Genomic DNA, 102401 nt, shown 5'->3' with positions numbered 1-102401 from the left:
AATACGATTTTGCACTTGTATCATGTACTATTTAGATGCCTTTTTACATGATTTAACGTCACAAATGTCTTTTTACTGCGAGCCACAGTGAATGAAATGTAAGAAATTATTACAAGGGTGTCGGCATGACATTTATATGTCAGTTATGAAAAATTGTTGCAATTGACCAATTGATGAAAACTATCCTAATGCGAACTAACCTTTTTAAATGTGTTTGTTTATTTATTTTTTATATTGCATTATTTGTGCTGTTTTCCTTTGACACAACTGTTAGAATGAATTCCTACATAAGACTGAGTTCTTTGCTCAGTGGTTCATCATAGTCATAGTATTTTATATCATGTTTACAGCCTTATAGCAGAATAGACTTCTGTTCCACCCCCACCAAATGTGAATGAACCTATGCTGTGTGTATTGTGCATGGTAGCATAGTTAGAACGACTGTAATAAGCACTAATATTGCTCATGTTACGCAGCATTCTTTGTAATCGCATCCATTTTCCACAGAGAGCAAAAAGTCTCACCCAAACTGCCTTTTTCTCACCTGAGAACACTGACACCCCACAAACACATCGTCCCGTACCGCAGCTACACACATCTTGAACTCTGACATGTTGATCACTGTCATTTCTTTTAGAGTGGGCACTTTTTACGACTTTTATTCGCTCTGCTCTGAAACGGCAGGGTATTAAAGGTTCCTCTCTGACTGACACTTCCGCTGTAACATACCACTGTGAAGCACAGAGAAGCTGAGGTGATCCTCTTTAGCGTTCACGTTGAAGTTTAGCAGCAGAGATGTACTGTGAGTCAATTAATGCCACTTCTTCAGGGGATTGAATGCCTTCATCTGCCACTGAAAGCTCAGCATCATAACTGGAAGGCATGTGTGTTAAGCAACTACAGAAAAGCACTGATATTTCTCAAGTTCTCTACTACTGTATATTTATTGTTTGTGTTTTAGTTACTGAATCCTCCTTGTGAATAATTGTCTTAGTGATTGATTTTGTTGATTTTTTGTTAAAACTGCACAGTAAGCAGGGATGCACACAAGAAGATTATGATCATGTTTAGACCAAGTTACGTCCAGGCTACAATTAAAGTCCTTCATTATCTCTTGTTTTTGTTTTGGACAGACCTCACTTTTGATCCTTAGCTCCAGTGAATCTTGTTGTGTCTTCCCCTTCTCAAAAATACACTGGTGCTGAACAATGTGTCGTCACATTGGATTCCTTTATCTGTGTTTTTGGTTTTTTTTCTTCTTGCAGCTCTTTATCACATGATTTGAGTGCAAATAAACCACAATGAAATTGCCACCTGAATCCTGTGTCTGACTGCTGCTTCACTACATTTCAGAAGCAAATCTTGTACTGCAATATTTCACTAAAAAATGCGCGGTTACTCATCTTGTGAGTAAATGAGGAGTTAAAAGTAAAGCAAAATACTATGTATGCATTGATCAACAGACAGAGTCCTGCAGAACAGGTCATTTTAATTTGAATACTCAAAGTATATTTTCCTGATCATACTTGTGTGTAGGATTTTGAATTGCATACATTTGGAGTATTGTTTACATTGTTTTTAGTGGCACTTTTCCTTTAGTTAAGTACTTTTTCCACTACTGTTGCTGACATATCTTTTGCAGTAGCAGATAAATTTGTGTAGTCTGATTTAAAACGTTAGTCACTAGCCGGCCTAAGATCCAACCACACATCATGTGTCTCTTAGCTGGTACAGCCCAAAGTCCTATTTCTAATGAAGTTTTAACAGCTTGGAGTTGGGCACATGCGCAGTCAGAGCTGGATTGTAGAGGCTAGTAATGAGAAATGAAGCTTTCCGAAGCACTGACTCAAGCAATTGAAAATGGTTCACTGTTTCTAAATATCTGATACAGTCAAAATAGCAGCATCTGCTGGTAAACTATTGGTATTACACTTGTATGGCTGAATTAAATCTGAGACTAATATAAAACAGTTTAGTCATATTATAAGTGGTTTAACTGCTTTGTTTTATTGTTAGTTATTGTTAATAGAGTGTATATAATTAAAACACTGAGATCACTATAAAACAGAATCCACAGCTCTGTTTTTAGATATCGTGGCAGATGGAGAGCACACCCCTTTATCCAAAACCAACGCGTACAGTGACAAATGCTGCTCTTTAGCTGTGAGGATTAGCTGATTGCATGAGATTGTTACACGGTTATTTATAGCATGGAAGTGGGATAGGAATGATGAAACCACCAGTGTGGAGTGTCTCTGCTGTCTTACCCATTTTGACGAAGATTTTGTTTTCTTTGGAGGTTTACAAAAAATACTTACATCCTTAAATACACCAGTTGAGGTTTTAGTTGCATTGTGTTTCATCACTTTGTAAAATTAATGGCTTTTACTATGTTAATGTCTTATCTTGAACAATAAGAGAAAAAAAAGGAGAGCACGCCTGTCAAGAATCTGCAGGTGAAGAACAGGGGCACCAACTCTCCTAGTTTTGAAGACACATGGAGAATTATCTGTACAGAAAGAGATGACTGAGAGCATCAGCTTGACATATTGACAGATTATTGATACCATGCATCTCAAATTCTGTGTCATTACGGTACACTGATAATATTTGGATTTGATTTGCATTTGTAGATGTTGCCTTGAGATTTAATAAATTGTTAGAGATATTTTTTTCTATTTTCTAACATTTTATAAACAAAATGATTAATTGATGCATCGTGAAAATAATTGGCAGGTTAATTGATAATGCAAATAATCATTAGATGCAGCATTACAATATTCAACATTTTGGGAATATGCTTATTCACTTTACTGCACAGAGTCAGATGAAAAGCACTCTTATATTTGTCCATCAAGTATGCAGCCAGCAGCCAATTAACTTAGCATAAAGACTGGAAAGAAGGGAAACAGCAAGCTTGGTTCTGTACAAAGTTAGAAAAAGCCACCTAACAACACCTCTAAAGTTCACTAACTAACATATTGTATCATGTGGAGACTAGCGGAGACTCGTCTGCACAGATTAAACAAAAAAAGAATAATGTATTTATTAATGAGCTTTTGAGGTGCTAGTAGGTGGATTTCGTTACCTTTGAATAGAGAAAGGCTGGCCCCCCCCCCCTGTTACCAGGCTTTATGCAGAACTAAGCTAATTGGCTGCTGTCTCCAGCAACATTTTTACTGCAGCAGCATCGATCTTCTAAGCAAGCTCATGGCAAGAAAGCCAAGTGTCTTTCCCAAATTAAATTACTTTTCCTTTAACTTAGTTCAGGATGCTTCCTGCAAACTAACAAGTGACCTGACGACCCTGACTGGGTAAAATAAGGATTTGTAGAATTAAATATTGTTTTGTTGACGAAAGAAAAGGGACTAAAGGATTAAAGGATCAAGCAGGAAATCACAAATTCAATCCCACCTTTCCTCAAAAGAGGCTCATATCACCCATTGAGAGGTAAAGTCATTGGAGGGTATTTGTTCCTTCCAGGACTCCTCAACTCCCTGCTTCACTTCTGAAGCAGCACTGCTGAGGCCGAGGCAGGGGGTTTAGCCTTGGGGCGGGGACGAATTCAGAGAGAGACTTGTAGAATTATTCTAACCTGATCAATAATGCTATTGAACACTAATGCGTTCAATGGAGGCAGACTCAATTTGATTGTAAAGCTTTATTTAAACATAGCAGGAAGCAGCAGAATCACATCAAAGAGAGGCTTTGTGAGGAGAAGACCAGATTAGGGCCTCTGACGCAAGGATGGACCCAGCCAAGAGGAGGCCATGAATACACACACACACACACACACACACACACACACACTCACCAAGGAAAAGTGCTTCAACACACAAGGCAAAGGCATTCGATCTAATTCCACATTTTCCATTTGCTTTCCTTGGATCTCTACTCCCACAGCTAGAGTATGCAGAGGCATGTGCACACATATTTAACTGTGCACAAACACACACATACTCAACAAGATTCAAGTTTGGTTTTATACTAACAATCTAAAACATGAGTAATGGAGTTATACATTATTCTGTTAAAGTCTTTCACAGATGGCGATACTGATTAGTCAGTTGATCCACCACAAAACTGAAATACTGGATGGATTACCATGAAATGGCTTCAGATATTCACGTGCCCTTAAGGATAAATTATAATATCTTTGATGATCCTCTGACTTTTATCTAGCACCATCATTAGGTAAAAACTTTAATTTGTGCATTATTTTGGTTTATGACCAAATACCTGCTAAACTAATGGCATTGCCAGAGGCCTCAGCAGCTCAACATAGTGAGGCAGTTTGGGTGAGAGTAAAAAGTCTCACCCAAACTGCCTTTTTCTTATCTGACACCCACAAACACATCGTCCCACACTGCCGCTACACAGATATTGAACTCTGACATGTTGATCGCTGTCATTTCTCTTAGAGAGGGCACTTTATTTGTTCTGAAACAGCGGGGTATAAAATGTCCCTCTCAGACTGACACTTCTAATGCAACATACCACTGTGAGGAATAGAGAAGCTGAGGTGATCCTATTTAGCATTCACATTGAAGTTTAGCAGTAAAGATGTATTGAAAGTCAATTAATGTCACTTCTTCAGGGGATCAAATGCCATCATATGCCACTGAAAGCTCTGGAGAACAAGAATTGTTTAGATCAGGTTATGTCCAGAGGATCATCATGCTACAATAAAAGTCCTTCAGCATCACTTTTTTTGGAACAGATTTTCCTTTTGATCCTGTTAAATCTTGTTGTGTCTTCCCCTTTCCAATTTTTTTCCTGGTGCTGAACGCTGTGTTGTCACATTGCTTTCCTTTATCTGTTTTTTTCCTTCTTCTTGCAGCTCTTTATCACATGATTGGAGTGCAAATAAACCACAATGAAATCGTCACCTGAGTCCTGTGTCTGCCTGCTGTTTCACTACATTTCAGAGGCAAATTTTTGTACTTTTTAATCCACTGCAGTAATTATTAGTGACTTTCAAGGGCTAAGGAGATAAAAACTCTCCCATAATTCACTAAAAAAAAAGTAAATAAAAAATAAACACAAATTAGAGAAGCTGAGCCTTCCTTTCAAGTTTTTCCAAAACAACTAATCGTCTCACAACCACTCAGATTAATCTTGTGACTAGTTGGAAGAGTTCAAAGAAAAGTAAAACTATTTATGCATTGGTGCAACAGCATTTCAATCTGATAATGTAACACACAACAATTTATCACTCAGAAGGAACATTTTTTCTGCAAAACGGGGGTCATTTTTACTTTTTTGGGTTTTTTCTTTTATTTCATTTTTCAAGTGGAGGCTGCAACCAGATAGTACACTTACAACAAGCATAAATAATAATTAAGTAAAAAATGTACATATGATTGAATACATGCATTGATATTGTCTGCAGCCATGAATCACCAACAACAAAAACCAATCCCCACAACCATCCCATAGATCCTCACCAATATACATCATCACGCCCCTCCAACCCCCCCCCCCCAAAAAAAAAACATCTTATGAACTTTATAATGATAACATTGAATCAGAAATGTGCTAAATATATTAATAAGTGCAAGAGTAATTACTTAAAGTTGTTTGAAATGAGTATTACCATAAGATTAGACTCCAGTATATAACTTTTAATCCTAATAATACTTCTGTACTTGCACTAAACACTTGGAGCATTTTTACAGTGTCATATTTCCTTTAGATAAGATTATGTGTACTTCTTCCACCACCACCACCACCACATATCTTATCCGTCAGCAGATGAAACATTAACATGAGGTATTTTTTTGTGTTGTTGCCTGACCTCTCGAAAACCTCAGTCACTAGCAGGCCTAAAAAAATCCAACCGCACACACATCATGTGTCTCTTTGCTGGTACAGGCCAAAGTCCTATTTATAATGAACCTTTAACAGCATGGAGTCGGGCGCATGCGCAGTCAGAGCTGGATTGTTGCAGCCCCAGACAGGGCGGCCCGTTACCAAGCAAGCACTGCACAGCGCAGGGTCTGACAACGACGACAGCACCGGGCATTGACATAGGGAATACAGCGAGGGTGATAACAACACAGACACTCCTGAATACAGTGAGTATGAACGCATGAGTCGGCCTGTCCTGGACTATTTCACCTTTTTTTGTTTTGTGCGTGTTTGTGAGAGGGGGGTGGGTTGCTTCAGGGGTGGGGAGGAGGGGAGGGGAGCTGTGCTTTATTTTCATGCAGTGAGAATATTTTCCCGTGCACTGTCAGTCCTGAGGTATTCAGGGAGGCCTGTAGAGGGGGCCGCTTTGGAGAACAGCAACCCAGCGTTGCGGCTTTTCTAACCAAACGGCACCCCGGCAAATAACGGGCACATTTATTGTTCTCAGCTCAGGCTACAAATGTCAGACCCCCGCCCATTTGTTAGTGGTGGACTTCGTTGTTTTTGCACCCAGATATTTTTGCTGCAGTCATTACCAGAAGCTTCTCATAGGCCCTAGTAGATTATTTTAAGGAGAATAGATTTGACTCCTTTATTCGTGCGTCCGGTCTTGATACAATAATCCATATTTATCAGAAATTGCACCCACTGCAAAGCGCGTTAATGTAGATGAATCTGTGTGGTTGCGTCTTATAAGAATAAAAAAAGAGTTTATTGTTGGTTATAGGTTACAATCAAGTAAATGTAAGCAATAGCCAATCCCCCCCTCCCATGGGAAAAAGCTGGTCTAGTGCGCGCCGCTGAAGGTGCATTCACAATACAGTGTCATCATCAGAAACCAGTGTTGTGCAAATTTGCAGGGAGGCGTGATTCTGTTGAGTGGCATACTGTAATTTCTCTCTGACTGTCACCTGACCTCAAAACCCCTTATCTCACAGTTTATGTCTGCATCTGTGTTAATGTGTATTTTTTATTGCAGAGTCAAATGATGTCAAAGGTGTTACACAGGCCTACTTTTTTATTTTTATTTTTGTATATGATGACACCACCAGAAGGTATTAGTAGGCAAGCAAAGTGAGCACAGAGGAGACTGGAGCTGCCAGATGTGTAAAGCTGCTCACAAACATCAGGATATTTCTGTTTAATCTACGAGAGGATTATAGCTCACAACCCCTCACCACACGTCTGTAGATTAAAACTGAAACTAAAGATGCTTCTCAGGCTCTGTGTTTACAGTAAAAAAACAAAAACAAATGTGTGGCCAACATCACAGGCCTCCATGGACTTTTAAAACAGCATAGGTTTCTGATCCAGCCCAATCAGAGGAAAAACTATCAGAAACCCTCAAAAAAGAAATTCAAAGAGAGATTCTCGGATGATTTCGGGATGCAAAGCTGTGAGATTATTGCAATAATTCAAAATTCAAGTATAGAAGTACCAGTGGCTTTATTATTTACTAGTAATTATAATGACCACAATTAGTCACTAATGTGCATGTGCATCAACATAGCTTTGTATGGGTATGTGTACATTTACTGTATGTATTGTGGCATTTTTGGGGGGGGAATCAGTGCAAGAAGGAGTGACTAGGCCTGTTAAACCTCTTATCTATGTATGTGTGAGTGCATTTGTGTTGTTTACTTGCTTTATGTACTGTATCTTCTGGACATTTATGTTAAGGATCCCCTTGAAAAAGAGATGGAACATTTCTAGAGAGGGTATGCTTCTAATAAAAACGTACTATATAATTTAGTTGCCCCAAAATACCCTAAGCAGTCCAGTTAAATAAGATGAAGAAGTGGTTCTTGATGGAGTAGATATAGAGGTAAGTGCAAAGATGTTGGAGGCCAAAATATCAACTTCTTAACTTGGTATGATAACAGTAATCATTGCATTTACATACAATGGCCAATCAAGAATTGATGAGGCTATCAGTTTTAAATATTTGATTATGATTTGGTTGAAGCATTTAGTCCTTAGTTCATTGCCTAACTTTCATCTACATTTCACTGGAATCTGTTATCAGTTTTTGCCATAAACAACAACAAACCGATGTGTTTCAGGTAGGGGATGGCAGTGAATGTGTACGCCACATCTGTGTCCATTGACAACCTCAGCCGACATGACATGCTGGCATGGGTCAACGATTCTTTGCATCTCACCTACACCAAGATTGAACAGCTATGTTCAGGTAAGGCTGAGAGAGTGTGTCTGTAGTCATTAGGGGAGTTTTTACACAACACCTCTGGGATCATTCCTGGCTGTTCAGAGCAAGACAACTGTGACCTCAACAACAAAAACAAGCAGTTGTATCTGTGTTTTCCAGGAGCGGCATATTGCCAGTTCATGGACATGTTGTTTCCGGGTTGCATCCTTCTGAAGAAGGTCAAATTTCAAGCCAAGCTGGAGCATGAATCTATACACAACTTCAAAGTTCTTCAAGCAGCTTTCAAAAGGATGAGTGTTGACAAGGTTAAACGTCTTATCATATTATCAGGCATTCCACTCTGTGTTTATGATAAGGATTTATTGTTTAATTTACCTCATCATACAACAGCAGCACAAGATACATGTTGTGTCACATGCAAGCATTTCCTTTTTCCACTCTTCAGATAATTCCTGTAGAAAAGCTTGTAAAAGGGAAGTTCCAGGACAACTTTGAATTCGTGCAGTGGTTCAAGAAGTTCTTCGACGCCAACTATGATGGGAAGGAGTATGACCCTTTACTAGCCAGACAGGGGCAAGACGTGGCCCCTGCCCCCAACCCAGGTGATCACTTTATCCACAAACCAAAGAGAAATCAAGGTAACAAAACAGTTTTGCCTTTGCCGCACGGTCTTGCTGAGCTTTGGATGGCTCAAAAGCGCTCCCTGCAAGCAAGTGGTGTGAGCAGCACGATTCACAGAACGACTGCTGTCTTCTTAGATCCATCTCATTGCCCAGCATTCATAAGCAACATGACACTATGTAGGTATGATTGACTCACTGGTGGGATTGTAGTATCACCTCAGTGAGGTTGATGAATATTGAAAATCAGCATCATGCAACTCCAATTGTTTTTACAGTTCCAATTAGACACACCAAACGATTAAGTAGAACTCTTTCTCCAGTGTACTGCATCAAGCAGGTGATGCAACACTGTTGTAGCTTCATCTCTTTGACAGCTGAACTGATAAACAAGAAATCTCATTCTACTAACAACAGTAACGTCAGCCTGACCAGCCTTGCTCTGTCTCTGTGAAAGCTTTTTGCTTGAAAATCATGGCGAACAATCTAATCTGACTTGTAGTGTGTGATAAGCCTGCTTTGTGACTTTGTCACTGTAAGCAGTGTGGCTGTAAATGGGCAGAATGACTTGCACTTTTTCTTTCAAAATGATATAATGCGTGTTGGCATGTTTCGTTTTGAGTTTATTTGAAACACCTCTGCTTAAGCACTTATAGAGGTATGGCAGGACAGTTTTTAAGATGTTCATTCAAGTACATGTAAGATTTAGCTTTTGTAAAATATTTCTATAATTAATATATAATCTATAATTTGGCTTTTTACAATCTGGTAATCTACTTCCAAAGTGTTTCTTTTATATCATTTTTGTGGTAAAGCTATTATAAATCCATTCACTGAAGCGGCATATTAAACACACATTAGCCTAACGTGTATGCTGATGACATCAGGTCTCTATAATGTGCTATATCCATCGCCACAACTGTCACAAAGCAAGTAGAAATGCTATAATTCCCTTTCAATTAAAATGATAAACATCTCTGACCACTCCAGGACCACAGAGGACATCTCCAACAGTTCCCAAAAACATGCCAGCACCACAGCGGGTCCAACACAACACTCCAGCCCTGAGGAAGAATCCAACTTTGTCTAGAAACGGTGGCAGTGACGCTGAGATCATGGAGCTAAATCAACAGGTACAGTCTGTTGCCACTTTTCTGTCTCATGTCTATGAATTCCCTGTTGACTCACACCAGAGACATTTTGACATGTCACAATAGGAAAAGCACAGGTGTAAATAATAAAATGAATGATGTTTTCAGGTTCCTGGTATTGTGCATGCTGGCTCACTGTCACACCACCACAAACTGACATTAGCCTGTCTACTTTAAATTAGTATGTCTGGAGGTTAGGTGACATACTGACTACTCTCAAGGCTAGTTGGTGAACTGCTGTATGTATCTGGAACAAATGTGCTTGCTGGCCCGACTGGGCTCTGGCTCCCCGTCCCCTTAAAAGGACAGGTTCACAATTTTTCAAATCTGTCTTAAAACAAGTCAGGTGCCCAAAAACACATCAAAACGGGTTGTTCTTGCTGTAATCATTCCTTCTGTTCATATTGGCCATTAAGAGATCTCTTCATAATACACTTACAATGTAAGTGAAAATCCACAAACCGCCTTCTGTGCAAAAATGTTTATCTGAAGTTTATATGAAGCTTCAGACTTCCAAATTAGTCAAATCAAGTCAATATTTTTCAGAGTAACTGTCTTTTTAGTGCCAAATGGCCTCTTTTTGTTACTGTCCTCCCACTGCAGCTGAACAGGGAAACACTGTCCATGGAGACACAAAGGACACAAGGAACACAGGATCCAAGGGATTTTGCACTAATAGGCTGTTATACTGGAGGATAGCCATTTGTTTGGACTAACTCAGACTGCTGAAGCTTCATGTTAGCTTCAGATAAACTTTCAAAATGTATCTTTGTACAAAACGAGGATTGAGGATTATGTCCTCCATTACTTGTAAGTGCATTTGGAAGGGATCTTATAAGGGGGGCTATGAATAGGAGGAATGATTACAGCAAGAAAAACCTTCTTTCAGCATTCATATGGACACCTGAACGTTGATTTAAGACAGACTTTAAAAAATTGTGAACCTCTCCTTTAAAAGTCAGCACTGACAAAATGACTCCAAGAGTGATTCTGATGATATTAAATGAATCCGCTCCAATATGTTGCCCTGGTATGTGTATCAAGCTTATTTTGTGTTACAATAAATGGTTAAAAGGTCTTTTTTGTAAAGATAGTACTGTTGTAACACCATTATTTTCATTGTTTTATTGTCTTCCTTACTTCCTACTACTTACTGTAATATTACTATAGGCAGTTAAGAGACATTTAAACCACTCTGATTTAGATTAAAAGTAAAATTATGAAGAAAAAAAGTTTTGCCCCCCACTCTTTATCTGTCCTCATTAACTGTATTTCACAATAGTTAGAAACAAAAGAATATGAATTAGCCTGAGGAAGCGCTGAAATAACTAATTTATCTTATGAGTGTAAATAAAATGTTCTTTATTTTACATTATTCTGGGCTGAGTACGCCATCTTCTTTCATCGTCTTTGAAGCTAGCAGTGTAACAATTTCTTTGTCTTTCCTTTGTAAGTTGATGGAGTTGAAGTTGACCGTAGACGGACTAGAGAAGGAGAGAGACTTCTATTTCAGCAAACTAAGGGACATTGAGCTCATCTGCCAGGAACATGAGAGTGAAAACAATCCAATCCTCAGCAGGATAATCGACATTCTCTACGCAACTGAGGTATCTATCCATTACCAACAACAACTAAATTAAAGGCTGCCCTGCACCATTTTTAAGTCTGCATGATTGATACTTGTGTGAATGATTATGTGGAGGACAGTATTTATCATCACCTGTGAGCAAGAATAGTTTGATTATTAACAGAAAGAAGCATGAAACAAAGTATGAAATCTGAATGAATCTGAAACTCAAAGAGAAAACTTGTAGCTAAAAGGTCTGTAAATATGTAAATGTGGCAGATATCCACTTGATATGAATGAATTAGACTGCTGAAGCTTCACATATGCTTCAAATACACTTTTAAATGCCCCCATCACTTACATTAAAAGCGCATCTGAAGGGGAGCTTTTAATAGCCAATATGAATAGAAGGAATGATGACAGCAAGGAAAACCCCTTTCATTGTTCGTAGGGGCAGCTGACAGGCTTGAAACAATTGTGAATCCATCCTTTAATATGTATTTGTCTTCTCTGTCTCAGGATGGCTTTGCGCCTCCAGAAGATGAAGACCTCGATGAACAAGCTCACCTGGACCAGGATGAATATTGAACCCTTCATCCCCCTCCCCCCTAACATCTCCATCTTCCCTTTCCTTTACGTTTTGTCCTCATTTGTTTTCTACTCTCTCTGCACGCTCTCTATAAATACTCACCATTATCCCCGCTCTCTGTATGTTTTTTCCTTTCTTTCTCATGTCTGTTTGTAACCTCCCCCAATCACCCTCTGGCCGTCGACATACTATACACAACTACTCTTTATCATCATCTGCTGCTCCTCCCTGCCTCCACTGACACAGTAACAATAACAGTATTGTATGTATGACATATCCCAGTTATTTTAGCATGAGTAAAGCAGTAAATCGAGCCAAACCTGGCATGGAGGTTATTATGGCAAACAGTGAACTTAAGCCTGTAAATATTACCGACATTTTGATTTCTGAGAGAACAATGTCTTTGCTCATTATGGAGTTATTTATTTGCCTTTGATGCGCTGTTAATAATACTACTACTAGAGCACAGAACAACGCTGCTCCGATGTGCCATCGGGACACTCCCAGAGCTACTAAAACTGTAACAAAAGTGACTTTTAAATGACAGTTTCTTATTTATTTAACTTATATTTGATTTAGATTAACTTTCTGTAGCAAAACTGGTGCAAAATCTACTGTACATTAAGAGAAAGCTGAGACGCGGTGTGTTATTTCAGTTAGGGTTTCTGCTTGAGTCAGCATTGAGGTTTGGGATTCTTTTGATGATGGGTTTATGGCAAGTAGAAATGCTGAAGGAAATACTTTGGTGTGATGACTCAAGGCATATGATCAGTGCTCTGTGATTATTCATTATTGATCAGCAACATATCTGAGCATGAGAATGTTACACATTGACTGTGAATGAGTGATATTTTGTACATGTATTTTGTGTGGAGATTTTGTCTGATGCCATTGTATCTTATAGGCCGACATGCAGTAGCCTACAAGTTTAAAATTTAGAGGTGGAAAATCACCTGCAGACTGACAACAAGGTTTAGATTGTAGCAGTTCTAATGTTTTATTCTGAAATAAAAGGGAGCCTACCACTGAATTAATACAGACACATTTTCACATGACAACGTTTGTCATGTTTCTACAGCTTATCATACTGTGTTTATACTTTAAATTTGCTGTTAAGGATTGCCCAGGGTGTATGAGTTGTTGTTTGGAAATAACACAGAAAGTCAGTTTTAAGAGATCTGTGACCAGTTGCTGGTCATTGTTAGCATCCAGTTAAACCAAGGAAGTCTCCTTTTCCTTCCCCAGCCTTTTTTACTTTGCAACCTGGCTGTTGTCTGCTCTGGAACTTACATTCATTGACCATGCGAGCATCTACAGAACACTCATCTTTTGAGTTTTAAATAAACAAACATTGTGAAATAAATTGTTTTGGGGTGGTTGTGTTTTTATTACAGTAAATAAGCACAAGTGTGTAGATACAGTATGCAGTTGCTCTCAGTACTACACCTCATTAATCACTACATTAAACTTAAAACTAAAAGCTCTACAATATAGAGTTTCTTTGATATAAAGTTTGAGTTTGACATGCATGGGTGTCCGCTTCGCCAATGACCATATAGTCAATTATTAGTTTATTACAACATTGTTTTTCCAAGCAATATAGCAAACTTGTTTATAAACCGTAATAACTTACAATAACCAGCAGCCGAAGTGTTGTGCAAATAGTTAACCTAAGTAACATTGTAAAATTCCGTCTGAAACTGGTGCCTTGGCCAAAATGTTAAATTCTGTGGCACTGCCTGTCACCCAAAAAACATTTTACGTTTAACACTATGAGGAGTTTTTCTATATAAACCTTTTTGATAACATGGTGTTCACATCGGGGGATTAGCTCAAATGGTAGAGCGCTCGCTTAGCATGCGAGAGGTAGCGGGATCGATGCCCGCATCCTCCAGTAGCTTTTTGTTAAGTTACCTTGCTTGTTCATATTTTCTCTTCTGACCAGTGAAAATGATCCCACTTTGACCAAAAACAGTATTGCTACATCGTTTCACTGAGTGTATACAAAAACATAATTATCATTACGTGTCCTCGTCTGCACGGTACTCTGCTCTTTGTGTCTAAACTCAACTATTTTGCCCTGGACATTGGTTTATTTGTCCTTGAAAATGCAAGTTTCCAAATGAATTGCATTCTAAACGTGTAGGTGCCTTAAATTAAAAGAGCTGGGTGAATATTTGAATTGGAGAAATAAAAGCAATGACGTTCCACTAAAGACCAGCAGATGGCAGCAAAGCATTATAAATGTGCAAGGAGCAGCCTGTGGAAAGGCATCGTTTCAATGTTTACTGAATGAACCGTTCATAATAGTCCATTTATACGCTTTATACAACCATTAAGTCTATTGATTATTTATTGACGAGTCACTATATACTTTTCTTTGTTTACCGCCGGGGGATTAGCTCAAATGGTAGAGCGCTCGCTTAGCATGCGAGAGGTAGCGGGATCGATGCCCGCATCCTCCAGTATATTTTTGTTAAGTTACCTTACTTGTTCACATTTTCTCTTCTGACCAGTAAAACAACGACTTATCCCACTTTTTGTCAAAAGGACCCCTTCACCGTTCATTTCCTACCAGTCATATCTTTCAAAAATGTGTTTGTTAAACTTTCTTACAATAAACTTACAACAGGGGAGCCTAAAAAAGTATTTCTATATCGTGTCACCGACTGTATACAACATAGTAGTATAATAGTATTCAAACGTGTTCAAGGTACTCTTGTGGGATACTCTACTCTAATTGTGTCTAAGCTCTACTATTTCTGAATAAGTTGCATGCTATATTTGAAGCGCTGGGTGAATTTGTGAATAGAAGTAACAGCAGCATTATGTTACATTGAAGACCAGCAGATGGTAGCAAAGCATTATAAATGTGCAGAAAACAGCTTATGAGAAGGCATCGTTTCAATGACTACTGAATTCTATACATTTATGCACATATAGATCATTGATTCTTTATTTTGTAGCCACCACATACCTTCCACTGGCTTTCAACGGGGGATTAGCTCAAATGGTAGAGCGCTCGCTTAGCATGCGAGAGGTAGCGGGATCGATGCCCGCATCCTCCAAAGACTTTTCGTTTAATTAAGGGATTCAATCATAGTTTCCTTTCTTATCAATAAAACAACAAGCCATTCCACGTTTTTACTACAGGAAACATTGACCGTCCATACTAAATTTACCCAGCTTTTTATTCACCAAATACAGTTGTTAGTTGTATATACCTCAAATGTAGGCAATTTGTTAAACTTTCTTACAAGAAATGTACAAAGGGGAACCTTCAACCAAAAAATATCTCTACAAAGTGTTACTGGGCGTATACAAAATATAGTATTCAAACGTGTCCTCGCCTGCTAGTTGCTCTCTTCTTTGTGTCTAAACTCAGCTGTTTTGCCCTGAACATCATATTGTCCTTGAATATGCAAGTTTTCGAATAAATTGCATGCTAAATGTATTAAGAGAGATGGGTGAATAGGTGAATTGGAGAGATAACAGCTGTATTATGTTCCATCGAAGACCAGCAGGTGGCAGCAAAGCATTATAAATGTTCAAGGAGCAGATTGTGAAAAGCCATCGTTTCAATGACTAATGATTTCATAATAGCCCATTTGTGCTCTTTATGCAAACATTATGTAGGGTTTATTGATTATTTATTATCGAACCACCACATAACTTCCATTGTCCTCCATCGGGGGATTAGCTCAAATGGTAGAGCGCTCGCTTAGCATGCGAGAGGTAGCGGGATCGATGCCCGCATCCTCCAATTACTAGTTTTATTTTTGTGCTTAAATAAAGCTGACATATAATTTAAGATTTACCCTTTATTGATGCTCTTATTTTCACTAATCAAATAGCCAGCTAGGATGTAGCCGTGGCAATCGCAGAGGGATAAAAAGCTGAATAAACTGTATTGTTAAGTATGCTTGCTTACACTAGTGTAGCTGTAGTTATGGTAAACAGACCAACAATTTATGAAGATATACTAGTGCTACCTTGTGATTGGATTCCCACATATCTATTTAGGCATCATAAGGGGGATTAGCTCAAATGGTAGAGCGCTCGCTTAGCATGTGAGAGGTAGCGGGATCAATGCCCGCATCCTCCAATAGGTTTTTCAATATCTATTGGTGGTAAAATTGCTAGTAATATAGGTTTCACACAAGATTTCAACTAAAATACATGCAAAACATACATCGATTAGCCATTACATTAAACCACATGAGAAATATTGTGTACCTCTAATTTATCAATGCATCCATTCCACAGGACCACTGAAGGTGTCCTCTGGTATCTGGCACCTAGGCTTTGGCAGCACATCCTTCAAGTTGGGAGATTTTAATGTTTCTAGCCGATCAGTGTATATGAAGGAGGTCTTAAATCAGAAGAGCTGTGAATATGGGAGTTAGAAAAGTAACCGCAGTATTATGTTCCATTGAAGACTAGCAGACAGCAGCAAAACATTCAAAATATGCAGAGCAGCTTGTGAGAAGACATTGTTTCAACGACTATTGAATGAGCTGTTCATAATGACCCATAAAGTCTCTAAAGAGATTTGAACACTCTAAAAAACCATGAAGAATTTATTGATTCTTTACTTCCGATTCACTACATACTTTCCAGAATTTCAGTGGGGGATTAGCTCAAATGGTAGAGCGCTCGCTTAGCATGTGAGAGGTAGCGGGATCGATGCCCGCATCCTCCAATAGGATTTTTCAAAATGTATTGGAGGTAAAATTGCTAGTTATATAGGTTTCATTGTCCTTGAAAGCACAAGATTTCAACTAAAATGCATGCAAAACATACACCGGTTAGCCATTACATACACCTGACAAATATCCTGTCAATGCATCCATTACACAGGACCACTGAGGATGTCCTCTGGTATCTGGCACCTAGGCATTGGCAGCACATCCTTTAAGTTGGGAGATTTTAATGTTTCTGTATGAAGGTGGTCTTAAATCAGAAGAGCTATGAATATGGGAGTTAGAAAAGTAACAACAGTATTATGTTCCATCGAAGACTAGCAGACGTCAGCAAAGCATTAAAAATGTGCAGAAAGCAGCTTGTGAGAAGACAATGTTTCAATGACTATTGAATGAGCTGTTCATAATGACCCATAAATAAAGTCTCTAAAGTGATTTGAACTCTTTATACAACCATGTAGTTTATTGATTTTTGAATATCTGTCCACTACATACTTTACTTCATATTTCAGTGGGGGATTAGCTCAAATGGTAGAGCGCTCGCTTAGCATGTGAGAGGTAGCGGGATCAATGCCCGCATCCTCCAAGAGGTTTTTCAAAATGTGTTGGAGTAAAAGTTGCTAGTAACATAGGTTTCATTATACTTGAAAATGCAGGGTTTCAATTAAAATCAAAACACACACCAATCAGCCATTACATTAAGCCACCTGTCAAATATTGTGTACCTCTAACCTGTAAATGCATTTATTCCAAAAGACCTCTAAAGGTGTCTTTGGATAACTGGCATCAAGACGTTGGCAGGAGACCCTTTATGTTGGAAGATTTTAATGTTTCTGGAAAATTGGTGTAAATGAAGGAGGCCTTAAATCAGAAGAGCTGTGAATATGGGAGTTAGAGCCATCAGACTTTACAATGATTACATAATTTGATAGTGATGGAGCACTGCAATAATTTTGATTAGTCTTTCCTCCTCTTAATATCATTTTCTTGTATATTTTTGCTTAGTTTTATAACTTTTAGGGGGTTTTGTATATATTATTTGTTCTTATTTATGTATGCATTTGTGTATATGTTTGAGCTATTGGATAAATGAATTTCCCCAATATCTATCTATCTATCTATCTATCTATCCATCCATCCATAAAGTCTCTAAAGAGATTTGAACTCTTCAACAAACCATGAATAATTTATTGATTATTGATGACGTCACCACATACTTCACGAGTTTGCAGTGGGGGATTAGCTCAAATGGTAGAGCGCTCGCTTAGCATGTGAGAGGTAGCGGGATCAATGCCCGCATCCTCCAGTAGGGTTTTTCAAAATGTATTGGAGGTAAAATTACTAGTAATACAGGTTTCATTTAACTTGATAGCACAGGATTTCAATTAAAATGCATCCACCGGTCAGCCATTAAAATCAAAATAAAACTATCAGTTATGAAGAGAGCAGCAACAATTATGATATAAGGAACAAACTTAGCATTAGCTACCTTAGAGACAGTTGATGAACCAGACTACTGGCTACATTACACTAGCAACACACGTCTTGGTCAATATTTTTACAATTGCACAAAAACCCAAATGTCACAGCTGTTTGCCAGCAGTGCTCATAAAATCCAACAGAAATGATCAATGTGAAGCTTGGCTACTATGTTCAGCTTGTTAATTTTCAACTACTAGCAGTTAGCTAACGTTAGCATCAGAAAGCCAATAACTGTTATACTACATTAGAAATACGTTACTAATACGTTGTTTTCTTGTTTTTTTTAATCAAAATCCAATTAAAAACGTACTGAGTTTTAGAACAGGGACCCGGAAGTGCTAAAAGCGCTAACGGAGTTCCAGGTTTACTGGTTTACTGGCTCTTGTCTTACACACAACACCTTTTGCTTTCCTTAAATCGCGAAATGGCCGGCCCAATACCTTTAGATGCCTACCCTAATTAACTTACCTGAGCAGGACCGTTTGGCTCCATTCTGTTTTTTCTCCCTCGGAGTCGGTGTGCCAGTGTGTGCTGTTGGAAATATTATGATGTGTGTGCCCACTGAAGTTAAGCGCGCAGATCGCGGCTGCTCTTTGATTGGATAGTAGGTTGGCACATGGGTGGGCACGTCTATGGTGGGCACCGGGTTGATTGGCAAGTCAGTAAGCAACGTGCTGATTGGCTATTCACTCAGCCGTCAAAACAGGGTCAAAATCATAGGTTAAAATTCGTACTTGTAATTTGAGTTTTGTAAACTTGTAACTTCAGGGTCGCACTTAAAGGTGGGAAATTTGTGTGCCCATCGGATTTAGTTTTACACATGCACAAAATATTCCCACAGATACTAATATGTTTTACACATGCACAAACTATTTTTACAAATTCAAAATGTTGTTACACATGCACAAACTATTTTTACAAATTCAAAATATTGTTACACATGCACAAAATCTTTATACAACTTCAAAACTTTGTTACACATTTGAACATCATTGTACAAGTACATAATCTTGTTGACTCTTATTTGATCAAACCACCTGACAAATATTGTGTACCTCTAACCTGTCAATGCATGCATTCAACAAAGTGTCCTCTTGTATCTGGCACCAAGATGTTGGCAGCAGATCTTATAAATTGGGAGATTTTAATGTTTCTAACCGATCAGTATATATGAAGGTCTTAAATCAGAAGAGCCGTGAATATGGGAGTTAGAGAAAAGTAACAGCAGTATTATGTTCCACCACAGAACACCACCACAGAAAGTTCATTGTTTGTTTATACTCCAGTCTCTATATATCCTGAAAGCATTTCCACTGGGGGATTAGCTCAAATGGTAGAGCGCTCGCTTAGCATGCGAGAGGTAGCGGGATCGATGCCCGCATCCTCCAAACCTTTATTCAGCGTTTTCACAGAGCTGTTACATATTTAAACATTTAGCTGCATTATTACCTTTTATTGATGTTTTATTTTCGCCAGTCAAACCGCCAGCTCGACTGAAGCCTTGGCAACCATGGAGGGATACCAGTAAGGAGCCAAATAAACGTTTCCCTTTTGTTGTACTGCTTATAGTCATTTAGCTGTAAATATGCACTTTATGCCTAAATTGTATTTCTGGTAAGATGCCAAGTGTATCATTTTGTTAAGTAATTGTTGTAAGTTGAATTGAATCTAATCAAAGAGGAATTCCTGCCATGTATGTGAACAAATGACCAGACAGATGATGTTAAGATTAGAAACGGATGTGGGTGTCACTTTATTCAAAGCCATATATCAGCACACTGTTGTCAAACTGTTCACAATAAATCAGCACAAAAGAGTCTTACTTTGCAACAGCATCAACCACCACTACAAGAAGAACAATAACGATAATCACAATCAGACAGGCAAGATAAAACTAAATGTCTTTGGGAAATTGTAACAAATCTTCACCACTACATTCCAGTAATGGATTTTAGTGATTACGTGTTAAAATTAGAACATTGCTGATTACTGTATAGTAGCTACACTAGTAAAGCTCATAATCTACATTTTGATTGTGTCCTTTGTCAAAATGAATGGCAAAAAAAACCTCAAGAACACACAACTCAATGACTTCTTTACAGTGTAAAATACATTTCACCAGATATCTCAAGCTCCCAACATTTTCTTCACCATGTAACCCGGCATGTTGTATAGGAAAAGAGCCAAAATGGCCAGCAGCAGGAGAACAGCGACAATCTTGATGGTCAGCCACCGGTACTGGTCACACACCAGGTGCTTCGCAGCTTTGAAAGGGATGAGGAACCAGAGGAGGGCAATATCTGGACGGCTGGTGGAGTACAGAGACATAAACAATGTGTTACAGACCATAATAATCTGACTTCATCATCTAAACTCATAAAAAACATTGGTTTCATACACCATGTACTATACAGAGGTGCTGATACAACCCCAGGTAGTACTCACCTCCTGAACAAGCTAGAAGGTTATGATTAAGTTTGGCTATTTTCAAGAACTCTTCTGATTTCAGTTGAGTAGCTTTTCATGAATTTGTAGTTTTTTTTCACAGTGAAATACGCCAGACACTGAGTGAGATTCCTACGGATGCTCTGCATTCATATTAAACTATGTTTCACCTCTCATTAGGCCCAGCAGTTGGTATTAGGCTGTTTCCTCATAAATCTACTGTCTCCTCTGATAGGGGATAACATTCTCAAACCTTGACCTAACATATCTTTAAAAGATTGGGTTAGTGGTTTTCTACATTTTTCTTGTTGTCAAAAAATCTCATGTGCAAAGCCAAACTAACAATGAACTCATCCTACTTACAAGTATTGTGCATGTAATCAAAGCTATATATAATATATCCAGTGATGCCGGTAACGTGTTACTTAGTAACAGGCATCACTGGTATTAGAGTAACGCGTTACTGGTATTAGAGTAACGCGTTACTCTTAGTAGTGTTACTCTAATATGACATCTTTTTTCAGTAACGACTAATCTAACGTGTTACTTTTTCCAAACCAGTTGTCAGATTCAAGTTGTGTTTAATCCAAGTCACTGTGCCTTACTATGTTTTGTCATTTTCCTTAGTAAAAAGATATTATTTGATTTCTTCTTGCGGCTCGGAGAGTGACGTCACGTTTTCAGCACGAGGACAACACACCTGTGCGACACAAACGTAAACAACAATGGCGGGGGGAGAGAGAAGCGCGTTTTCGACTTGAAAATACAGTCATTATTTTGAGTTTCTGTCCGTTAAAGTTAACAGTATAAAGGTTCGCTGTACACTCTGTGCTGGAGACAAAGTATTATCTAGCTTCAAAAACACAACGTCAAATTTGAAGAAACATTTGGACAGTCAAACTCACGGAGAAAGTCCCAGCAGGTGGTGCTAAGGAGAGAGCTGTGACTAATGCAGGAGATCCCCCACCACCCAAACAACAAAAGCTGGACTTCGGTGCAAAACCGGTAAGTGGGGGAGAGTTAAAGAAGTTGGTCGGGCAGTATGTTGTAGAGGAAATGCTGCCCTTAAACACAGTTGACTCGCCCTCGTTTCGTGCCGTACTGCTATCAATGCCGAGCTGCTTCATAGAACATATTTTTCTTCTTACCTGGAGATGGAGTAACTAATAAAGTAACTTGTAATCTAACTTAGTTACTTTTAAAATCAATTAATCTTACACTACATTTATAATGAAATGCAATGATTGAATAATTTTAAGTAGTTTTGGCCACAAACACATACCATTTATTTTCCTAGTGCTCATCCATACTACACAAAGACAAAGATAACAGTACCACTGTAGAGATTAATGGGTCAGAGGTAAGTTTATTCGCAAATGTGAAGTATATATAATCTGACTTCACCTTGTTGATGAAGACAACAGGAAAACAAGCCAACTATGTAACTAAAAATTCACGCAAACTTTATCAGCAAAATTCTTAATATCTGACATGCACAGTTTATGGATTCAATGGTTACAAAGTCAAAATGTAACATACAGAAAACCACATTTCAAGGCAGAAGAAAAACTGCATAGCTATCACACCAACAATAGCAGTATTTGAGATGTTAACACATTAGACTACATTAAAAACCAACAATGAATGTAATGAAGATTTATGAATAGCTCTGCTATTGTAGTGATGCATCAATTCTTTGTCAAATTGCATATAAAGGTAGATGCAAAGACACTCAAAAAACAGTAAGACAGTAACAACTGAATGCAAACCCTCTGAAAACGTTATCGTCTGCTAGTTTTAACTCAAACTCCCATCATTTTCTTCACCATGTAACCAGGCGCGCTGTATAGGAAAAGAGCCAAGATAGCCAGCAGCAGAAGAGCAGTGACAATCTTGATGGTCAACCACCTGTACTGGTCACACATCAGGTGTTTCACAGCTTTGAGGGGGATGAGGAACCAGAGGAGGGCAACATCTGGACGGCTGGTGGAGTACAGACACGTAAACGAGTGTTAAAGAATGCCAAAGCCAGTCAACTAGCTAAATAATAAAATCTTTAACTTAATATGACATGCAGACAGGATTATAGAGGGGTGTGCCCATAAGTGCTGATATAACCACACCTTCAAGGTGAGGCCTGCTTACTTACACACATAGGTCTATTTTATGTGTGCAAAGACGTTCCTGTGACAATAAACAAGCCTGTTGATGTGCTGGTTGCCCAGGGTAAAAGTGGAGTATCTTTACACTCTTTTGAAAAAGAATAAAATGTTTGTTTTCTCAAAATTTTATTCACAAATTTTTCAAAAAGCCGGACTGTGCATGCAAATTTTACTAGAATATTGACACAAATGGCTCAAAGGTAAGAAATCCAAGTCACAGTGCAAGATTTGAGTTCATTTCAGGTATTGCTTGTAGTTGTTCTACCTCATATTCCTCTTGATAAAGTAAAACATTCTCTGAATTTGCTCCTCTTCATAAACTGGAAACACTGGTCCCCCCTGCATTCTGGACGTATTTATGTTGTTACGTTTTCTGCACACATCTTTTTCTCTGCTATTACTTTCCAGTAGAATATCCTGTACAATACAACATGCATATTGTTGCTCTTAAGTTTTTAAAATGCTATGACTGAAAGGAAAGTGTGGATAGAGAGAGAGAGAGAGACATATGCCATCTGGTTAGTGAAACTGCTGGAACCTTCTGCAGAGGTGTCTGAGCAACATCTCAAGCGCCCAGCATTTTCTTGACCATGTAACCAGGCATGCTGTAAAGGAAAATGGCTAGTATGGCTAGCAGCAGGAGAGCTGTGGCAATCTTGATGGCCAGCCACTTGTACTGGTTGCAGACCAAATGTTTTATGGCTTTGAAGGGAGTGAGGAACCACAGAAGGCTGGTGTCTGGACGGCTGGAAGGACAGAAACACAAATGTTTAGTGATACAGAATCTCAACATTGACTATTGTTGCTCTCTTTCTAAGCTAAATCTAAATGTAAATGTTTACTGAAACAAAGACAAAGCAAAACGAAAGACATAGAAACAAGTTATTTTAAGAACCTGGTAGGTAGAAATACACTAAAGATATGAAGAAATGCCAACTTACCATGTAAAGTAAGGGGATCCTAGGTAAAAGTCCAGAACTTGGTTGAAGTAAATTCGTAAAAATGTCTTTGCTCATTTCGGGAAATTGCTTATTTTGGTTATCATTTTATTATGTCATTTTATTTTTCTTTAAATAGTGGTTACCTTTTTTATGCTTGTTTTATAGTTTGTTTTTATGTTTATAGTTTGTTTTTAAAAATGTTTATTTGTACGTATTTATCATAGTATTTATTTTGTTATTTCTGGCCTGTTTTGCTTTAGACCACTTGTCGGAGTGAATTTTTTTAGTCAAGCTGGACTGGCTGAAGCTATTGGTGCACTTGCATTTGTATATCCGTGTGTTCATAGCGAGGTGTGAAAGGTAGCCAAGCCAAGAAATAAACTTATGTAATTGTAATGAAGAAAAAGAGATCAAAAGAATGATCAGTAATAAGGATGTTGACAGTGGCGTGTATCCTTCATACTTGGGTTTCTCCAGTGGCTCTGGTTCATTGCGTCCTTCACCAACGGGGCTTTTCTCAGCCTCCTCTCCTGTCAGAAGGTGCAGTTCTGCTTCCACTTTGCCCTTAAAAGACAAAAATCAATCTCAGTCAAGGATTTGCAAGGGTTTAGGCTACAGATAGAGACAGATGTCAGACACACAAATGAGAACATGAGCTGGAAGTTGCAGAGCTACAATAAGAAATTACTCCATTACTGACAACTCTGATACATTCAGTCTAGTTTTTATTGTTTCAGTATGTCAGTCTTAACCAACATTTTGATTTACTGACTTTCATTTACTGTGACCTACCGTGAGTTCAAACTCATCTTCTTCATTTCTGGCCACAAATGGCCACCAGCCTTTGATCCTCTTCTGTTTGAAGATGGAGACCATGGGCATCTCTGTTTCATTTGTCACCATCTCAATGGTGCACTGCTTGGCAGTCTTAGCACCACGCGGGAAACGGTTCAGGTCCAGCTCAATCGCACCTATGAAGATGATATTTATCTCAGTTAAAGGCAAGAAAGGTTAAAAACAAGTAGTTAATAGACTATTGAGTTATGTCTTTAAAGAAAGAGACAGACCTGATGAGTTCTATTACAGAATATACCTTCATATACATTCTGTGGTATGCATATTGATTCATGAAGCCAAAGGTTATTATAAATAACTTACCTAAGAAGTCATCTGCTGAAAAGTGATCAGCGTCCCACACTTGCAGATTCAGACGAGCTGGGATCTTGTACTCGGTCTCATCCCAGGCAAACATGGACTCTTTTTTAGAGATGACGATTTTCTCTTCAGCCATGAGGTAGTCGAAGGGGTAGACGAAACGCCAGTTGAAGTTGCCTTCCCCAGTAATGGAGTGGTAATGGACATCGGTGTCCTGCTTGTCCTCTTGCTGTCCTTTCAGCCAACTATTACAGGCAGAGACATGAAGGATAGATACAGAATCTTGAACAATCTTGAAGAATCTTGTTTTCCATCTGAATCAATTATATTTCTATTTTTATGTATTATAAATATTGGTGACTGAAAAACATCCAGTATCAAGCTCAATATTACCCTCTCACAAAAATGTCACTTGATTTCTCTCCAGTGAAGATATCATCATCCTCTAGGACAACCTCATCTGTGTTCCAAACGATCACCCTCAGTTCAAACCTGACCACAAGCAGAAATCAAACATATGATCAAACACAAATAATATTAGGATTAATGATAAATTACTTAAGTTAGTTTAGACAGGACACCTCTGCCTGCTGAAAAAAATGTCTACTGTGTTCAAGCAAGTTAAAATCTTTGTCCCAGGTCTGAATAGTGAACATACTTCTTCGGTTTCCGTGGTGAAATGTCAAGGGCAGGACCAGGTGCAGTCATATCCTTAGGGAACATATCCACCCACATCTCAATTCTCCCCTAAAGCAAATAAAACACAAGGGAACAACATTTTTTAGTATGAAAACAAACATTTAAATTACTTGGGAGAATGATCGCTGTATAAAAGGTGTAGTTGGAGTGGAGTAAACATGAATACATTGACGTACTTGTTCAATTCCTGGTTTATCAGGGTGCAGAAGTGGTCTGGTCTCCACATGTTCTGGGACAAGTTTGCATCCGACCCGCGGGATTTCCTCCCAGTGCTTCAACACGGTCAGAGCCAGATGTTCATCTGTCTGCTTCTTCAGACCTGCCAAACAACATCAAATAATCCATGTGGTTTAATTTAAAAATAATTTGTCACACTTTCTATGAAATTAGAACAAGTCCAGCTCGTATTACCAATATCACAAGTACCCAATAGTACAGTAGTAACCTGCTTTTCATCCAAAATATTTCCTGGTGGATATTAAGCTTAACAAAACGGTGTAAATGAAATCTACATGCACCATTTTCATCCTCGATCTCAGTCGGTGCCATGAAGACACGGTTCTCCACCTTCACTCTTCCTCCGGGGCCGTAGTGAGGCCCATCCAGTTTGCCCTCCTTGCACAGCTTAGCCAGGATCTGTGTGGGTTTCATCGGGTCCCTCCAAACATTGTAACCATGGCTGCAGAGAAGAAATGAATATATCACTACAGTACATTACACTCAAGTAAAAAACATTTCTAACAGAGTGTGGGGATTACCACATGAAAAGTATATTACAACACTACCCGAGTCATCCTGATGCCCTGGCCTACATTATATTATTTACTCAAGTTCTTCCACACACTGCTACAAAGAGGTTGGTCTTTGATTCTTACATGGCGTAGTTACTCGTGACACCGCATGTGGCTCTGTGTTTGCTGTAGAAGCGGTTCTCAAGGTCGAGTTTGGTTTCTCCAATCAGATCATCAGTCCCCACCAGATCCCAGTCATAAATCGACACCGTTAGTGTGGAATCCATTGGGAATGTAGCTTCAATGTCAAAAGACCTGAGAGGATGAGAAATACAGCATTTGTTAGTGTTTTCATGCATTATCAATTCATGTACTGTATGACCAAATTTATATTTTATGTTTTTCTACTTTAAATCATACAGATAATATTAAAGAACAAAGCCTTTCTACTTACTTGCCAAACAAAGGGTTCAGCTGTTTGGAAATGTAGTTCTCTTTGTCTTTGATCTCAGTCTTTCCCAGTTTGATTGCAATGTACGGGTCAGCTTTCCCGTTAATGTCTGCTGGATGCAGATCAGTTGCCTACCAACAAATAGTAAGATTTCTGAATTAATCAATGTTTTAAATAAATCATATTGATAGAATCTGACTTCTTCCTGGTATATCTAGAACAGAGTGTAGAATACATAGCTTACCCTGATGACATAGATGCGGACGAGGATGTTAATTGGATCGTTGTGAGGGATGTTCTGAAACATCCCCATGTTGGAGTCAAAGCTCATGTCTCTGGGCATATCATCCGACACTTTGTACATGCACATTGAGCCCTTAAGGAACACAGTTATTTCAGGTTAAAGATTACATGTCACAATACTATGAGATCAATGTTACCTTGCATGAAATGTGAAGCGTTCCTCACTCTCTTTACATGTCCTAAGTTAGCTAAACAAATCAATCTATGATTTGCTTGTTTGTAAATAGATATTATAGATATGCATAGAAAAATGATGTAATTGAAAGAAAAATAACTTATCTTAATGATCTTATCTTAATGTACTGTACTGTACTCTTACTTTGAATTTTCCAACAATCCTGTCTTCATCAGCCACATTTTGGTCATCGTCATCGCCACCCTTTCCCCTGAACAGGTTAAAACTGTGCAGCCAGTCCTCAAAGTTGTCAAAGTCACCCTCCAGTTCCTTGGGATACACCTTGTTTAAGAACAACAACAAAAAAAGAGTTCTGCATAATTTTGCTCCTTTCCAGGTTACACTTCTACCTATGACATCCTGTTATGTACAAACAAAACGTATAGTGAGTTCTCGTCAAGTGTTATCTTTGTACACTACGAGTCCATTTTAGTACCTTTAGCTCATCCAGCTTTGGCCTTCTCCTATCTGCCGAATCAAGTGCTAGCTTCTTCTTTTCCTTCTTTCCTTTTCCTCTCTTGGTGCCTTTCACAGGAGAGTCATCAGGTTTGATATCTGAGTACAGGTTAGCGGTGGAGGCGGAGGGAAAAGGGGTTGGGGGTGGGGGTGAAGGAGCAGAGCACTCAAGACATGAATTCCACATGAAAGTTGCCAAAACCAGCTGTATACAGCAAGCATACCATTGAATTGTATACTACTGTATAGTATGCAATTCAGTGGGGATACTTGGTGATGAGACAGGATCCTCCAGGTAGGCAGCTGTAGAGCTGTGAGGTCTCTGTAAAGCTCACAATGTTCTTATTATTTTTTGTACTGTATGTCACAAAAACATCAGTTTACATGGTATAGCATAAATGTATGTAATATACACTATGTAATATGTCTGGTTGGTACAGCTTAAAATGAACCATGTTTAAAAACTCATCAATAAGCTCATCAATCAGTCATTATGATTTTGTTTTTTTCTAATTGACAACTTTCATGGCCAGCATACGTTTAATATGCATATAGGAGAGGAAAAGCGGTTGGTCCACATATGGAAATTTGGATTCATGTCAGCATCTACTGTACACTGTAGGCATTCTTGAGCTATGAGTGCTGCAGCAGATCAGTGCTGCACTGTAGAGGAGAACAACACAGTTAGTCAGTTTATAAAAGATTTACTTTGAAAAGTAATGTTACATATAGCTTCTTTGCTGGTTCTATTTATCTTTCCTTAGTAATAGGAAAATGCAGTTGAGTACTTGAAGTGTAAGACCGTTAGATAATCAAAGAAAAATGTCGCTGTTTTTCTCTCAGATTTTAGTCCTACATGATTCAGGTCTGACTGAGAAGCACATTAAACATGACAGACAATATAAAACTTTAAAATTCATGACATATCAGCTCATTTCTCATCTGGTTTTACCTCCACCATCTGCAATGTCCATGTCGTCTTTGTCCTCTGAATCTGAGAGAGCTGCCTCTTGGGCCTTAAGCGCCTGTATGAGCAGAAGGTCATCATACTTTGTAACACTGGATGGCATTTTGTTAAATATAGCTCAGCTTTATTCAACTACTTCAGCCAATAAATCAAAATTCAGGTTTCTAACCTCTGTCAAAGTTTCAATGGAGGCGAAATATTTGGACCACCAGTCCAGCATGCTCTCGTCAAGTTCCTCTTCGTCAGCCTCATCACCCTTCTTCCTCTTCTTCTTTTTCCCCTTTCCGTCCTTATCATCATCCTTTTCATATAAAAAAAAAAAATTAAGCAGGTTGTCGGTATAGGTTTGAGCTTACTTGAAAAAACTTTTAATTCATAAAGTAAAGCAACTGGCTGGCGCTTTGCTTACCTCAACTTTGACCACAGCATCGGAGCACTACACAGAAAAGATTGCATTATGTAAGATCATGCAATATTTGACTCTACACAGACATCTTATTGGCTTTTTATTCCATATTTGTTTGCTTGCTAGGGTACAAATGCTGTCTGTCAAGAACTCTCTGTTTGAACCATGTCTTTTATATGGTATTATTTAATAATTAATTAATTATATCAATAAAGGTTACATAAAATTGAAAACAAATAACTCACAGAGTCTAGTTTGACCACAGTTTCCATCTTCTTATAATTAGTCTCGGGCTCCATGTTGACAACAATAATTTCCTCTGAAAGATAAACACAATATAAAAACAACATATACTGTGTGTTTTTAACTTTCAGAATTGCATATAATAGTAAGTAAGTAATAATAATGTGTGTAATATGACTCCAGAGTTTGGTTTATAAAGGGTCAACCTACCCGTAGTGGACCAGTTGTTGGCCTGCTTGTCTGTTGTCCTGTAGATGAACTTCCGCAGGGTGGTAACGGCATGGGAGCCAACCAGAGTGTAGCGGCCAAAAGCCCTGCAGTCCACCACTCGGATGTTCAGAGGCGGGTGAAGCAACTCATTCTCCGGCAAATCCTGAGACACAAAATCCAGGACTAGTTTCATACTTAAAACTAGTATACTTAAAACCTGAAAACCTGATTTTATTGTTTTTTTGGCCACTTGGGGGCATCAGAAACAATTTGTGACATATCATCATCTTTTAAGTTGATATGTTGAACTTGTTAGCAAACAGTTGCTTATTTACACATCAATCAGTTACAAAGCAACATTATCATTCATTTGGAGTCGTGTTTTTGTCGTAATGAATTGCTATTATGAAAAATATACATTATAACCACTTTAAAGTATAAGTACAAAGGAATTTATACTGACATGTCAACGGTCCACTCAGTGCTTCTTTTCTAACATGAGTGAAATCTTTAGTTTAATAAAAGGTGATAGAAAAGGTAAATATTAATGAATTAATTTAAATGATAACATACAACTTCAAACCACTTGACAAGGGTGCTGAAGTTGGGGTTTTTCTTGTAGTTGGGGATGAGGGCAGACTGCACTCCCTTGCCGGCACATTCAATGTCCACACGGGGCCGGTCCACCTGAGCGAGATTCACCCTCTTCAAGTCTCTCAAGCCCCAGAACAACACCTGGAGCAAACAGAGATTTTGTTGGTTTTCTTTTTCTTATTTGAATACATTTTCCCTGATAATAAGAAAATCATATGGTTCAAATTAAAGCTAAAATTAAGTCTTCACCTCAATCCTGTACTTGCTGAGCACTGGTCTGATTCCCAGGGGAACAGGCAGGATTGGGCCACGGTCTATATCTGTAGGACCTTCTATTGGTGGCAGGTCAGCTTTCCCATTGGGGCCAATCTAACAGACACAGGAAATTATTATAAGACATTTACTTCAGTATGATCTTCCAGAGATAATTGTAGTCATGTAAACATTAACCTCACCTGCAACAGCTCAAAAGCTGCCAACATTTCTCCAGCTGTGCAGTTCCCACGGTAGATCTGATAGTACTCCAGTTGAGGAGGGAAGCGTGGGGGGCCGTAGTGCTCGTCCGCCATCTTGACCACAGGCTTGGCAAAAGTTCTGCCCATGAAGTCAGCTTTACCCTGGAAGCACACGACAGATAAAACCCTTTAAATCTCCACACAATAAAGTCTGAATTCTGGTTGGAATATTTGAAAGAATTATCTTTTTGGCCTACGATATCTGTTTATATTACAATCACTTTACCAAAAGTTATTAAACAAGGTTGCTCATGATGCCATTATTGATCATTTGATTTATCCTATCAGCAGAATGAAACATGGCTTGAGGTGCACATGTTTCTGCAGATAGAGAGATAAATAAAAGGAATAAATTCAAAAGTGCCCAAAAGGGAAAAAGCAGGATACCTTAAAATAACCAGTAAACTGCAAAACAGGTGTATTTATGTCATGTCAAAAGATTATTACTGTTTCTAAATATATACTATCAAATCTCTCTTGCAGTTAGTGGTTATGAAGAGTCCAGATTTTCTGTTGCCCACATACAAAAAACACAAAATTTAATTTAAAGGAATGCAACAGGCATAAGTCAATCAGGGAGAGTCCACCCCTCCCTTTGGACTGTTTGCATGAAGTCCTTTGATGCATGTCTTATTCCTCTTGCATGCCTTTTGATACAGTTTACTCTGCACACATTATAGTGCCTCTATAGTACATCAAGCCATCAGACGCCACACTCTACTTATCCAAAGGGTCATCCAAAACAATGGTGTTATTGTCAGAAACAAATATAAAATTGTCAGTGAACAAAAGCATTCTTTCAAATATAATTCAGGTCAGGTTTCTGTAGACACAAACAAAGTTGGTAACTCTTAAAAACCTCCTTAAAAGCACTTAATACTTTTCTAACAAAGAAGTTATGGTATAACACAATATTAAGGGCATTTGACACACTGAAGCTTTCTCATTACTATTAATATGTTTAGTCATACATTCAAATGCAAGACAGACACACTCTTAAATTATTAGGATGACTGGGATGGAGGAGCACGATAAGACAGTTGCTATCTGGAAATCCAAGCTGTGTGAAGGTAGACTCATATTAAATCAAATGGAAACAGTGAGGCATCTCTATTTCAGAACAAGTCTCACCACTGTGTCTTGATCGTAGATTTCGATCACAATAATAGGAGGGTCGTCTCGCAGCTCGCTGGCCTCTCCAAACAGCTCCACATTCTCAAAAACCAGCAGCTGGTCCCAAGTTGGGCAGAGAGTCTCAGCCAGCACCTGGCAAGAAAACAAAAGATTTGAGAAAGATGCAGAATCAGCAATACGCTAAAGTCAAATCATTTAAGAATTTATGTGTATGTATTTAAGCCCAGGTCCAGCTCACTTCCTAAAAAGCCCTTTGAGCGCACTCACCTCAGTGACTTGGCTTTGTGTTGAGAAGAAGACTCTTGCAAAGGGATCAGACAATCCTGTGCTGTCAGCTGCAAACAGGCTGCGAGCCTGGTACATGTGGACCCTCAGCTGGAAGATCTGTTTCACTGTGGAGAGATCCAGATGCACAGAAATTAATCAATTAGTCAATATCTGGAGGGAGACCCTTTATTTCATCTATTAGAAGATTAATTTAGTTTATACAAATAATGTGAGTTTGGCAGGTATATAACTGTCGTACTCATGTAGGTGAGGCTGATGGGTGGTGAGCACGGCAGGCCAGGTCCTCTGGACAACTTATTTTCCTCAAATCCATTGGGCAGACCATTCAGGTAGTCTTTGCGCTGCCTATTCAGACCCAGCCACAGATAAATCTCTATCTTGGACTGCACTGTCCATCCAGCAGGCCCAAAACCTTTCTTACCTGGGATCTTTAGTTTATAAGGAAAAAAACAAATTATTACATTATAGCAATGTATGAGTTTGATGAACACATTCAAAGTACATATAAGATGATTTAATATTTGAGTATGTTACAATCTTTAATGTAAACTCACCCTCAGAAAGATTGTTTTCACTTTCCCACAGTCCTTTCCCCTTTCCTCATCTATATTAGAGTAAAGGAGGTCTTTGGAGGGAACGCGTGCATAAGCAATACGCTTCCCATTACTTATCATCCAAATGAAAACATCAGGAACGCTGTGTTGGGGCTGTAACAAAAAGATATAAAACAAATTAAACAAATAAAAATAAATAAATAAAATGACCACTATGACAAACATGTACAATAAGGAATATCATTTGTATATGGTACTGTAGATGCTTAAAATGTTGTAGATCTTACTTCATCAGCCAGGAACTGCAGCTTTTGGAGGAAGTTCTGAGCCAGCTTGATTTTATCTCTCACTGTGCTTTTTTTCACCTGTGATCTCATGGCTTTAGCTTGCTGGCCTATGCTCTCCTACAACCAGAAACATCCCAGAATTTAGCCACATGGCACTATTACATTCAAAATGCAGTAGAAAAATCTCAGCTCTCTCTCTCATTAGATTGACATACCACTTCGAACATGCACAGCTTCAGTCTCTCTCTGTCAAGTTTGGTTCTGCCCGACTGATTCTGGTCCTTGTTTGCCAGCGAAAGGAACTGACTGAAAGAGGAGGAGCTCAGTCAATTTAAAATGTTATAGTCCACAGCATTCATAAATACAGCCTGTGATTACAGTGTTTGGTTTATGTTGTTAGCTTCAAACCTGCATCCCTGGCTGAGCTCCTCAAGGACACCTCTAAGCCTGCGCTCAGGATAAGTTTTTTCTGTCTTGATGATCTCTTGCACATCATTCAGTCCATCCTCCTGAAGAAGCAATAGAGGATGTTTGCATTATGATAACAAGTTTTACTGGCAATTAAACTCATAATAGACAAATTAATAAAATTACATACCTAGCTTTTTCAAATATACTAATCTACCTCTTAATTGAATGTATGACTTGCCAATTTATCTGCAATGTTGTCTATGATGTTGGCATTGTACAGCCTCCGTCTCTGGTCCTGCCACCAACTCTTGATGTAGATACATGGCTTCCTCTCAAAATACGGCAGGTGGAAATAGTTTCTGAGAATACAAATGAGGAATTCACGTAATTAAAAATGAAAAACAGTACATAATGATGTTAAAAATGTCACCTAAAACACATAACATCTCACAGGATTTTGAAATGTAATATCTAGGACTACTTGAGCTCTTTACAATGAAAATATAAGTTAAGTAACAATCAGTGGTGCTTATGTGTATTTTGTGAGAAACATCCTGTTGAGTCAGTTTTTCTTTCAATTATTGCATGTTAATTTCTAAGATAATTTGTTGTTATTTGCACGCTATGATGATTTATTATTATAGCTCTAACCGGTCAGTGATGACAGGTTTCATGGGAGGAGTAGTTGCAACTGAAGTCAGGTCGCTGTCATCGTCCATCTCCTCATCACTAGAGTTATGGATCAGTTCAGTTTCTTCTTCGTCTCCATCCCGCTTCCCTTTTCTTTGTGGCTTGGCAAGCCCATCAATCTCGTTTCCATAGTAACCTTGAAATAGCCAACTATGTTACTGGTCACACGCTTAAATGTGCTGCACCTTTGACTCATGATCATAGGTTTTTGATCATGAACTACAGTAACAATATGTTAATGTTATCAATTATATTAACTCTAAACTGCCCAACATAATAACACTTTTGATGAAAAATATCCCTGAAAAGGGTTCAAATTCAGCCTCATAATGAGACAGACATTAGCAAAATCTGATAATGAGTAGATAATGGAAAATACCTATGGTGACCTCAAAGTTGATGGGCTTATCTCCAATCTTCCTGTCAACCATTGTGGCCTCAAGGAATGAACCAAACAGGAAAAATTCCTCAACCTTCCCAGTTGCAGTCTGTGAAATAAACAAACAAGTGTAAGTATCTGGACGTAAATGGCACATCACCTAAATAAAGTCTAGAAAGGACACAAAAGGACAGCAAATTTTGACAACTGTTGGATAACATATTAAGTATTGTAGAGGTCCTGACAATCCTGTAATACAAGCTGTCTGACAGTGAGAACTGGATATTAGACGGCTCTGGGTTACGGTCCCACCCTGCTCGATTGAATTTGCTGTGTGACTTACATTGTCGACCAACAAAAAGGAGATGCATTTATGCAAACAGCATTTTAATAATGCACCAGGTGTGCTAAATTAAGACAATTAATAATTCACATTAACCACAGCACAATGACCTGTCAGCAGGAGTAACAATTGGCTTATTCTGCATGGCTGCCCATCCAGGCAGGGACCCACCTCTGAGATGTTGGGCACTCCCTCCACCTGCACGTCTGTGGAGCTGGTAATCTCAGGTGAGGAGGGGTCAAGTATCTCCACACCCAAGCTGATCAATAGACGGGCCCTAAAGGACACCCCCTCACCGAGCCCTTCATTTAACTCCTGGTACTCATCCATCAGGGTGTAGGTACGAGTGGAGCCATACATGTTGACCCAGGCAGGTCCCAGCGTGGGGAGGAAGCCTGAGAAATAAAGAATAAATACAATTTGCATCTGATAATTTGCAAATTAAGGATGGAAAGATTATGCATGATGGATGTTTTTTACAATGCTGAGTAGATCAAGGACAAAAGAAACAAAATTATAAATCACCTTTGTCCCCATCATTGGAAATCTTCCGTAGATCTAGAAAGTGTGTTCCTATAGCAACATCGTTCACTTTATCTGAGTCGCGGATCTGGATCTTCATGCGTTTGCAAAGTGGTGGAAACATCTCAGTGAAAACAATTTGCTCATTCCAGATGGGCTCGTAGCAGCTCTTTTGTACTGATGTTTTCCCCTGTGACCGCAAAATACAACCATTATTAACACTTGTGTCAAGTTAGGCAATGTAATATCAGTGTAATCAATATTTTGACTTGCTGAGATTAAACTGGTTGATCCACACACTTCCACAAACAAGAGGCATTAAATATTTGGGATCTTTGCTATTACTTGCCTTCTGACCAGCAAACAGTACTTGGACATAAGGATCAACCAGGTCCTTATTTTCTCCTATAAAGGCCTTTTTAACGTTGGCCATGATGCTGGTGTTCATTCTGGGGAGTCCCTCCGCTTTGTAGATCTTCAGGTAATAACGAGCCCACTGTCTCTCTGCAGGTACCCCCTCTGGTATCAAGAGGTTGCTGAAACAGGAATAGCAAATGTTGAAAGAGTGTAACAATGAGAAGGAAGCATGATTCGAATAAATAAGAAAATATTATTTACCCCTCTATGTCATCTTCATCAGATTCATTAGCCTTGTGTGGTGTTTTTATAGTGTCTCCTTTGGCCACAACCGCAACATCACATTTGATATAGCCTTTGCACCCTGCTGTGATATCGTCAGGGTCAGTCAACAAAGCCCATTTGTGGTAAAACTGATGTTCTGCAAGAGAAAAGAGAAAAAAACAATTGCCAAACATTGAAATACCTGTATTGTCAATATAAATTCAGAATGATAAGACTGATTTCCTTATATCTTTTACCTGGTTGGCCATAGATTGTGCCAACGTCCAGTTTAAAAGTACCGACTAGTGTTCCACTGCGCAGAAGATTTTTGGAATGGATCACCTAAGGGTGTTTTCAACGAGATAAAGATTGCAACATTAACTACAGTGCCTTGCAACTAACTAGGAATAATAGAAATGACAATAAATACATTTATATTACATGTTTGTAAATTAAACAACTTACAGACAACTTCAGGATTTTGTCAAACATAACATCTGGAGGCACGTGGAAGTCAAACACAAAATACTGAAATAGAAAAATACAAGTTTGGATTAATAAATATGTATATGATTATTAAGTATGCTGTGATGATATTGTGGGTATCTTCTTTCCATTCTACAATATATACAGTATGTCATCATGACTGACTCACTTCATTGTAGTATGGGCAGTTGGTTGACTCCTTCATTGAGGTGTACTTTTTATCTTCTCCAATTTCCACGCAAACCATTGGATCCATGTTCAGACCCACCAGCTGTCTGGCTTCAATCACTGTCACACTGACCTGAAATTGGGTTACTGGCTAATTAATTGATTAATAATGTACCGATGGCACCAGATCTAAGACTAAAAAATGAGATCAACCTTCCTTTTGTAAGTAAAGCAACATAAGTCAATAATCTTAATATTTTCTTACTTGATAATCTACTGGTCTTCCAGAACTGGGTTCCATCTTTATGTCTGGTTTTGATCTGCATAATAATGAGATCAGAGATCAGTGACAAACAACAGAATTTATGTGATTTAGGTTATAGGTTTAGTCAGTGACAACAACATTTGACATCTACAGCACAGATGAATAGGGTGGTATTTATCTACTTGAGAGTCATGATTCAGATACAAGAAGAAGAATAACAATGAAACAGTTTAAAAGGCAGCCACATGCCCAACAGTCATGCTTGCCTTTTGTTTGATACATTGGTGGTGACAGCTGTGACTGAGGCCAATGAGATACTGTCAGGGTCTGGGCCTCCTCCCATGAACTTGCGATCCAGGTTCTCTGTCTCTAAAATAGCTGGCTCATCTGGAGATCACGTGAAAAACACACAATAATGACAACTTGTAGTTACATTTAAATATTGAATCATGTCCTAAAAAGCTAACATGTCATTTATAGGTCAAGAAGGAGTCATCTTAATATGTGAAGTCAAGTAAATGCTGCACTTGTGTATTTCAGGGAAAGATTAAATGTGGAGAATACATGACATTTCTAGTGCTGCTGTTTGGCAAAGGGAGTTAAAATGGGAAACCAGCTGGCATGAGTTTGTACTGTCACCCAGCATTTCCTAGATAAGTCTTTGAGCTAATGAGTCTCATCCATCTTTGCTACTGATACCTCCGTTCCTGTCCTCCTTGTGTCCACGATGCTTACTGCGCTTCATGCTTCAAAACACTTCTGTTTGTGAGCTGTAAAAGAAATTTAAAGCAATTTACTGTTTCATAGCACTTTCATGAGGATATTACTGACATGATATGATATGATATGATATGATATATCATATCATATCATATCATATATACACATTCTGCAGTCACAATCTCACTTCTTTTGTGTGCACAACCACAAAACCTGTTTCTGAAAAACAGGACTATACTGTAGTCAACAGTCAACAGACTAAACCATGACACACTACTCCACAGTCTTACAAGACAGCAGCAGGCAATTGTTTTCAAGAAATGACTATGAGCAAGTGGAAAATTATCTCAATTATTCTAAGAATCTTTCAGGTTAAATGCATGTTAACATACATCAAAACTTACTTGAGAAAGACATGTTATTTCACAGTGCCTTGATAAGTTTGTAATCAAATTAATGTCTATTTGTCATGATTTTAGAGGGTTGTCTGTGTGTTACCACACCCTGGTTAAGGCTTCAAAGGCGTTTTCAATTATTCAAACCAGCTGACCTTAATACATCAATTAAAGAGGATACATTTCACATGCATTGTGAAAACTAACAAAAATTAAGCAGAAAATAATCTACAAAATGACTTTTTCACAGATGCATTTTTAAATTAAAAACATGACTGGTGCATGGACTATTTCCAAGATTGGCCTTTTAAATGTTTTGCACATTTGACATAAATACCCCCACAAGAGCTGCCACCTTTTCCTCTTAATGTTCTCTTACTTCTTTAAAACGTGTTTATTTAACATTTTCAGAGCTGTGTGAAATACTTGAATATAGAAAATAGCCAAACAAGTAGAACATGTCCAAAGCCAAATAGTGAAATACCAATATAAGTAGCATGTTACACAGAAAAGACATCACAGTACATGTGGAGTTTAGAATAATCTAAATACAAGCGATGTAGAAACAACTGATCTTCAATGTAAAGTTTTACTATTTATGTAGTTAAAATAAAAGTTTTACACTGAGCCACTTAACAAAATAAATGTTAATTGTCACAAAATGCCTCTTCAAAACAAACAGCAAAATGTTGAGGCCTAAATGACAATGCTTTGCTTGTCACATTTGGGCTTTGCTTGACTTGATGTTGCAGAGGAATTAAAATAATCTGATGATACATACCATACAAGGAAATGATGTTCTTGTCTCCTCAGAGTAGCTCCAGGAGGTTTCCTGCAAGAGAAATAGCCCCTGAACTTATTTTTTGTCTCAGAAATAGAAGCAACACTACATAAACATTTTGGACATTTACACAGCAGTAAGAATAAGACTACAAAGTTAAGATGCACAGAAAAGAATTGGGTTTGTCCAAGTCTGAAGTTGGGCAGGTGTGATGTGATATACCGATGAATAGTGCATGAGTGTTGAACCCGAGACTGGTAACTATAACTAGGGACTGCTGAGAGACGTCACTGTGAGCAGGGTCTGCCAATCCACATAGGCTGCAAAAACACAACAAAATATACTTTAAACAAATATATAATTTGCTTAAATCCTAAATCATCTTTTAGGATGGTCTCTGAAAAGCAAACAGCGACTTTTACATACTACCTGTCAACTTAATGTAATTTTGTGATTACACTGTGATTCTGCATATGGACCTAAAGGACTCATCCTATTGAAAGTAATGGATATTCAGAAAGTACTAGAGGTTGCATTTTGTGCATTTATTCATTTCAGAAGCATCAAAGTAGCTTGAATGCTGCATGGAGTAAAAAAAAAAAAGTCCCTGTTTTACTCAAAAATTGTTTGCCACATCATATTAATTTGTAATGTATAATTTGTAATATCAAAATACTTTGCTGACTTTGCTGGAAAAATTTCATGAGGGTAATCAATATATTGCCACCAGTGATAGGATTTCATGGAAGTAAACAAAATGTCAGTCCAGCCTAGTTGGAAGAATGCTCCCTTTTAATCTTTAATAGGATACTGCTCCACACTGGGTCTTAGGACAGACACACTGTCTTTGGTCACAGAGTCACCAAATGGCGTCAAGTCCTATTTGTAACGGCTTGTTTTGCAAATTCATTTAAGTTTGAGCCTTGAGGTTTAAAAAATGACCTCAGTGAGTCATGCAAGTGCTAATAATAAAATAGCACATAAAGCGTTTAACTTGAATAAATATGGTTCAGTTAAGAAAGACATAGTGTGTTGTGTTTCCCCCCGGTGTTAAAGGCACTGATTGTGTTACATTATTTTGCTGAGTTAAGGCATGCTTTAGCAACTTCTATTCAATGTAACTCCTATTGAATGCTGAAGTACAACTCATCATCTCATCAATTACACATACAACCAGTCTGTAAGCCATACGTCAAAGTCTAAAGTTGCTGGTGTCCGATGAAACAAGGTTCTGAATTATTTAAGCTCTCCAGTCAGTGTTGCATTTGGCATCCTCATTATGTGGAGGTATCACTGTTCATAACAATAGAAATAGATTTTGCAGAGAGAATATCAAGAAAACTATTTCCTGACATTCACTATTATCATGTAATAAAAAGTCTTTATATGGCGATTTGCCCTCTTAAGGAAATGATAGCGTACCATGTGGAAGGATACATATATCAACTAATATTTAAAATATTTAATTCAAACAAAACATAATACTTAACTTTATGCATCTGTTTTCCTGGTGTCTTTATCTAGAACTGTAACGGATGCATCCTTTCCTATTTGCTCAGCTGCAGGTGTGTGATACTCTCAGTGACACCAACCTGGCCACTCTGTTGAGGGATTCTGGCCTTAATTACATGATTCAATACCAGCAAAGAGGGGTTGAGGAAATGTCCCAGTTCCTCCAGGCTGGCCTGTAACCATTTCAGCAATCGTGCACAGTTACCAGTGACCCCTGTAGTCATTAACCTCATCCTCTGATGTCATCGAATACAACTTTAAACGCTCTGATGCTGACATCAGCCACCAAACCAATGTGCCATGATTGTCTTTTCTGGCCAAATTATGGTGAGGAAAAAAAGTAACTTGATTAAAACATTGTTAGTACTATTATTATTTTTGTTTGCACCAGAGACTCCCTGTGGAAAAGTGCAGTCTCTGGTGCATAAAATGTAATATCTGTACAATAAACAAGTATTATTGTGTGTATTTTGGATGAATATTTAAGTAACACTAATGAATATGCATGAGCAAGCAACCAAGACCTTAAATTGACACCTTTGACAATGTCGTCTAGGGTGAACCACAGAATGACTTGATACCAACCATGCAATCTTATCCCATGTAGGTCCAATGTCCACAGCCATGTTTTGGCTGCTGGTTGTAGCCCGGTTATCGCCATCTTGTTTGTGCTTCAGTGACTCTGTGGGCACACCACCTGACCATGGTGTAGTGTATCCTTATGGCACATTTCAGACTCTCGGAAGGGAGAGTTTGGCAGGCTTCATCACTGAAACACAGCCAGAAGGCATTGTTAGTTTAGGTGTCGAGGGGGGGGGGGTGGGGGGTTGTATTAGCCACCAAGCACGTAGGATCAAGGTAGATCTGCCCTCAGATGACTCAAAGGAACTTAATTAACTACTTAAAATCTGAGCACTTGGTTTATTTGTTCTATGGTTTGAAAAGTTTGCTATGTCAACAAACCGTTGCATTTTTTTTGGACATACAGCATAAGGTCCTTCCAATTTGTGGTTTCTTTTTCATTGAGCTAGATATACTCTTTCACCCACTACCACCATGATGACCATGGTTAGGCCAGTTTCCAGAAATCATAGCCAACATACAGCCAACATACAGCCATAACCTGATTATTTTTTTATCTTCTAAATTTGGCCGTCTTTTCACACTAAAATGGTCCTGTTGTCCATTACAATGGACATGTTGTAAAATTAAAAATAAAATCAATCTTAAAAAGTCTAAATTGTAAGATGGTTTTAGTCCTAAATAGGTAGGAAATCACACACACAAAAAACTAAACAAAAAAACTAACAGAAATTGAAAGACACCTTTTTCCTTGTTTTTCCTGATCAACAGCACCCCTTGCTGGACCCACATGCAAGTATAAGAAAAGGAGCTGAATCCACATTTACCACTTTGATCATTTGATCATTTTATCCTTAATTATCACATCAAAGAACAAACACAAAATACTCATCCTGATTCGTCCTGATGTCACACACGGTTTTATCAGAGGACAAAAAGTTTGGCTTCTTGTTCAACAGACATTTTCAGTGCAATAACAAACCACACACTGTGCTTTCTTATTTACTGGAAATGGATGTACATTTGGGTATATGTAGTTTATCTGAAGCTTATATGAGGCTTGGTCATATCAAATGGGTATCTGCCACAATTACAGTCTTTTTGGCATCAAGTTCCTTCTTTGTTCCCTGCTGAACTGCAGTGGAAGTATAGTCCCCATCACTTAAATTGTAAGAGCATTATGAAGGGATCTTCAAACTTGAAAAAGTGTGAACTCATCCTTTAATGGCATCCTTTAACAAATGTAAACCTGTCTGAAAATAAGACAGAGAACACTGGAGGGAGAGTAATCACTTTCCTCAGCTTACAATGAAGCATTTACTGGTGTGCTTGTTTCACTCTTGTTATCTTGAACACCTACATGTTTTTTTTTGAGAGAACACTCTCTTTGTCTAAAATGTGGTTTTATAAAATGTCACGCACAGGCCATGTGGTTTGTGCGTTGTGATAATATTGGAAGGTTGCCAGTAGATATGCCATTTTTTTAGCTGGCAGTTTTTAGATGTTTTTATCAGTGGATTAAGTAGCTTTAACAACAGTTTAACTCAACACTCAGGAAATAAAAACATACTGAAAACAGAATCCAAATCACAATTTCTTGATTGTGCCACGAGGGCAATGATTTTTGGAAGCTGGTAAAGCATTTCAATTTTCATTGCAGCCAAACAAGGAAAAAGCTGAAGGTAAAATGCCTCATGCATTGCAGGAGGACCAGAACCCAGGCTGCCAGCTATCACAGGGACACATCCCCCTACTGGAGGCTCCACTGGTCCTGCAGAAAAAGTGTTTTCATGTAATGAGCTTAAGAGCAGCTAAAATGGGGAGAATCTATGGCCTTGTTTAAAAAAAAAAGTTTTTACATGCTACAGTGTCTAATAAACAGTAATAGTTATAATTCACTCATTTAAAAACCTACCTTTACTTAGATATTGTCTTGATGATTGTACACTTTCTTCTACTCGTTGTCTTACCACATTACTTTTTTAATTTCCTGCTTGAGGTTTAGGGCATGTGCTTTCACATGTTGACTTTGTCCCATCATATATGTCTAATGACCATCTTGTGGTTTTTGACTCTCTACAGAGTTGAGTGAGGAGGTGGAGAGGGGAGCGTGAAGAGCACCATCCTGGATCTCCAGCAGCAGCTAAGGGAGGCTCATCAGCAGCTGGCAGACTGCTCCAAAGCTAACTCTGCAACCCCAAGCCACACAGAACCTGCAGACACAAAGGTTTCAGGAGGAGGGAGGGGGGTGGCGAATCGGCCAGGCAACACAAGATCTATTCATGGGAAAGCAACAGGCCCCTCTGGGGAAGATTGTAAGCTGCAGCACAGCCGAACATTATGTGCCATCCTCTGTAGGCGCAGAAAGAAAACTTTCAAACTCTAATCACTCTGAGGGTTTCAACCAGTTTATTGAGGCCTTGACGCATAATGACACAGTCGACTCAAGACCTCTCTCACACAGTGTTCAACAGACACAAACTCAACAGGACTCAAGACTTACATGGTGTCCACAACAGGTTGAATGTTACAGCGTAGGGTTCTTTTAGACATATACTTTAATGATGCACTTTACAGGTAAAGTGATTGAATGAGCATGAGTCCAAGGCGGCACCCACAATAAATTTGATGATTATTTGCTAATTAATTGTTTGATCCAGAAAATGGCCATCAAGTTTTCTTTAAATTTAAGATGACATCATCAAATGTCTATGTAATCCTACCAGCAATCCTAAAAACCAAAGATAGAGAGAAAAGCAGCAAATCCACATAAATGAGAAGTTGGATCCTGTGAATGTGAAGTGCTTTTGCTCGAAACTGCCCACCCCCAACCAATTCAATGATCAAATAGCCATTCTGTCAAATGTGTGCACTGTGGTTGACATAAGATCAGACCACTTACTATATGAAGCAACAAATAGAGAGGATTTAAATTTTTTGATTCGCTTTGATGCAATCTTTGGTCCAAAAATCTTACTCCAAATGTAAACGTGGCTCAAATATGTGAGGGGCAAGGCTGACTTTTTCAGCTTCAGCTTGAAAGAAAGACCTCCATCTAGTGGTCATCATATGATTCATTCAACAAGGAGAATCAAGGGTTAAAAAAGATCCCATTTTTACCACATCTATTGAGGCCGCTGACATCATCGGAGCGAGATAATGTCCAAGCAGTGTATGCCACAGAGTGTTATACCACTGTTGTCATGGTAATTATTCATGAAGACAGGCTCTCAGCTTAGCTTCCATAGTTTTTTCTGTCTCCAGGAAACACTGCATCCTTTTGGCTGTTTCCATCTAGCTTTGCAGTATGGTGGGGGGCTTAAAGTGACACAGCTATATTATGTGAAAGTAAAGTAGAGCAGCTCACAAGGGTCAGATCTTTAAAGGGGGAGTAGCCTTTTTATAGACTAGACTCACTGAGGATGTGAATCTGCCCAGCCCTCTGTAACCTTCAAGCAGATTTCCACTGTGGATAACCTTAATTGGTGTCCAAATCACTGGACAGGGGTATTACTGGATACAGGGGTATAACTGGATGCTTTGTTTTCCTGCTTTTCTCTCTACTGGTTTCAAAGGCACAGATGGACAAGCAGCTGATGCAGAAGGCAGTTCCCTGCTCAGCGCACTCTGAAAGCGAGGACCCGAAGGCATCTTGAAATAGAAATTCAAAGGAGGAGGAGGAAAAGAAAAAAGAGGAGGGGGGCTGGGTTTTGAGCCAGAGCATTGGTATGCCAGGTTCAATACCTAGCATGGCTGTGCAGAAGAAACAGAGTGTTATCCCTCCATCACAGGGACCACTTTCTCAGCATATCATCGAGAGCCAGAGGAAAGGGAATGGATTCATAAGAACAGGAGGTTAGTGGCTTTTACATGTTTTTTTTTTCATTAAAATAATGTTTTGTTTACAATCTGATCAAAACAAGCCTTTTCTTGAAGCCAAGCCAGGGTTACTGTAGATCACAAATACAGGATCATCTGATCATTTTGATGACGCATGAATAGAATATATAGTTTATACATTCCCTTTAAGAAATAATTGAGCATTTTGTAACTAAGCATGCCTCCCATACACGTCAGGAAATCAGGGGGTATATGTGGGAACAGATTACATAATATGTATGCAATATTCAGCATCCTGATATTTTTTAACCCTTAAGAAATACATTCATGTGATTCTTTTTGTCCTGTGCGCATCTCATCTTGTGTGATGCCTCTCTGTCTTGACCTTTTTAATTGGTTATTTCAGTCGTTTCCATGAAGACTAGTCAGGTGCTAGCATGTTCCCTTGGACTTTTATATGCACGCAGTTTATAATGGCTCTTTCATTTGCAGCTGACCCTAAGGCCATCCCTGTCCATAATAGTTACTGTTTGGGACAGATTTTATCTCAGTTTGCAAAATTGTAGACATTTAAAAAAGGGGGGGGGGATATTTGATGATATAGACATATTCACATAATGAAAAGAAAAGTATTGGTGTTATCTTTTTATATATAATTTTGATTTCTTTTTTGTTATTTACTTCCAGAGAATGGAGCTAATATCAAACCAAATTCACAGGCAAAGAAAACAGCCTGTTATGACAAGTCTGTCCCAATCTGCAACATAGTGAATCCACGGGCCACAGCAGGTTTGACACAACTCACTCATCCCACTCATCCTTTTATCAAGCAGCTGTCATGTTATTAGGATATCAGATAATGTCCCAAAGACTGTCCACCTACATTAGGGTTTTATTGTTTAACATAAGTAATAATTAATCCTTAACTATAAAGTATAATTCTGGCATTCTAGTGGCTAATGGACAAAACACTGATGAGAGGCTGAAAGCTGCTCGGGAAAGAAGAGAAGAGCAAAAGAAGTTACTTGGTATGTGAGCTTCAAAGGTGGCACAACTCATGCGGCACTGATAATGCATTGTCCTCAATATCTAATAAGATTAACATACATAACTGATCCATCTATTTATACTGGTTCACTTATTTCCCTCAGCCTCTCGAGAACTGAGCAGATTGGAGCGGGAGCAGCGGGCCAGGCGTTACTATGAACAACAACTGCAGGAGCGCAAGAATAAACTCTTGGAGCAGAGGCTCAGAGAGGAGAGGAGGCGTGCTGCTGTTGAGGAGAAGCGCAGGCAGAGGCTAAAGGAGGAGAAAGTAAGTTTTGATGGTCCAATTCACAAAACTTTTATTATAAGTGAGGCAGACGATTTCACAGCTCACCTACTGTGACCGGACTGAATGACATAGACACTGAAGTTTGTTTTCCTGAATTAAGGAACGATATGAAACTGCAGTGCGCAGGACCTTGGAGAAGAGCATAAAAGCCCAACAGAGCCTGAACCAAAACTCAAGAGGAAGGAAGCTCACCAAGAACAGTAAGCAAGAGTGAATTTGTTTTCTTTTGTTTTCTGTCCAATAATCTATCCCATAACACCAATATCTGTTCTCTGTGTAACATGTGTTAACGCAATCATTCTTGCTGTGCCTTATCTTTGGTTTTTGCTGCACTTAAAAACTTTACTGATCAATACGTTAGTTCCACGTCGCTTACCTCTGACAACATGGGAGAAGAACTTGGTCAGTCGCCTCCTGACCCCTACATGCTCTTATCTGGCCAGGAGCAAGAGTGCCGGTTGTCAGTCAGGAGAAGAAGGTACTCCCTCCCATAGTAACAACATTTACTTATTTGCTTTATAACATCAAGGCAATGCTACTGGCTTTTATGATAAGACTGCTACAGTACAACTAATTTTTCCAGGCTCTGAATAACACTGCTCATTTTCCTCTCTGTTTACACACTGTTTTCACATTTCCACCCGTTGCATATTTCTTCAAATTTCCATGTTTATGGCACTAAACACTGGCTCAGTTGTCCATGTTTGTCGCCGTGCAGTTTCATTTCACTCCATGACTACCACAAACACCACCACCACCACCACCACCACCACCCCTCACAAACCCCAGCACTATTCTGGTTCAGTGCACCACAGGCCATCTGCCTCTCCCAGTCCTAGCAACAGCAGGCAGAGAAGCATCAATCTGACACAGGTAATTCCACTCTTCTATAATCACTGTTAATATGCACTACAAAGCTAAACAATGGATCCTTTTTTTCAATCCGGTTTCTTTTGTGCGTCTTCTTTTTGGTTTAGATCAAAGAAGCAAGACAGAAAGATGCTAATAAGAAGACCTCAAACAGCGGCTCCAATATTAGATCGACTGCTGTCAACAGTAATGTTAAACTATCTACGGTTAAAAAGAGCAGAACTGCATCCCCCTCACCAGAGCGGTAGGTTGAATGTGTGAGTGACCAAAAATATCCACTGACATGACACAGTAACAGTAAAATGAACAAAGTGGGACATCCTCTTTTTTTCTTTTTGTTTTTTGTCGGGCATTAAAGGAGTCCCCGAAGATCAATCAGCAGACATTCCACTCCACTGCAGCTGGAGCTTCCCTCAGTCCCCGAGGAAGATGTTGCTGTTTGTAGTTCTGCCCTCTCACCTGGTAACTCGAGGCCTGTCAGGACATCGGCTGAAGGTCAGAAAGAGAAAATGAAGACTGAAAATTCACCAGAGGCTCCACGTCCAAACCTGCCCAACAAAGGGAGAGAGGCTGTAACCAGAACAGCAGGAGATGGAAGTAAGCATCCACAAGAGAAATGCCTGAAATACAAAAGTAGTAGAATATTTCAGTTGTTTATCAAATGTTCCAGATAAATACTGAGGTTGATATTATCCCTCTTAAGGTCCTGTGAAGATGACTCCTAATCCAGCTCCACAGCCTCCTGAAGTCATGAGCAGGCCTTCAGCTGGTACTACAGACCCAGAGGCAGCTTCACGTCTGCTGGCTGAAAAGAGGAGAGAGGCCCGTCTCCAAAGGGAGAGAGAGGAGCAGGAGCGGCTGAACAGAGAGGAGACTGATAGGTAAGCACCTGCTGGTCAGATACACTGCAGCGATGGGACAATTACTCTGAGAGAAGTATAAGACAGTTGTCAAATTTTCTGGTGTGTCCAGGCGGAGTCGTGAAGAGCTGGAGCGCAGGAGGGCAGAGGAGAGAGCGCAACAGCAGGCCGAGGCTCAACGTCTGATAGAGGAAAAGAGGAGAAGGGAGGAAGAGGAGCAGCGACAAGCCGAGGAAGAAAGAGCTCAAGCCATGAGGGAGGCCGCCCTTCTGCAGAAACAGGTGAGCAATGCAAACATTACTTCTATCAGCAGTGAGGTAAACTGCACTTAAGGTCCTGCAGATTTACTCATTGATGTTTTTAGGGGTTACATTTTCTCTTTTTGTGCTCATTCTGACAAGATTTGGTTTATCTACTCTGTTTGTGTCTAATGCAGCGAGAGGAGGAACAAGCCAAAGAAAGAGAAAAAGCAGAACAAATAAAAAAAGAGCGAGAAATACAGGCACAGAAGGAGGAGGCAGAACGCCAAGTCAGAAAAAAGGTGACTTTTTAAAATGTAGATGACCATATCTTTACATAACTCTGTCTGTACATTCACCACTGTATATTCATCAAAATGTATAATATCAAATATCCTGTCTTACTCATGAGAGTGAATATTTTCTACAAGGTCCACTAGAGCGTTTTTATGAAAGCTTTATTTTTTCCCAGCGACTTGAGGAGATCATGCGGAGGACCAGGAGGACTGATTCTCCAGATACGGTGAGATTTATTATTCCATTTTTTTAGAAGTACATTGCCCTTGGGGAGTTATGACGCAAATCCATCATTGACTAATAACTAACCAGCTCCTCTTCTAAAAGCCACAGTCTGTCCTTGACTAAACTGGTTAATCCTTTTTTAACACAGAAATCTGTACCAGCGCGGATCTTGCCAAATGAATCCAAACCAAAGGAAAACACAGAGCCTGTACACAATGGCACTATAGAGGATGCCATCAAGCTACCAGTGGGGTCTAGGGCCTCACAACTGGGGATGAACAATGAGGAGGACATGGTACCTGTTGTGGCCTTCAAAGAACGTAGGTCTCTCAGGACTCTCACCGGGCTGGAAGAGATCCAGACCCACCAACGAGCAGGTGAGAAGCAACCAGGAGATCATGTGAGAACAGTTTTTCCTCAGGGTGGGAAATTAACACCAACTACCAGCCAGATTCTTGTAACATTTGGCTCTGGCTAGTGAGTATTTAAAGGGTGAGGCACCTTGTGGACCTAGAAACTAATTTACACGTTCCATCATCTGTCATGACTGTCCCCAATTAGCTGCAAAGAGGCACAGCAGTGTGTTTAGACCACACAGTTTATCTTGAGCTGTGGGCTGTGCAGGAAGGGCTAGTTAATTTTGAAATCAGGTATTCAGGTTGGTGGATAAGAAAGTCTCCTACCCTGAGGATGACTCCATACAGCCATCATTGAAAGATCACAAATGTTCTATACATCTCTTTGTAATAACTTATTTTACTCCCTCTTGTGCATTCTTTAGAGGTCATCTGATCACCTGCGAAGTGGGCAGACGTTCAAAGACTTTGGTGGAGAGCCGCGATTTCTCTGAAACACAGGAATTACTGATGCACAGCCATTTCGCTTCCCTTTGGCACCTTGAAAGAGCATGTAAAACCACAGCCTTGCCTCTAAGGAGGATGTGAGCATTTGGTCACTTTTCTGTGTGTAACCAGTGGCACAAATAATTAAATAAGTACAGCAGGTTTCTGAACTAATAATGACTATCCAAAACACAGTAGATTTAGACAGTGGTAATGATAATTTGCGAGTGTTGCCTATGTAAACGTTAAAATACTAGGAATAGCCATTCTAACAATCACAACATATGTCAGCCATATGCTTATGCTTATTCCTGATATTTCCTGCTATTCAAGCACTTTTCCTTCCTCAGTTTTGTCACTGTGGAGTTATAGATTAGTTCAAGTGGCTGTTTGTGCTAAGAACACAAGAGTTTAGGTTATAGGTGAAAGCTCACGTCCTCTATCAATTCCTATCTTACCCTTTGATTTTGTGAATTATAGCAATCACATATTTCAAAGCTGCTAAGGAACTTGGTTTCCAAAGACTTTGCTTGCGTTTTGTGTGCATCGTTTTAGAGAATATCTTGCACAAAGCATTTATTGCACTGCCAGTTGCTTTGTTTGATATTGCGCAATCACTTTACAAAGCAAAGTTTGAAGTGTAGGACTTAAATGATTTATTAAAATACAAAAATATAAAAACAAATGTATCCGATCGTCAATATTTGATCTTTAGGTATTGCTTATAATTATCACTTATTAAGATGTTGAAAGGTGAAATATATGCCATATTTGATTAAAGTTGATACTATGCCGTGTATTTGCCTTGTTTTTCAGCTAATTTGTTGACTGTAATTAAAAACACATTAAAATAAACACATTGAAAAATGATTTAAAAATGATGTTTGTCCATGCAGTATGAATGTAAACACTTGATACAGTCCACACTGTGCATTTCTCAGTACTGAGTGACTTAAGGGTTAAGCCAAGATGGAGAAATGGGCTGAATCATTAGCAGCAGCCGTCTGGTCTCCTCTGTCTGCGCATGCACCTTCCAAAGCTGGACCTCCAGTTCACTGTTAGCCAACAGAGTTGAAAAGTCTTCATCTGCAGCAAGAAAAGCAACACAAAGCAGACAATGAACCCCTGAATTACAAAGGATGATATGATATTTTACAGTAATTTCAGTTACTAAGTAAAACAAATACAAACCTTTCTTAAGGTTGAATATGGTAACTATGCCAAGATGCTGAAATTTAACATCTTTGTTTTTGAGAAATACCAACAGGTACTCGGACATAGTGATGTAGTGAGGTCTCAGCAACTGAATGATCTCCCCTATTGGCATGAAAACAAAGAATATAACAATATTTACTATTTATTAATGTTGAAACAAACTCATTATTGGATGGGTCATTAAGTGCGGCACACTTAACTCACCTGTCATTTCTAGTTTGCTTATGATGACTGCACAGTTATATGACAATTGAAGATTTCCTGTTTGTTCAGAGAGCTTCACCAGTCCTGAAACTTGTTCTGATGTTACTATTTCTGACAACTTAGACTTAAGTGGATCTGAAATAGGAAAAAAACAATGGGAGATGTCAATAGATAGTCAAAGATATAATTGATCATAAAAAGTGTATTTGTCACTAGATCGTAATCCATAACAAACATTCAAAAATGAAGACAAGTACAAAGTCCAATTCACTCACCCCAGGTCATCAGATTATGTAAGCATGATGTCACATGCAGCAAAGTCTCATCTGACAGGGTGGGAGACACAAGCGCCCAGAGGAGTCCTGATAAGCACTGAGTCTCCATCACAGCCTAAACCAATGTCAATACAAATGATGGGATTCAGCATGACTTCATCAAGAGTTTCTTAATCTCAAGTGTAATGCACTGTGTTTACAGTGGACATTTGTCTGACCGGTCATGAAATCATGAATTATAGCTTTGGCCTAATGTACCTGCTGACCCATGCAGGAGCTACTCAGATTGGTGATGATCTTGGAGCTGTGTGTGATTATAACAGAACTGGAACTGTGATGATGTAGGAGCTGACCCATCACATCCAGTACTCCCTCGTTCACTAAGGCCTCCTGGAAGCAAAGTATGAGAATATTATTACATACAACAACATACAATACATTTTAAAATTATTATTATGATGCTTCTGTGTAGTAAATCATACATTATTAGGTGGATGTGCAGACAGTGCAGAAAGTAGTGTTAGAGCTGACTTTGTCCAGGCAGGAGTGGAGGTTTTCAGCAGCGTCTTCAGAGGCAACACACAGTCAAGCTCCATCAGCTGCTCCTGGATCAAAACTGTACATAAAGAAATCACAAACAGTATCTGATTCTTGTGTGGTGTAGCTTTACTGTTTCTTTGTTTTTGACAGTAATTACCATTCTTCGATAGAGTTTGTAGGCATCTGCATGCTTGGGCTGAATTCTGAAAATTGAATTAAAAAAAAAAATCATCCACAATATCATATATTGGTGCTGATTTACTTTCAAATCACCCACTAAAGTTGCAATCACCTTCTGCACAGATGAAGACATGAGTGTCACAAGAGACTTTAACAAATAATTGTTCCCAATGCCGAGGAGCTTTGGGTGATGCTCCTGGACGGCAGCAATGTTACACAGAGCGGTGCAGCTGTAAAACTGAACCTCTGTATCTGAGGACTGCAGCAGAAGAACCAGGACAGGAATTGTTCCTGCTTGACACAAGATCTTCATTGACCAATCTAGAAGATCAAATTTAGGATGTTTCCATGTTATATTCATGCAGATTTAAAATACTTTTAAGTGAACACTGAAAAGAAATTTTCTCTTGATTTTATCAAAAACACATGAACAATGAAATCAAATAAACAACGCAAAATGATCCTACCTGACTGTGTGAGATGTAACAAGGCCCAAGCTGCACTCTGTTGCACCAGCGGATCGTAAGATCTTGCTAAAACCAACAGTGGAACGATTCCATCCACCATCAAAGCATCTCTGTTTGACTCTGTGTAAAGAAAAAGAAACATTTCTACACATCTGCTCTACTAATCTACACTATATTATCTCACATCAGCGATAAATGTGGCAGAATTCTGGGAAAGCCAAGGCATTCAAAATTTTTGCCTCATCTATAAGTACCTCAAGTAATTTATGTAGGTACCTAAAGCAGATGATTATGATGAATTAGACTGGAGTGCTGACACAGCAGAGAGACATTTATTAAAGCACATGGAGCAACTATTTATTCTGTTTCAACTTTCTGACCAATGTCAGAAATGCCATCATCTACTACGTCATCCACTGATTTTTCCTATTCTTCACCTTACAATATAAGTATATGTGTAGTAGTTTGCAGAATTACAAATCTGCTTCCATTTTCACTAACAACTTGAGGAAGAATAAATAAATTCACACTGTAAAAACCTGTGACAATGCTATGATTGTCTTGTAGAATTAACATCATATTGTACATATACATCAATTGCTATGTTTTCTACTCATCTTCATTGATGTTTTACTTTAATGCAAAAAACTTTAATGTCAAACCGTTACCATGTGTTCATACAAACCTGAAGAGGCCAGCATGGCTACACATGCACAGGAGTGACATTGAGCGGTGGGATCACCAGTCTGGAACAACTCCAGTATGGGTATCAGTATCCCCATTTCAATCGCCAACTCTTTACACACTGAAATCATATTTCATGGATAGTAATTATGACAACATGATCTTTTCATTCAAAGGTGATTCCCTTTCCTAGGTGATTCCTAATGAAAGCTGTGATACTGCACTGATTTTACATCATTAATACATACATTAAGGGCACTTGTGAATAAATTGAAGAGGGCTTAATAATTATGAATGGACATATATTTCAATACCTTATGATTCTTGGCTCTTACCATTATTCTTTACTAACAGATTGACCAAGGAGAGAGAAATAGTCTTTTGCACATCCAGGTCAGATGAGAAAAGTAAAGCCAAGATTGGTTCCATGAAGGCATCTGGTAAGGGGGATGTGACTATAACATACAATTACAGAGAGCAAAAGACAATAAAATACATTTTAAAAAAGGCATTATGGTTTAAAGAAGCAGAATGTTAGGAGTCAGTGACATAACCAAGAATGATCTACAAGTCAGACTCAAATTAGCTATCAGACTTCCATCGACTAAAGTCAAATGTTAGAAAGGAACATTTGATATTTAACTGTTTTTAGATTAAATTCTTACTGGATATACATTAACTATATCTATCAACCTCAACCAAGCAAACAAAACAATCTGTCAACTGTCACCTTGATGCAAAATACGTGGTCATATATTTACCTACTCAAAAGTGTTCAGTACTGAGTTTATCACAACAATGATCTGACAAAGGGAAAAAACTGAAGTAGGTTACCAAGAGTTACCTGAAGTTGCCACTTTATCATAATAACACATAGTGTGAGATTCCTACATACATCTATTTATTGTTAATCTGTCATGACACTGAAGCTGGCACATGTTGGGTATTATCTTCCCTGGAAAAAAATACAGTTGAATATTTGCATGATACTGGTCATACCCGTTAGAGAACCTGTCTACAGACAATGGTATGACAAGCCTGCAGTTCAGGCAGTAGTCATAATTTATGTGCCACTATTCTGCAAGTCATTACTATCATGTAGATGATCAGAAGTAACATAAAAATCTGTTTGTTTTCTTCACTCACGCTTGTGACTGAGATGTAAATAATACACGGCTGCAGTCATTTGTAGATCAGGCTTTTCTGAGGCTGCAAGTCTGCTCAGTGTTTGCAGACTTTCCTGATTGAGCAGTTGAGTTTCATGATCTAAGAGAAGGAATGAATCGACAATGTGTGACTGATAAATAGTTGATTAAAGGTAGGGTTGGTAATGTTGGAAAGCTAGCAAGAGAGCTAGCAAGATTTGAAAATAGGACCTCCTCCTGCCTCCTCTAAGCTCAACCCCGCTGCTCCCCCTCCCGTCAGTGAGTCCGTCCAAGCCACGCCCCCACAAACTGGAACGCGCACACTGCTGCAGGGAGGAGAGGAGAGCTACGAGCTAGCCATTTCCAAGTATTTTGGACAACAACCAAACAGTCTCACGTCTCATTTACCTGTAAGTAAACTGTATTATTATGTTTTTGTTTGTTTTATAACACATCAGTCTGTGCAGATTCAGATCCGGGACCCGGGTCTGAATCTGCTGAATCTCCCCAAGGATACGGCTGGATTCAGACCATCAGCTAAATTACATTGTAATAATTGTTACGTGTTTTTCACTGACAAACGTGTATTTTATGTTTTTATTAGTCACATAGCATATCTGCTATGTTTTTTTTATTGACAATTATGCAGGGTGATGCAGAAGTGTTAGGAAAGTAAATTTGGGCCAATATCTCAATTTTACTATAAAACTTAGACACTTATGCTACTAGGCTAACGCTATGTTTGTTGTTTCATTGTTAGAGGTTACACGATGAGAGCACTGGCTCAGACCCGAGCTACAGTCCTGAATCGAGCACGTCTTCAGCTCCAAGGGGACGCGGTCGTGCTAGAGCCAGAGGAGGCCGTGCTAGAGGGGGTGCAAGGGGCAGAGGCCGAGGAACTTGAGGTCAAGGACGTGGAGCAAGCCGGACTGCGACCGGAGAGCTTTTACAAGATGAGGATATTCAACGAGTGGAGAATCTGCAAGCTCAAAGAATTGCAGATGAGCAGGTAGCCTTTCTAAAATAGCCTCTTTTTTCCTGATCTCAACATTATCAAGAACTGTAAACAATGACCTGCCATTTACAGTGAACACAACATTTCTGAGTTTATTGTCATTCATAAACTGTTAAAGAATATAATACTATAATATAAACACATGAAACTTTCAACTCTGGTCCGGCAACATACCAAAAATATAATAAATGAAATTACAATATTAGTAATAATAAAGGACAAGATGGTGAGAGTCTAATCTTCTTGATGAACTATTTTTTACAGGCTAGAATTGAACGACTGAGATTGGAAGAATCTCATCAGTTGCTTCAGATCAAGAGACCCAAGCCTCATGTTTGATGTCCTGCAGATGCTCCTCCACCAGGCCCTCCAGCTCCATGTCTACCTACATGGTGTGTGTGCAGGAAGTGCCGTGAGATGCCCACAGATCTAGAAAAAAAAAGTGCTCTAACCCTCACCTGGAAGTATACATTTTATATTTTAAATTTGGTCTTTTATTTATATTTTGTCAGTTTTTAATAAAAATTTGAAAATGATGAATGCCTTTCATTTGACTATTTCTGCAACAGAAGCAATATATTTTCTCACCACCACATTAAAAATAAGTGATTACAGAATAATTACAACAAAATTGGTATAACCCTTTTTATTGTTACATAAATAATCTGTACATTTTCAACATGAGTGTATCTACACATTGGAAAAGGTGTTTCCAGGTAAGGCAGACAGGTCAGGCTGTGTGTAGGGAGTATTTGTCAGCGGTGGTGATCTACTCCTTTGGCAGTGATTTACCTTTAAGAAGAATATCACAATTACACATCTGACAATAATGAATACATTTTTGAGATAATCAAAGAATAAGAATACTTAGAGCTTTATTTCCCATTTATTTTGCACATAATTATGTTAGAACTTCTTCATCAAACTACAATATTGTAAGAAAACTCACCTAGGCCTCTGCTGAGTTTGGTCTGCAAAAGCTGTATGCTTTTGAGCTTAGTGGGGGTAGCATACTAGAGGTGTCAACGAGGGGGGTTGCTGCAGTAATGGCTGGGCTGGGGGAGGGACAGATGTCTGCCCAAACCAGTTGAAGAATTAACATCATCTCATCACGTCATCTCTGTGAAGATTACAAAATTAGAAAATACTGTCAACATACATTTACTCTTCATTCATAGAGGACAAAACACAGAACTTTTTATATGTAGAAATAGAAGTCTTGGGTTTGGCAGTTGGACCAAAGGAGCATAAAGATTGATATAAACTGTTGAGAAGATCCTCAGTTTGTTCCTATCCTCTCTGCATAGCATCTACCAGAGTATAGTCCATAGACAAGCTTGTAGCATGACCAACACCACACACAGTTAGAGGTACAACTTATGCTAGCTGTGTTTTATTTTAGTGTTGATGGTTGTTGTTGTTGATGTTAACAACTCAGTGTGAAGTGCTGGACCTCCTAAGGTGAAGGACAGGTTTTATCCTCAGGCCATCACTAACATTTACTCAATGTCTGTATAATGATATGGCAGATATCACTGATAACACATATTGTATGTGCAATAATGCTGTTTTCTGAAGTACCTCAAATGGCACTTTGAGGCACATGAAACAGAAAAGGCTAGAAATATGAAATACTATGAAAGACAGATATTTATATCCCACCAAAGACATATTCATAGCAGCAGCAGCAAGTTGAACTCACCGGTCGGACAGAGACTCAGAAACAATAGTTGAACTGGAGGGAGAGTAGGTCTCATCAATCCGTGTTTAGACGGCGTCGAGGTTGATCGGTCCTTCTCATGGCTATGAAAACATAGATGAGCTACATCACCACAGTTGTAACGTGTAAAAGCCAATATACGTAGGTCTTTTTATCACAATAATAATGCAGACACTGAAGACTAGGGTAGGGTAATATCTTTAAAATTAATATACTAGTATAATCTATTCAATACTGGCGTCACCGACCCGTTTTAAACACACAGCAAAGCTAATATTAGCATTACGCTAATACAAGCTACAAAAGTAGCTACGTTAGCATAACTTACATATATATAACAAATCCTCCCCGAAGCAAAACAAATCATTACCTGTCCAACAGAAAGAGAGCAACGTCGGCATCACTGTTCAGGTCCTTCAGATCCCTCAGTTGTCTCCACCGCTCAAATGCTACTCCGATGTTGATTCTTGTTTGACCTCTTGCTTTATCCATAGCCTTTTTATTAGCAGTCCTTTCCTCCTCCGGCTTCTCTTTCTTCCCCTTTTCTCTGGACGAGCCGTTACAAGTAGACGTGCAAGTGGTATTTTCTCAGCCATTGCTCTTACATAAATATTACATCCGTATTCGGTAGTTCTGCAGAGAGGTGTGCTGGTTTTTCTGGCAACAGCGACAGGTGAAGACTGTGCACGCGCGCAGTAGGCAGGGAGAGAAGGGGGCGGGGCGTAGACTGTATGCGGAAGCAAAACTAGACATGAAGCCACCTGATTGGTTTTTTCTGTTCGCACCGAACGGCTCGGATTGGTCGGGGTTTTATCAGTCCTGTGGCCGCTACAGAGCTCTGATTTTTTCCGTTCCTTTTTCTAAAGCCATAATGTATTGATACCTTTCATAATAGAAGGACCATTTCTCCCAGTATAACAAAAAGTGTTTCTGAACAGGATTACCAACCCTACCTTTAATTTAAAAATACTTTTTGTTTGTTTCAGATTGATACATGAATTATGTAAATGCCAGGAAAGAGTTTTTTATTAAATAAGTGTATAAAATAATAATGCAAAAGAATAATTTATCATTACAAATACCCAGATGTGAGTTGCACAACTGGATAAACTTTGCCTCACAAATAAAAAGATAACGTTTGTATACTGTACAGAGTGTGTTTCCCGTCCACAACAAAGAAAGAAACAACAAAGACTGAATGTACCGACCATGCAGGAGGTGTAATGTGGTCTTCCTCCTCGGAAAATTCCTGTCAGGTGTATTCCTTAGGCAGGTACACTGAGAAAGCTCTCTGAAAACGTCCCTTACTTTCTGCCCAAACTCTCTGCAGACTCTACTTAAGTGAGCAGCGACATCTTTAAGCAATCGGGAGCAATTCTCACAAAAGCCAGAAGCCATGACTGCATCTTGTGTAAGGACGCACCTGTCTGTTTTGCACAACCAGCAGACTCGCCTACTGAATCGTCACGTGACTGCAAGGTAAATTAGCTAATTCATTGTTACAGAAAGTTTATCACAGTTCAAATACTTGATTACAAAGTCACGCAATCAAAATTTAAAATTAAAACAAGTAGCAGCTATATGTTTACTTATTTGTTTTAATTGACTATTTTTCCTCTTTCCTTGTTTGTCGTAAAGCTTCCCATATTTTTTGTATGCCGAGTTGTGTTTTTTGCTAGAAACACACTAACATAGTGTTTTAAACGTCTTTATGTGCAGAATAACTAGCCATGGCTGTCAGATAAGTGCGGTGAAGCGAAAACAAAAGTATTTTTCTATGGCGTGTAAAGTAAACGCCCCCCCCCCTTCAGTTTAAAAAAGAAGAAGTATGTAATCTGGAAGCACACATTTGCATGACAATGAACATTGGGTGTAAAATATTGTTTTTTTTTTTTTGTTATGCAAAACACCAGGAAGACCGAAATAATTATTGTCCAGCTCGTCATAGCTTGAACAATGCTTTATTATGGTGCTGTGGTAACCTTCACATTAAGCACCCCTGCAAAACTGCAGTAGTTCCATGTAATTCATGCACTACTGCAGTCACTGGCCACTTCATTAGGTACACCTGTGCAATAATTCAATCCCATACAAAAGCTCTGCTATAAATTCTACGAATTTATGAAGCTTATACATTTTCCATTTTCACTGTCATTGTCAAGAAGCTGGTAATTCTACTTTACATGTATTATTGAGGCATAATAGGTGATGGTGGTGTATTAGGGTGCATTATATTGAATGGTGTTCCTAATATTTTGTCCACTACGACCTCAATAATAGACATAGAGTAGAATACCACATTTTGACAGTGTGAACAAAAACTTAAAATGTATAATAAAACATACATAATGTATGTATAATTTATGGCAGAGCTATTGTATTGGATTGATTTAGATTGCACAGGTGTAATGAAGTGGTCGGTGAGTGACTGTATATCCCCCCCCATACCCAGAACACCTGTTATTTAACATGTTGCAGCAATTTGCCTCAGAGCAACTTTACAACATCCCTGTCTTACTTTTGTATTCTAATAGCAGATATGACTAGACTGTAAAATAAAGGGAAACTTTAAAAAAAACAAAAAAAAAAAACATAAATGCCACATACATCCACGGGGACCGCTAGATTTCACCGCTAGATGTCACTAAATCTCACTCACCGGTTCTTCAAACGTCATTGGCTAATCTGTTGTTTGGGTGCTACGTCACGGACACGGTGACCGTCTGTGGTAGTAACGCTCCGCCCTCGCTGGTTGACTTGGAAACCATCACAGCGTTGTTGGTGAAGTTAGAGGACGGCACAATCACTGCAGGTTAGTAACACGAAGTTACTGTCAGCTAACTGTAAGCCAGCCTATTAATATACATTAATGTGAGGAACTGATTTGTCTCTGGAGTTTAAGGCTGTTTGTCCAAGAACCTAAAATATTAATCTAACGGTAACAGACGTAGCTAGTGTTAGCACTTAGCAAGCTAACGCTAAGTAACGCAGCTATTACCTCGTCAGCGGAATACAGAAAACACGTCTAACCTTATAGGGTCATAGTGGTTTTGCTTCAGTGTTTTATTAAAATTGCTAAACTTCACTAACCTAAACTGTGTTGCAAAGATTTGTAGGCTTTGTATATAGGCAAAGCAATGTACTGTGGTGGGTGATCTAACATTAGCTGAGATTTCATTGTGCAGCGTTATCCCTGTTTTATATTTTTAGATTAAAGCTTCTCTCTTTTTTTCTTTAACATGACAGCCTTCTTCACTCAGAATGAGAGACATTTCGGTGCCTGAGAATGCCTGCTGGTGAGTTTTCTAACATTACTGTTCCCCAACACACCCTAAAAGTAGTATCACTGCAGTGTGAAAAATGCTAATTCAGAAATAAAAATGCCACTCAATCACAACTGTACATCATTGTAGGTTTAAAAGGTAAAGATAATTCAGAATAGCTTATTCAAGGTGCTATATCACTACATATACCATAGCATTTGATTATTTTTATTGATGCATTAAATGATAGATTCACAGTTGGTCTTAAAATAACAGTCCGGTGCCCAAATGAACACTGAAAGAGTTGCCCTAATCAATCCTCCTGTTCATACTAGAAATTAAAAGATCCCCTTCAAATGTACTTTCAGTGTAAGTAATAGGAACCAAAAATCCACACAGTCATTTTGTGCAGACATTCATTTGAAGGTTTATTTGAAGCTTATATGTGGCTTCAGCACTCTGAGTTAGTCACATAGTAGATATCTGCCGCATTTAGTCTTTTTTAACATAATATCCTGTCTTTGTGTTTCCTCGGACAGTGTGTAAGCTGGGGTGGAAGTAAAATAACAAAAAGGAGTAAGAGTCACTAAAATACTTTAACACTGAAATATATTTACTTGATTTGACTAATTTGGACAGCTGAAGCCTCATATTAGTGTTTGATGTTTAAATATGTTTTAGCACAGATGGATAACTGTGGACTCTGGCCTCCATCACTTACATAGTAAGCACATTATGAAGGCATCGTCTAATGGCTGATATGAATAGGAGGAATGATTACAACAAGAAAGTCCTTTAACATGTAAACACAATATCAGTGTTGTAGCTGATCAAGGTGGAGCTGATTTACGTATTTATATACTGTTGGGTAGTTGTCGGTGAATGCACATATTGCTATGATCGTGGTAACTGATCTCAACATAGCCAGTCCACATCCACTTTGCCCACTAATGGTAGTGTTTCCTTTTCACAGGTGAGAGTGAAGACCGGGCAACGACCCGGGAAAGATTCAACGATGTGTTCAAGAAATACACTGAATCAGACAAGAAAAAGTTAAAGAAGAAAAACTCTGAAACCAAAGAAACCATTGTGGTAAGGGTTGGGTTTCTAATATGTGCAGTTCTATCTTTAGTAGTGGAGAGCATAGTTACACATTGAAAAGTGTCAGAAAATGTGACTTAAAAGTTCAGCATACAGTGTACAGCAGGGGAAATTAGAATAACAACTTTTTGTGTAATTTTCCTCCTTCCCCCAAGATACACTGCAAAGTAATGTAAACCAATTTTAATGGTTGACATGTTATTAAAATAAATCCTACTTCTGTAGCTCCAGACTCTACAAAAGAATCTCAAACTCGAGAAGGATACAGAGGATGATGAGACTACCCTCCAGAACATATATCACCCTGAACAGGCTAGTCCACGCTTTACCAAAAACAAGCAGAGAGAGAGAGAAATAGCAGAAAAGGTTAACATCAATAACAGTCGAAACCAGGAGGAGAGTCAAACATCAAAAGGTAAGCGAAAAAGTAAGAGGGAGCTTCCCTCACTTCCTGTAACTGAGGACAGCACAAGTTACACCCAGCGGGATGCAGATGCTTCCAAGTCTGAGATTACTTTGGAGTCAGATGATGTCGGCGGTGGAAAGGAACCAAAACGGAGAAGTAAGAAAGGGAAAAGCAAAGGAGATTCAGAGGTCAAGGCAGAGAGCCAGGCTGAGGATGCTGAAGACAATCTGCTGCATGAATACCAGCAGCAGATTGCACAGGAGGAGGAAAGGACTTTGAAAAAGACACAGGCCAAGACAGAAGAAGACAGTTCAGTCTCCCAGAGTGTTTTACTGAATAATGACGTTGGAAAGAAGAAAAAGAAGAAGTTGAAATCTGTAATCACAGAGTCAGATGTGGGGTGCGTATATACCTATTAATATGATATGGTAATGTGGCTACAGGCTACTGTTTTTAGAAGCATGTTAAAGTAAGCTTTAATACTTTTCACTCCACCAGTGATCAAGATGAAGGTGCCGACCCGGATGTTGATGCCGAAAATGAAGCAGAATCAAAGGGAAGGAAGAAAAAGAAGAAGAAAAAGAAAGGTTATTAGATGATAATTGTCTGAAAATAAAGTTCCAAAAGTTGGCAGCATGTGATGTGGATGAATGCCATGTCTTATTTTCCTGTTTTCAGTTGTCCAAGAAGAGATTGAAACTGAGGCAGAAGCACCACAGAGACCAGTCTTTGATGACAGCCTTGTGCTGGGACTTTACGTACACAGAACAGATCGACTCAAAACGGACCTGCTGATCTCACACCCCATGGTGAAGATTCACGTCATTGATGAGATCACCGGAAAATATGTGAAGAAAGAAGACAGGTGAGAATGGATGCTGTCAAACCCAACCTCATTGCAGTTTAGTGTTTGTGTTTTTTATCTGTCTTGTTTAGTAGCTGCTTTATTTGCTTGAAATGTACTATTGCTTTCTTTTTTTCACAGCCATCGTCCAGTTTCCTCATTCTATGAACAAGAGAACGTTGATCACATTCTCCCCATCATGACTCAACCTTTTGATTTCAAGAAGAACAAATCAATCATCCCTGAATGGCAGGAGCAGATCATCTTTAACGAACGCTTTGGACATTTCGTACAACAAAATGACGAAAGCCCCAGAGTCATATTCTTCTTTGAAGTAAGAAATTTCATGTAGAACATTTTTTAACTTTGAAGCCAATTTCAATGTGCCTGTCAATCATTCTTTTCATTTCAATGTTTTATAAAGATCCTGGATTTCATAACTATGGAAGAAGCAAGAGCCAATGCTGACGTTGACAAGCATGAACGAGGATTCAGAAAGATTGCATGGGCATTCCTCAAGGTATTATATTTGGCCTCGCCATTTGGAAGAAAATATCATCCAGAATGTTTTTATTGCTTTTTTTAACGCTTATTTCGTGTTTCTTCCTGAATCTTTTAGCTAGTTGGCACGAATGGTGTGCTGAATATCGACAGTAAACTTCGCCTCCAGCTCTTCTGCCCTCCACCCAGGGCAAAGAGGCAACATAAAACAATTGATGTGGTCGAGTGGTGGAGGAAGCACCCCCGAAACAAATACCCATCCACTCTGTATGTTACGGTGAAGGGCATTAAACTCCCTGAGCATGTAAGTCCGTTGCTGCTTAACAGTTGCTACTATTAATTATTGCTTGATGCTTGATCTGTCTCTACTCAGATCATCTAGACGTACTGTATACATTTTTGATATGTTACAAGTTAGTTAGTAATGTAGGCAATCAAACCACCTGTTGATTCAGTAATATGTCGTGCCTGACTTACTGTTTGTTCTCTAGGTGGACCCATGTATTCGTTCTATGATGGCACTTCAGGAGGAGAGGGGGAGCACCTCCTACAGTGAACTGCAGAATGAAGCCACCAAGAGAAGCCTGACACAGACTCTAGACAACAAGCCGCCAGCCTTGAGATGGAACAGACTGCCTGGACAGGTCAGTAGAGTTAACAGACCTTATTCTTATTATCACAGTGATTACTTTAGATTTTTGACTTTTTTTGCCCCTTGTCAAACTCCAGTTACTGTGTCTGGCACTTAAAACAGAGTCAAAAGTATTTGCTCTTACTTTCTGACTCAGGATTGGTTTGACTTCACAAGTCTTAATCATAAATAAAAATATATAAATCTAAATCATAATAATAATAACAACAATTATATCTGTATAGCACCTTTCATACAATAAATGCAGCTCAAAGTGCTGCAGTACTGAGCCTTAAGCGGTGGTTTTCTGTTTAGGTCTGTCGGATTCCTAACAAGCCCATGTTGGCATTTCGTGGTGGTCAGATGGGCTGTTTCACAGTTCTCTTCTCTCATGCTGGGACACTGTTGGCTGCTGCTTGTGCTGACAGAGATGCTTTCCCTGTTGTAGGTAAGCAACACCTCACCTGTGAAAAAGCCCTCCTGCTTATGCTCATGAGCAGAAAACTCCAACTAATTAACTTGCTGTTTATATGCAGTTGTTATAAACATTGGAGGAGATTGACCTCAGGAGTCTGTAACTTCCAAGCTTATACAAAATAATTACATTGTGCAAAAAATAACTTGATCTTTTACTGTTTTAGTGTATGAGATCCCTTCTGGCAAAGTTTTGGCTGCCTTCAATGGCCATCTCAAAATCGTGTATGATCTCTGCTGGTCCAGAGATGATCGGAGTCTTTTGTCTGCCTCCTCAGATGGAACTGTCAGGTAGGTTTCTCTGATTAGATAAAAGAACAGGTAAAACTGATTAGAAGTGAATCAAACAGCAGTGTTTGAGGCAGGGACAGTTGCTGTAGCAGCTGTTTTGTAGCGCCTCTAGAGGGAGTGAGTACTCCTAATATAGCTGTTGTTCAGTCTGTCTTTGTCTTACCGGTGACACAGCATGTTTTGGGTTGCAGTCTTTACCAGCTGAAATTGTCTGACTCAAGAGTACATTTAAAGAGTATATTATTCTTTGTGTAAGGTAGTTTGCTTTATTCCATTTTTCTTCATCTTGTTCTCCTCCTTTAGAGAGTGGAACGTGGAGAGGCTTCTGGGAACGGCCCAGAAGGTTCTCCCGCATCCATCATTTGTGTACTGTGCTCAGTACCACCCTACAGCCCAGAACCTAGTGGTGACGGGGGGCTACGACTCTCTGGTGCGAGTGTGGAGGCTTGATGTCGATGATGTGAATGGCCGGCTACTGCAGGAGTTCGAGGGTCACAACGGTTTTATCAACACTGTTTGTTTTGATTCTGAAGGTATTTTATGTTTAAAATAGTGTGTATGTGCGTATGTGTGTGAGCCCTGTTGTAGACTGGCTGTCTGTCAGTTGGATATGTCTCTCAGTGTATGATGAGATAGGCCCACAGCCACCAGCAGCACAAGATAAGAATGAATTTGACCTTTTACATACTGCCTGCCCTTGTTTCATTTAAACATAATGTTTAGAGCCCGACCAATACTGGATTTTTGGGGCCAATGCCGATACCAATATTAAGAAGTAAAGAACTTCCGATATCGACATTTCACCTGATAATTTTATATATAAAGAATATATACATAAACATACATTCTTTACAATGAGCTCAGAGATCCCCTCCAGTTCCAATGTCATTTTAAAGTAGTAATTGTGGTGTATTTAATGTGAGGCTTGACTTGTTATGTAATGTGAATGAAGGCTATTGTACCTGTACACTCTCATGTCATGATGGGTTTTTTTCTTGTAATTAGGAAGGAGAATGTTCTCTGCAGATAACACCGGCCTAATCGTTGTATGGAAAACTTCAGTGAATGACAGAAAGCAACGGCAGCTATGTCACCACTGGTGTATAGAGAAGGTAACAGAATGAACTGTGAAATGTTTAATTCACGTACATGCCTTATAGTATACTGTAGATTTGTCAAATAATGATCTGAGTTGAAATTTGAAATCCTGCATGTTTTTTTTGTCTTGGCAGAAAATCGGTGAGAGTGACCTCAACGGTATCCCCATCAATATGCTGCAGCTCCATCCAAACGGGCGGTGCCTGCTCATCCATGCTAAAGACAGTGTCCTGAGGATGATGGATTTGAGAATGTAAATATGACAGAACTGTTAAAAAAAACACATCAGTGGAGGTTGCTGTCTCCTAAAATGACAGACTGGACTAAATGATTTTAATGACCTTTTGAAATGGTAACTGTTGAAGTGCAGGAGCAACTGGTTGTAGGATAAGCAAAGAAAATGTTATAAAAAGTGCTTTCTGATCTATAATATAAGGAAGGTAACCATAGTAACAATAATAAAACATTGTAGGTGAAGGCATCATGAAAAAAAAAAGAAGAATCATATTGTATTGCTTGGAAAATTTGCTGTTGAGGCCCAAAAACACATAGAATTAGTTTAAAATACATGTATATATATTTTTATCAGTCAAAATATATATTTGTACTTTCTTTTATATCTGCGATTTATCTGCCCCGTTCAGTCTAGCTGTTAAGAAATACACCGGAGCCACAAACTACAGAGAGAGGATCTATAGCACTTTCACACCATGTGGAAACTTCGTCTTTTCTGGCAGCGAGGATGGCATGGCATATGTCTGGAATACTGATACTGGTGAGTATCATGTTTTATACCCCACATAAAGAAACCAGTCACTTCTTAAAAGTATGACAGTATTCGGCACAGTGGCTCCAGCTGTCAATCTGTCTGTCTTCCCAGGTGACCAAGTCGCAGTGTACTCCGAACTTTGTTACCGCTCCGCTCTGCACAGTGTGTCGTTCCACCCTCACGAGAACATGGTAGCTTTCTGTGCCTTTGGTCAGAGCCAGCCTGTCCATGTTTACCTGTATGACCGCAAAGGTTAGAGCTTTTCTTGGTGAAAACATCTGACAAGTGACATTTTACTTATGTCTGGATTTAGCCCCTGAATCTCATTAACTGTGCTATGTTATTTATCATTATTGTCATTAATTTCTGATTATTTTACATAACCAATCATCTTATTAATTAAAGTTAAAAAATAATCAGCAGTTGGAACTATAATGAAACTAATCATTACTTGCAGTCTTATATAAATTACTAAAATGAGCTCCATTTCAACCCACTACAACAGTAAAATCCTGCTTTCACATTAATATATGTCTCAGCAATAGTATTATTTTTTCCTTAAAGAGGTATTAAAAAGGCCATTACATTTGTTCTTAAAAATGTGCAGATATCCTGTTAAACTTTTATTTCAGTCAGCTGAGCTTTTATGTGTAAATTATTACTTATTACTGATCTAAGAATGTCTTATGCTTTCCCACACAGTTTCCCAGCTGGAGGTGCACAATATAAAGACAATGAGCAGATCAGCTTCTGCTGACACCAAAACTTTCAGAAACACACCTGATTCCCTGATGTTTCAGGACACTGCTTCAAACATGGATCAGTACGCCCAGGCAACAAGACTTGCATTCAAAATGCAGTGTGTCAAAGAGCAGTTGGATTCAGTACTTGTAAATACTCTTCTTCTACTTCTTTATAATATACTTTGAAATAAGTAGTAGTAGTTGTCTTATTACAGTCTGAAGTACAACATGTGCATAATCTCTTCAAAACATTGTTTAGGAACCACATCAAAGATCTTCTGCTTCTGGATACATTTATGAAACAGGTACCGTCTGCATTTTAGATTGTTGTGCAGCTTTGGTTGTATGATTAGCATGGTACTGCATTATGAATTTACCTGTTTGTGCAACAGTGTTGTGTCTTCACGAACATGAAAAATATTATTTTTCTGTTTCAGAAAAAGTGTGCATCACTCACACTCGGAGGAGCGTGGTATCGGATGCTGGCACAGTAAGTTTTTGATCTGTATTCTTTAAACACAATACCGTGGTCTTCGATAAGGATGCACCTGCAGAGCCCTTCATGCCAACATTCATTTTGTTCTGTATAACAGGTTTTAATATAATGGGACCATTGTTATATCGACAGTTTTTTTAATGAGTGACCGGGGCAGGGAAGTGGCGTACTTGCTGATCATAATTGTTCTCCACAAACCATTACACACTAGAAGACAAGGTGACAAGAGTTCCTGTTCCTATTAGTCTGTTTTCTGGTTCGGTGCCTGTAAATAATGTAGGTTATGGCTCAGGTGTTATCTTTCTATTTATACTTCCACAAGAGAAGAAGGGGGACAAACAGCAAGAAAATAGTGCTCAAGAAGCAGCAGGCAAGCATAAACTAAACAGAACCCTAACTTAATTCAGTCTGTGTTTGACTGTGGTTACTTAGACAAGACAAAATACAAATAAACCATGTAGCTAATTAAGTTATGTAATTATTATTCAGCTTTATTTTGCCTAATTCTTATGGCCCAATAACAAATGCTCTGAGGCCTGGTAACATCCATGACCTGAGCCAATGTTAAAACTAACGCTGTCTTTGTTTTGCCCTCAAGCACTGAAAAGGGAAACACCACAAAACAAGAAATGATGGTTATAGAGTGTATATATATTTAATGATAAGTGACCTCTGTACATAAAAACACAATAATTACTGCCGTTCTGAAATGCAGTAATTACTATGCAACTCAAGTCCGGCTGGGTTTTTTTTTTCACAGACGATATTAAATGCCTCATTACCGCCTCCATCTCTCCTGTCGCCGCACTCCAAGCTGCAGCTCTCTGGTTCTCTGGCCGAGCAGTTTATCCCCCAAGCAGCCCTGAGCACCCAAAACCGTGAGTGGCTCATACCGTTAATCACATTGTTGTTTGTCTCTAACCAATGAATGGCTTTACTGCTGCTCTGTGACACCTGAGGTCAAATATTTCCAAAGATTATGAGTTGCACAAAGTAAAGACTGTGTGACCAAGACCAAATGCTTCCAGCGTTGTGGTTTTTAGTCTCCTGAAACATGTACACCATACACAGAGACGCAGATGGACCTCTTGTAATTTATACCTGTGTTCGTAAGTGAGCACCGTGAATACAAGTCACTGGATCATGTAACAGGCCACGATCAAATATTTATGTTTGCTCTTTGTTGTTGTTTTATTACTCTTAATTTCAGGCGGGTTCAGTCCAGTTGGTCATCGTCTAAAAGGAGCTTCATCTTTCAGGCTACAGACGGTAAGGCTGTTAATAGTTACTTTTCTGATGCATGTTCTCTTTTCTTTCTTTACTAAATGTAATCTTATCCAGATGAACTTTATCACACTGGTAGTCAGCTGTTACCGGAGTCTGCCAAATAATATGTCTACAAGATTAAAACAATATTCTCTTCTTTCCATCAGACCATTCCCGATCACATTTCCTCAGGCGTGGAAACTTCTCCTGTTCAACAAATAGTAAGTCTTCACTTGCAATTGTCAAGCTCAGTCACATGCAACTTTACCCATCTCCCAATCAATCTCTCCACAATTTGTGTTGCCCCTGTAGGTTGTCTCGCTCTACGACTACAGAGCTAATCGTTCTGATGAGCTTACCATATGCCGCGGTGATGTCATCCACGTGCTGTACAAAGACAACGACAACTGGTGGTTTGGACGCCTGGCCAATGGGCAGCAGGGATATTTTCTTGCATCTTATGTGGCAGATCAGAGTGAGAGGATTGTGTTTTCTTGTGACAGACACCTTGTGGATAATGTGTTATAAAGCCTTCAAATGTGATGCAAGATGCTAAGTTGTTTTTATCGTTACAGGGAATGTCAGTGAAGAGGTGACTCAGTCCGTAGATGCACACACAGTCTTGTCTGAAGGGACGTTTGAGAGGTCAACACCAACCAGGGTGAGGAGACAGAAAGATTCAATCCCATCTGTCTTAAATATGAATCTTTTTTCATCAGTAATAATGACTATGGGCTGAAAGGGGAAGGGCTGTTTAAACTGGTGAGGCGGAAACAGGGATATACATGATTGTACTCCAGATGCATGTGTTCTGTGTCTTGTTTACGGTGTTTCCGTTTCTGTTTGTTAAAGTGATACTTCAGCCAAAATCCATGTCCATATATCACCATCGAACACACTCTGCAGGCCTGGAAAATGCTTTAACGGCATTAAAGGACAAAAAAAAATACAGTCACACTGCTGTTTTCCCTCTTCTTTTTAATCCAACATGGAAATTGACACTGTTTTGACCAAAACAAGGGGAATGGACTTCCTGCAGTCATCTTATGTCAAAATGTGTGCTGTTACGTAACACCTGCAAAGATTGGTTTTGGATGTGCATCCTGGTGATTGCCTCGGCTGCAATGGGATTTCAGTGCTGACATGTTTTTGTCCAAGAAAAACAGTGTCGTCCATAGAAACGTGTCCATGCTCAGTTTGTTCCAGTAAGCCATTATTGTGACAAATACAGCTTGTTCATGCTGCTGGAAATTCTCTACTTTGCCATATTTTGGTGAAATTATGAGTGAGTTTTGGGAGTATCACTTAAATGAACAACTAATACATGATGGTTTATGGGCTATCGGATGGTGTGGTGTCTTTTCCTGTCTTCTTCTAGTTGCAATATCTTTTTTTCTCCTTCCTCACCTTTTCAAGGTCTCTGCTGCAATTAGTTCTTCTGGGGACCTTAAGTTTCTTTCTGAACCAACGCTTTCTGACACCGACCCTGAGTTGACTGATGCCAAGTAAGTATCTCACTTTGGTGCGTTCTCTTTCACACACAGGGTTAACTTACTGAAAACCATTAGGGTTTGACTTTTGCTCTTCTTAAAGAGAAAAAAGACGACACAGAGTTACAATAGACATGTTTAAAACTTATATAATGTCTTAGGAAAAAAATGCTGATTTCAAAATATGGTTTCCCTACAGAACTAGAAGGAAAAAGAAGGTGAAAAAACCAGGACTCTCCACAACATCCTCTCAGGGCATATTTTCAGATCCAGACGCTTCAGGGTCGGCCGGCAGCAGGAGGAGAGTCAGATCAAAAGAGAGACCTCTCCCAAAGAGACCGACTGGCCGGACTAATGGTGCCTTTGAGCCTGACACATGAACTAATGGACACATGATTGTTTTCCACTTGAGTGTTTTACACTTCTACTCTTTTTGTCATATAAAACACATTTTTGTAATGACAACACCTGACAATGACCTTCCAGGTGTGTTGTATTTTGCTAGTATTTTCATATTCTGTATTGTACTTAATACAGATTTATTAATGAAATGTAAAATTTTGTATATAAAAAATGTCTTCAAGAATTGTCAATTCAAGAATTGTGTTTTTTTATGTTGTACTTTTTTTTATTTATTAATGTAAATCAACAATTATGTAATTTTTTTTAACCAAAGATATACAGTAGGAAACAAAATGTCTGTAATATCGTAGTTCTGTTTTCTTAAGATATTCTGTAAGATATTAACAGAGTTTGTATATTCTATTTCTTCACAATAAAAATGCCGATTATTCACTAACTAATTTGTTCACCTCATACATTGCAACACGTAAAAGTTTTAAAATCACAATATCAAGCATCATAGTTGATATTTAAGTTATATTTTGATTGTGTGTGTGGGAAAATATGGAGAGCATGTGAAATGATGCAAATCAGGTCCCAAAATATTCTGATTGCTGCAGATCTATTTCACACTTATATTAGAGTATTAGTATTTGATACAGTCAAGTGGCAAGTGACCTATAAATTAATGTTAATGCTGCATTATTCATGATTTTATATCTAACTTTCAAAATGTTCTCACATATAAGGTGGCTATTAATACAACTTTTCTGTGACAGGCTTGGAATTAGTTGTACTTTAATGTTTCAGTAGATGACTTGGAAATATAACCACACTGCAGTACATGATGTCAGCTTTGCATACAGATGGTATGAATGGAGTAAACAAACATGCATTTCAATGATTTTACATATTTATAATTTTTATTCAAATCAGTACAAAAGTTAAGATTTCTTGTCTTTAAACATTTCAGTCATCCCTAGCTGCAAAAAAAAGTGACATGATTCTCCCCATTATATTAAATTATCCCACATATAAGGTAACATTTATTATCGCCTGTTTAATGCATCACTCTAAAAACAATATAAAACGGTTGCTTCCTTCATGTTACTAATGTGGTCAGCATTTGTCGTTTCATGGTGAAGTTCATGTGATGTATAAAAGCATTAACATTAATGCAGCTGCACTTAAGAAGAAAAGGCATATTTCCTGTGATTTCCAGTGACTGACTGACTACATTCACCCACAGATAAAAAAACGTACCTTGTAATATACTGCGTAGTATGTAACGATAATCTGATTTAAATATTATAATGTGAATGTAATTATAGTGAAAGTCAAGTTAGAGTTATATGGCTGTGTTTTAAGGCGATGTAGCAGTGACTACTAAAAAAACAGCTGACACTTATTTAAAACATTTACAATACTATTACATGAAAGTTAGCAACAAAATGTCTCATGTAAAAATCATTACAATCCCTGCCATACATAATATATATGCATATGTATATAATATATATAATTTAGAAGGGTTACAAAGCAATCAATAATAATATAATAATAAAAATCTATTTGTGTAATCTAATGCACCATGCAGGTAGCTGAGTTTAAGTTCAGTATGGCGTCCTTTCTTCGTATGGCTAAGGGTTTCATTCATTCAGGAGCGGGGTTCTTTCATCAGTTTCTCTATTCCGATCTTCTCGAACACTTGAATTTGGACAAAAAACAAAGTGTTAAACTCGCCATATTCTTGGAAACTGCATAAATATCCTTCCATGAGCTACACAGTATATATAAAAGTCTAAATATCCTTCAACTACTTATACAGTATATAAGACATCTCAATATACAGCAAAAATCTGATTATTGTAATTTAAGATGAATTACCTTTGTGGCTGTGGTCGTTGACAAAGATAATACACAGCCAAGCAAAAAGCCTGAGGAGAGCATGACAGGAGAGCGGGTCATTGAGTGTGGAAATGCCAAGAAACATGAATTATACGCTTCTTTCTCTATGAATCTATGAATGACACGCAAATAAAGTGACAACATTCACTGTATCATGCTGTCTCTGCCACACTGGACACTTTATACAGGCCTGAAAATCAGCCTTCTGTGTCTAACATACAGTTCAGTGCATGAGTATTCATGATGATATGGTCATTAACTATGAAATGGAATCACAAGAAGATAATAAGAAGCTGATATGCTGCACAAGTGAGTACGCTTCATGTGTCCTTTTCCTTACATGGACCACTTTAACAACTGATACTTACAGCCAAAAGCGCCATGCCTGCCTGAATGGTAGCTGCCCACTGAAAGCCCATATGTTGTGTTATAAGGCCACCCACAACTGGGCCATAAAACATCCTTCAAAAACAAAAAAAAAACAACAAAAAATTTTCACTTAAGAAACAAAATCCCAACATTAAAGATCAAAAGGCAGGAAATCAGTACCAACTAGCCAGATCATTTTTGGTAACATTTCACACATGTGCTCTATTAGATTACTATACTGTATACTGCTTCCATTGTACAGTGTTTGAAAGTCGGTCAAAGCCAGTACGACTTACCCCAAGGACCAAACTGCCCCAAATAGCCCAGACACCATCCCAAGAGTGCTTAATCCCTCTTCAAATCCATGGTCACTACAAAGAACAAACGAGAAGAATGTAGAGTATGTGTGGCGCCTAGGTTACATTTTTTTTTTAAAAACTGCATGTCATGACTATATGGTAACCCAACATGTGAAGCCACTCACTATGCACATGTGATGATCTCAGGAAACGTGGGGATTGCTGTCATGCCCAGAGAAAACCCAATTACACCAAGCATGAGGACCAGCAACCACAGCTGACTACACATGTAAAAAAAGACACACACACACACACACACCAATACAAGTTAATACCATTAGGAAATATGTTGTTTTTGTAAACAGTGAGACAACAACTGACCTATTGAATATTGCCAATGGTGGAAGTGGAAGTCTTACTTGGTTGCTTGTAATTACTGTCTGACAAACTAGTATGTCAACGCAACATAAAGCTGGTTGGCAACAAGTCACTGCACCCGGCCAAGAAATAGCCCCAAACATAACACCTTAATAAACCTCACAATCTTGTCATTTTTACATTTCAGTTGTTATACAGAGTTTTAGAGGCACTGACAGGCAGATTTTGTTACCTTCGGATATAAAGCCAGGCTAGTTGTTTCCTGTTTCCAGTCTCTATGCTAAGCTAAGCTAATGGGCTGCTGGCTGTAGCTCCACGTTAAACAGGGTGGAATCAAAGGAAAGAAATAAGAGTATTTTGTAATGGTAAACTATTCCCTCAAAGTAGAGAGTCTTAGTTACTTGCTACCCTCAACTTATGCTCACTTTGGGATGTGAAGAATGGGGATGGGACCGAGCAAAAAGAAGCCAACTGCTGTGGCGGTGCCTCCCGTCACCATGAACCAACCTCTGGTGGCCTGATAAACACCAACAAAGAGAGGATTTTGTTTAATGTGACAGATGTACAGATATGAAAGAATGATCTCTCTCTATTCAATAGTTTTAGTTGCTTTAATACTCACAGGGAATTTATCAGTGACACACCCTATTAGTGGTGAAGCTAGGCAATAAGGTAACGATAAACCAAGCATGATGAGTCCGACGTAGCCAGTTGAGAGACCAAACTAGTTAGAGAGAGAAGAAAGAGAAAAAAAACTGTATTTCTTCATCATTCACACTGTGCATTAAAAAACATTCTAACTAAAGTAATTTGACTTTTTTCAGAACAGAAGATATTACCGTCTCAATAGCGTACAGGGACAACGTGGCATCTAAGAAACCCAGACCTGCACTCAAGGTGAATATCACATAGCAGATCAGCACTATTTTCACACGAGTGAGAAGCCAAAAGAATGAGTCCTTTGAGGGGTCTGCCTCTGTGTAGAGAGAGGTCCAAAATACAGCTCACAGTTAAAATCTAAGAGAAAAATAAATACTTGATCAAATAACTTGTGAAATGTTCAAACTGTTACCGATGGATGGCAAGACGTAAATGTTGAAAGGAACCATAAACAACAGGAAACATCCAAGAAGCATAAAAGGGACTTCATATCCAAATGACTGGTAGAACCATCCTCCAACCGGTGGTCCCATGATAAGACCAAGCCCTGTGAAAATCTCCAAACTACCCTAAAGAGAGAGAAATTAAGCACATTAAAATATGCATTTACAAAACACAATGCATATGAGCATGAGTTGCTAATCAGCTTTATTACACCACACTGTATTTAAGTATTATTTTCCATGGCAATGGGGGAAAATACGACATACAAAACAACTCAAACTATAATGCTTTTTTCTTTTTGCTCGTGATGCTGAAGTCTAAACAACATGCCAGTCACACAAGGGTTGTCTACACTCACCAAAACAGTTGCCACATTGTTTGGGAATATTTTTGCTGTCATCGAAAAAGAAGAGGTCATCGCAGCAGCAAAGCCCAGAGCATCGATAGACCTTATTACAAAGCACAAAGAAATGAAGGCAGATCCTGCAGGAACTCGATCGAGTAACCTGCAAGAAAAGAATGAAAGCATTCATTCAGTGCCGAACAGGAATAAACATAGAAAGACTGAGATGATACAGGCTGTTAGCAGTGTGGAGCAGTGTGAAATATAAGGTGATGAAATGCAATAACTAAGAATAAACATTTTTACACCAGATGAAATCACAAATCTGTATTTATCTACATTCAGATGAAGTGGAGAAAAAACTACAAATTGAATAAAGAACCATTTATACTGCAAATACTGGTAGATTCTTTCAATTTGTAACAATTTGGCAAATTACATAAAGGACTTTTTCATGATTTTCTTACAGGAAGGTGGTGTTATTCTATATCTTTCTACTAGCAATCCATTGGTTCCTCTCTCAATAGACCTGTGTGACTCCCAGCTATAAGCCCATTTGTTCCAACTTGAGACATAAATCTTTAAAAATGAGTCACACATAATTACCTCTTTTTTTAAAGGTTCTGTAATAACCTAAAATATCTGGGCACAATATTTTTAAAACTATTTCACCCAAACACGAGTAAAATGGGATTCTTTTGGGGCCTCTTTTTAGTTGCGGATTTATGGCAGCAGGACTGTGTGTGTGGAATGATGCTGGGCAATATATCGATATCAGATCAATATTGCCCTAAATTTTGGATTTTGTAGTATCATGATATGGCATAAGTGTCTTTTCTGGTTTTAAAGGCTGCAGTAAAGTCATTCATTTTTTGAGCTTACCAGACTGTTCTAGCTGTTCTTTTACTTGCCTTTACCCACTTGACTATTATATCCTCATTACTGATGATTACAAATATCTCACTGTGTGAATATTTTGTGAAAGCTCCAATAGTCATCTCTACAATATTGTTGCAATATTGATATTGAGGTATTTGGTCAAAAATATAATAATACTTGATTTTGTCCATATAGCTCAACCCTAATGTGGCTCACAAATGTCCTGTTAATGCTTTTTGGACAGAGGCCTCAGGCACTAAGGAATAATACAGTATATATACTTATATATCGTTGTTGATTTTGGTCTTTTTTAAGTACAGAATATTGCTGTACAACATTACAAATGCTGATAAGTGAGCATTGTCAGATCTTTCAGTGCAAATGTCTGCTGTAACTCTTAATTCAGTGTTATGCAAGATACTCTGCTTTCAAAAACGTTCTAAAACTTACTATATTACACTAATTACTGTATGTTATATGTTTCTATGGCCATTATCATTATTCACACTACACAAAGGATCAACACCCACCCAAACAAAATGGTGCAGCCTGAAGACACAAAAAGCCCTGTAACAAGCATGAACTTCGCACCAATTTGGACAATCTGATGAGAGAGAATGAGGGTCAGTTACATCCACGCAACAAATCACATTTCACAGCACATTAACAGATTAAAAATAATTACATATACTTACATATTTCCCAAATACCAGTGAACCAATCAAATTGCAGACAGCGTAGCAGCCAAATATAAGACCGATTACAGTCTGACTGGCTCCTTTCTTTAGTGCCTGTGTAGAAAATATTCATGCAATTAATTTATAAGTATGAAAATAACATTTATCTCAGAGCAGAATTAACAAAAGTCAAATGTTCTCAACTTTTCCATTAAATGAATGCCTTGATTAATGATTGATATGTAACTATGTGTCACTCATTGTGTCTCTGCTGTACAGTTATTACAGATGACACCAGCTGATCGTTCTTGAGACCTGTGAGTCTGAAGAGAAAGTCAGTCATTCACTGGCCTTAAAGGAGGCTTTCTGATGTAGATCATGTGATTATTGGTCCATTTCATTGACAAGACAACACTGTTAAGTACTTAAAAGGAATTGGTGATGACCGGATGATCGGCTTCGACCCTGCTTTCCCTTTCCTCTCATCACCGTGACACTATTCTTCAGTCAAACACAAAGCATCTGTTTGTACTGTAGCTACCTACATCTTCACATACTTATTAACTTATCAATCAATTAACGTATCTCCTTGATAAAAATAATGGAGTTTTCAATACCCTAGCTAGATAGCACGTATCTGCTGTTGAATCATATCTCTGTTTTAAAGTGTATGTAAAAACAACTCCCACATTATTTCCGCTTTACCCAAGGTTATACTTTGTTTATCTCTCAGTCTGTTAGCTGGTAGATATCACAAAAACTTGATAACATAGTCAGATGAAAGGAGGTCAATAAGTCAACCACTGCACTTCATTTAGGGGAGTAGGTCTTGCATCCCGTGACTGTGTATCACTGTATGAAGCTTTGGCAAAAGTTCAAGAAGGAAGAGCTCTTTCCTCGGCCATGTTTCACAATGGGTGAGTCTCCTGTTTGATTTCACTCCATCACTTCTGCTTTCCAATGAAATTAAAAATCTCTTCATTCATAATTCTGACACCATCATGGGGTCTTAGGGTTTAATATATACAGTAGTAGTATATCACCACACGTGGATGCATGTGAATTACTTGATATTTTCTATTATTAAAATAAAACAATAGGATTATGGAGGTCATGTGCAAAATAACAGCACTGGAAGTATGCACTCTCAGTATTTTATGAATTCATGACAAATATTGTCCGTCTATTATATTCTACTAGGGTTTTTTTTTAATTAACACTTTACTGTTGCACTTATACATTGACTTTTGCGTCTACTGCCCTCATTAAACAAGACTATAATATACAAAAGCCAGGTAATAATCTTTGCTATAAAATATATGAACTGTGTAAAATAAAAATATAATAAGTAACAGATGAAGTCAAGATGAACAGTATTTATATCTCAACACATTTTGGCACAAATAAAATCATTCTATAAATTACAGAACAACAAAAAAAAGTATGAGAGCAGATAAAGAGTATCCAAACCTGGCACTCCTGTCTAATAACCCTTTAAAAAGGTTTAAAGGTCAATAAAGTTTTATAGTCGGTTTGATTTTCCAAACTGGACCACATCACCTTCCATACATTTATTTTACAACATATTGGATGGATTAGTGATGGTATACCAACATTTATGACTTTATTACCCAAACAAAATAAACCCATAAACACTGATCAAAGTATTTTTGTCCAATGTAGCCAATGACTAAGCTATGATATTGGTCATTGATATTGGACCATTAAAACTAGGCAGCTACAGCAGCCACATGTGAGTATGATTTTAGTTAAGCTTGGATTATTTACTTATTTGATATTCAAAAGAACAGAGAAACTTTATAAATGAGCCTGAGAGTTAGCCTACATAATACAATGTTTTAGCTGTAGTTCCTGGCCAGATGTTAAAAAAAGACTATAACATTGTGCAACAGTGGAACAAGGAAGAAAGAGTCAATACATTGGAAAAACGTCATTTTTATAGAGGAATGTAAAGTGGAGCATTATGCAGCGTAGTGGTCATATACCAAACCACAAAAAGGCCAGAGCAGCAAAACATTAAATATTTAATTTCACTTGTAAGATAAAACTTATGTTATAATGCTGTTTTTTTAATAAAGCCATTAGTTAAAATATTAAACCCCTCTTGTACCTGACATGGTATTTGTGTGCTTTAAAAGGGAGGCTTCTTTCAACTTACCTCATTAGGGAAAAATGGGCCTAATATTGAGTAACAGATCATAGAGCTAAAGTTGACAGATGCCATTGATATTAATGTGAGAGTCTGTTGTCTGGTCATTCTCCGGCGGGGAGGATCTGTTGTTTCTGCTGGAGTGCTGTCATCTGGTATGCACACACAAAAAAGGAAATGAGTAAAGATAAGGGAACAGAAAACTAGATGATAACAGACAGGATATACTATTTAATTAAACTAATAATTTATTTATCCAAATAACTATTAATGGTTATTTAGTTGGAAGCTGGTAAAAAAAAAATTCACTGTGAGGATAATTGTAATTTTCACACTGCATTCATTAAAGTTATTAAGGTCACCAACCTGTTTGCTGAGGATCAACATGTGGGTCCATTTCTTTAAAAGTTTAAAAGTGTTTTATTGTCCTGTTGTTGAGGTTTAGAAATGCCGACGGTGACACACAGAGATAGAAAGGAGGAGAAACACACACACACACATACACACACACAGCTCCTGTCTGACTGTCCGCTGCTCTTCAACCACACGAACAAATCACACACGCGCTATTTCCGTGTTTCCCCAAACTAGACAGATATTGAGGGACGAAATCTCACGTGGGTAAGGTTTTGGTTAACGTTAACGCTTAGTCTCGCGATAGTTCCCCCAACTAATATCTATTATAATCTACACACAGAGCTGGGAAGGTTACTTTCGAAATGTAAAAGGTTACAGATTACTACCTTGTTGTAATGTTGGCTCTGAGATAAGGCTGTTCAAAAGCCTTTTTCTTGTTTTATTTGATTGTATGTTTTAAACTTCACCATATCTTAATTGTTTAACTGTATTTATTCATTGTTTTATTTTCTCCTAATATTTTCTTTTGTTTCGTTTCTTTTCTTCTCTTTTACCCAATATAGTTTTGTGTGTTGTTGTGTTGCTGTTAATGTTAATGTTTCTCGACACCATTGTAAATTAGGATTTCTCCTCAATGGTCTTTCGAGGTAAAATAAAGGTTAATAAATAAATAATAAAAATGTAACAAGCAATGTAACTATTTCAATTACTTAGTCAAAGTAATGTAACTTCACATTTGATTACTTTTCGATTATTTTTCTAATTTTCTAACAAATGTTTTCAACTGTTAGGGGAAGTGTACTGATGTCAAACCCACCAAAATCTACCAAAAGTTCAGGTGTTTTTCATGGACATGATTTATGAGGGAGATCATTTCTCATAAAGCAAGGTTTATCACCTCATTTGAAAATGTTTTCATTAGTTCATGTAGCATTTGGAATACAAAATAAGAATAAAAAACAGCAATATATGTAATATTATATACATACGTATATAATGTAGTAACATGTTAAATATTTAAAAAATGAGGAAACACCCTCCTGAGCAAAATCTTAAAGGCCTGACTTCAGATGTAACCTCCTGTGTAATCATCAACATTTTCACAAGTAACTATAATTTTATACATATAATTACTATAAAAATACATACATAAATATATACTTTTTGTCTGAAAGCATTGGTCCAAACAGACTGAAGAAGGACACCTGTGGTGTGAGATCATTAAAAAGGGGGGGGGGGGGGGATGAAACAACAACAAAAACACTTGGAACAAATTATTTTTATTACTTTTTGGCCAGCCTATAGGTCCATGTAAACCTATGGTCACATCATATTTGTTTCCTTCACAAAATAAGAGAAAAAAAAGGCAACCAACTATTTATTAGGCAGTATTGCTGAAAACTGACACACACTGTCGCTGAAGTCTCTGAAGCTGCATTAAATGAAAACTCTCTGCATTAAATTCAATGTAGCCTTTCTGAAAATACTCTCCTTTAAAATAACCTCCTATTCATATATGACAAATGTCCAGACATTTCCACATTTGTTTCTTTTGTACATTAGCACCAAATCTACATGAATCTCACTCTTACTAACAGTTAATCTTGATAATTTGAATAGCTTCTACTTTGCAAGTTTGTTATCATTCTTTTTTTTCTACAAGTGTAACATCAAAAAACTCTTGGTACCATGTCAAAGCATAGGTGAAGTACAAAATTACTGAAATTAGCAACAAATAAGCACATTTTTCTAAGCATATATTGATGTCTGGTCATTTACTAAATACACACAGTGCAAGCAGCTTGATATTTTCTTTTGCAAGTACAACATCGGTTCTAAGTAGGTAGCATTATTGCACACAAGCTCTATCTATCTAAAGCAGCACTTTCAAAGAGGCAAACTACTGTACTTCACATTCAAATGCAGTTTTCAAGTAGCATCATAAACACCCAAATGAAAACAACACAGAGCCAGATTTTAAACTAACTGAGGGGATAATTTCCTAGCAATCTTTCCATCAACCTATTTTTGGTGCACATTGACCTACTCATGACAATTAGGGCCATACAGAAAAGAGAAATTAAAAGGGAGAGACAGAATTATGTAGCTTTGACAAACACGCTGAGATTAAAATAACACATGAAAACATATTGTCAGATCATAATGGCTGTGACTGAATGATGATGTACTGTACTGTGGCCAAAAGACAAAGTATTTCCCATGTTCATTGCACCACTTCATAGAAGTAACATGGATAGAAAATATACAAACTATGATAAATCACACTCAGTTATAGAATCAATACATTCTTCTATTGCATGTTCTGCAATTTTAACATATAGTAACAAACAAATCAGATTAGAAATCAAATCATTGGCTTGAACAAATGCTATTTGGATGAAGAATACAGATACCAAATAAAAGGTATCAAAAAGCTTATAATTTTCTACTTATTTGCTTAAAAGTAAATTTAAAAAGTGCAGTGTTTGTATCAGTTATGGTATGGCTTTGTGAAAATGTATTAGCAATATTGAATGCCACCGTAGCCCAAGATACTTACTGAGTATATTTTTTATAAACACCAGAAATGTACATAAAATATTTATGAATTTGTAATATATTTAAATAGCTTCATTAGCCAAAATTTCTTTGGCACCACAGGTGGTACTTCACCTCCAGACTGCTTTTAAAATTCATTCAAACGTGTACTTTTACATTTCGTTTATCCAGGGAAGGTTGATATTTATTTATTTCACTAAATACAGTACTAATAAATAAAATTAGCTTAAGCATATGGACTAAAAAAAGTATGAATTAAGTGGTATATTTTCATTACCATTCACCTAGACTGACTAGGCTTCTAAAGACTGATTGTTATTTATCTGCGTGTGCAAGACCAACTTGTATAATAATTTCCTCTTTAAAACAAAGAGTCACCACATCACATACGGTACATTTTCCCAGTACACAACATCAAAATAACTTTTTCACTTAAGCCTTTGAGTCACATTGGCCAAGGAAACAGCGAATGCCTGCACTGCTGAAAAAGGATACTGGAAATCCAAAATATAGGCATTCCCATCAATTCGCCCAAACTGCATCACCTAAAAGAAGACATAAAACAATTAGATACTTTAAAAAGCTTGAAACAAACAACACAACAACATCAACATACTTCTTTTATTTTATTTGAGGAGTACTGCATTTGTATGAAGTTTTCTGTCACTTGTCTCTAGTATGGATGAAGCTCCAAAAGGACTGGAGTCTACACTTTCCATACTGCAGCTCAAAAGCATCTTTTATTAGATGCCCTCCTCCAAATAATTTGCCTTTTCTTATTAAAAACCCTAATGATAACATCCTCCCTAAACTCAACAAACTGAGCCACAGACGACCAGTACCAGCGTACTCCTTGTAAACTGAAATTCTCTTAATTTATCAGTATTTTTTATCATCAAATTACCTGTCTACCATCCAGCTCAATCTGAAAATTCTTCGCTGACTCCTGGGTGACTCTTCCTCCAAAGTCAAGCTGGTAGACCTGGGTGGCTTCATTCCATAATGGTTGTTTATTGGCCATAACATAGACAAACCCTTGGCTGCCCAAACTACGGTCCTCTCTTTCATTCGCCTTGCGGCACTTTATTTCTTCCAGCTCACTTGCCATACGCAGGCTGCGTTTGTTCTTCCAGCTCTTCTTGCTGCTCTGGTTCTGGTTCATGAGTTCATCGCCGCTAATGAACAGCTCCGGCTCACTCTCGGAACTATCCTGAAACTCATTTGTTGTCCGGCTCATCTTCTTGGTTTTGTTGAGCTGCTCTCTCGGCCCCTTGGGCTTCTTCTTTTCTCTGCTGCCAAGCCTTGGGCTGGAAATGAGTGTGTTGAAGTCAGAGAGTGCACGGCCTTCCTTTCTGGATTTGCCCTCAGCGACAGTGGGCAAGTTGGCCTCCTCAGCTCTGCTGTCCAGTCTTTTGCGGCTCTTCTTGTTGAAGCGATCTGACTCCTGTGGCACAGGGCTTTCATTTAAGGATGATGGCTCTGCAAAGTTGTTGGCAGACTCTGCAAGATCCTCTGTGGCACTTTTGGAAGGTGGTAGCTCGGTAGGTGGAGGAGGAGGAGGCAGAGGAGGTGGCGGAGGTGGTGCAGTTGGAGGGGGTGGGGAGAGAATTGGCTTCTCTAAAATCTGATGAGTCTTAGTAGGAAGGGGAGGTGCTGGAGGGTCTTGCATGGGAGGTGGGCAGGGGTAAGGGTTCCAGGGGTGCAGGTTTACAGGGTGCAGCTGAAGTCCTGCACATGAACTGGCTCCTGGATACATCGGAGGGAGAGGGCAGCAAGCCAGGTTAGCAAGATTTGGGGGGTAGCCTGGTGGCAGAACCAAATTGGGGTCCTGCTGAGCAAAAGGGACTGGACCAACCACTTCGTTTGGAGAGCACTGTGGTGGAGGGTTCTGTAAAGTCTGAAGTTGGGGTCCACTGTGACCCACACCTGGAGGAAAAGGCGAGAGAGATATCTGGTAACCTGATGGGAAAGTAAGAGTGCTTGTGCTTGGGCTGGATGGAGGTTTAGTCGTGAGGACAAAAGGTAGCCGAGTCATGTCCAAGTGCTGGGCTTGACTAATGATGAGAGGAGGTTTATGAGGTCCTGGTGGGGGACCTAATATGGTTTGCTCTGGTGTGAGCCAGAACTCCTCTGTGGTGGAGGGGTCCCATTGGTAAGGCGGAGGGCGTTTAACTGTCAAACTGACATCACCGAGAGTCAGCTGGCGTACTGATTTTTCGAGGTGACACTGCTGATTCAAAGTCTCATCTTCAGTAAAAGCAGAGTTAACATACACTGTTCTGTCCCGGCTGTTATCAACAGCACTCAGCAGACTGTAAGATGACTGGGAGGCCAGGGGTGAGGTACTTTTGGAGTGCACAATAATAGTACTGTGATGTGCTCCTTTCCCTGGGGGGAAGTCTTGCCTCACCACCGTGCCACCTGCAATGCCACTACTCGTAGTTCCACCTCCACTGACACTGACGCTGGTGCTGCTGCTGTTACTGCTGCACTGTGTGCATGTGTACAATGCAGTGGGCACCCTCTGCTGGTACGAGAGTGCTAATGCACTGTTCATCTTAGCCTTAGTGGGAAGGGTTCTTGAGCTATCCATCATCTGTGGCACTTTGAGTCCCATATCTCTGCGGTCACGACGTATAGTGGCATGAATCAGACTATTATCAATTCTTTGTGGAGGAGGAAGTGTAGTGGTTACCTGATTTGCTGGATCAGGGTAAGGAGGAGGGTCCCCACTAGGTATAGAGTATCGAGGGACAGAAAGACGACTCAGTGTTGCTGAGCTGTACGGAAGCTGAATTTTTTTACTATCAGATGAAGTGACTTTGAGTGTGGCTGAGCCCCCGATGCCATGGACAGTGTATGCATTTTGGTTGCGAATGAGCCGCCTTCGTGGCCGACAAACTTCCTCCACGTTGCCACTGCTGTCAAAGGTTGTGATCCTTTCATACCCCAGAGGTGTTGGGTACTGCAAGGTCACTGGGTGAAGCAGGAACTCGTCTTTCTTCAGACAGGGGTCTGGTGCCAGGACACTAGGGCTGTCACAGTTTGTGACAAGTGTTTGAGGCGTAGCTGCCGCTGTAGCTGCGGCTGCGGCTGCTGCTGCAGACACTACAGTGCCAGGGTATGGAGGTGGAGGATTCACCTTCCTCATCTGAATCTCTATAGACCCATCTGCGTCACTGAAGGAGGGAGGTAAAGTCCGGGGCAGACTTGGCTTCAGCATGTGTCCATGGTCTCCCCTGTCCAGTCCAGGCTCAGTGGTGGGAGGAGGAATTTGGGGCAGAAGATGAATCTGTTGTAAGGAAATGGTTGGATAGCCAGTAGGAGGAGGGGGCAGCGACATCTGCATCTTCAGTTGCTGCTGCATTTGTTGGTGCTGCCTCTGCATCTGTTGGTGTTGCTGTTGGATCTGCTGATGCTGCTGCTGGAGCTGCTGCTGCTGCTGCCTCATCTCCTGGATCTGTTGCCGGATTTGCTGCTGCTGCTGTTGCATCTGTTGTTGCTGTTGCTGCATCTGCTCGTGCTGCATCTGCATCTGTTGCTGTTGTTGTTGGATGTGGTGTTGGTGCTGAAGTTGTTGGGGTGTCACTTGCTGCGGATTTTGCTGTATTTGTTGGTGTTGCTGAACCTGGTGTTGATGTTGCTGCTGCTGTTGGTGTTGATGTTGCTGCTGCTGTTGGAGTTGCTGCTGCTGATGTTGCTGCTGCTGTTGGAGTTGCTGCTGTTGGTGATGCAGTTGCTGAAGCTGTTGATGTTGCTGCTGCATTTGTTGTTGTTGCTGCTGCATTTGTTGTTGCTGCTGCTGTGACTGTGACTGATGATGGTGTTGTAGCTGTTGTTGCTGCTGCTGCTGCTGTTGATGATGATGCAGCTTCTGCTGCTGCTGCGTCTGCATTTGTTGCGACTGTTTCGACTGCTGTTGTCGAGCCTGCTGTGAATGAGACCTCTGTGGGTGTGGCTGTGGTGGAAGATGGTGAGGCGGAGGTGGGGGAGGTAAAGTACCAGGCAGAAGAGGACCCATCTCTAGCCCATTGAAGATCACCTGACCAGGATTTGGGTATCTAGCTGGAACTGGGTATGGTGTAGCAACAGCATCCTGGCCGTGATCAGAAACAGGGACAGAAGCTGCAGCTGCTGCAGCTGCTGCTGCTGCAGTGGCTGTAGGGTTGGTGAGGACATCAAGCTGAATATTCTGATTGGCCAATAGAGACTGAACCAGGCCAATACTCTGAGTCGGGGACATGGCCTGAGCTGGGCTGTGGATGGGAGCAATAGGTATGTTGACTGTACAGGGAGGATTGTCTCCTGCCACTCCAGATGGCCCCATCACTTGATGAAAACACAGAGAAGAATTATGTAAATGACTATTAGCACATACAAATATGCAGAATACAGTAAGATATTGAATGTAATTAATTGAATTGAAAATATTTTCCTCTGATTCACACCTGGTAAGTCATCCTCATCCTCACTGAATACATTGGGATTGAACACTGGTAGGCTCATGAAGTCATGTGAAATCTTTCGCACTTCTGGAAGGTAAATTGTCATCTGCCTCGGTTGCAAATGAAGCAAACTGGTCTTATAGATGACTGAAACAAAGAAAGTAATTATGGTGACTGCTACATTCATCAGATTGAGTACTGTGATGTGTGCGGCTTTTGTGACATTTACCTGCACCAAGATTGGCAGGGAGGAAAGAAGCAAGTCCAACAATTTTGAACTTTGTCCCCCAGATGTTGGATGTGACTTGAGCAAGGTAATTGTGCTGTGTAGTAGACAAAATGGAAGACAGGAATAAAAATCTCAGTTATTAGTGTGCAAAGATAAAAAATCAAGGATTTACCTACAGTCATGGTATTGTCTAGGGACAGACAACATTTAAACTAACTAATTTAAACTAAGACAGGATACGTTTTTTTGTGTTTTGTTTTGGCGTCTACTAAAATAAGTCATTTTCCAGAAACCCTTTTATATCACTACACTCACTAATATAATCTGTTTTAGTAATTTTCCATCATTCTCTGGCTCCAGCTTCTCAAATGTAACAATTTTACTGTTTTTCCTTGAAGACATCACAACAGGCTCTGAGAAATTGTGGATGCCATGTTTTCCACTACTTTTTAACAACCATTGACTAAACGATGATTCGATTCATCAAGAAAAATTATAATAAAAACAACTGTTTCTTGCAGCCCTACATGGTACGCAACATAATTACCGGTAATACATACACATCCACCAATCAAACAATGTCCAAACACAATATACTTAACAACAATACATACTAAGTGAGTTAAGCAACATTTCAGGGAAAGGAAGAGGAAAGCATTGACAAAGACAGGATAAAACAGATGGCAGGAAGGCAGCAGAAGGGAAAGTACTGTACTAATGTTGTTATGTAATTGTTTAAAAGTAATAAGAATATGTTGATGCATAAAACAAATAACATGTCAGCTATAGACTTTGTAGCATATTAACCTTGGTACTGTAGCACGTCATACCTCTGTGATTCCATCCATAGAAAACTCTCGACGTGTCAGACTCGGGGACCGAATTGGAGGCTTCTTTGTCGGTAACCGTGGCGATCGTTGGCCTTCCTGATTGGCATGTGAAAGTTTTGGAGATTTTCTTGAATCCATGTTCATTCTTTGAAACAGAGAGGTAAATATAAAATGACATTTCACATTTTCAGTTCACATTACAGTTGGTAATACAGTCATTTTTATAATTTCAGCCTAAACGAATAAGCATGGTAAAACAGATGCTAGAATGCTTTATTGCCACATCCCTTATATAACATTTATTGTTTCTGTCATGTACTGCAAAGTTTAGGTGACCTGTTTCCTCGGGACAACTTCGGTGACTTCTTCCCAACCCATTCGTCGCTCAACTCAATGTCACTGGAGTCAGAGCAGTTACAGCTGTCAGTGTACGAGATCATGGGATTCACACACACTTCCTCTGCAAAAAAAAACACAACAGTAAAGGTGAGTTTGAACTCCTAAACTCTAATATAGTTATATAATTAAAAGTTTTTGGGGGGATTATAGGCTTAATCAGACCCTTATGCAGCCAGGTCACGGCTCAGGCTATTCCAGTATCATGCCTCAGACCATGTTACGTCAGAAAACAGCAGCATCACCAGAGTCTGTATTTGTTCTTACTCAAGGTGAACGATGGGCACACAGCAAGAACATGTGCAGTTATTTTAAAATGGAGCATGTGTTTATAGAGATGAAACAGGTGCAAATTTAATTCCAAGAAGACAAAGAACAATATTTATAACCTTTGGGCAGGTCTGTTTGCCTATTATGAGTGTCTCAAGTCAACTGGTATTCAGATAAGTACTTATTGCTTCAGCTGTAAGCAGTATAAGTAAGCTCATAATCCATTTTGTCTCTTTTAAAAAGGTGTAGTTTTAAGAAATTTGCCTAATTGCTTTTTCACAGACTTTTGATGAGAAGAACAGTACCACTCTAAGGTCTGTGCATTAACTTAGGCTAAAGCCGGGGGAAAGAGCTAGCCTGGCAGTGCCCTAGATAGTGAAATAATAATACATTTTCCATGTTCAAATGCTTTGTCACTGTGCTTAACTGCCCAGTTGTCTCTTGGTTCCTGAAAAACATAGTCAGAAAATTATTTTCTGACTATTTATATATTTAAAATCCCTCTCAGGCTGCCAGGAAACCAACAGAAGCTCCAGGAAATTGCTTGCCAAGAAACAAATCAAACAGATCAACACAACTCCCTGTAAAACCAAATTTTGATGTTTTTTTTACATTTAGCTTTGTGTACAATATCATACAACATGTTTTTAAAACTTAGATGTGCTGCTTTAGGGGTTTCAAAAAAAACTCCATATATTTAGCATACAAATAAGGGGTATCAAACTTCTCATTGAACTATTAGCAAGAAAATGAAGCATGTTTCCCAAATGTCAAATAATTCCTTCAAACAGACAGTTTACCCACTTTACTCAATTTTTACCCATCCATTGTGCCATGTTGATGGTTTTAGTTTTAGGAGCTGTGATTTTTAAATATTTGCCTCTGAAACTTCTGCCTTAACCCTAATTCAATGGTGAATGGGATTTAATTTGTGGTTAGTCTGGATAAACCACGGGCCATATGCTGAACAATTATCACTGCTTTCTACATCTAAGTAGCCTGTTTACCCTTTAAAGTCTAAACCCACCTGCTTTGCTGTCTGTTTTTGGATCCATAATGACAAACTCAGGTCGTAGTTTACTAATACGTCTTCCTTTGAGAATAGGTACCAGTCCTCCTAAATATTCTAGGTAGAGTGTGTAGCAGGGACCGCCTGCCTCGGGGCTGTCCTCTGCTCGCTTCATGGTGCAGTGGAGCCTCTCATTCCCAGCTGTGGGATAGCTGACAAAGTCACGGATGTTGTTGGGGTCAGGAATTGGGGGCTAGAACAAAGAGAGGAAAGGGCTGTAAGGTTGCTGGACACTTGAATGAAAACATGTCAAAGTCAGCAGTTTTGTATTGTCACAGTGAAATGAAAGTTAAGAAGTTGTCTATAACTGAGGAGGTCATTGCACCTTGATGGTGGGTATGAAAGCAGTGGTCACATAAGAGCAGAGCAGCGAGGGCATGTTCAGTTTCCCCACATCTTTCTCTTCTCGCAGGGCGCTGGCGATGCCCTGCTGGCATAAGAGTTGGAGGCTGGCCACCCTGTGCTCTACACGCACCACATACAGCGCTGGTCCACATGCAAGGAACAAACGAGAGTCTCTATGACCCCAACAGATGGTGGTGATGGGCCTCTGAAAAACAACCAGTCAGAAAGAGCAGAACACTGGATTCTCAGTCGGTTGTTGTTCATTCTGTTATTATTCACCTTCTTCATTCAAGCTCTCAATTATGAAGTGCTTCAGTTTAGAAAAGTGCAATAGATATACAGCTTATCAGTCATTATTGAACCAACGGAAATACTCCAAATCTGCTTTGGTGCCACTCTCTGTCTCTGTAAAATTGTTTTCAAAAACACTTGAATAATGTATTAAAAAGGCTAACATGTGTACTCTGCATGTTTATTATTGGTATTATTATAACCACATAACCACATTTTAAGTATGATGACTATGGTTTGACCCAAACCTCTAACATTGAGTGTTAAAGCTGTGTTAAGGCTGAACAATACATAGATAGATCTACTTTTCAGATCATCTACTTTTTGTAATTATATTAAATACATAATTAAACGGTTTTCGTTAGCACAACATGCAAATAATAATGCAAAAGTCAAAATTACTATTCCAGCTGGACTTGCCATGTAATCCAGTGTAATGAACATCAGCTAGAAAATTAACAGGAAGTATTAATACCTAAAAACAGAAATTGCTATCACAAGAAAGTCTTTATTTATTTTGCCCAGTGAGACATCTGTCTCTCAATTTATACAGGACTGACCTGTGCCGGTGTTTCCAAAGTGTAGATGTGCTCTCCTTGGACATTATAGAACTTAACGAGGGCGTTCCTCATGATGGGTCCACAGGCAGAGTCGACAGGTAGCCCATGTCTCTCCATGCCAGCCACAGCCAGGAGGTCGCCCTGGGAGCACCACTGAGCCTCAACATCTGTGGAGTAAAGAAGTACAGTATAAAAACAATATCTGTCAAGGGTCATATGATCAACACATTTATTTGTGACAAATGCTACTCAAGTCTGAATACAAACCTTTCAGCCCTGAGCGAATTACGGCAGGAGAGAGGTCGTCATAGTTGTTCATTAAACTGATGTCTCCTGATAAGAAGGTGACTGTCAACAAAGGCTTGACTCTCCGCACTTGGAAGAATAAAGAAAAGTACAAACATAAGCTTTCCCCCGGCCAACACATTAAACTCAGTTGTGTGAGCAGGAAGGAAATTACTTTTTTTACCTAAAGGCAGAATACTGTCATCAGAGTCTGTGTCACTCTCTGTGCTGTCCTCGACCAGGAAATCAGGGCAGTTCCAGGACATACTCACAATCCCATCAGACTCGTGTAGCAGAACATGGGCAAGCATCCGGCCGTGACAGTCCATCACGATCACTTGACCATCTGCTGTACCAAATAAGACCTGAGGGGGCATCACACATTAAACATTAATAGATGACATGATGAATATACTTGGAAGCATCAAATATCTAGCCTAAAAGCCGTTTGAACTGTTTAATCTTGTACATCAAGAACAGCCTAAGAAGCAAGAGGGAAATGATCTCGATGTAAATATTTTATGACACAAAGCAAGATTAAATAACATTTTTTAAAGCAGGGTTAGAGTTCTTATGGTTAAAAGAGTCATTCATGTACAGTAAGCTCAATTACACAATGTGTACCTGCTGATCATCTGGTGTCCAGATGCCACAGGTGATTTGACTCTCCAGGTTAATCTCTGAGGACCAGTGTCTTTGTCCGCTGACCGAGCCAACCAACACAAAGCCGTCCCTGTATGCGATGAGGGCTTGAGTGCCATCATGTGACCAAGTAAAGTCACTCACCTAGAGGAGAGAAGTGTTCACCTTCAAGAAAACTGTGTACTTAAACATAACACTGCAATCAAAATCCATTAACCACTTAACACACGCCCCTGTTTTTTATGCTGTTAGCCTAAACGACATGCCCAAGTTGTGGGCAGCACAGATCCCACATAGTTTGAGACTCAGAGATGTGTCTGGTATCATTGGAAAGGAAACACTCTCAGGATTCTTGTAAAAGTGTCTGTGTGATTCTGTGACTTACTGACAAAGAGTGGCAGAGGTTACAATGATGGGGTTGTTTACTCGCCCATAGGTTTGCCTTTACAATGACATGTGTACAGACATTCAGGGACCTCTCAGCAGGATATAGACACAATGAGGCCACAGCCACAGGCTGGTCTTGGCTTCATGCAGTCCAAATTTGGAGTCAAAAGACCAAAAGATGAATTTTTCTGAATTATTTTTCAACAGGTATGTCCATGCGTTTTCCTCAGGTCCTTTTTGGAGACTCCAAATGGACACTTGGTTACCAAAGCTGTATAACCGCAATCAAACACCTATAACTTCACATCCCCTTTGCCTACAATCAAAATCTTGGTCTCTAATGAAAGCTGACGCCATATTATTATTATTATTATTATTATTACATATAACCATATTTTTTTGTTTGGCCATATCTATCTATCTGTTTATTTTGCTATAAGTCATATGTCAAGTCGAAGAAGAACCAACCGTGTACCAAAATGCCGAGTGCGTAATGATATATGGTTCAACTCTTTTACACACAGGTCGCACGCCGGTTACGCTTGGAGTTTGTTTATGGACAGCCAAACTTAATAGTTTAGTGTCATACACCGTTGGAAACCTCTGACTATTGGCTAAAAGGTTATCAACTTCATTTCACCGAATATTTCCATAGGCTAGAACAGCAGTCAATCAAAGCCATGTCGTCATTGTTGTCGGTCACATGTCCTCATTGGCTTTGGAGACATGTACTGCCTAATCCTAAACACCGATTGGCTGGTGTGTGGTGTCGTCAGAAGCAGAAGAGGCTCACGGTCGTAAACGGACCGTATATGGTTTGTTATTTGTGTTATTACGTTACGTGTTGGACTAAATACATGGACATATTGAGGAAAGTGTTCCGGTTTTATGGAAACGGATTTCATATTTCACAAGAATGGATACTTGGCGAGCTGTACAGAAAGTCCTGAGTCATAAGATGATCGTTGTGGATAAAGGGAAGACTTTGAAGGTATGTAGGCATTATAGCTTTTCTCACTTAGCTGAGTGGCTAGCCGAGCTAATCGCTAATACTATTACGGCTGTGAGCAACCATATAAGTCGTGAGTGGTCTTGAATGAATCAGGACAATCTAAGCTTTCCAACGATGTACGGCATGAATATATATGTTTAAGGGTTGGTGTTTAAAACATCCAGAAGAACTTGTGGCTACCTCCTAACATCCGTCCCGTTCCGTAGACGGAACAGCGTGCGTTAAGTGGTTAAGTATCTGGGAAATACTGGAAAGTAGTGTCTACCTGGGCTCCTCGGTCATTGACTAACTCCACAGACCATCTTCCTTCATACTGGATCCAAACAAAAATACCTCCTTCCATATCACATGTGGCGAGCTTCTGAAAGGGTTCATTCCAACGCACCAAGACAACCTGCAAAGGCCCAAAACACTCACGTTCTTTTCTCAAACACAGGTGGTTTTCTGCACCAAGGAACATTCATGATTAATATCCAGTAGGAGCGCAATGCTAAAAAAAGTCCACTGCAGTTGGAGGGAAGGAAAGTCAGCATAGAGAGTCAAAGACCAACATCGTCAGACCATCAATTCACAAACACACGTACATGTACAGTTCGCATGCTGTTATTAAAATAAACATAAATGTTAATACTAAATTAAATGTCTGCCTTGAATTTATTATTAATATAATTAATATTTTTCACAGTGCATGTTTAGACTCGCCTGTGAATAATCACTGTGAATATGATGCACATTTTATACATCTGAATATATTTTTTTCATAAATATCTTTTTATACAATCAATCAATGATATGCCAAATGTTCAAATACTTTCTATGAGATTCCTGCTTTTGTGTATATATTGCAATGTATTTTTTTACCTTCATCTGCTTTATTGTTGATTATATTATTATCTTATGATTTGATTTCATGACATGATGTAAATATGTGTCAGTTTGATCAGTGTGAAAGTGTTCTGTGAAATAAGATTATTATAGAAGGCGAGAGAGAAGAGAGAGAGAAAGGGAGCAGCTTTTAAAATAGCTCTTTATGATTTGCAATTGTAAAAAAGAACATGGAAAAAAAAGCAATAATTGCTAGAGTCAAGACCTCACCTCGCTGTTGTGTCCACGCAGATTAAAATTGATTCTCTGAGGTGTACTTCTATCCCTCCTGCAGTGACTAGATGTAAACGTCACCCCAACAACTCCTCTCCCATTCCCCGTGGCGAGCCAGCCCTCCTCATAGTAGCGTCTGCGGCACACCGGCTTGTCCTTCTCGCTCTTGGGGACCCGGCCTTTCCATGAGAGGCAGAGGATGTTGGAGTCGCTGCAGAGGATGGGACCATGTTCCACGGCAGCCAACATCCCTACTGAGTGACCAGGCTGGTGGGCAAAAGCAGAGAAAGAGGCATGTTAAAAATAGAGATTAGAAACAATGTACATTATTCATTTGCGTCGGTTTGTGAACCTACATTTACTTCAAACTGGCTTTTCTGTTCTGGATCTTTTCAATTGTATCACACAATCTTCTGCTGATGCTGATGAGTTGTCATAAAACCATTTTTCTGAGCAGTTTAAGGACTTCTTGGACCTGGTGGTGACTCCATCTGGTAATGAAGATTGTGTGATATGATTGAAATCTCCAGAACAGCTACTAATGGACTTTGTGGTGAGATTGTTCCATCAAATAGTGTTTTCAAGATAAGGAATGAAGATTCAAACTCAACATTGAAGCCAACATTAATCTTTTCATTGTCTTTGTTTATTTCTTATTATTTTGATACTGTATGCAACTCAGTTGTGTATATTGGTTTTTATATTTGTGAAGAACTTTTGTAAACACATAGAAGCTTATTATTATTATGAATGAGAAGTTGTCAAAAATGGAAGCTTTCCTAATCCACCGTTACATGACAATTGAAGATCATGTGTTGTGATTGAAAGCTCTAAAACAGCTGAAAATTGAGCTTCATTTGAGCGTACAGAGCTTACAAGAGTGACTCACTAAATGTGCCCTTACACGAGTAAAATCACCACGGCTGCTATCATAGTGTTCGAGCAGTTGTTCCATTATTCACTGTCTATGGAGCAGCTCCAGGATTTGTCTCCAGATTACATCATCACTACAGTCTGTCTTTTATTTGTTCAAATTCACAGATTACAACTGAGAGGATTTAACAGTTGATAAACATTTGGATTTCCATTTTAGGGTAAATGTGGAAACTTGTGAAGGATGTGACAGGCCCTCTATAGAGTCAGACTTTGTAGTTTGTCTGTTCTGGGCTACTGTAGAAATAGAAGATGAAGGAGAACCTGCTCCCTATGTAGGTATAAATGACTCATTCTACACCTAGACCATTAGCTTCGTTCACTTAGGCCAGTTATATCTCAGATGAGTGGATTCATTTCAAACCTTGTCCAAAAAAAAAAAACAACAAAAAAAAAACCCCCAAAAAGAAACCTTAAAAAAATTAACCCCCAGCTCACATGAATATTTGGAAGTAGAAGATCAGGAGTGTTGTAGTGATGGAAATGGCGGAACTGAACTTTCGTCATTACCATTATAGGTAAACTATTACTATTGATTGTTGGTTATTGTTGTTAGTCAGCAAACCAACAATGTTAGAGAAAACATTATGTATTTAGTTGCCTTTTACTTTTAGATAGAGAAGTACAGTGTCAGTTACCACTACAGATGCATCTGATAACATATTGGCACAGACATACATGTGTGACAATATATGTATTAAAGGGAGAATGGGGCCCACTGAAGCTGTATGAGGCCCAGATTTTTGTGCTACGGCTTTCAAGAAGATGCAAAATCTTCTACTGTAAGGGTGTATCCTCTTACGTCAAACCTGTTAATTCTCATTTTCCGCTTCATTCCACAGACTGATAGTATTACATATATCTCTTGTTCCAGCTCTTCATTGAAGCTACATAATGTTCACGCTGAGTGATATAGTCATCCCTGGACTCCATGTTTTTATAGCTGCGCCCCTACATCAAATAATAATGTGCTACATAGCTTGTGCATAATTGTACATACATTTCCTTAGTATCTTCAGCAACCTTGGGATCTCCTCCACAATTTATAGTCAAGTTTTGAAAATCTGAATCAGGTTTGGCTGCACAGGGTTAAGGGAAGATTGCATAATATATTATAATATTGCATAAAATGGACAAACAACATGAAAAAAATACACAAAGATTAATTTCTCATATCAGCAAATCAACGTACCTCATAGTTCCTGGACATGTTGAGTTAAAATTCCTCCATTGAAGGTGTCCATATTTCCATTCAGATAGATGATGCACTGATGGCTGCTCTGCTCTTTGTGCTTACAATATAATATACGGGTAAGTAAAATGCATCATACAGCAAGGTGTTGTCCAGCTCTGTGTATTCACTCAATCAAGCAGCTCTACACTTCTAAGTTGGTAGTGAAATGATGTGAGGCTTCTTTGATGCCGGTGGCCCATCCCATGTCTTCCTGGTGTGGCTCTGAAGAGTTGTGCAATCCTGTTGCAATGGAAGGGTTTATAAAAAGACGAATTAAGAAAAAAACAACATTGTTATTCAACAGGCAATCTTAAGAGAGACGAAATGGCTCTTGCTTAAAATAGCCGCGTTGTCATTCAGTGCATCAACCTTGACAATCACAGTTTTTCTCAGTCTCTATGCAACAGCAACACTGCATTGGAGATCAGGGCACTCGCAGTCTCCATGGGTACTGATACTGTCCGCTCTTCCTATTTTACGTCAAACACCAGAGCAGAAGCCAAATAAGGATATAAACTCAAATATCCAAATGTCTGCATTAAAATATACCTTTTAATGTTAAGATGCGGTCAATAAGAATAAAACAGTACCATCACAATACCAAAAAAACATCACTTAAAGATAATGAGTGGTCTATTGCTTTGAAGAATTAAGATTAACAGCATCCTCTGAAAGTCTCAGTAAAAGAGCCATCATCTGCTCTGTCAAGGTTTCACTACATCACATCAAATGCATTTCTCATTCAACAGCATCTTATAATGTGACCGCATGCAGCAGCCTGACTGACACAATGCTGACGAGACGAATAAACTGCGGTGTAAAATAAAGAAGTGCTTTCATCAAGGAGATTTTCTAGGCAAGCATAACGCATCTGCACGTACCTGACACCCGCTTGTGTAACGTTAATCCAGAGGCAGTCGGCGCACAGTGCGGTCGTGTTGCCAGGCGCTTTTCTGCTGGCGCACTTTGGGGTTGTGGCTTTTACAGCGGGTTGCCATGAGACAGGTAGCACGGAAAATACACCCCGAGTTTCAAGTCTAGATAAAGAGCCAAGCACCAACACACATGATAAGCCTTTCAGGAATCCCTGCAGGTAATTGTTTGTAATTTGATACGATTTTAATACATTCTGACACGGAGTCTAGTGCGCAGACTGATATATTCAATACCAGACTTATTGCTGCATTTCAAACGGGGGTTTCATTCTTAAATGGCAACCTCATACGACGCACCCCATCTTTGCAATGCAAGTTGAAGTGACATTCTTGACACAAGACCTTGATGTGATGAATAATGTGCTTTTAACCCATTGTTCACCCTCCTACCATAGTGTTCAGTATTATTAAGGGCACTGATTTTAGCACACGGATCTTCTATTGAACATATCAGTCTTTGGATGACAGCATATCAATCTATTGTGAATGGGTAATGATTGTCTAATGTGTTTCATTTGTGCACAAAAGCACAAACACTGGAAATAATTTACCATTAATTCTTTATTGTGATTTTAGATAATATAACTATCTAGCACACAGTGTTTCCCCTCATCTTCACATGATTACAGTAAATCTACCCCCAGACCACAGCTGAAGGACCACAACATGGTCCCAGTCATGAGATGCCCTGCAATGGTCATGAGCTACTTATAATTCATAACATATACACTGAGCTGACATTTCATGGCTGATGTGCAGCAAAATCAGTTAAGGACAAACTGTAAAGTGGCAGAAAAGGTCTGATCTCCCAGTATGCAGACATTACTGTCCTTTATAAAAGAGCAGAGAGTCCACTGTAACTTTTCCACATGTTAGTTGTTGTCATGCTGACAGTTTCAAGTGCAAGTCTCTTCAAAGGCATGGATGACGCTGTCATAGGCAGGAGGGGGAGTCTGCGAGGGGAGAAATCCCTTAAGTCCGTTGCCGCCCAACCAGAAGGAATGCCTCTTGTTAGGCACGAGGGATGCTGAATCCGACGAGATTGAAGCCGCTGTATCCTCAGGCATGGTGACTTGGGTGTCATCTCCTAACTCCAACGGGGCCCTGCTCCTCTTGGCCTGCGGGCGAAAGGTGGAGGTCTCTGCCCCAGGTTTGCTCCCCAGAGGACCCACTGGCTCCAGGGAGGGTTGTCTGTAGACACTCAGGAAAGTGCTTCGGTAAAGGCCTAGCGGGCTGTTCATTGGGGTTTGTGCTCGTGAAGTGCGAGACTTCCTTTTGGAGCGCCTGGTGATCTTGGCGGTGGACGTGCGCCTGGATGCCCAGGTCAACAGGACGTAGACCAACGCACCCAGCAGCAGGCCCACAAGAATAGATAAACAGAAGGCTAGAATCATATCACCTGGAAATAAAAGATGAGTGCAGAGAGTCAGAAAAGGGGAAGTGCTGATGGGATCAAATGACAAACTGTAGAAGAATGTGAGGCCGGATGCATTGTGTTGCAGTAAATACAGGGAACATTATTTCCCCAGATGGCACTTCAAGCTGCATTTAAAGTTAGAGATAAAATCTTATTAGCATAGACGAGGAGTATGTCTACATATGTAACATGAGAATAAAGTAGATATCATATTGTGCCTGCCAGATTTATATTTGGAAATTTTGTTCTTATTGATTTGTTATTGCTGGGCGCTGCTATACTGGGCACATTACATAAAATCTTACATCATACCTGCTGTGTGGGTTCACTGTCTAAGTAGCTCACTGTACTAAAGCCCAAAATGGCTGACAGAAAACCTCATCATTTGATTTTCATGTCAATCCTGAGGTGATAATGTACTGTACATGAATATCGATTGCAAAAGTTCCCAGATCTCTCAACCAGGAAAAGGCAGAGTACAGCAAGTTCATTTGTATATCGCCTTTCCACAACAAGGCAATTGATAGTACATAAAAGACAGAGACATAAAAACGCATAATATGTGAAAGTCAAAGGCAATATTAAAACATACAAATAGACTTTAAGACAGTTTTCATTTTCATTAGATAGAAAATGAAACCAGAATAAAAGCTCCACATCGAGCTCCAAAATTAACTTTATAAAAGGCAGTAGCAAACAGAAAAGTTTTAAGCTGTCATCTAAAATAACTTTGAGCAGTTTTCTTGTTTCATGGAAGTTGCTGAATGCTAGTTTTCTTATTTTGGACCCAGGGGGCAGTAAGAAAACTGTCCAAGACCAAACTGACTGGTCCGAATTATTCTTAACAATTGCAGCAAATCAGAAATTTATTCTGGGCCTAAAACATTCAGTTCTTTATTCAGATCTCAGTTGTTGAGTTGCCAAATGCCCACACATCAATCTGAGAATAGTGCATGTTGCTGCAGTCTATAGAAAGATGATTTTGGTGATAATACAGGCTTTCATATGAAACTATAAGAAGTTGTATCAAGTTTAGAGCTGCTGTTTCTGCATTTTAAAATATATGATACTTAGACACAAAGTATGGCTTTAGCTTTTATTCACTGCTCTTTGATTTTCACCTACAATTGCTATAAGAAACAAATACAGACGCACTCACCGAGATTAAAAGTGTTTAGTATTTCCAAAAGGGGATGTGTTTCATTGTGTGCCATTATTCCACCAGGTTAATGTTAGTTCCCACACTGACTCTAAGCAAGGCAGACGAACACTGAGCTTTTTCCAAGACAGGCTTGTTGCTTTTTTTTCTCAGCAGTGTTTGGTATGGCGGAAACTTTGCTGTCACGCTTCCTTCCCTTTCTGGCTTTAAAATTAGCAAGTGCATTGCTTATCTGTGTGGGACATAACACTGGGAAACAGGGTTGTTTCCTTTTGCATCATTTCCTGTGGATCAATACTTTTTAACAATGGTCCTATAGGCTTAATTATTATTAAGGTATGTTACTTCTGTTCTTTTTGAACTACTACTACTAATATTTTATTGTACTCCTAATTAAACTCTGAGGTTAAATAAAAAAGACAGTAGATCCAGTAAACCTTCCTCTTGACGTTCAAAGTCTTGGACAAGTTTCCAAGTGTCTTGACAAGGTTCTGGATAAGCTAACCCATGAAAATCTAACCATGCACTAGAGAGACTGCAGACTATCAAGCACTCAGTCTCTATGGGGATTTCCTTCAATTGTTGCTCTGTTCCCACTCCACTGCTGCAGTCAGAGTGTTCAGACCCTGTCAACACAACAAACCAACTTTCTGCAGCTCAACAGCTGATAATATATACAATTATTCCTTCTCTATTTTTTTTAACACTGCATTAAAGCAGGGGGGTTATTACATATAGACACTTTGCAAGGAACACCTCAGTAAGCCAGTTAATTTAATTTGAATCTCCATCTTTAAAAAAAAAAATTAATTCCACAATTTAAAAAGGAAGAAGTCACTGAGAGATTCATATGAGGTAAACTCTCTTGATGTATAAAATGATGGGAAACATGTCCAGCAGATGGCGATAAGATACTTAAAATGAAGATTGAGCTGGGAAACTGTAGCTTGACTGGCTTGATCAGCTTCTGAAGGCACCTCATTTAAATTATATTACTGCATATTATACTTAGTTTATGCTTGCCTAACGCCTGCAGGCTGTATTTTGGTTATTTTATTTACTTACATAAAATTACTACTAACTAATCCTTTTTCTACTTAATGACATTTTGCTGCTAACACTTGGGTATTGTTACTTTAGCGGGATTTTTCATGAACAATTTAGGACAATATTTTTACATTGCTGTACAGGTACTTTTACTTAAGTTAAGGATCTTAATACTTCCTCCACTACTGGCCACAATGCATATCTCATAAACTTGTTATATGTTTTGAATTTATACCATACTAGTTTAATCCCAGGAACATTGCACACATGCATATGATCTTAGGAACTTCTGCATATTGTACATTTATATATTGCAGATTTATTTACACAGAGATTGTTTACTGTATATAGTATTTTATTTTATTGTATTTATCACTTTCACTCTTATGCTGCTACTTTTTTCCCCACTATACTGCTGGATAACTTGAATTTATCCCTAGGGGCATCAATAAAGATGCATAGTATTTTGTTTTATCTTATCTTATTTTATATTAAAATATTTTACTCTGGAGAATAGAAATTTAAAGAAGCAAAACAGAGAAATACTCAAAATTTCACTTCCTGCAGTTCATGAGTGCATGGATTCCCCCACAGATAGAAACTTGTATCACAAAACTGCACACTGTCACTGACAATAAACTCACAATGAAGTGGGACATGTGGGATTCCTCTGCGTCCAGCCTAAAGAATGAACCCTTTTGTCTCTAATAAATGAGGAGGACAGGAACCACACACGGCACATTTCCGACCCCTCCTCCTGCAGCTGGTATAGTCTGCTGCCGGTCGGCGTGCCTCTCTCTCTTCCTCTCCTCTCCTCCTCTCTTCCTCTACCGCTTTCACTTCACGTCCTCTTCTTTGCCACCATGTTTCATTTTCAACGTTACCATGGCAACTATGCAACATACACATACACGCACACACACACGCACAGTCACTTCCTACGTAAAAGTTATCGCGCTCTGTGGTAAGGAGAAATGTCAGATAGACGTCTTTGAGTTGCAATGTTAGTGTTTTGTTTGTTTGTTAGTTTGTTAGTTGTTGGTTGTTAGGGTCGTGGTTACTTAAGCTTATACTGTTTTGTGTGTGTGATGCCTTCATGCTCGCTGGTTCTCTGGTTTTTGTGGTGTTGTAGTAACTTCCTCTCGAGTTTGACTGGTTCTTTGACACTACCACACACCACACCATTCAGATGTCTGTGCAGGTAACCAACTGTTTGAATACTGTTTTATAAATTCTAGTTTAGTTAAGTTTACTTTGTGTTAAATATGATATGTGCACGACAGGCCTACATGTCATGAAACCCATGGGGATAAACGTCTGTGCCTTTTTAAGCTGTAATTTAGAAAGACAGTTTGGTCTATTTCAACCTTTCCTCACACGACAATTTAACTTCCTTTTAGATTGTCATAATGGATTATGTGTGCACTTCCCTAATTTTGGTGTAGAAGAAATAAGACTTTTCACACTGTATCTAAAGAAATGTGCATGTTGTTCCACTCTTCAGTCACTTCATGTCTGTTTTCATACTTGCTTGAAAGGAGCTACACCCTACATCTTTGCTGTTTTTGCTTATCTTTGCAGCTCTTTCGTAATTGTTTAGCTCTATGTCTACTTTTATGACTTCCTCTACATTTATTCTTGGAACTACTTGAGAGATAACGACTACTGACTTCATTCAAATTACTTGTATGACATCCTCATATGTCTTGTTTTGTCCTGAGTGACCAACAGACCAAAGATACTCTCTCTTTACAGGGCCTTAAAGACAACACAAACTAAAAAATGTAAATCAAAAATATAAATTTAAACAAAAGCAAGGACTAAATCATTACTTAAAACATTGAGCTGGTGGTACATTTGCATTGATTTAGAACTTCCTAGGATGATTTTAACATTAGATAGTTTAGTTGGTCTTAAAAGTAGCCTTAAAGACAATTGTTAAGTGAATAAGGAATGAGTAAAATTGTTTAATAATATAACTACTTGGCAAAAACCCTCCTAACATAATTTTCTTTTCTTTTGCAGGCAATGAATGAGAGAAGTGCTTCTATTGGACGGTAAACCTGCATGTCCCTGCATGAAACCTGAGATTCAATTGGACCCTGTCCTGCAGTGAATTTAGAGAGAGAGAGTGAGAGAAAAAAAGAGTGAGAAGAAGGGAGGGGCAGAGGGGATGTCCCACTCAGGACAGTTGTGAAGGATCCTCAGCTCTCAGCATCCGTGACCCACCTTGTCACACAGCTGCAGGGAGACGACATGGCCTCCCCAAGGCAGTTCGGTCGAGGGAATGTGGACATTGCTAATGTGATGCAAAAACTGCAGGGT

The 102401-nt window shown here is 38.9% G+C and overlaps 8 protein-coding genes and 6 non-coding genes across 16 annotated transcripts; 9 read left to right on the top strand and 5 right to left on the bottom strand.

The window, feature by feature from the left end:
* Window positions 1-5947: 5947 nt before the first annotated feature.
* On the top strand, window positions 5948-13357 carry mapre3a (microtubule-associated protein, RP/EB family, member 3a). The gene is made up of 7 exons (XM_053335939.1): window positions 5948-6077; window positions 7974-8101; window positions 8237-8382; window positions 8523-8679; window positions 9688-9830; window positions 11303-11455; window positions 11935-13357. The coding sequence occupies exons 2-7, from the start codon at window positions 7981-7983 to the stop codon at window positions 12001-12003; spliced, it is 789 nt and encodes a 262-aa protein (XP_053191914.1). The 5' UTR covers window positions 5948-6077; window positions 7974-7980; the 3' UTR covers window positions 12004-13357.
* A 468-nt stretch (window positions 13358-13825) lies between these two features.
* On the top strand, window positions 13826-13898 carry trnaa-agc (transfer RNA alanine (anticodon AGC)). Its single transcript has one exon. It is a non-coding gene; the product is annotated as a tRNA-Ala (tRNA).
* A 498-nt stretch (window positions 13899-14396) lies between these two features.
* On the top strand, window positions 14397-14469 carry trnaa-agc (transfer RNA alanine (anticodon AGC)). The gene has a single exon. It is a non-coding gene; the product is annotated as a tRNA-Ala (tRNA).
* Window positions 14470-14999: 530 nt separating this feature from the next.
* On the top strand, window positions 15000-15072 carry trnaa-agc (transfer RNA alanine (anticodon AGC)). Its single transcript has one exon. It is a non-coding gene; the product is annotated as a tRNA-Ala (tRNA).
* Window positions 15073-15694: 622 nt separating this feature from the next.
* Window positions 15695-15767, top strand: trnaa-agc (transfer RNA alanine (anticodon AGC)). The gene has a single exon. It is a non-coding gene; the product is annotated as a tRNA-Ala (tRNA).
* Window positions 15768-16633: 866 nt separating this feature from the next.
* trnaa-agc (transfer RNA alanine (anticodon AGC)) lies at window positions 16634-16706 on the top strand. The gene has a single exon. It is a non-coding gene; the product is annotated as a tRNA-Ala (tRNA).
* Window positions 16707-19504: 2798 nt separating this feature from the next.
* On the top strand, window positions 19505-19577 carry trnaa-agc (transfer RNA alanine (anticodon AGC)). Its single transcript has one exon. It is a non-coding gene; the product is annotated as a tRNA-Ala (tRNA).
* A 3784-nt stretch (window positions 19578-23361) lies between these two features.
* Window positions 23362-37535, bottom strand: LOC128374871 (otoferlin-like). The gene is made up of 41 exons (XM_053335103.1): window positions 37490-37535; window positions 37057-37177; window positions 36791-36845; window positions 36527-36658; window positions 36337-36399; window positions 36129-36213; window positions 35869-36028; window positions 35600-35786; window positions 35254-35440; window positions 34900-35123; window positions 34386-34494; window positions 33968-34142; window positions 33555-33675; window positions 33314-33414; window positions 33121-33211; window positions 32906-33022; window positions 32619-32771; window positions 32303-32492; window positions 32044-32168; window positions 31774-31908; window positions 30583-30744; window positions 30377-30496; window positions 30107-30268; window positions 29534-29696; window positions 29326-29399; window positions 29084-29110; window positions 28844-28975; window positions 28660-28732; window positions 27688-27806; window positions 27396-27533; window positions 27018-27149; window positions 26777-26904; window positions 26467-26637; window positions 26110-26270; window positions 25768-25910; window positions 25551-25639; window positions 25286-25384; window positions 24896-25137; window positions 24530-24708; window positions 24201-24301; window positions 23362-23542 (listed from the first exon to the last, which is right to left on the bottom strand). The coding sequence occupies exons 1-41, from the start codon at window positions 37533-37535 to the stop codon at window positions 23362-23364; spliced, it is 5373 nt and encodes a 1790-aa protein (XP_053191078.1).
* A 6961-nt stretch (window positions 37536-44496) lies between these two features.
* On the top strand, window positions 44497-49297 carry LOC128375856 (ensconsin-like). Its single transcript, XM_053336273.1, has 15 exons — window positions 44497-44635; window positions 45308-45409; window positions 45574-45648; window positions 45772-45935; window positions 46057-46156; window positions 46318-46434; window positions 46651-46829; window positions 46934-47070; window positions 47185-47423; window positions 47557-47707; window positions 47799-47967; window positions 48123-48227; window positions 48398-48448; window positions 48596-48847; window positions 49229-49297. The coding sequence occupies exons 1-15, from the start codon at window positions 44509-44511 to the stop codon at window positions 49295-49297; spliced, it is 2037 nt and encodes a 678-aa protein (XP_053192248.1). The 5' UTR covers window positions 44497-44508.
* Window positions 49298-50089: 792 nt separating this feature from the next.
* On the bottom strand, window positions 50090-58132 carry LOC128375855 (uncharacterized). The gene is made up of 13 exons (XM_053336272.1): window positions 57943-58132; window positions 54001-54120; window positions 53190-53309; window positions 52856-52975; window positions 52171-52290; window positions 51816-52024; window positions 51681-51726; window positions 51466-51599; window positions 51242-51373; window positions 50984-51098; window positions 50709-50843; window positions 50481-50606; window positions 50090-50375 (listed from the first exon to the last, which is right to left on the bottom strand). The coding sequence occupies exons 1-13, from the start codon at window positions 58130-58132 to the stop codon at window positions 50242-50244; spliced, it is 1701 nt and encodes a 566-aa protein (XP_053192247.1). The 3' UTR covers window positions 50090-50241.
* A 1381-nt stretch (window positions 58133-59513) lies between these two features.
* ahi1 (Abelson helper integration site 1) lies at window positions 59514-70616 on the top strand. Its single transcript, XM_053335555.1, has 27 exons — window positions 59514-59546; window positions 59981-60030; window positions 60971-61089; window positions 61324-61904; window positions 62003-62091; window positions 62183-62369; window positions 62490-62682; window positions 62773-62868; window positions 62968-63153; window positions 63341-63493; window positions 63796-63928; window positions 64122-64245; window positions 64549-64778; window positions 65251-65357; window positions 65478-65596; window positions 65988-66118; window positions 66224-66364; window positions 66815-67002; window positions 67115-67160; window positions 67293-67345; window positions 68112-68229; window positions 68562-68620; window positions 68785-68838; window positions 68930-69092; window positions 69193-69278; window positions 70034-70122; window positions 70307-70616. Exons 2-27 carry the CDS (start codon window positions 60021-60023, stop codon window positions 70485-70487), a joined length of 3636 nt encoding a protein of 1211 aa, XP_053191530.1. The 5' UTR covers window positions 59514-59546; window positions 59981-60020; the 3' UTR covers window positions 70488-70616.
* A 1170-nt stretch (window positions 70617-71786) lies between these two features.
* On the bottom strand, window positions 71787-79062 carry slc18b1 (solute carrier family 18 member B1). The gene is made up of 14 exons (XM_053335437.1): window positions 78943-79062; window positions 78586-78728; window positions 76425-76520; window positions 76260-76333; window positions 74866-75013; window positions 74476-74632; window positions 74243-74379; window positions 74026-74127; window positions 73829-73920; window positions 73211-73306; window positions 73023-73097; window positions 72726-72819; window positions 72337-72386; window positions 71787-72156 (listed from the first exon to the last, which is right to left on the bottom strand). The coding sequence occupies exons 1-14, from the start codon at window positions 78971-78973 to the stop codon at window positions 72099-72101; spliced, it is 1353 nt and encodes a 450-aa protein (XP_053191412.1). The 5' UTR covers window positions 78974-79062; the 3' UTR covers window positions 71787-72098.
* A 2858-nt stretch (window positions 79063-81920) lies between these two features.
* On the bottom strand, window positions 81921-93600 carry tulp4b (TUB like protein 4b). Of its 3 annotated transcripts, XM_053335436.1 has the most exons (17): window positions 93349-93600; window positions 92519-92647; window positions 90837-90998; window positions 90360-90577; window positions 90195-90295; window positions 89928-90094; window positions 89057-89281; window positions 88690-88924; window positions 87322-87456; window positions 86997-87148; window positions 86167-86260; window positions 85941-86084; window positions 85407-85821; window positions 83959-84701; window positions 83078-83880; window positions 82397-83029; window positions 81921-82037 (listed from the first exon to the last, which is right to left on the bottom strand). In XM_053335436.1, the coding sequence occupies exons 1-17, from the start codon at window positions 93598-93600 to the stop codon at window positions 81921-81923; spliced, it is 4725 nt and encodes a 1574-aa protein (XP_053191411.1). The 3 variants fall into 3 exon arrangements, with proteins under 3 accessions (XP_053191411.1, XP_053191410.1, XP_053191409.1); XM_053335435.1 differs by having other exon boundaries at window positions 82397-83880; window positions 83959-84731; window positions 85425-85821; XM_053335434.1 differs by having other exon boundaries at window positions 82397-84731; window positions 85425-85821.
* A 3708-nt stretch (window positions 93601-97308) lies between these two features.
* myct1b (myc target 1b) lies at window positions 97309-99123 on the bottom strand. Its single transcript, XM_053336026.1, has 2 exons — window positions 99030-99123; window positions 97309-97852 (listed from the first exon to the last, which is right to left on the bottom strand). Exons 1-2 carry the CDS (start codon window positions 99082-99084, stop codon window positions 97350-97352), a joined length of 558 nt encoding a protein of 185 aa, XP_053192001.1. The 5' UTR covers window positions 99085-99123; the 3' UTR covers window positions 97309-97349.
* Between the last annotated feature and the right edge of the window lie 3278 nt (window positions 99124-102401).

This window comes from Scomber japonicus, chromosome 16, assembly GCF_027409825.1.
Source record: "Scomber japonicus isolate fScoJap1 chromosome 16, fScoJap1.pri, whole genome shotgun sequence".
In the NCBI taxonomy this organism is placed as follows: domain Eukaryota; kingdom Metazoa; phylum Chordata; class Actinopteri; order Scombriformes; family Scombridae; genus Scomber; species Scomber japonicus.
Note: the sequence above shows the minus strand (reverse complement) of the source record. Positions and strands in the feature narration are given on the sequence as shown.

Coding starts and splice junctions, on each gene's coding strand:
- slc18b1 (XM_053335437.1), bottom strand. CDS start 78,973: ATGGACCCACATGTTGATCCTCAGCAAACAG. Junction 76,334..76,424: donor CACTGGTATTTGGGAAATAT/GTAAGTATATGT, acceptor CTCTCTCATCAG/ATTGTCCAAATTGGTGCGAA. Junction 72,387..72,725: donor CAGGCATGGCGCTTTTGGCT/GTAAGTATCAGT, acceptor TGCTCTCCTCAG/GCTTTTTGCTTGGCTGTGTA.
- LOC128375855 (XM_053336272.1), bottom strand. CDS start 58,132: ATGGCTTCTGGCTTTTGTGAGAATTGCTCCCGATTGCTTAAAGATGTC. Junction 54,121..57,942: donor CACATTACACCTCCTGCATG/GTCGGTACATTC, acceptor TCCTTCTCTTAG/ATCATGAAACTCAACTGCTC. Junction 51,600..51,680: donor ACAAACTCTATCGAAGAATG/GTAATTACTGTC, acceptor CTTTATGTACAG/TTTTGATCCAGGAGCAGCTG.
- LOC128375856 (XM_053336273.1), top strand. CDS start 44,509: ATGCCAGGTTCAATACCTAGCATGGCTGTGCAGAAGAAACAGAGTGTT. Junction 45,410..45,573: donor GAATCCACGGGCCACAGCAG/GTTTGACACAAC, acceptor CTGGCATTCTAG/TGGCTAATGGACAAAACACT. Junction 45,936..46,056: donor AGAGGCTAAAGGAGGAGAAA/GTAAGTTTTGAT, acceptor TCCTGAATTAAG/GAACGATATGAAACTGCAGT.
- mapre3a (XM_053335939.1), top strand. CDS start 7,981: ATGGCAGTGAATGTGTACGCCACATCTGTGTCCATTGACAACCTCAGC. Junction 8,383..8,522: donor AAAGGATGAGTGTTGACAAG/GTTAAACGTCTT, acceptor TCCACTCTTCAG/ATAATTCCTGTAGAAAAGCT. Junction 11,456..11,934: donor ACATTCTCTACGCAACTGAG/GTATCTATCCAT, acceptor TCTCTGTCTCAG/GATGGCTTTGCGCCTCCAGA.
- myct1b (XM_053336026.1), bottom strand. CDS start 99,084: ATGGCACACAATGAAACACATCCCCTTTTGGAAATACTAAACACTTTT. Junction 97,853..99,029: donor ACTAAACACTTTTAATCTCG/GTGAGTGCGTCT, acceptor TTTTATTTCCAG/GTGATATGATTCTAGCCTTC.
- ahi1 (XM_053335555.1), top strand. Junction 62,869..62,967: donor TTGCATGGGCATTCCTCAAG/GTATTATATTTG, acceptor TGAATCTTTTAG/CTAGTTGGCACGAATGGTGT. Junction 63,929..64,121: donor AGATGCTTTCCCTGTTGTAG/GTAAGCAACACC, acceptor TTACTGTTTTAG/TGTATGAGATCCCTTCTGGC.
- tulp4b (XM_053335434.1), bottom strand. CDS start 93,600: ATGTTGGCTGCCGTGGAACATGGTCCCATCCTCTGCAGCGACTCCAAC. Junction 90,999..92,518: donor TCAATGACCGAGGAGCCCAG/GTAGACACTACT, acceptor TCTCTCCTCTAG/GTGAGTGACTTTACTTGGTC. Junction 85,822..85,940: donor GGATGAGGATGACTTACCAG/GTGTGAATCAGA, acceptor GTTTTCATCAAG/TGATGGGGCCATCTGGAGTG.
- LOC128374871 (XM_053335103.1), bottom strand. CDS start 37,535: ATGAAGCGCAGTAAGCATCGTGGACACAAGGAGGACAGGAACGGAG. Junction 36,029..36,128: donor CACAATCTATGGCCAACCAG/GTAAAAGATATA, acceptor TTTCTCTTGCAG/AACATCAGTTTTACCACAAA. Junction 30,497..30,582: donor CAGCTTTTGAGCTGTTGCAG/GTGAGGTTAATG, acceptor TGTGTCTGTTAG/ATTGGCCCCAATGGGAAAGC.